This window comes from Podarcis erhardii (assembly GCF_964252035.2).
Source record: "Podarcis erhardii genome assembly, chromosome: 2".
NCBI lineage: Eukaryota > Metazoa > Chordata > Lepidosauria > Squamata > Lacertidae > Podarcis > Podarcis erhardii.
In genome coordinates this window covers 21,611,566-21,755,744 of record NC_138498.1, presented here as the reverse complement: position 1 = coordinate 21,755,744, position 144,179 = coordinate 21,611,566, and the positions used below count along the sequence as shown (strand labels likewise).

At 45.5% G+C, this 144,179-nt stretch overlaps 3 protein-coding genes across 4 annotated transcripts in view; all 3 read left to right on the top strand.

Annotated features, from left to right (window-relative positions):
- The first annotated feature begins 52,795 nt into the window (after positions 1 to 52,795).
- Positions 52,796 to 59,278, top strand: DNAJC22 (DnaJ heat shock protein family (Hsp40) member C22). Its single transcript, XM_081849903.1, has 3 exons — positions 52,796 to 53,106; positions 54,576 to 55,460; positions 57,866 to 59,278. Exons 2-3 carry the CDS (start codon positions 54,636 to 54,638, stop codon positions 58,043 to 58,045), a joined length of 1,005 nt encoding a protein of 334 aa, XP_081706029.1. The 5' UTR covers positions 52,796 to 53,106; positions 54,576 to 54,635; the 3' UTR covers positions 58,046 to 59,278.
- Positions 59,279 to 63,238: 3,960 nt separating this feature from the next.
- SPATS2 (spermatogenesis associated serine rich 2) lies at positions 63,239 to 111,165 on the top strand. Of its 2 annotated transcripts, none has more exons than XM_081849733.1 (13): positions 63,239 to 63,384; positions 73,065 to 73,366; positions 92,917 to 92,996; positions 93,637 to 93,745; positions 95,442 to 95,491; positions 96,500 to 96,761; positions 97,510 to 97,716; positions 100,962 to 101,097; positions 104,317 to 104,375; positions 105,406 to 105,515; positions 107,528 to 107,630; positions 108,484 to 108,689; positions 109,979 to 111,165. In XM_081849733.1, the coding sequence occupies exons 2-13, from the start codon at positions 73,342 to 73,344 to the stop codon at positions 110,288 to 110,290; spliced, it is 1,659 nt and encodes a 552-aa protein (XP_081705859.1). In that variant the 5' UTR covers positions 63,239 to 63,384; positions 73,065 to 73,341; the 3' UTR covers positions 110,291 to 111,165. The 2 variants fall into 2 exon arrangements, with proteins under 2 accessions (XP_081705859.1, XP_081705860.1); XM_081849734.1 differs by having other exon boundaries at positions 63,379 to 63,442.
- A 31,799-nt stretch (positions 111,166 to 142,964) lies between these two features.
- The window catches only part of KCNH3 (potassium voltage-gated channel subfamily H member 3), a 71,225-nt gene continuing 70,010 nt past the window's right edge, over positions 142,965 to 144,179 (top strand). The window contains exon 1 of the mRNA XM_081849569.1: positions 142,965 to 144,090. Within this exon, the coding sequence (XP_081705695.1) occupies positions 144,015 to 144,090 (76 nt within the window). The 5' untranslated portion in view covers positions 142,965 to 144,014. The remainder of the gene's footprint in view (positions 144,091 to 144,179) is intronic.

Here is a 144,179-nt window from a genome sequence, read left to right as displayed (position 1 = left end):
AAACGGAATGCTTTCCAAGGAGGAAATCAAGGGAGATATGATAATAGTAATCCTGCTACCACCAGCTTGACAATCAGAGGCACCGATAACGGATTCTCTTCCTCCGTTTACAAGGCAATCCCATGCATATCTGTTCAGAATTGAATGGGGCTTACTCAGATGTAAAGGACCGTGCTACTTTACAGTGCAGTCCTAGGCCATTAGTCCCATTGCTTCCCACAGCTTTAGTCCCAAGTCAGCCCTCCATTAGTGTTGGGGCAGAGCAGAGTTGCCTTGCTGTCCTCTATAATCTTGAATATGCAGATCACCCACCATCTACCCATTAGGCAAATCTCACATCACAAGAAACATAACTTTTTTTTTTTTTACAGTGTTTTATTACAGGCTTGTATTTTAATTGCTCCTGGGAGCAATGCAAATGCATTGGAAGGGTGGGATATAAATCTCTCAAATAAATAAATAAATGTGTGTGGAATTTCACCCGTAAGGTCATGACGCTAGTAGTGATGGACAACACAATCCTCATGTGACTCCTCTGAAATCGGTCCCATTGTAGTCAGTAGAGTTTTTGTTGTTGTTTAGTTGTTTAGTCGTGTCCGACTCTTCGTGACCCCATGAACCAGAGCATGCCAGGCACTCCTGTCTTCCACTGCCTCCCACAGTTTGGTCAAACTCATGCTGGTAGCTTCAAGAACACTGTCCAACCATCTCGTCCTGTGTCGTCCCCTTCTCCTTGTGCCCTCCATCTTTCCCAACATCAGGGTCTTTTCCAGGGAGTCTTCTCTTCTCATGAGGTGGCCAAAGTATTGGAGCCTCAGCTTCAGGATCTGTCCTTCCAGTGAGCACTCAGGGTTGATTACCTTAAGAATGGATAGGTTCATCTTCTTGCAGTCCATGGGACTCTCAAGAGTCTCCTCCAGCACCAGAATTCAAAAGCATTAGTTCTTTGGCGATCAGCCTTTTTTATGGTCCAGCTCTCACTTCCAGTAGAGTTTACTGCCAGGTAAATGAGTGTTGGATTGCAGCCTGATAGTCTTCATCAGGGATTGATGGCCCTCCCATCATTGCTGATCATTTGCCAGCCTGCCTGGGGCTGATGAGAGCTGCAATTGTTGTTGTTGTTGTTGTTGTTGTTGTTGTTGTTGTTGTTGTTGTTGTCTTCATCATTTTTATAAGGAGGGTGACAGGTTCCTTGCCCCTGGCTCCTACAGGAAAACATGTTAAGAGGCTCATACAATTAGACATAGTGCGGAAAACGTGAGCAGAGATTTCCACACACAAACGTCTCAAAATGCCACAACTCAATATGCTGACAGAGAGCAGCAAAGATGGTCCCCCTTCTCTAACCTTTGTCTATTTGGTTGGTTGCAAGTCACTTCGTATTGTTGCCTTGGGCAAGATAAAGCGACTGATGAAGTGACTGAAAACTTTAATCAGTAATAATGATAAAACAGTAATTGTTGGGGACCAGCTGATTTTTCAAACAAGAAGTCCAGAGAGGAGAGTTTGGAAGCATATTTTGCCCCACAAACTGAGTCCTTCACAAGTGGGCAAGCTTGGATGCCATCTAGCATAAGTTACCCTGCAGGTTGTATATTGGCCCTCTGAAGTTTTTTGTAGCCCCCAAGACTACCCCAAATTTGTCCAACAAACAAACAAACAAACAAACAAACAAACAAGGTCTAAATGTCCTTGGAGGTTATTAAGCAGAAGTTGGATGCTATTCGAACCTCTTTTCTGTGGACTTATTCCACATTCCAGGGGGAACATTTAAAGGTCTTCAGCCATGGGGGCAGGGTGTGGGTTATTTTTCAGTATTATTATTATTATTATTATTATTATTTTGAATTTATATACCACCTATGGACGCAGGTGGCGCTGTGGGTTAAACCACAGAGCCTAGGACTTGTTGATCAGAAGGTCGGCAGTTCAAATCCCCATGACGGGGTGAGCTCCCTTTGCTCAGTCCCTGCTCCTGCCAACCTAGCAGTTCAAAAGCACATCAAAGTGCAAGTAGATAAATAGGTACCGCTCTGGCGGGAAGGTAAAAAGCGTTTCCGTGCACTGCTCTGGTTCGCCAGAAGTGGCTTAGTCATGCTGGCCACATGACCCGGAAGCTGTACGCCAGCTCCCTCGGCCAATAAAGTGAGATGAGCACTGCAACCCCAGAGTTGGTCACAACTGGACCTAATGGTCAGGGGTCCCTTTACCTTTACCTTACCGCCCTATACCTGGGGGTCTCAGGGCAGTTTACAGAATAAAATCAAGATATAAAACCACAAAATACCTAATCAAAATAAAAACAACAACCCAATAGCACCCCAACAAAAAAACCCCACATTTTTAAAGGGAATAGGATGTAAATCAGATCAACCAAAGGCCTGGTTAAAAAGGAACACTTTTGCCTGGCGCCTAAAGGTGTATAATGAAGGCACCAAGTGAACTTCCCTGGGGAGAGCATTCCACAGACAGGGGGCCACTGCAGAAAAGGCTTGTTCTCGTGTTGCCACCCTCTGCAGGGGCATCACAAGGAGGGTGCGGGGGATGTGGCCGCCTCGGGTGACATGCCTAGGTAGGGTGACCGAAAAACCCTGGGTGGATCGGTGTGGTGGTGTTTGCAGCCCCGGCGGGCAGATTTTCCATGATTGTTGCGATAGTTGTTGTGAAAATATGCCTGCTAATCACACAGATATGCCCATGTGCAGCGCTGACACGCCCGGTTGGATCGGGCGCCATCAATGGCACCCCTGGGAGGATCGCCCCACCCCTGGGTGCACGTCATGTTTGCCACCCTGGGTGCCCCAGCGATTTCCTCCACCACTGAGCCTCCGGACCTCTCAAGGAGGAGGCACATGAAGAAGGGCCTCAGAAGATCATCTCAGGGTCTGGGTAGGTTCATATGGAAAGAGGCGGGCCTTGAGGTATTGTGGTCCTGAGCCATTTAAGGCTTTATAGGTCAAAACCAGCACTTTGAATTGGGCCTGGAAACTCATTGGCAACCAGCGCAGTTGGACCAGGATCGGTGCGATATGCTCAAATCGTCTTGCAACCTAACCACCGCACTTGGACGCGTGAAACCAACCACCTGTCTCCTGGATCCTTGCCCATCCTGGCTAATAAAAGCAAGCCGGGAAGGGCTGGGCGATGGGCTCTGCGGGGTGGTGAATGCTTCCCTCTGTGAGGGAACATTCCCAGATCCGCTGAAAGAGGCGGTCATCAAACCACTTCTTAAAAAACCATCTTTAGACCCGGCCAGTATGGCCAACTATCGCCCAGTCTCAAATCTTCCGTTCTTGGGCAAGGTGATTGAGCGCGTGGTTGCTGAACAACTCCAGGCACGCCTGGAGGATGCGGACCATTTGGATCCCTTCCAATCGGGATTCAGGCCTCATCATGGGACTGAAACTGCCTTGGTCGCGCTGGTTGATGATCTCCGGCGAGCTAGGGACAAAGGTGAGAGTTGTTTCCTAGTTCTGCTGGATCTCTCAGCGGCCTTTGATACAATTGACCATAACATCCTTCTGGACCGTCTAGAGGGGCTGGGAGCTGGGGGCACTGTTATACAGTGGTTTCGCTCCTTCCTCCTGGGCCGTGTTCAGAAAGTGGTGGGGGGGGATGAGTGTTCAGACCCCTGGGCCCTCACTTGTGGGGTGCCTCAGGGTTCCGTCCTCTCCCCCATGCTTTTTAACATCTATATGAAGCCGCTGGGAGAGATCATCAGGGGGTTTGGACTGGGTGTCCATCAATATGCAGATGATACCCAGCTCTACCTCTCTTTCAAATCAGAACCAGTGAAGGCGGTGAAGGTCCTGTGTGAGTGCCTGGAGGCGGTTGGAGGATGGATGGCGGCTAATGGATTGAGGTTGAATCCTGACAAGACAGAAGTACTGTTTTTGGGGGACAGGGTGCGGGCTGGTGTGGAGGACTCCCTGGTCCTGAATAGGGTAACTGTGCCCCTGAAGGACCAGGTGCGCAGCCTGGGAGTCATTTTGGACTCACAGCTGTCCATGGAGGCGCAGGTCAATTCTGTATCCAGGGCAGCTGTCTACCAACTCCACCTGGTACGCAGGCTGAGACCCTACCTGCTCGCCAGAGTGTCATGGCGAAACAACTGTCTCGCCAGAGTGGTGCATGCTCTAGTTATCTCCTGCTTGGACTACTGCAATGCGCTCTACGTGGGGCTACCTTTGAAGGTGACTCGGAAACTACAACTAATCCAGAATGCGGCAGCTAGACTGGTGACTGGGGGCGGCCGCCGAGACCACATAACACCGGTCTTGAAAGACCTACATTGGCTCCCAGTACGTTTCCGAGCACAATTCAAAGTGCTGGTGTTGACCTTTAAAGCCCTAAACGGCCTCGGCCCAGTATACCTGAAGGAGCGTCTCCACCCCCATCGTTCTGCCCGGACGCTGAGGTCCAGCGCCGAGGGCCTTCTAGCGGTTCCCTCATTACGAGAAGCAAAGCTACAGGGAACCAGGCAGAGGGCCTTCTCGGTAGTGGCACCCGCCTTGTGGAACGCCCTCCCATCAGATGTCAAAGCGATAAATAACTACCTGACATTCAGAAGACATCTTAAGGCAGCCCTGTTCAGGGAAGTTTTTAATCTGTGATATTTTAGTGTATTTCTGGTTTTTATGGAAGCTGCCCAGAGTGGCTGGGGAAACCCAGCCAGATGGGCGGGGTACAAATAATAAATTATTATTATTATTATTATTCTGCACCAGCTGAAGTTTCTGAACTGTGTTCAGATGACATTGCCCCCCTCATCCTGGTAAGCTGAACCCACTCAACTGCCCACATGTTTGGTAGCCTTTAAACCAGAGCTTTCCAAACTTTTCCATGTTGGCGACACACTGTTTAGACGCACATCATTTTGTGCGGCACAGTAATTCAGTTTTACTAGCTATCCGCAGGTTAGCGCATCATTTCGTGCGGCACAGTAATTCAGTTTTACTAGCTATCCGCAAGTTAAACTAACTACTTTCCAGCCTTGGAAGGAGCGTTCACATCAGGGGTCAGCAAACCTTTTCAGCGGAGGGCCAGTCCACTGCCCCTCAGACCTTGTGGGGGGCCAGACTATATTTTGGAGGGAAAAAATGAACGAATTCCTACGCCCCACAAATAACCCAGAGGTGCATTTTAAATAAAAGCACACATTCTACTCATGTAAAAACACATTGATTCCCGGACCGTCTGCGGGCCAGATTTAGAAGGCTATTGGGCCGGATCCGGCCCCCGGGCCTTAGTTTGCCTCCCCGTGCTTCACACGACACATCTACACACAGCAGCCGAAGCACTAACATGTTGCAGCACATAGTTTGGAAAGCTCTGCTTTAAACATTCATGCTATGAAACGAAACTGTGGGGAAGCGGCTCTGTTTGCAGCACGCCAGAATTTAGGAGGTACCTTTTCATCACTTCATAATGTGAATTCTGTCTCTCAAAATTCTCCGGCAGAACAATGACATCAGGCTCCATGAGACAGGATTGCTCTGTTGTCTTGCTCCTTGCAATGAATAACTTAATCTCGTCCACCTGTGTACCAATTTGGAGGATATGACAGGGAGCAGGGGACATGTGTCAGCACGCAGGACATTTGTTCTATGAATCAGTGGGGCGTATCGGCTGAGTTCTCTAGAAATTAATGAGCATGACTCACTTGGGTCCATTGCTTTTCATGGGCCCACTCTTAAGGATGTCTAACGTTGGATACAACCCAATATTTGGACGACTACCACCCAATATCCCCTTGCTCTCTCGTTTTGGGAAGCTCCGCCAAAAAAATTGCGGTTACCGCAAATTACCAACATTGGTTTTAAAAAGCATGACACAAAAGGAAACAAGAACAGGAGGGCAGAGGGGAAAACAAGCTCAAGCCCAAGTCCTTGAAATTACAGCTGATGTCAGTGACAGTTTTTTTTTTATATACAGAAATTTATTTATTTGGTTTTTCAGATTAAAATTTTACAGTCACGTATCGAACATACAACATAAAAACAAGATTCCAAGGATTTACCTCCTCCCCTTTGTGGGTCCTATTGTTACTCATTTCCTCCTGAATCTTTTATGATAATCCAATTCTTTTACCTCTCCGTTGTGAACACCTTTAAGCTATAAGTGATATTCTAATCCTACTAATGATTTAAACTGTTTACAATGGTTTTTAAGAGGGAGAGGGCCTTTTCGGTAGTGGCACTGCCCTGTTGAACGCCCTCCCACCAGATGTCAAAAATAAACAACCATCTGACTTTCAGAAGACATCTGAAGGCAGCCCTGTTTAGGGAAGTTTTTATTGTTTGATGTTTTATCATGTTTTTAATATTCTGTTGGGAGCCACCCAGAGTGGCTGGGGAAACCCAGCCAGATGGACGGGGTAGAAATAATTTATTATTATTATTATTATTATTATTATTATTATTATTATTATTAGTTAGGTTATAAATTTTTCCCATTCCTTATTAAAATTTTGGTCTTTCTGATTTCTGACTCTTCCGCTTATTTTAGCCATTTCGGCATAATCCATCAACTTGATCTGCCATTCTTCTCTGGTAGAGACATTCTCTTCTTTCCATCTCTGGGCCAATAGCATCAGTGGCAATTCTAGCTGTTGTGCATTTGATAAAGAGCAGTCTGTTCTTGCAAAGCAGTCTTCCCCCTTATATCAGATCCAGGGGCAGAGTTGTCCCGAGATATCCAGACCAGGCCAAAAGGCAGCTCCTGCCGCAGTTATTCCCTCTATATACTGCCTGTCATCATATTAGATCTCAGGGTTGTGGTCAAAGCATAAAAACAAGCTATCTAAAATAATATAGGCAGACCCTCAGGCCTTTGCATTTGGTGGGAAAGGGAAGGTAATCATCATCATCATCATCATCATCATCATCATCATTTATTCATTCATTCATTCATTCCCCGCTCATCTGGCTGTGTTTCCCCAGCCACTCTGGGCAGCTCCCAACAGAATATTAAAAACACGATAAAACATTAAACATTAAAAACTTCCCTAAACAGATGCCTTCTAAAAGTCTGGTAGTTGTTGTTCTCTTTGACATCTGGTAGGAGGGTGTTCCACAGGGCGGGTGCAACTACCGAGAAGGCCCTCTGCCTGGTTCCCTGTAACTTGGCTTCTCACAGTGAGGGAACCACCAGAAGGTCCTCGGCGCTGGACCTCAGTGTCCGGGTAGAATGATGGGGGTGGAGATGCTCCTTCAGGTATACTGAACCGAGACCATTTAGGGACCACCATTTAGCACCACCGGGATATTGGCTTCCAGCTCCACCTCACTCTTTCTGCCCTGCTCCATCAATTAGGGTTGGCATACATCCATATTTTTCCGGACACATCCGGAAATTGGGCAGCATTTTGGCGTCTGGGCATATTTTTATGAAATCGGCAAAATGTTGTATTGCAAAGGGGGGGTTGAAAAAAAAATCCCCAAAGCCCCCAAACTCAATTTTCTGGGGGGAGATGTTCCCCAAGAAAGCTCAACAACTTTGTCCGGATTTTTAGTTTTGGGAATATGACAACCCTACTAGGGACTATTCCCCCAAATGAGGTGAGAATGCAAACGAGATCCATCCAAACCCCTGTTGTTTTTCGGAATACAGTGGTACCTCGGGTTACATACGCTTCAGGTTACATACGCTTCAGGTTACAGACTCCGCTAACCCAGAAATAGTACCTCGGGTTAAGAACTTTGCTTCAGGATGAGAACAGAAATCGTGCTCCGGCAGTGCAGAGGCAGCAGGAGGCCCCATTAGCTAAAGTGGTGCTTCAGGTTAAAAACAGTTTCAGGTTAAGAACAGACCTCCAGAATGAATTAAGTTCTTAACCCGAGGTACCACTGTATTTCCTCCTAGGGAACTTATTCGCTAAAGCCTTGCTGCTCCCTTAACCAGAGCCAGGCAGGGGGAGAATGATGCCTATTGTTGGGGAAGGCAGTTTTTGTGTCCCCGCTCCCTCCCCACTTTTTCTCAGCTGGGATTTACTGTCCGAGGAGATGCACTACGCTCCAGACCATATAAAATTAGTCATTTCCTAAATCCACCGGCCCTGCGCTAATAAATGGCAGCCGGGCCGTATATCACCTGCATGCCAGCAAACGCCAAGATTGATATCTGCAGGGCGGCCTGAATTAATTCCTTGGACAAGCGGCATTTATTAAGCATTCTGAGGATGTCAGATGAAGAAATCCATCCTCCCCTCGCTGGCAATTAGGCGGGGAGCGAAAGATCAGGGTGGATAGATGGGGCTCCCAGCGGGGCACAGATGCCAAGGGTCAGTGCCTGTCCTAGCTGCAATAAGCGCTCGGCTCCCAAGAAACAGGAGGAGGCCCCCCCCCCTGCCCTGCCCTTGCTTGCCAGCCCTGCTCTGCTCTGCAGTGGGCACGATGCTACTAGGAATAGCAAAAAATAGAGGAGCTCCTAAGTCCAGGTTGGATTTTTGTGCTCTTTCCAATGCCAGAATTCTGCAATTGTGCTTGAAAATACAGTGGTACCTCGGGTTAAGTACTTAATTCGTTCCGGAGGTCTGTTCTTAACTTGAAACTGTTCTTAACCTGAAGCACCACTTTAGCTAATGGGGCCTCCCGCTGCTGCCACGCCACCGGAGCACAATTTCTGTTCTCATCCTGAAGCAAAGTTCTTAACCCAAGGTACTATTTCTGGGTTAGCAGAGTCTGTAACCTGAAGCATATGTAACCTGAAGCGTATGTAACCTGAGGTACCACTGTAGTAATAAAGAAGGTTGTCTCTGAGCATATGGAGAATGCTTTTTTTTCTTCATGACAATGGAGTGATCACAATGATGCAGAAACCTGTTTTAAGATGTGAAATTATTTCCTATGTATTCCAGTGGCAGTTGTAAGTGAGTTGCAAATCTTTTCTAAAACAAAGAAAGTCTGAAAATTGGGGGGGGGGGGCAGCCAGAGTCACAGGATAGGGGTATATAATGGTATAAAGAGGTGTGGGATATAGCTATTAATGATAAACTAACATGTGTCATTAAGGTAAGACAGAGAATATGCAAGAGAAATGATTTTGAGGAGATATGGAGGGTGTTTGTAGAATTTGTACTGTTAAAACAGAAAGGGGTCAAACCATCGCAAGTCTTGAAATTTTGGGAGTTTGGATAGTTATAATGGAATGGTCTTGATGGTGGGGTGCACATTTTATTCTTATTTATTTATGGTTATGATTTTGTATATAAAAAAATTATTATCACCTTTAAAAAAAGAAATAGGGGTATAATTCTCAGGAAAATTTGGGTATCCAACTTAAGTTTTGCTCAAGCAAGCACTGTTGTTCACATGGGATGTGCACATAAGAAGCTCTGTGAGTATACCTGATAATGTCAAAATGTGAATGGGGTAAAGACATGTTTCCTTCAGCTTTACTAGTTAGGGATGTGGTTGACGCTGTGGTCTAAACCACTGAGCCTCTTGGACTTGCCGATCGGAAGGCAGTTCGAATCCCCGTGACAGAGCGAGCTCCTGTTGCTCTGTCCCAGCTCCTGCCAACCTAGCAGTTCGAAAGCACAACAGTGCAAGTAGATAAATAGGTACCGCTGCGACGGGAGGGTAAACGGTGTTTCTGTGCACTCTGGTTTCTGTCACGGTGTCCCTTTGCGCCAGAAGCTGTTTAGTCATGCTGGCCACATGACCCAGAAAGCTGTCTGTGGGCAAACGCCGGCTCCCTCGGCCTGAAAGTGAGATGAGCGCCACAACCCCATAGTCACCTTTGACTGGACTTAACTGTCCAGGCGTCCTTTACCTTTTTTATCTTTACTAGTTAGGGAATCAGGACGGTCCACATCCACCCTAGGAATTAGATTACTATTACTAGGAATACACTGTGTGTTCCCAAGCTAACATATCTTACCTGAAAAAGTTTGTGAGTATATGTGTGGAAGCCTTCTTTTAAAAGCCCCAAACACCTCACTTTGCTAATCTTTGTACATGTTTGAAGCACCGACTGGCTGTTGAATTTGTATCATAAAAATAGATCCTCTCTCTGTGAATAATGAAGTCATAATGTAGCCAATTAGATTGGACTTTGTGGTGTCATTGAAAACCTATGAAGCCAATTCACTGCTTTGCCCTCACTCTGAATGGGAGTGCTGGCATCCAAATGACGCTGAGGAAGGGAGCTTGGCTATAAATGCATGGATATTTAGATGCAGAAAGGACAACACCTCTGCTGTAACATTTTTGGGCCCATGTGAGCCCAAGTGGAAAATTAACAAAAAGAGGTACCCTTCTTTTTAGCACAGGGCCAACATCTCTGAAATGTAACCTCCCCCAACACCTTTTTGGCTCAGATCTCCTCATGTATGGGTGGGGTATAAATAATAAATTATGGTGGTGATGATGATGATGATGTCACATTTCTACAGTCATACCTCGTGTTGCGATAGCTGTGGGTTGCATGTTTTTGGGTTACGGACGCACTAAACCTGGAAGTACCGGAAAGGGTTACTTCCGGGTTTTGGTGCTCGCGCATACGTGGAAACACTAAACCGCGCTTTGCGCATGCGCAGAAGTGCCGAATTGCATCACGCACATGCGCAGATGCAGCGCTGCAGGTTGCGGATGCTGCGGGTTGCAAACGTGCCTCCCGCACAGATCATGTTCGCAACCCGAGGTTCCACTGTATATTGCATTTTACAACACATTTAAAGCGTTTTATTTGCAACCGTGTAGCTGAGTCACATGTGACAGCCCTTAAGATATTTGAAGATGGCTATCATATCTCTTCTCACTCTCCTCTTTTCCAGGCTAAACATACCCAGCTCCTTCAACTGTTCCTCATAAGCCTTAGTTTCCAGACCCTTGATCATCTTGGTTGCCCTCCTCTGCACATGTTCCAGCTTGTCAACATCCTTCTTAAAATTGTGGTGCCCAGAATTGGACACAGTATTCCAAGTGTGGTTTGACCAAGGCAGAATAGAGTAGTACTATTACTTCCCTTGATCTGGGCTTCTGTGGATGCAGCCTAGAATAGTGTTAGCTTTTTTCTTGCTGCTGCATCACACGGTTGACTCATGTTAAACTTGAGGTCCACCAAGACCCCTAGATTCTTTTCACATGTATTGCTAAATCTTTTCTGAGGGTTTCCCCAACCCTCTGGAGCAGATCTGGGGAGGGCATTGAGGGAGGAAAGAGAGTCCTCTTGCGCTAGCGGTTGCGTGTTGAGGTCCCCAAGCCACCCCCAAAGAAATCACAATCCACACAGAATTTTTGTTTCAGGTTTTTGGCATAATTTTGGCCACAACTTTATTAAAATACATAAATGCGAGTGGTTGCTTAGGCATTGGTTGTGACTATCTGTCCCCATCCAGGGACGGAACTGACTTCCGGGTTCCAGTGAAAGCCAGTAAGGGGAAACAATATTGGGGAGAAAATGGAGCCGGGCACCAGACCCTCACCTCTCCCCGCATGCTCCCAGGGGGGGATTCGGACGAAAGCGTGGCGAGCCCCTGGATTCCTTTAACAGAATTCCCTTGCAGCAGCAGCACGGGAGGGGCCGGCACTGCCAACCACATCCCCTCCACCAATCAAAAATTAACCAATGCCTAACCACAACCTTACAAGTTGTGACGATTTGCTACGCAGTAGGCAGAAACCAAATGGCACCAGCCAATCAGTCAAATGGACAAAATTCCGACCAGGCCCCTGCCCCAAAAGCAGATGACCCCATGACAGGCATAGCAAGATCAAACGCAAGAACCCTAAATTAGGGTGGGTGGGCGGGTGATCCAGTGCACGTAGCAAAAGAGAACGCTCAGCGCTGTGTGCCCTGCACATAAAACCCACAAATTGGACACATCAAAATTAGCCCAGTAACCCAAACAGCCCAATCACTGCCAATGGCCATCTAAACGATCCCAACCAGCAACTGAGGGGGTGGCCTGTCAGACCCCACCACAACACGTGCTCTCCATGAAGGAGAATGTTATGTACTGAAGTTCTCATCCTGGGCCAGCAGGGGGATACTGATAGTTCAGGTCCACATATGCAAATAAGGGATCGAAAGTGACGTTCAGTGATTGGATAGTTACAGAAAATGGTTACGGTTGCGTTCTAGTGGAGCTCTATATAAGCAGGCTGGCTGAACCCTTCAGTTCAGTTCTGTTCTGGCCTGTGAATAAACAAGAGCTGTTTGAAGAATCGCTGTGTCGTCTGATATGTTCACCCACAACTTAACAGAGAACACGCTTAATCCTAACGCCGACGGGACAAGTTAGTAAACTGCCGCCCTTTGTCTAGGGCTGTGGAGACCCAGATTCAAATCCTCACTCAAACCATGAAGTTCACTTTGTGACTTTGGACTAGTCTATCTCAGCCTCGCCTACTCCCCGGGGTTGCTATGAGGATAAAACAGGAAGGAGAATAAGACTTATTAGAGCCGAGCCATGGCGTGAGAACCAGGTTCTTGGGCAGTGCAGTTGCTCAAACGGACTCCCAGAGACAATATTCCTGTCAGGACAGGCCTGAGGCATTTTGCTGCCTGAGGGGAAGAACAAGATGGCACCTCCACAGTCACCTTCGTTCCATGTACCGAAGCTGACTGGACTGGCAGCGGAATCTTAATTTCAACAAAGGGAAAGAGACAGTATGCTTTGCCACACCTGAGAAACAGAGTGGCAGATCCGACCCATACATTCAGAGCACATCCAACACGCAAAGAAAGCACATGAGTCGCCCAGAGAACCCTGAGAATTGTAGTCCCCCCCCCACAGAGCTCCAACTCCCAGCACCCTTAACAAACTACAGCTCCCAGGGTTCTTTGGAGAAGTCAGGTGTGGATTTAAATTTGTGGTATGGATCTGCCAGTGCAAGGCAGACAGAGGGGAACATGCCAGAAAAGGTGGGGTGCGGGCAGGTCAGGAATAGCCAGTGAAGGGGGTGGTTGCTGCCTCCTGCTGTCAGGGACTGTGCTGAGGAGGGCTGCACTGAGGAAGAATGGTGGGAGCCATCCCTTCCCTCTGACCCTGAATCTTCCCAGAAGCAGGAGGACAGTATAGATTTGGAACAGTGGTTTGCAGAGGGGCATAGTTCAGAAGGCAGAAGCTGGGAAATACGGGATGGGGAACAGCTAACAGAACAAACACTGGAAGAGAGAGGGTTAACAGATTCATAGTCTCTGGATAGTATTCACCCCCCTTCCCCCAAAGTCCTGGAGAGCTCAGAAAGTGGCAGAACGGAAAACACAGCGGCTCCAAACTCAGATTAGACGTATGAGTGACATAGATTAGTAGGGATGGGGGGGGGTGTTCCTTAATTGGGAGCACTGCTATTTCTAGGAGACGTGCTCTTTGTTCTCTCACTGTGATTATTAAAGAATCTAACTGGTAAGACGCTCCTTTTGTTTGATCTTCTTATTTACTGCCACAGGGAGGAAGCTGATTCCCCGAAGCCTGACACCCGCATACACTCCAGCACAGCTGCTGCCTGAGGGTAGGGCTGCCTTGTTTTCTCCCTTGCTCTGCACAACACCTTCTGGTGGCGTAGCTGTTTCTGGGGAGTTCTTTGCAGAGCCCGTGGTGCCTTAATATATTATGAAACAGGGCCCTCCGAGGGAACAGCCTCGCCAATTATCTGGACCCTATAAGTACACCTGCTTGGCTTCCTACAGAGTCTGTAGGGTAGAATCTACCCACAAATTTTAAAAAGCTGTGAAAATGCTTTTTTAAAAAAAACGTTTTGAAAAATACTTTGAGTTTGGCATGGCTCGCTCTCGCCATCTAGTGTCACATTTGTATATTGCGCTTTACAACGTTTTATTTGCAGCTGTGTAGCTGAATACTAGGTCTGCTTCCTTCTCCTATGCACCTCCTGTGGGGAGTGGAGAGCAGCTGGGAACCAGACTTGCAACAGCTGGACTTGGAAGTGCCAGGGTATGCCCCTCGGTGTGTGGGGGGGGGGGACTCTTGTCTCCATGATATCGCTCCCTCCTTTTGTCGCATGTCCTCCCCCTTCTCCTCCCCCCCCCCGCCATGTGCAGAGACAGCCATGAAGAAACACAAACATTTCGGGCGGTGCGTCTCTGCCATCGATCACCTGCGCACGCCCCGCTCCGGTGAGACCCACTCCCCGTTCCGAGACAGGTTTCCGTGCCTCATTCCCGATTCGGCTCATGCCCACCTGAGTTGCGCGCTGACAAATAGACATTTAAATCAGACAATTAGCTGGCCTCCGCTACTGACATTTTTAATGTATTAATGTGCATCAACAGCTAATACATAGAAAATTCCCCTAATAACAGTGCTTGGGTAAAAGGGGTTGCTTTGCCGCTCTGGAGATGGCAGTGATATACGACTCCGATGGGGCGCTGGACCTGCAGTTCGCATTAATTACCAGCCGACTGACAGGCCGACGTGACAGCGTGCAATAGGCAGCAACCCCTTTATAATATCTGTAGCCATTCTCTCTCTCTCTCTCTCTCTCTCTCTCTCTCTCTCTCTCTCTGTGTGTGTGTGTGTGTGTGTTTGCGCACACACAAATGAGAAGGATTTACATTGTGCATATATCTGTAAAAACTCCACACAGGTCTGTCTGCCTGGAGTGCAAATGTTGTAAACTTTACACTGTCAAGGAATGTGTGCATGCTGTAAGATATACACAATGTGTGCATGCCTATGTGTGGAAAACCCGAACTGTCAAAACCAGACATATTTGTATGTGTGCATAAGCGGGGGGGTCCAGACAGCTATGCATATGCAAGAGTGAATTAACTGCTATATACCTGTATAGAAAGATGTACACATCTAAATCTGTGTATTCAACAGGGGTGGATAAACCATGCATGCGAAAAGATGTACATGTGTCTTGAGTACGCAAGGAAGAGATAAATTTTCTATGTGTATGCAGTTATGCAAGAGCACCTAAGAGAAGTATATAAGGTAAACTCTGGTTGTATAAGAAGTATGCATGCATGTACAGTTAAACCTCGGTGAAAACAGAATTCAGTAAACCCGTTTCCCTGCTTGTAGGAGGCTTACTGGGAAACCTGTATAAGAACCTAAAAGGAAGGAAACAAAGATAAACTTCAGTCAAGTCAGAGCAAAGCCTGATCTTTATTACTGCTGTTGCAACAGGGTGCTCACTCACCCCACGCAGGAGGGAGGAGGAACCCAGAACAATGGTGTGCAAGCCCTTATATAGACTTTTGAATTTGCCCACCCTGTAGCTCAAGTTGTTGTAGTAGTTGAGTGGTTTAGTTGTGTCCGACTCTTTGTGACCCCATGGACCAGAGCATGCCAGGCACTCCTGTCTTCCACTGCCTCCCACAGCTTGGTCAAACTCATGCTGGTAGCCTTGAGAACACCATCCAACCATCTCGTCCTCTGTCATCCCCTTCTCCTTGTGCCCTCCATCTTTCCCAACATCAGGGTCTTTTCCAGGGAGTCTTCTCTTCTCATGAGGTGGCCAAAGCATTGGAGCCTCAGCTTCAGGATCTGTCCTTCCAGTGAGCACTCAGGGCTGATTTCCTTAAGAATGGAGAGTGTTAAGTTGTGGGTTGACATAGCAGACGACACAGCGATTTCTCCAAGTAGCTCTTTATTTCGTAAGCTGGAATAGAACTGACTGCAAACAGCTCAGCCGGCCTGCTTTTATAGGCAGCCGGCTGTCAACATTGTAACAACAACAGCCCAGAGTTCCCGCCTAAAATAACTGACGCGGACCTGAGGGAAAACTATCAACAGACCTGAGTGAAAACTATATACAGTATCCCCCTGCTGGCCCAGGGTGAAACTTCACTACATAACACCCCTCCCCACCGAGATAAGGCGTTAGTTACAATCGTAATGGTTTCCTTATATACAGCACTACGCGTAATGGTTCAATTAGGCACAAAAGCATATCGGTTACATTTTCCATACTTAGACCAACAGTGATACCTGTCCAACAACATAGTCCTTTAAATAAGTTGGGCGCTTGGGAACTCTGCCAGACCGCCGGGGACTGGTAGCCAAGTCCGGAGGGCCACACAGTTCTTGCTGAGGCTGTGGTGCGACCCTAGATGGTGTTGGAACCAACTCCCCTGGATCCGCTGCTGTGGGTGGAGCCTCCGCAAGTGGAGTGGTCTGAGTCTGTGGTAAGTCTGGCAGACCCTCTGAAGCGGCTTGGTTCGGCTCCACGCTGGCAGTTTGCGAGGGAGGTGTAGGTGGGGCCTCGCCATCTGTACGTGTCTCTTCTGGAGCCGCAAGCACAGTTGGGGGCACCTCGGTAGTGTCCAAGTCCCCAACCCTGCGCCTAAGCTGGTCTATGTGCCGTCGCCACAAGCGTCCGTCTTCGAGTGCCACCTGGTACGAGCGAGGTCCAGTGACTCCCACTACTGTGGCTGGCACCCAAGGAATGTCCCCCACATAGTTCCGGGCAAAGACCTGGTTTCCTGGGACAAATGACCGTGGCGCGTTGGCACAGCCTGGGGGTTCAGCCACGGCAAAGTCCGGGTGTAGCCGGTCGAGCGGTGACCTGAGGCGGCGGCCCATAAGCAGTTCAGCAGGACTCCTCCCTGTGGCCGCATGAGGGGTGATGTGTTGCACGAACAAGTATTCGGCGACCCGCTCATGCCAGTCTCCCCGGTCCAGGCGCGCCAGTGCCTCTTTTGCTGAGCGCACCATTCTTTCCGCTTGCCCGTTGCTGGATGGATGAAAGGGTGCCGTTAGGGCATGGCGGATGCCCAGTCCCAAAAGATACCACTCAAACGTGCCTGACGTGAACTGTGGTCCGTTGTCAGAGACAAGGACATCAGGACACCCATGCGTTGCAAACAGGCCTCGCAGCACCCGGATGACAGCTTCGGTAGTGGTGGAGGGCATCAGGGCGACCTCCAGCCATTTGGAATAGGCATCCACCACTACCATAAAGGTCCGGCCGTGAAAGGGGCCAGCCAGATCAATGTGCACCCTCGACCAGGGTGTCTTTGGCGTCTCCCAGGTGTGTCCCTTAGCTGCCGGTGGTGCAGGCCTCGACTCTTGGCACGCTTGACAGGCGGACACCCAGGCAGTGATGGCATCGTCCATATTAGGCCACCAGACGTAACACCGAGCCAACGCCTTCATTTTGACAATTCCCGGGTGGCCAACGTGCAAAGCCTCCAGGACGCGCTGACGGAGTCCCTGGGGAATCACGACGCGGTCTCCCCACAGCAGACAGCCGCGATGAGCTGAGAGTTCATGTTGTCTGGTTGCGAAGGGCTGGAACTCCGATGCAAAAGGCCCTTGTGGCCACCCCCTCCACACCCAGTTGAGCACCCGGCTGATGGTGCGATCCTGGGCAGACGCGGAGGCCACAGTGGCAGCTGATACAGGCGCTGCCGGAAGATCCTCAATCAGAAGGAGCGATGAAGCTGGAGCCGGGTCTTCCACAAATGCTGGAAGAGGGCAACGGCTGAGGGCGTCGGCATGGCCCATCGATTTCCCCGGGCGATGGATGAGCCGGTAGTGGTAGGCAGCCAGGAAAACAGTCCATCGCAACATGCGTGGCGAGAGGACCGGTGGAGTTGGACGATCACCGGCGAGGAGGCCCAGGAGTGGCTTGTGGTCAGTGATGAGGTCAAAAGTCCTGCCATAGAGGTATTCATGGAACCTCTTCACTCCAGCCACAAGTGCCAATGCCTCCTTGTCGAGCTGGCTGTAATTCCGTTCCGTCAGAGATAGTGTCCTGGAAAAGTAGGCGAGTGGTGCTTCTCTTCCATCTGGAAAACGGTGACTAAGGACAGCACCGATGCCAAAAGGTGAGGCGTCGCAGGCAAGGACCAGCGGCCTGGATTCACTGTACTGTACCAGCACACTGTCTGATGAAAGGAGAGCCTTAACCGCGTTGAAGGCCGCCGTCTCCCGATGACCCCAGGCCCAAGGCGTCTTTGTACTAAGGAGTCGGTGAAGAGGCTCAGCCACTGTGGCTTTGTGGGGCAGGAACATGTTATAAAAGTTTAGCAGCCCCAGGAATGCCTGCAACTCCGTCTTGTTCTTTGGGGTGGGGGCCTGCTGGATAGCGCGGATCTTGGATGTGGTCGGGTGAAGGCCGGAGGCATCGATAAGATAGCCCAGGAACTCTACCTGTGGAACGGCGATCTGGCACTTCTCCCTCTTTACCTTGAGCCCGGCCTCTTGGAACCTGGTCAGCACGGCACGGAGGCGCTCGAACAGCTGCTGGTGTGAGTCTGCAGACACCAAGACGTCATCAAAATATGGTACCACGCCCGGAAGCCCTTGCAGGAGACGCTCCATAAGGCTTTGGAAAATGCCAGGAGCCACACTCACCCCGAACTGCAACCGGTGGCAACGGAATGCCCCCCGGTGGGTGACGATCGTCTGGGCTTCAGCAGTGGCATCATCAACTGGCAGTTGTTGATAGGCTTGGGCAAGGTCCAGCTTAGCGAAGACCTTACCCTCACCCAGGGAATGCAGCAGGTGTTGGACAACAGGAACCGGATAAGCGTGCTGCTGAAGTGCCTTGTTGATCGTGCACTTGTAGTCAGCGCAGATTCTCACCGACCCATCTGGCTTGACAGGTGTGACGATGGGGGTTTCCCACTTGGCGTGGTCAACCGGCTCCAAAACTCCTTGGGCGATCAGTTTGTCCAGTTGTTCGTCCACCTTAGCCTTGAGAGCAAAGGGAACCCGGCGTGGCTTTAGCTTGATGGGGGCGACTTGTGGATCAAGGCTAAAGGAGATGGGCGTACCTGTATATTGCCCCAAGGTGCCGTCAAAAACCTCAGCAAAGTCTTTGACCAGACCCTCAGTCTCTGCGTTAGAGATGCAGTTGATGCCGGTGACTTCCAGGCCGAGGGCATCAAACCAGTCTAGCCCTAGGAGGCTTGGCCGCTGACCTTCGACCACCACCAACCGGAGCAGGCCCGAAAAATCCTTGAAGGCAATCCGGAACCGGCCAACGCCTACCACGGGAATGTCGTTTCCCTGGTAGTCTCTCAGGTGTACGCGGTGAGAGTCAAGTTGCCTTTTGGACACTCTGGGTACCAGTCTTTTGATGGTGCTCCACGACACGATGGACAGGGCAGACCCGGTGTCGATCTCCATGTCACATGGAGCTCCTTCAATGAGCACCGTGACGTTCAGCTTGCGTCGCGTAGGCGAGTCGGTTTGGCCAATCGTGGTTCCAGACGGGCAGCGGCAGTTGGTGAGAGCGAAACAACTTTCCTTGGCAGACTGGAGTGAAGGCTTGGACTTGCGAGTTGATGAAGGGGGGGTGTCAGACGGAGCCGATCGGCAGACCTTAGCGATGTGGCCCCTTCTGGAACACTTCCTACAGATGGCGTCTCTGAATCGACACTTGGCACGGGAATGGTTGCCTCCGCAGCCGGCACATTCCGGTTGGCCCTTGGACTTCTGTTGGAACTTCCTGTGCTCCCGCTTTGTCTGGTGCACGTCATCGCCTTCACTGGAGGATGCCTCATCACTGCTGGCCTCTTCATGATGCACCGGAACTGGCTCCCTAGCAAGACGCGGGCTGCTGCACTTGCGGATCTCCTGGGCGGAGCGTTCAGCAGCTTCTGAGGCCACAGCCTCCTCAATGGCTTTCTGCAGCGTGAGGTCTGGCTTGGCGAGGAGACGCCGTTGCAGATGGATGTCCCGGACCCCGCAGACGATTCGATCCATCAGGGCATCGTCTAAGTCTCGGAACTCACAGTGCATTGCAGCCTGTCGCAGGGCGGTGGTGTAGTTGTTGATTGACTCCCCCTCTGCCTGGTTCCGGTGGTAGAACGCATGGCGGGCAGCAATCTTGGACGGCTTTGGTGCGTAGTGGTTGCGGAGCTTCTCTTGGATCGTGTCCCATGGTGTTGCCTGGACTGCTTCGGGCGCAACCAATGCTCGGGCCGTCTCAAACACCTCAGGCCCACAGAGGCTGAGGAATAGGCCCCGCTTACGATCCTTTGATACTGCTGTCAGCTCGTTGGCTTGGAGGTAGCAGTCGAACCGAGCGAGGTAGGAATCCCATGATTCAGAGGCTGGCGCAAACGGCGGTAGAGGCACAAGTGAAGCCATGATTCCGATGCCGGCGTGAAGGGCGATGGATGGAACACAGTGCTCTAGCCAGAACAGTCAGCTCTGAATTGGTTCTGTCCAGTGATTTTGCTCAGTGATTTCGCTCTGTGATTCAGCTCAGTTCAGAGGCTGGCCGCATCTGGCTGTGCTCTGATGTCCATCGATCCCATCCTCGTCGCCAGTGTTAAGTTGTGGGTTGACATAGCAGACGACACAGCGATTTCTCCAAGTAGCTCTTTATTTCGTAAGCTGGAATAGAACTGACTGCAAACAGCTCAGCCGGCCTGCTTTTATAGGCAGCCGGCTGTCAACATTGTAACAACAACAGCCCAGAGTTCCCGCCTAAAATAACTGACGCGGACCTGAGGGAAAACTATCAACAGACCTGAGTGAAAACTATATACAGTATCCCCCTGCTGGCCCAGGGTGAAACTTCACTACATAACAGAGAGGTCTGATCTTCTTGCAGTCCATGGGACTCTCAAGACCACTCCCCAAAACATGATACATACATCACAGGGAGGCGAAATCCTGTCTGGCAGGATACTGATAATGGTCACTTGATCGCTTTACCTGGGCAGCCTGGCCATTCCTTTTGAGATGCTAAATACCGGACTTAGTTCCTGAATCCAGGTCACAGGCTCACCCTATTCATGCACAAATACACCCTTAAGAGAGGATTTGTGAGCAAAGAGACAATGGGGAGGTTTTCCCATTTCCTTCCTCATTGTAGAGAGTATTTGAGGTGGCTGGAAGAGTCAAAATGGCTTCAGGATTGTTCTCTTGTACTATTTCAGACACGTGGTTTATATACTTATATATGTGTTTGCCTTGTACAGTGGTGCCCCGCAAGACGAATGCCTCGCAAGACGAAAAACTCGCTAGACGAAAGAGTTTTCCGTTTTTTGAGTCGTTCCGCAAGACGAATTTCCCTATGGGCTTGCTTCGCAACGTCTTGCGAGTTCTTTCGAGTTTTTTTCCTTTTTTTTAAAGCCGCTAAGCCGCTAAGCCGCTAATAGCCGTGCTTCGCAAGACGAAAAAACCGCAAGACGAAGAGACTCGCGGAACGGATTAATTTTGTCTTGCAAGGCACCACTGTACATTTATGAACATATGATTTATATATATGTGAGACCTTAGAATTCCTATAACATCAGTTTTCAAATGTCTTGGCTGCCAAACGTTTTGGAAGCAAAACGCCAGAAACCCAGAAGTGAATGCTTCCATTTTCGAATGCGTCCCAAGAGTCGAACAGCTTCTGAGGCTCATTTCTCAGTTTCCTCCTTTGAACTTGCCGACAGCCCTTTGATCCTCAGTTTTCGAACGTTTTAAAAGTCAAACAGGTTCGACTGTACACAATAAAAAATGAAATCCATACAATTGACTGGTAGGGTCTGTGTGTACAGGATGAAAAATAGTGCTAAAGATCTCATTTTATTCTACTAAAAAGTTTCTGTCCCACTTTTTGGTCCCCAAGGCAGCTTCCAAATTAGAACATCAAAATTCAAAAAATAAAAGATAAAATATTTTTTTTTAAAAAAATTACAAGATTAAAAACAGATGCAGTGAATCAGTGCATCTTCAGGAATATTATGAGCAGGGGAGAGAGAGTACAATTCTAAAGGCAGTGATCACCCAAGACTAATGCCTCTACTTTTTGCATCATACACCAGGTTCTGCAAATGCTAGAAGCTTAACACTTTATTTTACTTTATTTTAATGAAAACCTGGTAATGGGTTATTATGGCTCTTCCATGGGGTAAACGGTCCCCCTCCCCCCCCATCCTCCATCGATGCCTGTGTGCAACATCCTCATTTATTTCCTTCCCTCCTGTAACGGATGATAGTATCTCTGTGGTGAAGGTAAAGGACCCCTGGACGGTTAGGCCCAGTCAAAGGTGACTATGGGGTTGCAGAGCTCATCTCGCTTTCAGACTGAGGGAGCTGACGTATGTCCATAGACGGCTTTCTGGGTCATGTGGCCAGCAAGACTAACCCACTTCTGGCACAACAGAACACCGTGACAGAAACCAGAGCACACAGAAACACCATTTACCGTCCCGCCACAGTGGTACCTATTTATCTACTTGCACTGGTGTGCTTTCAAACTGCTAGGTTGGCAGGAGCTGGGACACAACAACAGGAGCTTATCACAGTCATGAGGATTCAAACCACCAACCTTCCGGTCGGCAAGTCCAAGAGGCTCAGTGGTTTAGACCACAGCGCTACCCATGTCCACCATCTCCACTCTGCCACTTCCACAGCATACAATTTAAAGCATTTTGGTTCCCCCAAAGAATCCTGGGGACTGCAGTTTTTTATATATATATTTAAAAGTCTTCTAGAAATTGTAGCTCTGCGAGAGGTAAAATACAGTTCCCATGATTCTCTGGGGGAAAGCCAGGCTCTCCCATCTCTCCAGCTCTGATCAGGCCTGGGGAGATGCCGGAGTAATGAATATTCCTGGATTGAGGGGGGCCTGACACGTGTTTTACAAGTATGCGTTAGATGCCTGTTATAATGCATAATTGGTAGCATTGATCAGACCCGGCCACCAACGCTTAAGAGAATCGATTGGCAAAATCTGCCTACTAATTGAGGCATTTGTCATCTTGTCCAAGTCTGGGTGGGGAGGGGAGGAAGGGACAGGGCAGAGAGGTGAGATACAGCTTTGCTCGAGAATCACTGTTCTTGGGGTTCTCATCTCAGTCCCTGCCTCCCTTCAGCAACTGCCATTGGTTCTCTAGTGCCTTTTCCCGTCCCCCTAGTCCATGGGTAGGCAAACTAAGACCCAGAAGCCAGATCCGGCCCAATTGCCTTCTAAATCCGACCTGTGGACAGTCCAGGAATTAGCGTGTTTTTACATGAGTAGAATGTGTCCTTTTATTTAAAATGCATCTCTGGGTTATTTGTGGGGCCTCCCTGGTGTTTTTATATGAGTAGAATATGTGCTTTTATTTAAAATGCACCTCTGGGTTATTTGTGGGGCATAGGAATTAGTTCATTTTTCTTCTTCAAAATATAGTCTGGCCCCCCACAAGGTCTGAGGGACAGTGGACCGGCCCTCTGCTGAAAAAGTTTGCTGACCCCTGCCCTAGTCTTACCCCTTTGTATGGTGATGGAGGGATTGTCAACAGAAGCAAGCAGTTAAGACCTAGTCCGTCTACCTTGCTCTCCATTTCTTGAACTCAGTGCCGATTTATGTATTGTATAAGCTAACCAAGCTATAGCTTAGGGCCCTACTCTCTTGGGAGCCCCCCAAAAAAATTTAAAGGAAAGAACCTGGATGTATATTTCCAAAATACAAGATAAAAACAAATAAAATGGCTTTAGATACCTATTAGGTCCATAATATAGCATATATCCAACACAAAAAACAGCAACAATTTGTTGTTGACAAAGGACAGCTGGACATATAAAGGGCCCCATTACCTTCAGTAGCTTAGGGCCTCATCAAACCTAAATCCGGCCCTGCTTGAACTTGATTAGCTTCTGCTTCTTGTGTGCATGTGTGTGACTGAGTGCTCCATCTGGCTGTGATGTCTACAGAAGTGGGCAAACGTGTGTGTGTGTTGAGGGCTGACATCAGGGGAGGGAAGCCAGTTCTAGCCTTCTTCCCTCCCTACCCTGTTAGCCTTTCCTTGACGTGAGCTCTGACAAGCCTGAAAGATCGATACTGCTGACCTTTGGTAGAGCTGGGGATCTGATGCATGACAGGTCAGGTGTGGCAGAACATAGGGTTGCCGTATTTCAAAACGTAATAACCAGGACACCCTGAAAGTTGTGGAGCTTTTTTTAAAAAAATGAAACCCCCCAAATTGTTGGGCTTGTTTTAGACAAACCCCTAAGTTGTGGAGCTTTTTTTTTTTTTTAACAAAAACATCAGAAAACCTGTGAATTAGGACCATGCTACAAGCCTACTAACAATTGCCCTACAAGTTTCTAAGCGCCTTAACTTAGAAGTCAGTTCCACTGAAATCAATGGAACACAACACAATTAGAACCACACTACAAGCCTAACAATTGCCCTAGGTAACCAAAAATTTAGATTGTGACTCCTCAAATCTACCCGATTCCAACTAAGCTTCTATCCAAACCCAGGTCCCAACACAGTAGGGTTGCCATATTTGAAAAAGTAGAAACTAGGACAGCCTGAAAGTTGTTGAGCTGTTTTTAGACAAACACTTAAGTTGTTGGGCTTTTTTTTAAAAAAAAAAAAAAGCCAAAAAATGCAATTTTTTGATTGGCTTGCCTAAGATCCAAGACAAATCCTGGTTCGAAACTAAAAAATCAGTTATGTCAGGAGCAAAAACCTTTACCTTCACTTCTACCTCTTCTTCTGTTCAAAAAAGCTGAAGGTGCATTAGATTTCGAGGCAACATTTACGGGGCTCATTTTCCTAAGAAATAATGCTTATTCCACAAAATGTTTACAAAGTTCAGCTATTGCAAAAGTTTTTCAGTGTTAATTTTATGCATTTTTTTTTAATCACCATGGTATTTAACAATAACATCTTATGTCCTTTAGAGGAGAAATTGTGAATTGCAGAATTTTAAATACCCGTCATCATCCTTGACTTCACTCAATTTTGTGTATAACACTTTTCCATTTTCTTCTAGTTGTGAGGGTGGGGGTGGGGAGGGGACTCACAAGTGCAGTAGCCTAGAGCCTCTCTTCATCTAAATCCGGCCCTGGTTAAGGGCCCTTTAAACCAGAGCCTAGGTGGAAGTCTGAAAAGGTAGGTGCATTATGTCTGCACCCTTGCCTCTGGTATAGATAATCTCTAACAGGCCACAGATAGACACAAACATTGGTCAAATCAGGAAGATGAGAACAAGCAAACAGCTGAAGTGGGTGAGGCAAAACTAAGATCAAAGGGAAATAGCATGATATCTGCATAGGGATCCTAGGGGTTCAGTCGAAAGAACCAAGCCATGTGATTCAGGAACCTTTTTAGGCAGATGATGGTCAGGGCAGGAGGAAATGGAACCATTTCAGTGACTCTTCACCTGCTTATTGCCCTCAACCACTGCTTTGGTGCTGAGCACCAGACCACGAAACCTGTGAGCTCGGTTCAGACCCTACACTTGGTCAGATTCCTGGCTGGTGTGTCCATTGCTGCCGTGCTGAATGGAGAAATTCAGGACATTGGATGGGTTTGAGCACATTGAACAAGAATCTGCCTTATTTTTGGACCTTGAGCGACACTCAGATTGACATTCTGACAAAGAAAATAATTTATGTACAATGTAAACAGCTGCACATACAGAAAGATACAAATATTTCCCCATTACAGTGTATGCCATACAGATTCTGTTTAAATCTTATTACAGATAGGACTTTTTTCTTTTGTATTGTATTCTTATCTCTTTCTGCTCTCAAGAAACACCACACTTTATGTTTCTGCAAAGACCATCTGTTAGTCTGAATCTGAAAGCCAACCTTGGAGTTTTTGTTCTACCCTTCCTTGTCTCATGCAAATTACGCTGTGTACTTCAAAGGCCTTCTGAGATAGATTCTTCCAGCCTCTCAATTATTCTTCATTTGAAAGTCCCTAATTACCTAATTGATGGCTCTTTTCCTGATGGCTTAAAGCCGTCCCTTTGATCTGTGGACCTTGGCAACCACACCCTGCTGGAAAAAAGGAAAAAGTTTACACAGATGCCTTTAGGTCTTCTTTATTAGTGCCTGCATCTGCACATTCACAGGGTTGTGCAATTAGGAAATTAGGCGTGCTACCCTGAGAATCCCAGGGGAAATAAAAATTACTATTTTTTAAAAAAGGAGAATCCCAGGGAAAGTAGGATTGGGACTGGTGAAACTGGAATGGGCTATCAACCCCTTCACACATGCAGTTTTCTCATATATCTGTATCTGTGTGTGCATGCTTAATAAGAGATCATAGAATCACAGAATTGTAGAGTTGGAAGAAACCCTGAGGATTGTCTAATCCAACCCCCAGCAATGCAGGAATGTGCAGCTGTCCCATAGAGGGATTGAACCTGCAACCTTGGCGTTATCAGCACCGTGCTCTAACCAACTGAACTATCCAGCTGATGTTTTGAGACTATATTGATTGCCAACTGATGACCTACATGTCATTCTGATGTCAGAAGAGAGGCTCTGCTTCTTTCAGGATGTGGGTGGAAAAGCAAAGTTTTGTGCCCTAGTTAACTTCCTGACACTGATGGCTAAGCTAAAATTCTGTGTTTATCCAGCACTCATTTACATTTTCTCAAGGAGGTATAATGTGACGTGGGTGACGCTGTGGTCTAAACCACTGAGCCTCTGAGGTGGGCGGTTCGAATCCCTGCGACGGAGTGAGATCCTGTTGCTCTGTCCTAGCTCCTGCCAACCTAGCATTTGAAAGCACACCAGCGCAAGTAGATAAATGGGTACCACTGTGACAGGAAGGTAAACGGCGTTTCTGTGCGCTCTGGTTTCCATCATGGTGTTCCATTGCGCCAGAAGCGGTTTAGTCATGCTGGCCACATGACCCAGAAAGCTGTCTGTGGATAAATGCCAGCTCCCTCAACCTGAAAGTGAGATCCCATAGTCTCCTTTGACTGGTCTTAACCGTCCAGGGGTCCTTTACCTTTACCTTTATATGTGGCTTCACCTCCTCTCCTTTTCTCTTCACAACATCCCTGTGGGGTTGGTTAGACTGAGGGAGTGATTAGCCCAAGGTCACTCTCCTGCCTGCTGTCTATCGCAGCTGAATGGAGATCAAAGCCCAGATATGACTTGTCCAGCCCAAAACTCTGTACTATACTCAGTTACACCCCCTCGGAAGAAGCAGGTACATAGCTTGGGGGTAGTTTTTGATCCATCATTGTCACTTGATACTCAGGTGGCCATGGTGGGATGGAGTGACTTCCATCAGCTTCTACTAATGGCCCAGCTACACTCCTTTCTGGACAGGGCTGGTCCAGCTTCTGTTTTCTGTAGTCTGGTAACCTCTAGGTTAGTGCAAAATATGGTCTGAATCTCAACATCAAAAAAAACTAATTTCATGGCTACTGGTCCCATCACCTCCTGGCAAATAGAGGGGGAAGAAATGGAGGCAGTGAAAGATTTTGCTTTCTTTTTTTTAAAAAAAATAATTTTTATTAATTTTACAACATAAACAAAAAAACAGACAAACATAACACGACTTCCCCAAACCTCCCCTTCACTGCATCCTTATTTTAAAATTTTTTAGCAATCCTTCATCCCTTTTTATATTTAATTCTCTTTAAGGCTTTTTTTAAATTTCAATTTTTACAGCTGTAATTCTTTATATCCAATCCCTTGACATCTTAACATTCCGAAATTTTACAACAATTTTTAAGATAGATTTTGAATTTTTTCCAGTCTTCTTCCACTGTCTCTCTCTTCTGGTCACGGATTCTGCCGGTCATCTCTGCCAATCCCATAAATTCAGTCACCTTGGTCTGCCATTCTTCCAGAGTAGGTACTTCTTTAGTCTTCCAATACTTCGCCAAAAGAATTCTTGCTGCTGTTGTTGCGTACATAAAGAATGTTCTATCTTTCTTTGGAACCATTTGGCTCACCATGCCCAAGAGAAAAGCCTCTGGTTTCTTTATAAATGTCCACTTAAGGATTTTCTTAATTTCATTATAGATCATTTCCCAGTAGGCCTTAATCTTCGGGCAGGTCCACCAAAGATGATAAAAAGTTCCTTCGCATTCATTACACTTCCAGCAATTGTTATTGGGCAGATGATATATCTTTGCAAGCTTGACTGGGGTCATGTACCACCTATAGATCATTTTCATTATATTCTCTTTCAAGGCACTACATGCCGTAAATTTAATACCTGTGGTCCATAACTGCTCCCAGTCAGCAAACATAATATCATGACCAACATCTTGTGCCCACTTAATCATAGCTGATTTAACCGTTTCATCCTGTGTGTTCCATTTTAGCAGCAAATTATACATTCTAGACAAATTCTTAGTATTGGGTTCTAGCAATTCTGTTTCTAACTTTGACCTCTCCTTCTGAAATCCTAGTTTCCTGTCCTGCTTAAAGGTTTCATTAATCTGGTAATAATGTAACCAGTCTCGGACTTTAGGTTTCAATTTCTGAAAGATTTTGCTTTCTTGGGTTCCATGATCACTGCAGATGGTGACAGCAGTCACAAAATTAAAAGAGGCCTGCTTCTTGGGAGAAAAGCAATGACAAACCCAGACAGCATCTTAAAAAGCAGAGACATCACCTTGCCAACAAAGGTCCGTATAGTTAAAGCTATGCTTTTCCCAGTAGTGTTGTATGGAAGTGAGAGCTGGACCATAAAGAAGGCTGATCGCCAAAGAATGGATGCTTTTGAATTATGGTGCTGGAGGAGACTCAAGAGAGTCCCATGGACTGCAAGAAGATCAAACTTATCCATTCTGAAGGAAATCAGCCCTGAGTGCTCACTGGAAGGAGAGATCGTAAAGCTGAGGCTCCAATACTTTGGCCACCTCATGAGAAGAGAAGACTCCCTGGAAAAGACCCTGATGTTGGGAAAGATGGAGGGCACAAGGAGAAGGGGACGACAGAGGACGAGATGGTTGGACAGTGTTCTCACTGCTACCAACATGAGTTTGACCAAACTGCAGGAGGCAATGGAAGACAGGAGTGCCTGGCGTGCTCTGGTCCAGGGGGTCACGGAGAGTCAGACACGACTAAATGACTAAACAACAACAACAAGGTTAGATTACCACCATACATTATATGTGTGGCTGCCTTTGAAGATGGTTCAGAAACTGCAACTGGTACAGAATTCAGCGACCAGTCTGCTCCCAGAGGCAAGATAGTCTGAGTGCATAATATCAATCGTCGCCTGACTGCACTGATTACTATTCATTAATTCATTAATTCATTCAAGGATCACTGGGCGGTTTACAGTATTAGTTTCTGGGCTCAATTTAAAGTGCTGGTTTTGATCTACAAAGCCGTATGTAGGTACTCAGTACCCCAGTACCTCAAGGACTGCCTTCCCCCATACGAACCAACCCAGACCCTGCAAGTGTCATCTAAGGCCAATCTCTGTGTGCCCCCACCATGGCAGGTGGGGCATTTTCAGTGGTGCCTCCCTGCTTGTGGAATGCTCTCCCCAGGGAGACTTGCCTGGTGCCGTCATTACATACCTTTAGACACCAGGAGAAACCTTCTTTTCCCGCCAGGATGTTGACTTTTAATTATCTGTGGCCTCCTTTAGTGGATGGGATGTTTTAATCTTGCCTTTTAAAAATATGAAGGTGCTTTGGATTTTTCTATGCTTTGTTTTATGGCAGTTTTAAAATATGTTGTTTACTTGTTGTTGTACCTTGCATTGGCAAACAAAGGTAAATAATAAGTTTAATATAAATAAATAATATTATTATTTGCTTGTTTTGCTTTCTAAATAAATACCGTATAGCTTGATTGTTCAAAGTCTTCTGATATTTGGTCTTCTATTGGTCTTTGCATCTTGATTTTATCTTTCTTTATTAATTTAGCATTGTACTGTGATTGGTTTTTTTTTATTGTGCTCGATTTTTAGGCATTCTTGTTTATTTTTATGGTTTTAAAAAACTTTTTTACTGTTAGCTGCCCAGTAGACATTGTTAATTTGGTTGTATATGGACGATGTAAGTAAATAAAACAAAAGCCTTAAATGCTGCTGGGATTTGTGCCACTAAGTGTTTATTGGGGAGAGAGCCTAGAAAGCCTTCAGGATGCAAGGAATGGCATCGATTTCTCAAAGTAGGTTAACTTTCACTGATGCAACCAGGTTTTGGCTGTTTTCCTGGATCTTAGGCAATTTGTGGGCTGGTACCCCAGGACGAACCAATGGAGACTGAGTCCTTCGTTGTCTTATTCCCATTCTGTATATGCAAATACCTGATCCCATAAACTGTGTCTGAGGGGCGAAGAGAGATCATACTGTAGCCCAGTGATTATACAGTGTAACGAGCTAAAGACAGATTTTTGCTTCATGCAACATTTGTCAAGTCCGTTTCTAGTCAAGCCTAGAGACTGAACAGAGTGAAAAACAACAGGACTGTTTTGCTCCAAATCAAAGATGAGAAAAGAGAACCTTTCCTCAATTGAGCAGGGATCATATACAATATTTTCCTAATCTTAACCAGTTGACAACTGAATGTAAGCTGGGACACGGGTGGCGCTGTGTTCTAAACCACTTACCGTAACCTCTTGGACTTGCCGATCAGAAGGTCGGCGGTTCGAATCCCCACGACAGAGTGAGCTCCCGTTGCTCTGTCCCAGCTCCTGCCAACCTAGCAGTTCAAAAGCACGCCAGTGCAAGTAGATAAATAGCGGTTTAGTCCTGCTGGCCACGTGACCTGGAAAGCTGTCTGTGGACAAACGCTGGCTCCCTCGGCCTGAAAGTGAGATGAGCAACACAACCCCATTGTCACCTTTGACTGGACCAAACCGTTCAGGGGTCCTTTACCTTTTTTAACCTAAGCTGGAACCTGAAAACACAATAACAGGTGTATCATACTGTGGAACCCCTTGCCATTGGAGTTGAGTGAGAGACAATAAATTTCCTCTACGGTGGGCCTCTCATCTGCCTCAGGCAAGAGATTGGTTTGTGTATGTGTGTTTGTTCTTCTTTTATTCTTTGCCTGCGGTAAACTACCTCACTCTGTCAGTAACTCCTCTTGAGTTGAGTTTGTGTGCTGGGCTGGATGGGCCAATCCTGACCTCCCTGCCGTCCCTATAGCTGCCTGCCTGACAGCCCCATCACTTGCCCAATTGCCTGTCAGGTACCTGTCTCTTGGCAGCACATAAACGCCAGCGCCTTTGTTGCCTTTGTTTCCGTGACAACTTGCAAGCAGGGAAATGGGATGAAGGACCTAGCCTGCTCCGCTAGAGAGGATGGAGGAGCAGGGAAGGGTTCTACACCCTTCATGTGCTGGGCTTTAGCATCCTTTGCATATAGCAATATTAGTTCTAATTCCTTCAGTGCACACCAGCAAATCCAAACGTTCCCAAATTTAGAAGCTAGATCTAGTGAGTCTGGAACTCTTTGGGAAGACTCCATCTTGCACAAACACCCTTTGTTATAATGTATAATATTAAAGCAGCCGCGGAACTGGCATCACGTGTCCTGAGAAAAAGAGTTGTGTGCATGTATGGCTGTGGTTTCTGTGAGTAAATCTGTGTGTGCGCATATCTCTGCATTACTGCATGCTGCATCTACTTGTATGTATGTTTGTGACCTTGGGCCAGTCATGGTGTCTCAGCCCAGTCTATCTCACTGGGTTGCTGTGAGCTAATATGAACAGGGGGAGAATCATATGTGCCCCCCTGAGCTCCTTGGAAGAAAGATGGGACACAGAATTAAATAATACACATATCTCTGCATGCATGGCATTGCTTATACCTATACATATGCCGTAGCTATGCATACTTATTTTCATGCATTTGTGTGCATTTATAAATGTCTATTGTGTGCATTCAGAAATGGGACACGGGTGACGCTGTGGGTTAAACCACAGAGCCTAGGACTTGCCAGTCAGAAGGTCGGCGGTTCGAATCCCTGCGATGGTGTAAGCTCCCGTTGCTCGGTCCCTCCTCCTGCCAACCTAGCAGTTCGAAAGCACGTCACAGTGCAAGTAGATAAATAGGTTCCGCTCCAGCAGGAAGGTAAATGGCGTTTCCGTGCGCTGCTCTGGTTTGCCAGAAGCGGCTTAGTCATGCTGGCCACATGACCCAGAAGCTGTACGCCGGCTCCCTCGGCCAATAAAGCGAGATGAGCACCACAACCCCAAAGTCGGTCACAACTGGACCTAACTGTCAGGGGTCCCTTTACCTTTACTTGAAATGTTTACATGCACATGTGCTTTTCTGCATGTATATTTGTAGGCATGTTGCACAGGCAAGTGCACACACTTTAGATGTGCATTTGTGTGTATTTGTACATGTGTAAAAAGGTAAAGGACCCCTGGACGGTTAAGTCCACTCAAAGGCGACCATGAGGTTGCAGCACTCATCTCACTTTCAGGCTGAGGGAGCCAGCGTTTGTCCGCAGACAGCTTTCTGGGTCATGTGGCCAGCATGACTAAACCGCCTCTGGTGCAGTGGAACACTGTGATGGAAACCAGAGCCACAGTGGTACCTATTTATCTACTTGCACTGGCATGCTTTCAAATGCTAGGTTGGCAGGAGCTGGGACAGAGCAACAGGAGCTCACCCCGTAGCAGGGTTTCGAACCACCGACCTTCTGATGGGCAAGCCCAAGAGGCTCAGTGGTTTAGACCACAGCGCCACCCGTGTCCCTAATGTACATGTGTATGCACATGCCTGCTTTGCTTATATGTTCATGCTGTTGTGTAATATACATGTCAACACTGTGATAGAACATTTTCATTGCTGGAATTAATTCAAATACTAATTCATATTTATAGATAGTGTGAGATTTTTAAACAATGTGTGTTCACATAGACTTGTCTGTGTGTTTGCTGTTATTTTATTAGGCACTTCGCTGGGGTTATCTAACCAGCTTTTCAAGAATAAGAGGTACACTGTACTGTTTGTTTTGTAATATTCAGGAGTAAGGAGAAGCCTTTTAAGGCTACAATACTAAACACGCTTACCAGTGAGTAATTCACATTGAACAAAGCAGAACTTACTCCTGAGTAAACCCGCCTACGCTTGCACGATGAAATAAGGACTGCCTCTTTAAATAGCAGGCATTTCAAAGAGCCCTGTGCTTGGCAAATGGCAACACTTCAGTCAAGGAATTCTTCCCCCTCCTTCCCCCCTGAATCTCTAGACTCAAATGTTCCTCCTTCCCACCCCAAAGTCTGTCTGACAGCCCCATCACCTGCCTGTTTACCTGTCAGGTATTTATCTCATGGCAATGGGGAAATGCCAGCAATATATTTCTATGACAACACACAAACAGGGAGTTGGAATGAAGGGCTTAGACTGATCCAGCAAAGTTGAATGCATAGAAATGAGAGGTTGAGAGCGGAAGAAAGCTAAGCCGAGCATCCTTAGCTAATTGCTTTCTTAGTACTTGGGGCATATTAATGGTCCTTAGCTCAGATGACAGGTTGGTGGACATGGGCAGGGACAGGATTCTTCAGGGTACCGGTGTTCGAGATTCATCCTGAGCAGAAGAGAGCTTTTGAAATGCTTGTGCGTCTTGAACGCTGGTCTCACACACAAACACACACACACCCTATCCGCCCCCCAAGTGGGAAAAGGCAAATTTGACAGTTTAAAGCCAGATCTTTTACTCAATCGATCAGTGTCTTGAGATGAGTCCCCCCCCCACCCCTCGGCAATCGATCTTCTCAAAGGAGTAGGGCAGGAAATCTTTAATGGATGTAAGAAACACAGTCTATGGGGCGTGATTGTGTGTGTGTGTTCAAAAACGACCTGCTGGGATGAGGCAGAAGGAGACCCAGAACTGCCCTGTCACCTGGTGTCATTTGCTGGGGCAGAAGGAGAAACGACTTGGAAGCGGCTAAGCTGGAGGGTTAATGCATTAGGAAAGGCTTGTGTGGTGTACAGAAGGGCCAAGATCCAGGCCCTGTTTCTGCAGACTTGGCTCACAGCCCTGCTCTTTCCTCCCCGTACTTCCTCCTCCTCCTCTTGGCTAGCCGGTGTCTGGTTTGAGGAGGCTCTCGTGGTCTGTCTGCGCTTGGCTGGTCTCCATCCTTCACTGCTTCTCCTGGATCCCCAGTGGGACGGCTCAGCTCAAAGCCAGCCAAGCATTTGTGCTTTGGCTCTGGAAGATTCTTGCTTGTCATTCCGGTGGGACCCACGGTCTTGGAACAGACAGACAAGGAGGACAGCACCTCCGTCCAAAGGTGCTGGGCAATATTTGGATGAATGATGGATAGATGTGGGAACGGAGCCGGAGAAAAACCCCACACGGACAGGAGAGAGGCATAGTTGCTGCTGCTGTTCATATCTTCCTCCTGCTCTTTGTTGTTGTTACTGCCTGTTGATCTCACTGGAGGGACCCATTTACTCCGGACGGAAGGCATTCTACATACTTCCTTTATTCTCCATGTCAGATTTTGCTTTGTTTTGTTACCGCAGTTGGAAAAATACTCTTGCCCTTAAGTTATTTAGGGAACAGTACACTTTTCCTATATACAGTCGTACCTTGGATCCCCAACGCCTTGTGAGTTGAACGTTTTGGCTCCGGAATGGTGCAAACCCGGTGTTTTGGTTTGTGCACATTTTTTGGAAGCAGAACGTCCAATGTGGCTTCTTCAGCTTCCGATTGCGCGCCTTGGTTGTCGAACATTTTTGGAAGTAGAATGGACTTCTGGAATGGATTCCGTTTGACAACCGAGGTACGACTGTACAGTAGGCCCGCACATTTAAGTTATGCACATTCAACTTTACGTGCTTGGCAAAAAAAAAAGAAGGATTTTTTTTAAAGGGGGCAGGCATCAGTGGGAGGGGGGAGGCTTTGGCAATCCCACCCGCCACTGCACCCAATGTGTTTTAACTACATTCACTTTTAATTTGTTTCCCGCCTTTCTCTATTTCTATACAGAAGGCGGTTTACAGAAACAAAATATATAGCACACACCTTATCGTAATCTGCTCCAATACAAAAAGTCATAATAAAACATAACTTTAAAGTGGAACGACTTATATAAGATAAAGTAATATTCAATAATCCATTAGAATATAAGAGTACACAAGAAAAATAACTCTCAAAACACCAGCAAATAATAATTAAACAGAGTGTTAAGTTCACTCTTAACAATTACAAAAAGTAACAACTAAACTATGATCAACAAAAACAACTGCAAGTCACAATGCATAAAACGTCACAATACATACAAAACCATATTAAAAGATCAAATTGAGAAATAAAGACACACAAATTGTACAACAATTTTTGTAAAAAAAATAATCCCTAAACTTCTCTACTCCCTTCCCAGTTGCTATTGCTTTTCTTAAAGTCATGGCCTGGGAGCGGCTAATGTGATTTCGGCTTTAGGCAGGATCCCCGGAACGTAACCCTCCATGTAAATTGTGGGCTTGCTGTACTGTAGTATAGGGGTAGCCAAGGCATAGTACCTTCCAGATATAGTTGGCATTCCCATCACCCCTATTGTCTATGATGGCCAGGGCTGGGGGGAATTGGAATCCAACAACATATGAAGGGTACCAATTGGCTATCCCAGCCTTGGAGACTTTGTTTATTTGGCAAAATTTATATACCACTTGATTGCAGTAAAGCCTCTAACTGGTATACAAGAAGAAAGGAATGCAGGTGGTGCTGTGGCCTAAACCACTGAGCCTCTTGGGCTTGTGCATCGGAAGGTCAGTGGTTCAAATTCCCGCAACCGAGTGAGCTCCCATTGCTCTGTCCCAGCTCCTGCCAACCTAGCAGTTTGAAAGCACACCAGTGCAAGCAGATGAATAGGTACCACTGCAGTGGGAAGGTAAAGGTATTTCCGTGCACTCTGGCTCCCGTCACGATGTTCTGTTGCACCAGAAGTGGTTTAGTCATGCTGGCCACATGACCCAGAAAGCTGTCTGTGGACAAACGCTGGCTCCCTGGGCCTGAAAGCGAGATGAGCGCCGCAAACCCATAGTTGTCTTTGACTGGACTTAACAGTCCTGGGGTCCTTTACATCTACCTTTTTATACAAGAAGATGACCACGCAAGAGTTTTCTGGGCCTTTAGAAGGGCCTCAGGAAGCACATAGGAGAAGGGCCAAAAAGCGTCAAAACGGGTCAAGCCAAAGGCCCATCAAGTCCAGGATCCATTTCTCACAGTGGCCAGCCAGTTGCCTATAGGATGCCCGCAACCAAGACAAGAGCACAAGAGTGCTCGCTCCGCTTCTGATTCCCACCAACTGGTGTTTCTTCAGAAGTTGTGTGTGTGTCATGTAGTGGTTAAGGTCCTGGACTGAGGCCTGGGAGACTTTGGTTCCAATCTCCACTCAGCCATGAAGGTCACTGGGTAAGTAAAGGTAGGATGGTAGGAAAAGTTGCTGAGCTTTTTTTTTTTGCAAAATCGCAAATGTCATATTTTGGCTATTTTTGTGGGAAACCGGCAAAAATGACACTGCCGACATGGGTTGCCATACGTCTGGATTTTCCCTGACACTTTTGCTGATTTCTGCCCAGATACTGCTGCCAATGGCGGCATTCCAGATGTTGTTGTTGTTTAGTTGTTTAGTCGTGTCCGACTCTTCGTGACCCCATGGACCAGAGCACGCCAGGCACTCCTGTCTTCCACTGCCTCCTGCAGTTTGGTCAGACTCATGTTGGTAGCTTCGAGAACACTGTCCATTCCATATACATCAGGGAAATTCCGGGCATATGGCAACCCTAGAAACAGACAGCTGCACCCTTAGAGTTCTCTCTGCCTGGAGAATTGCAGCCTGTGTTTTTCTTGGAGCAATTATGCCTGGTGTTCCAAAGTCAGGTGTGGTGTGTTGACTGTCTTGTTCCATGCCATTAAGGACATCGGAAAAGCCAGATGACTGGCAGAATCCGAGACCGGGGAGAGGAGTCGGTAGAAGAAGATTGGAAGAAATTTAAAGTCTATTTACTGAAATATTGTAAAATTAAGGAATGTTAGAGGTTGGAATGAAGCGAAGTGGTTTTAGCAATAATGTTATTAAGAGATATGTAAAAACGGATTGTTAACATGTAAAAAATGTAAAGTTATAATATATTATGATAAAGCATTAAGATAAATGCAAAAAGGGTAAGGACTTGCTGAAACAACTATTGAACTAGAATACAAAAGAGGGAGGTGTGAGGAGGTCAGGGAAATAAGCAAATGAAAGATAAGACACAGAAAGATTGAAATGTTTTTAATTGTTGTTTTATTTTTTTGTATTTTTTGTATTTTGTATTTTTTGTTTTTTTTCTTCCTTTCTTCCTTTTTGTATTTTTTTTGAAACTTTAATAAATATCACTTTAAAAAAAAAAGAACATTGGAAAAGCCCTGCACCATCCTGTTCTCACAGTGGCCAACCAGATGCCAGTGGGAAACCTGTGCCAGGATTTTATCCCTTCCCATTCATCCCCACTCCCCATATTTCCAACTTTGATGCTTTCTTCCCCTTTCTAGATGACACCATTCGCCGTCCTTTCCCTAAACCTCACACCGCAGCAGTGGGAACCTTTGATTGCGTGCTGAGGCCCTGGGACCCGCAGTTCCCTTAGATAATAAACACACGGACACAAATATTTGGAGTTAATGGGATAAAAGAGGCCACAACTTTATTGTTTACAGATGTGAGCAGTTTGGCCTAGGCATTGAGTGAAACCGGACTATATCACCACTCCTGCCCATCTGCAGGGAGTCCCACTAAGGGTAAACCACCAGTAGGGGGAGCCTTATGACATACATCAAATAGGGGCACCCCACGGGGTCCCCATTGGGTAATAATAATAATAATAATAATAATAATAATAATTTATTTATACCCCATCCACTCTGGGAGGCTTCCAACAAAATATTAAAAAACAGTAATGCATCAAACATTAGAAGCTTCCCTAAACAGGGCTGCCTTCAGATGTCTTCTAAAAGTCTGGTAGTTGTTGTTCTCTTTGACATCTGGTGGGAGGGCGTTCCACAGGGCGGGTGCCACCACCAAGAAGGCCCTCTGCCTGGTTCCCTGTAACTTGGCTTCTTGCAGTGAGGGAACCGCCAGAAGGCCCTCGGAGCTGGACCTCAGTGTCCGGGTAGAACGATGGGGGTGGAGACGCTCCTTCAGATATAGAATGGCCCTAGCCCACGCCCAGGCTTCAGACAAGATCCACACCCCCGGATCCCTTTAACAGGATACGCTTAACGAGGAGGGGCAGGCGGAGGCTACAGCCACCCCTCCATCCAAACAAACGCTTACCCAATGCCTATCCTTACAGAGTTGTGACAATTGCTACAAGGTAGGTGAAAACCCAATAGCTGGTGCCAATTTGCCAAGTGGATAAAATTCCTACCTTGCCCCAACAATATGGTGGCCGACATTAGCCCATAGCAAGGCCGCTGTCATTGCAACACACAAGAAGAGGGCGGGTGGGCTGGGAGATCCGGTGAGGAGGTGAAATGAGGACGCCCCCCAGCCACACCGCTATTTAAACGGCCAGCGGCCACGTCCCTGGCTGTGCCGATTGGTCAGCCAGGGGGCGTGACGCAGCTGGGAGTCCCTATGATGCAGGCGGCATCCCTCCGCCCTCCAGCCGGGTCACTGGAAGGTCCTGGGTCTCCTGCCACAATACCGTCCACCAGGGAAGCTGAACGGGCTTCACGGAAAGCCACTTTGGGTGGGGGCTAACCCTAGATACATCCTACTGGGGAGGGCTGAAAATCCAGGTGTGCAGCGAGCAGAGTTAACATCTGTGTCAATCACAGGACGAGGACCTGCTAATCAGCAGCGGTGATTCAGGGCCATGCTGCACCGCCAGCTCCTAGGGGGATAAGATGGCACTAAGAGGCAGCACTTCCGCATTAAAATTCATCAGCCTGTTAAATATTTAACACTCTCCCCCCTGTTCTATCCAAGCTCTATTCCCATGAAAGTGGACTCCACTTACCTTCCATATCTGGGAATGAAATGCTGTAATCTTACTTCCCATTGCAGGCATTTAAACCCCTCTTCCTTTCCCAGAAGGAAGGATTAAACCCAGAAGTTCTGGCTCCCGGCCGGTCTGTTTTAACTGCTTCTCTCTTTCTCTGTGACCTCATTGTCTCTGCGCATAGCCATCAATTCTCTAATGGAGCTGTGATCCTGATGACTCCTGCCAGCTAAGCGGGACCAGAACTTAGGGTGATGCCTACAAAAAGGTTTTGTTTTGGTTCCTAACTCTGTTTGCTGAAGGCATAATGCGTAGAGGAGGGCTTTCAGAGGAAGAAGGGTTTTTCTCACCTGTCAACGTCACTGTTAGGCCACTAAGTGAAATTATTTGATCGGGTCAGGGAATACACAAAAGCTGCAAGAGGTCCGGATCTGTGCCACAGCGGCCTGCACACTCTGCTCATGCCAGCCCAGAAGAAAACATGTGGAACCGAGTCTGCAGTTTGCTCCAAGAAAAGCTAAATTCCTGACTTACCCAGTACAGTATAGCTGGGACAAACATGTGAAATAGTAGCAACAAAGGCAGTCAGTGCCAAATCAAAGACTGCACCTTTTGTGCAGGTGAGGAACACCTATTAGCAACATTGGCCCCTCCAGTGGTCATTTCAAGGGTGCATTCATGATTATTTGTGCTCATGATTATATTGGGTGGCGCTGTGGGTTAAACCACAGAGCCTAGGGCTTGCCGATCAGAAGGTCGGCGGTTTGAATCACCGCGATGGGGTTAGCTCCTGTTGCTTGGTCCCTGCTCCAGCAAACCTAGCAGTTCGAAAGCACGTCAAAGTGCAAGTAGATAAATAGGTACCGCTCCTGTGGGAAGGTAAAGGGTGTTTCCATGCGCTGCTCTGGTTCGCCAGAAGTAGCTTAGTCATGCTGGCCACATGACCCGGAAGCTGAACACCGGCTCCCTCGGCCAATAAAGCGAGATGAGTGCTGCAACCCCAGAGTCAGCCACAACTGGACCTAATGGTCAGGGGTCCCTTTACCTTTATGTCAGGCTTCAGGGAATAGGCTTTCTCCCCCCCCTTTGGCAGTAGATAAGCAGAACAAAGGAAAAGGAGTCTTCTTACCAGTTAGAAACTTTAATGATCACAGCAAGAGAACAAAGAATCCATTTCCTAGGAATGACGGTGCTCCCAGTTAAGGGTTCCACCCACTTCCTCCCAAGTCACCCACATCACTACCGCATCTTGTAACCTGAGCCCATAACCACCGTGCTCTCTTCGTGACACCTTATCTGCTCTTCTTGACCTTGGGCTGAGCGGATGAATGCTTTCCAGAGACAGTGAATCTGTTCACTCTCTCTCCCCCAGGGCTTCTTCTCCTGGCTGTTCCCCATCCAGTATTTCCCAGCTTCTGCCTTCTGAACTACATAGGTCCCTCTGCAAACCACTGTTCCAAATCTATACTGTCCTCCTGCTCCTGGGAGGAGTCAGGATCTGGATCAGGGGGAGGGGGAGTGGGAGTGGGAGTGGGAGTGGGAGGCTCCCACCATTCCTCCTCAGTGCCGCCCTCCTGACAGTAGATCTTTATTCACCCCTTCTTCCCTGGCGGAGCGAGGGACACTATTTTGTGGTTTGCCTCCACTGTCTAATTGTCATGGGCTAGTCCTACCCGATAGTCCAGGCATAGGCAAACTCGGCCCTCCGATGTTTTTCGAACTACAACTCCCATCATCCTTAGCTAACAGGACCAGTGGTCAGGGATGATGGGAGTTGTAGTCCCAAAACATATGGAGGGCCGAGTTTGCCTATGCCTGCTACAGTCAGATGCTGGACTCCAACTCCCTTCATCCCCTGTGATCATGGTTGAGGGGTCAGGGGTGATGGGAGTTGTAGTCCAGCAACATGGAGAAGACTACAGGTTCCCCACCCTCACCCCTGCTTTGCAGTCTTGCCACTTGCGCCAGGGTTGCCATATTTCAAAAAGTAAAAACCAGGACACCCCGAATGTTGTTTTAGGAAGACCCCAAAATTGTATGTATGTATGTATGTATGTATGTATGGACACGGATACTTCTCAGCACAGTCCCTGACACACTGCATGTACTGTAACTTCCTGCTGAAATCCTGTAACTTTTCATACCACAAATGTTCATGGTGTATGTGTGTGTCCCTCTTTTGTTACACAATAGCACAAGAGTGTCCCTCCAGACTTCATTGATAACATTGGGAAGGAAGCATTGCAGAACAATTAACAAAGCAGAATTACGTGTGGACGGTCCAGTATAAATCTACCATAAATGCACCAGGATGGCATCGATGACATGTTGCAGAATATGCCTACAACCCCCCCCCCAAAAAAGTCAGGTCATGGTCTGATGTGTCAAGCACACCAGTAATTCCTATCCTTTGGAAATAAAACAAAACCAACAACAACAACAACACACCAGCCTTGGGGCATCCAGTGTGGGGTTTTTTTTTTTATTAAATATTAAAGTCTCCCAATCCACCTCCAGGTGGAAGCAAATTTATCCCAATTTGCATGGGGCTGGGAGGCATGCGGCTGAGTCAACAGCACACAAGGAGATTGGGCTGATTAATTATGAATTAGGACAAATTGGCGGCCTGCTACTCACTAATCTATGTAAATAAGGACGATAATACCGTGAGTGCCTGAGCAAACAGGAGCTTGCTAAGGAGAGCCAGGCAGGCCACCTCCCTGCGGTGGTGGGTCAGGGGAGACGTTGTGGTGCCATTAATTTTTATGGGGGTGTCGGAATGAAATTTGCATGGGCAATGAGATGCTGCCTATCTGGTGAGCTGCCCCGTTGAAATGGATGCTGGATGCATCAATAGGTCAACTAACACAAAAAGGTGGGGGGAATGAATTGCTGTAGGCAGAGGAGAGCGACTGATAAATGGATAAACAGGGAGGGTGTCCCTCTTGTCTGTCTGCCTGCCTGCCTGTTTACATATCTGTCTCGGTATGAGATTGACAAGGATGGTCTTTTATTAATGCAAGCAGCTAGGGTCCTGGGATACTTAACTCTTTGCGTGTGTTTGTCCAGTTCTTGAAATATTGGGATGGGCAGGGGGAGCCCAATACCCTCCAACACTTCTCCAATGAAAATAGAAACGTCTCTCCAACATTTCTCCCATGAAAATAGGGACGTCTGATTCCATACCCTCCAACATTTCTCCCATGAAAATAGAAACGTCTCTCCAACATTTCTCCCATGAAAATAGGAACGTCCGATTCCATACCCTCCAACACTTCTCCAATGAAAATAGAAACGTCTCTCCAACATTTCTCCCATGAAAATAGGGACGTCCGATTCCATACCCTCCAACATTTCTCCCATGAAAATAGGGACACCCTAAGGGAAAGCGGGACATTCCGAGTTCAAATCAGAAAATGGGATGGCTTCTGTAAATCCGGGATTGGCCCTGAAAAATAGGGACACTTGGAGGGTCGGGAGCCCTCAATTCGTTCCCTAAGCTCTGCCATATCATGCCTGCTCACTTGCAGCTTTCTGAAATCAGTACCGACGAAAGGCAATAGTGGATTGTGCCCCAGCGCTCATTTAATGTGAGCACTGGGCATGACAATGTAGATGCCTTATTCTTCTAAAGAGATACAGTGGTACCTCGGGTTAAGTATTTAATTCGTTCCAGAGGTCCGTACTTAACCTGAAACTGTTCTTAACCTGAACCACCACTTTAGCTAATGGGGCCTCCTGCTGCCGCTGCGCCGCCAGAGCACGATTTCTGTTCTCATCCTGAAGCAAAGTTCTTAACCTGAACCACTATTTCTGGGTTAGCGGAGTGTGTAACCTGAAGCTTATGTAACCTGAAGCGTATGTAACCCGAGGTACCACTGTATATTTCAGTAGCAGGTCTGTTTCCTGAACAGGGACCAACATTACAACTACTTTAAAAAGAAACATGCAGAGAGAAGCAATGGTTTTTTTTTAGGCCGTAAGAGGAAAACTCTACCATTTGCAGATGGGCAAATCCTTTATCAACATCCACCAAAGTGTTAACATGTGAAGTGACTCTCAGATAACCAGACCTGGGGCCTTCCCAATAAACAAATTTAGCACAAGAGTTCTGTACACTACATTGGTACCTCGGGTTAAGAACTTAATTCGTTCTGGAGGTCCGTTCTTAACCTGAAACTGTTCTTAACCTGAAGCACCACTTTAGCTGATGGGGTCTCCTGCTGCTGCCGCGCTGCTGGAGCACGATTTCTGTTCTCATCCTGAAGCAAAGTTCTTAACCCGAGGTACTATTTCTGGGTTAGTGGAGTCTGTAACCTGAAGCGTCTGTAACCTGAAGCGTATGTAACCCAAGGTACCACTGTACACTGATAAGTATATTCTGTGTTGCAAGCAGAATAATGCAGTAGGCAGAACAAATGTGGGTGGTCTTCCTTCCTGCCTATGCTGCTGGGAATCTCATTCTGAGCTGAACTTTATATTAAGAGTTTGGTTTGATGATGTCCATGTATTAAGACTTTTTGAAATGGATGGATGGATGGACTGGCCCACCATAAAGTGGCGCAGACATTCGTTGTACAAATGTGGGAACATTCCTGGTACCCAAACATTTATCATATGCATCTTTGTTCCTCCCACCACCAATTTTCTTTGGTTACTTGGTGGGGAAGAAACTCTTATTTTTACTTGTTGTGACATTCCTAGACAGAAAGCAAAAAAAGGTAAAAGGTAAAGGACCCCTGGATGGTTACGTCCAGTCAAAGGTGACTATGGGGTTGTGGTGCTCAACTCGCTTTCAGGCCGAGGGAGCCGGTGTTTGTCCACAGACAGCTTTCCAGGTTATGCGGCCAGCATGACTAAAATGCTTCTGGTGCAATGGAACACCGTGACAGAGGTCAGAGCACACGGAGACGCTGTTTACCTTCCCGCCACAGTGGTACCAATTTATCTACTTGCACTGGTGTGCTTTCGAACTGCTACGTTGGCAGAGCAACGGGAGCTCACCCCATCACAGGGATTCGAACCGCCCACCTTCTGATCGGCAAGCCCAAGAGGCTCAGTGGTTTAGACCACAGCGCCACCCGCATCTCTTAGACAGAAAATACTTCTGAGTGGGAATTGACATCCACTACTAGTGGCAATCAATGAAACTCCAATCGCTTGAGGCTTTCCGGGCACAGTACACACCATAGAAATTGTGCATCAATAGTAATTGAATAATGGGATTTGAGAGATGGAAGGGTCTGGTGGTCATCTAGTCTAACACTCTCCGGAGTCTAGGAATCTTTGCAGCTACAGGGTCCCTGACAGATAGACATAACAGAAACTCCCTGTTAAGATTTGTCTCAGTGTGCAACTGAAATCTGCTTCCAGTATCACCCATTAGTTCAAGAACATAATAATAGATCAGGCCCATGGCCCATCCAATCCACCATTCTGTTGTCACAGTGGCCAACCAGATGGCTTATAGGAAACCTGCAAGCAGGACCCCTTGTGTGCTCTCTGGAGTAACAGAAGGCAAGTCTTCTCCATCTGTTTTTGGTTGTTTTGTTTTTCGATTTTGTAAAGGGAGGTTACTATGAGGCGTGGGATTGCTACCGTGGAGGGGCGAGGGAGGTATGGCGGTGGGGGCAGATGTTATAAGCGAAGGGGATCGAGATACGGATATGCTCGTACCCCTTCCAATCTGCGCCCCATCCCGAGAGACGAGGGTAGGGTGAGCAAGGATTACTCACCTCCTTCACTGGTGTTGTGCAATGCCAGGTCTATAGGCAACAAAACCGCCACCCTGCGAGATTTCTTTACCTCGCAGGGGGTCGACCTGGCTTGTGTGACGGAGACCTGGGTGCGCGAAGGGGTAACTGTTACCTTACGAGAGATGGCGCCCCCGGGTTTCTCTGTCCTCCACCAGTCACGGACTGTGGGCCGGGGGGGAGGGGTGGCATTATTAATCCGGGAAGATTGTTCTTTCAGGGCTCTACCATCGCCATCGATCCCCGGCATTGAATGTGTTGGCCTAGTGTGGGGCTCCGAGGAGAGCTTGGCTGTCTGGCTGGTGTACCGGCCACCTAGCGCACCAGCAGCCACCCTGTCAGGCCTGCTGGAGGCGGTGGCCGGCTGGGCCTTGGAGTTCCCTAACCTATTGGTATTGGGAGACTTCAACTTCCATGCTGATGCCGCTCCCTCCTCACAGGCTCTGGACCTGGTGTCTTCCATGGCGACACTAGGGCTCTCCCAGTTTGTTTCGGGCCCCACACATCAAGCAGGCCACACGCTGGATTTGATCTTTGGTGCTGGTATAGATGTGATCATGTCTCCTTCGATGAAGGTGCCATGGTCTGATCACTACGCTCTGAAAGCCAGGATTGACTTTCCACCCCCACCCTGCTTAGGTGGCGAGCCGATTTGGGCTCGCCCGCAGAGGCTGATGGACCCTGATAGATTCCGTCAAGCCTTGCGGGACCTTGCTCTCCCTGGTGACTCATTGACTGAGCTTGTTGAGGGCTGGAATACCCAGCTCCTGGCAGCCATCGATGAGATCGCACCTAAGCGCCCTCTGCGACCCCGCAGAAACCGGGCTCCCTGGTTTACCGAGGAGCTTCGGAAAATGAAGCGGGACCTCAGACGGCTAGAGCGAGTATGGCGGGGTGCCCGTGACGGAGCCTCAAGAACATCTTATAGGGTTTTTATGAAAACCTATGAGATGGCTGTGAAGGCCGCTAAGAAGTCTTACTTCTCGGCCTCCATTGCATCCGCTAGCTCTCGCCCGGCGCAATTATTTAGTATAATTCGGTCTTTAACGTCCCTTGATGGACAGCCAAATTTAAATAACAATCTGACACACAGCTGTGAGGCATTTGCGAGCTTTTTTGCGGAGAAGGTCCTGTTGCTCCGCCATGACCTCCCTGCCAATTTGGATACAATAAAGGAACTGGAGGCCCCTCGACTGTCCTCGGGTCCAGTATTGGACCATTTTGACCGGATATCTCCAGCCGATGTGGACAGACTCCTCCAAGCTGGAAAGCCCACCACCTGTCCTCTTGACCCGTGCCCGTCATGGCTGATTAGAGCGTGTCCAGACGAGGTGCGGGCCCCCCTGGGGGATATCATCAATTTGTCCCTTGGCACCGGGATATTCCCAGGGGAACTGAAGGAGGCAGTGGTGCGTCCGCTCTTAAAGAAAACATCATTAGATCCCTTAGATCTATCCAATTACCGCCCGGTCTCGAATCTTCCATTCCTGGGTAAGGTGATTGAGAGAGCGGTTGCTGAACAGCTTGGTAGGTTTCTGGATGAAACATCTGCTCTGGATCCATTCCAGTCCGGCTTCCGTGCTGGTCATGGGACCGAGACGGCTCTGGTCGCCCTAACAGATGATCTCCGTAGGCAGCTGGATCGAGGCGGGTCGGGGCTGCTGATTCTTCTAGATCTGTCAGCAGCCTTCGACATGGTCGATCACGAACTCCTGGACCACCGCCTTGCCGACGTGGGAATCCAGGGCACAGTCCTTCAATGGCTGCGCTCGTTTCTCTCTGGTCGGGGACAGAGGGTGGCGCTCGGGGGGGAATTGTCATCGCGCCACTCCTTGGTGTGTGGAGTGCCTCAGGGTGCGATTCTCTCCCCGATGCTTTTTAACATCTTTATGCGCCCCCTCGCCCAGCTTGTCCGGAGTTTTGGGCTGGGTTGCCATCAGTATGCCGATGACACCCAACTCTATCTGTTGATGGATGGCCATCCTGACTCGGCCCCCGATACACTGGCGAGATGCCTGGAAGCTGTGGCTGGATGGTTACGTGGGAGCCGGTTGAAGTTAAATCCTTCGAAGACAGAGGTCCTCTGGCTGGGGCGGGATGATATGGGATTGAGGGGGCAACTCCCATCTCTTGCGGGGGTGCAATTAGTGCCAGCACCGTCCGTTAAGAGTTTGGGTGTAATCTTCGATACCTCCCTCTCTATGGAGGCGCAGATTACAGCTATAACAAAGGCGGCATTTTTTCATCTCCGCCAAGCTAAGCAGTTGGCCCCTTATCTCTCTCGCCCTGACCTAGCCACTGTGATCCATGCGACGGTCACCTCCAGACTGGATTATTGTAACTCGCTCTACGTGGGGCTGCCCTTAAGACTGACCCAGAAACTCCAGCGGGTGCAGAATGCCGCGGCGAGACTCCTTATGGGGTCTTCGCTGCGAGATCACATTCAACCGGTACTATACCAGCTGCACTGGCTCCCGGTGGAGTACAGGATCAGGTTTAAGGTGCTGGTTTTAACCTTTAAAGCCCTATACGGCCTAGGACCCTCGTACCTACGGGACCGCCTCTCCTGGTATGCCCCACAGAGAAACCTACGGTCTGCAAATAATAACATCCTCAAGGTCCCAGGCCTCAGAGAGGTTAGGCTGGCCTCAACTAGAGCCAGGGCCTTCTCGGCTGCGGCTCCAATCTGGTGGAACGCTCTGTCACAAGAGACTAGGGCCCTGCGGGACCTGACATCCTTCCGCAGGGCCTGCAAGACAGAGTTGTTCCACCAGGCCTTTGGTCAGGGCGCAGCCTGACTCCCTCCTCTGGCAACCTGCTTAGAATCTTGCTTAATTAGTTGCCATTAATTTGATTTTAATTGATTTTTATAATGTAATATTTTTAGAATGTGTGAATATCTGATGGTTTGATTGTTGATTGTTGTTAGCCGCCCTGAGCCCGGCTTCGGCTGGGGAGGGCGGGATATAAATAAAATTTATTATTATTATTATTATCTTTTCTCCATGGCCTTTCAGATATTTGAAGACAACGATTGTACCTCTTTGTGCATGAGGATCCGCACAGGGGCCTCGTGCGAATTCCTGTATGTGACTGCCTTTCGTGTAGGAAGTTCTTAATGTCTCAAAGTGCTTCCTCTATCCCCGAATCCAACGACATTCTTCCTTTGTGTGTTGCACTTGTGAAGATAGAGATCCTTGTACAAAGAGTTCCACTCCCTAGTTAGGAGTTTTGTCTGTGCTTTTAGGATGATGTAGATAGATGCTGCCACCTGGTGTTTTAAAGCATTTCCTAAGAGTAGGAACTTGAACTCGCTTTAATTTGAAGCAATGCAAAATAAAAATAAAACCACAGAAAGGTTACTGGGGCAGTGTTGCTATTTCCCTGTATTCAAGTGAGCTTGCAATTTGGGAGACTACTGCAGAACTTGGAAGACTACTTTTGAGTCTGCTCTCTGGCTTATTTAAGCCAGTGTTTCCCAACCTTGGGCCCCCAGATGTTTTTGGCCTACAACTCCCATCATCCCTAGCTAGCAAGACCAGTGGTCAGGGATGATGGGAATTGTAGTTCAAAAACAGCTGGAGGCCCAAGGCTGGGAAACACTGATTTAAGCAAAATCAGATCTTTTGGTCTTGACTTGGAACCCTTGTAGAATTCAAGCGAGCAATATATTTATCGCAATATTCAAACCAGATCAAGGGATGTTAAAAAACAAAACATTGAGTCAGCTGTAAATAAAAGTTGCTTCCCCAACTTCTATGGTTTAAATGCAACAGATAACAGGGTCACTTATATATCAAAATTAATAATTCCAGGCCTTTATGTTAGCCTGACTGAACGTTTCCCCCTCAGCTTTTGTCAAGAGCAGATATTTAAACATCCACAGAAACAGCAGACATTGCTGGTGTTCTTTGAATGTGCCGGACACTGCAGAACATATCCTATTCTACTGTCCGTTGTACAACCAGCTATGCTATCTCCTTATTTGGGTAGTCTAAAATCACGGCACAATGAACATGTCAGATTCTATCTGTGTGACATTAACCTGGAAGTAACTGCAAGGGTGGCTGAGTTTTTTATCAACAGTATCAATTAGAGTGGTGAATGGCACTATTTAGCAGGAAGAAATGAAAATCCTCGTCATTATATACAGTGGTACCTCGGGTTAAGAACGTAATTCGTTCCGGAGGTCCGTTCTTAACCTGAAATTGTTCTTAACATGAGGTACCACTTTAGCTAATGGGGCCTCCCACTGCTGCCATGCTGCCACCACACGATTTCTGTTCTTAACCTGAGGTATTATTTCTGGGTTAGCAGAGTCTGTAACCTGAAGCGTCTGTAACCTGAAGCGTCTGTAACCTGAAGTGTCTGTAACCTGAAGCGTCTGTAACCCGAGGTACCACTGTATTTTACATGGCTGTTTATTTGTATATATTTTAAATTTTTATATATGGATGTTTTGTGATGTTTTAGTCCTGGGTGTGAGATGAGTGCTTAATTAAGTAACTGGCATTCCCATCAGAGATGGGAAACTGAATCCTCTTGGAGGGCCAGATCCAGGACTCCACTCCCATGGGCAACTTGATAGCTGACTGGGGCTGCTTTGAACCCACGACTTGAAAAAGAAGAATCAGAAGTGCCGTCTAAATGTAGTCCTTTGCTACCCTGGCTTGCATTCAAGAGTTGCAAGGATTCTTCCTGCAATTCAAGCAGTAGCTACAGAGGGCATCTCTTCATGCCTGATTCTTCCTTTACAGATTTTGAATCTGAAAAGTGCATGAGTTTACCTGTCTCACACCTGCTGCCACATGACCTGGTAACACAGGGCACTTGAGTAGCAGTCAAATGTAGTCTAAAAGCTTGCACCATGGTTTCGTTGTGGCATGTTTTCCCTTTCTCTTATGCAACTTTCATACCCTCCAACATTTCTGTCTTTTTTGTTTGGGTCTCACCATGTCTGGTGCACATATAGTTATGTACTTCTTGAACTTTCAGTAAACATTAAAAAAAACCAACCTAGTGGAATGCAATAAATAAATAAACAAGTTATTCCTGTTGACTGATTCAGATTGACCTCTTTGCTAAAAACCTGGATCTGGATGGGAATCAAGTATCTTATATAAGGTAAGAGACATGCAAAAGAGGATCATTGGAATGAAGCCTACCTGTGAAATGCTTGTGGTTTACACCCACAGTAAAGTACTTGCTTTCTGTTTCCCTGGTCCTCAATTATCTTATCAATCAACACATAATTACAGATTTCACCATCTATCAGACGCAGGTCTCTATAATTTCCGATCCACTGTAGATATATCAACAATCATTAGCTGTTGCTAGCTAATCCTTCAAGTGTTTTTCGGCTTGAAGGTACCTTCCAGCACAGAGGCTTGGTCTGCTGGTTGATTCTGCCAGTTTTTGGATATATGATGCATCTTAACAGTAAAGGTAAAGGATGCCTGGGTGGTTAAGTCCAGTCAAAGGTGACGATGGGGTTGCGGCGCTCATATCGCTTTCAGGCCGATGGAGCCAGCGTTTGTCTACACACAGCTTTCCGGGTCATGTGGCCAGCAGGACTAAACCGCTTCTGGCACAACAGAACACTATGAGAAAAGCCAGAGCGCATGGAAATGCCATTTACCTTCCCGCTGCAGCTGTACCTATTTATCTACTTGTGCTGGCGTGCTTTCGAACTGCTAGGTTGGCAGGAGCTGGGACAGAGCAACAGGAGATTTGAACCACGGGGATTCAAACCGCCGACCTTCTGATCGGCAAGCCCAAGAGGCTCAGTGGTTTAGACCACAGCGCCACCCGTGTTGTGAAGCATCTTAACAGTACTGAGCTTTAGTTGGATCTGGCGTAATTGGACCACTCTTAGTTGTCAGGGGTGGGTCAAGTATATGCAGGAACACTGGGGGGGGGGGACGACTTCCAATGCTTGGAGAAAGGATTGCTGGAAAGGCACCCAGACAAAACCCCTCTTTGTTCAGACACAGTATGCCTCTGAAGCTCCAGCTCTGTGCATGCTTGCTTGAATGCCAGAGAATGCAGTAGGTTTTTACTTCTGAGTTATGAGAGCATCAGATGCAGGCAAGCACCAACAGTAGACGACGGTTTGGAAACTTTCTGAGGCCATCAGGACTGGGTGGGTTTTGGTTTGATCCAGGAAGGCAGTTCTGATGTCCTTAAAGCTTTACCACCAGGCTCAGAAGTATTAGCTTTCCATTTCTCCCATGCATTGCAAAAGGAGTTATGGAGGCTTTTGACTTTGAGCAGACTCTGAAAAAGGACACTGCCCAATTATTTATGCCCAGGGGGACTGAAACACTCATGCCCAAGTTGTGTATCCCAGGGGAAACAATGGTAGTTAAAAAATCAGGGTAGCATTGGTTGAGTGCTAGGTATAGAACAGTACATTTTTAAGTCTGAACTTGAAAATGGAAGGTGTAATGCTGGTGGTTAACAATGAGGAGATTTCACCCCTCCCATATCCAAGAATCTGCTGATGTTCTCTGCTGATTCTCCAGAGAGGAGGGGGCGGTTTCTGCTCTCTACTTATTCCGCTCCAGCCTCACATCAAAGAGAGAGAGAGAGAGAGACTGAGTGTTAGAGAGATCGTGTGTATAGATAAGGTTGCTGCTAGGAGCAGCTGCAGACACTCAGTGCAGTTCAGCATTTTCGTTTAGACCTCATTTAGCTCTGTACATAGTTGTGTATTGTAGATAGAATAAAAGAAGATATTCTACAGAGCTGCTCTCCGAGTCGTTTATGCTCTGCTATACTCTGCTGTACTCTGCTGTGCGTCGACTGTCTTCTTGTTGGAACTCTAAGCTGTGAGTCCACAGCACTTTGACCTGTTCCTGTGCAGAAGGTGGTCTCTGGAAGTGCTACCCAGCTCGCCTAGCCCAGTCGGGCTGAAGTGTATGAGTCCAGTTGGTGGCACTGGCTCAAGGGCGATGCTGACAAACAAAAGAGGTTTAAAGACTCCCCTGCGGATATGTGTTCACAGAGCCATGTGCCTCTCCATAGCTAGATAGCTCCCTCTGCTCCACCCATCAGGAAGGAAGAGTCCTGATGATCCCTCAGTCCAAATGCAACCATATCGCTGATCAGATTGCATAGCTTCTGCGGGCCAAAAAACTGAATGTAAACTTTGAATGCACATCTGTGCCAGTTTGCAGGAGCCCATGCCTCTGTTGTGCATTCCTACATGCTGCGTGTGTGTGTGTGTGTGTTTTGTAATACACATTAGCTTTCTCCCAACTGAAGCACAGAGTGTTTGAGGACTGGGACATTCGCAGGGAAACCAAAATGCTTGTTTACAAAGCTATTGTACTACCAACCTTACTATTTGCTTGTGAAACATGGACCACTCATAAATGCCATCTCCAACTCCTCGAAGGATTCCATCAACGATGTCTCCAAAAAATTTTACACATCACTTGGGAAGACAAGTGAACTAATATCAGTGGACTGGAAGAAGCAAAGATCACCAGTGTTGAAGCAATGATTCTTCAATATCAACTTTGTTGGACTGGTCATGTTGTGCGGATGCCTGATGATCGTCTTCCAAAGCAACTACTCTATTTTGAACTTAAAAATGGAAGGCGTAATGCTGGTGGTCAACAAAAGAGGTTTAAAGACTGTCTCAAGGCAAATCTTTTAAAAATGTAGTATAAGAAGAAGAAGAAGAAGAAGAGTTTGGATTTGATATCCCGCCTTTCACTCCCCTTCAGGAGTCTCAAAGCGGCTAACAATCTCCTTTCCCTTCCTCCCCCACAACAAACACTCTGTGAGGTGAGTGGGGCTGAGAGACTTCAAAGAAGTGTGACTGGCCCAAGGTCACCCAGCAGCTGCATGTGGAGGAGCGGAGACTCGAACCCGGTTCCCCAGATTACAAGACTACCGCTCTTAACCACTACACCACACTGGCTCTCTATAAACACTGACAACTGGGAAACACTGACCTGCGAGCGCTCCAGTTGGAGAACGGCCTTTACCAAAGGTGCCATGAGCACTGAAGACGCTCAAACTCAGGACAAAAGGGAGAAATGTGCTAAGAGGAAGGCACGCTTGGCAAACCCTCACCGTGATCAGCTCCTGCCTGGAAACCTATGTCCCCACTGTGGAAGGACGTGTGGATCCAGAATTGGCGTCCACAGTCACTTACGGACTCACTTTTAAAACCATGTTCATGGAAGACAATCTGACTCAGCTACGAGTGATCGCCAAAGAAGAAAGAAGCAATTGGTGCTGTGTGGATAACTCTGAAATGCATGGATGAATTGGGAGAAGCCCAGCTCCGGTGATGATTTCCCTCCATACTGTGACAAACGCCTTCGACACAGCTCCTGACTCTTCAGTGCTGTCGGTATGCTGGGTGTGCCACCACACTGCCCTTTGGCCACTCTCCCCACCCCCTTTCCTGACAGATGTCCTGTGCCCAGTCCCCGCCCCCACCCCAGGAAAGCAAAGTCCAGCCTAGTGCAATGGGATCAAAGGCTTTCTGAGTCGACATTATAGCCCTGATAAAATTGTGCCGATGTTCCCCCCACTGGGAGTGAGACGAAAGGTGTGTATTTATGGTTCTGGAAACGCTGTTCCTAGGGACAAAGGAAACTGCCTTAGAGTGAGTCAGGCCATCAGTTCACTTAGTTCAGTACTGTCTGCTCTGTCTGGAAATGCCAAGGATTGAACCTGGAACCTTCTTCATGCCAAGAATGTCTTCTGCCACTGAGCTGCAGTGATTGTGTTGTTCAGATTTGCCTCCTCGATTCAGCAAGCGGCGGGGAGCCCAGAGTGGCTGGATCCAGCGTGCAGCAGGTATGGGAAGCTCTGACTATAGGAAGCATTGTGGCTGGGGAATCCTTTATGTTGGGAACAGTGGGGCCGTAGGGGGTAGGGCTAGTCGTTTTGGCACCAGAGGAAAACTACAAAATGGTACTTTCCCTCGCCGCCAGGGAAGAAGGGGTGAAGGAAGATCTACAGCTGGAACAAGGAGGGAATAAAGATCATCAGGAACATGGGGAGAGTGAAGATCTACATTGGGAAACAGAGAGGTGGGAATCAAGTCAGTCATATATATATGACTATACACACACACACACACACACACACACACACACACAGTGGTACCTCTGGTTAAGAACTTAATTCGTTCCGGAGGTCCGTTCTTAACCTGAAACTGTTCGTAACCTGAGGTACCATTTTAGCTAATGGGGCCTCCCGTTGCTGTCACACGATTTCTGTTCTCTTCCTGAAGCAGCAAAGTTCTTAACCTGAGGTACTACTTCCAGGTTAGCGGAGTCTGTAACCTGAAGCGTCTGTAACCTGCAGCATCTGTAATCTGAGGTATCACTGTGTGTGTATATATATGTGTGTGTGTGTGTGTGTGTACACACACACACACACACACATATATACACACATATATATAATTTTGACAAAGTAATAATAATAATTAAATAAGAATAAAATTGTGCACCCCACCACTGAGACCATTCCATTGTAACTATCCAGCCTTCCAATATTTCAACACCTCATGTGATGGCTTGACCCCTTTCCGTTTTAACAGTACAAATTCTACAAACACCTTCCATTTCTCCTCAGAATCATTTCTCTTGCGTATTTCCCAACTTACCTTAATGGCACATGTTAATTTGTCATTAATAGCTATATCCCACGCCTCTTTATACCATTCTTCCATTTTATATTCTGCTTGCCCCTTCCACTTCCTAGCTATCATAATTTGTGCAGCTGTCAATAAATTTGTGAGCAAGTCCTTCATAGCCTGTGAACCTCCCATCCCATTGTAAATTGATAATTATGCTACCTCTGGACTTTTGCTCGGTTTTAACCCAGTGATTTCTGTTATCTCCTTAAACATCCTTTGCCAAATCAACTCAGTCTTACCCGATGGTTGAAGTCAGAATCAAAGACCATCGCAGCCAGGGGGTGGGGGACTATCTGAATAACACTGGGTGGGGGCGGAGCCCAGAGGGCCACTGTTTCTTGCCAGTTTAATGTTTTATCATGTTTTTAATATTCTGTTGGGAACTGCCCAGAGTGGCTAGGCAAACCCAGCCAGATGGATAGGGTATAAATAGATTATTATTATTATTATTATTATTATTATTATTATTATTATATTGGACATCTTGGGAGGAGGGAGGGGTGTGTGTATTATGTCAGCTGAAACATGGCCCAATTGGGCCTAATGCCCTTTAATATGCTGTGGGTGAGGGGGGGTTGTTCTTCATGTACCTGCTACCTTTTGCTCTCTCCCTCCTCAGGTCGCCAGTGAGATGTCTTACAGCAGAGGGCCCTGCCCACAGTGAAGAGGTGCCTGGTGAATGATGGCCAAGCGGCTTCTGGTGGCTATTGCCCTCTGGGCCCTGGGAGGTCCCGCTGGGCTCCATCATCTCTACCTGGGCCGGGATAACCATGCCCTATTGTGGATGCTGACTTTGGGCGGTTTTGGGATGGGGTGGCTCTGGGAGCTGTGGCTGCTGCCGGGCTGGGTGACGCAGGCCAATCGCACCTTGGAACTGCCCAGAGATGGACCTCCACCTTTCAGCCCTGTGCGCTTCCTTGGCCAAGCCTCAGTAGGCATCTACTTTGGTTTGGTGGCCCTGATGGGTCTCTCAGGCCTCCCTGGTTTTTACTTCCTGGCTCTCCCCCTGGCGGTGGGACTCGGAGTTCACCTGGTTTCCGCAGTGGGTGACCAATCCTCTGATCTCCAAGCTACTTTAAAGGCGGCCTTCATAACTGCACCAATCTTCTATGGCCGCTCTCTGGCCATCTTCCCCATCACTCTCACAACTAGTGTCACAGCCCAGCGACACCGGTGCTATAAGTCCAGCAAGGGCACCAGGGAGAAGCTTGGTGCCCGACTGTACCGACTGGGCCTCGCCTACCTTGCTTTCACTACACCTTTGGCATACTCTGTCTTCTACAACACAGCGGCCACTGCCAGCTACGTAGCCGGCACTCTTAGATCCACGCTGGATTGGCTCAGTGTGTTCCCATCCCTGAGCAGCGCGCTGGAATCGGTGCTCCTCCTGCCCTACCATGCTTGGAAGATGCTGGGCTTCAGCGGTGGCTCCTTCCAGGAGTGGGAGCAAGTTTTTGCCTTCGTGCACTCGGTCCAGAACGAGAGGCAGCGGATGGCATTGAAGGTACAGGGCAATACTCTTCAGCTCAGTTTTGTTTTTGTGATGGTATACTTTATAGCAACTGGGCTAGAGGAGTGGGATCTGTCCATTTTGGGTGATGCTGTGACCATGTGGGTTAGGATACTGAGGGCCCCGTTTCGGAAGTCTCTCCAGAATGTGGGGTTTTGCAGCAAAAGGCTTCTGAGGGACTTTTACTGACATTTGGCACTGTTTTGGAATAAATAGGGCAATGTCAATGCCGTGATCCCGTGGTTTAGGATGCTGAGCTCCCCTGTTCCGGAAGTCTCCATGGAACATGGGTTTAGGGCCACAAAAGGCTTCTGTGGAGCTTTTGGCGATGTTTGGCAACATTTTGGAGTGAATTGGGAGACAATTTTTGGGTGACCCCATTTAGGAAGTCTCTGTGGAATGCAGATTTTGTGGCGCAAAAAGCTTCTGTGGGGCTTTTGCCGATATTTGGCTCCATTTTGGAGTGAATCGGGCGGCGTTGCTTTTTTGGTCATGCTCATATTTCTAGATTCATGGTTTTTGAATCTTCAGCCAACTCAAGGATAAGGCTAGAGTTGGACTTAGCTGGTAACTAAGGCTACTTTATCCATCTTTCAAGTGGAACTGGGAAACAGGAAGTTTGGGCTTTGGGAAGAGGGAATCGAAATGTCTCTATTCCCATCTTTAACACCCTCCTTTCAAATGTCAAGGAGATAAAGAACTACTTAAGTTTTAGAGGACATCTGAAGGCAGCCCTGTATAAGGAAGTTTTTAATGTTTGTTATTTTAGTATGTTTTATATATGTTGTAAGGGACATGGGTGGTGCTGTGGGTTAAACCACAGAGCCTGGGACTTGCCAATCAGAAGGTTGGCAGTTCGACTCCCTGCAACAGGGTGAGTGCCCGTTGCTCGGTCCCTGCTCCTGCCAACCTAGCAGTTCAAAAGCACGTCAAAGTGCAAGTAGATAAATAGGTACCGCTCCGGCGGGAAGGTACCGCTCCGGCGGGAAGGTAAATGGCGTTTCCGTGCACCACTCTGATTCGCCAGAAGTGGCTTAGTCATGCTGGCCACATGACCCAGAAGCTGTACGCCAGCTCCCTTGGCCAATAAAGCGAGATGAGCGCCGCAACCCCAGAGTCGGCCACGACTGGACCTAATGGTCAGGGGTCCCTTTACCTTTACCTTTACCTTTATCTATGTACTGGCTCACTGGGAAAACTCCAGAAATTCAGATAGACATGTGAGCTCAGCTACTCAGCAGCCCCTCTGCCTGAGTGATAATCCCTGGCATCCTGATACCTGAGTGCCAGACAGGTAGCCATTCCAGAAATTCCAGCCATTCCAGAAATAACAAACCCAGATGAAAACAAAAGGGTGTGATTAACTTGGCTGAGAAACCGGGAAATGTAAATATCTTTTTTGTTACACTTGATGGGTGTTTGGTGGAGGGCAAGGAGAACCATGGGGCAGGGTCCAGGATGCTCAGATTACTGCCACCAGACCTCCCCTTTCATGATGTAACCATGATGTAGTTGGGGGGGGGTGTAACATGGGAATTAGCAGCTAATAAAAGTTTGGGGGCTCTTTTGTTCGGGGCTTCCATCTTGTTCCACCTTGTGGCAGGTGGGAGTCCTGTCGCAACAGTCTTCAATAAAGACCAAGCCTACTGGCAGCTGTTTTGCTCTTGTATTCCTGGCTGGTGTACTTGTTTTTTGTCCAAGGGAACCCTCAGATTTCTCCGTTAACATAGGGCCTTGGACTAGACAATCCTCAGGGTCCCTTCTATTGGTAAAACCTATTCGGTGTTTCACAACTTTCCGACTAGTTGCAGGACCTTAGCCAGACCTAGCAGAATAAACGCAGAATCCATGGAAGCAATTGTTGACTTGGCTGCAGACAGGATAGCTGAAGCAGGAACCAGGAACTTATAGTTAGGTGTTTATTATATACAGTGGACTATTTACAGGAACAGAACACGGATCTTTTGCTAGCTCTCTCTGACACAACTCACAACTCCTACACTGACACACAGAACTCTGAACCTCTAAACTCCGAACTACCAGTTAGTAGGCCATTAATTATCACTCCTTTGAGAGAGCTTGACCAATCAGGGAGCGGTCTCCATGTCTCTGTTATCACCAGGCAGACTTACTCCTTCAGATTGCCTTCTGGCTGTCTGCCAAACCTTAAATGACTCTGTGTGAGTAGCTGCACGGACACAGTTTCCCAACACCTTCCAACTCTATGATTCTATGAAGGTCATTCTGCATAGGACTCAGCTTATACCGATCTATAAAACTAGGCAGTCGTTCTTGGCTTCCCCACCGACAGCAGCCTCTACTGTGCCACTGGCTGTGAGGCCCACCAGGACATCTCCTCCACCTAACAGGCCTGAAATGTTTCCTCCTTTCCCTATTAGGTCTTAGGAATCCACGACGATGCCACACCTGAAGAAATCCACAAAAGCTACCGGGAGCTGGTGAAGCTTTGGCATCCAGATCACAATCGGCACCGGGCGGAAGAGGCGGAGAGACGTTTCATTGAGGTACAAGCTGCCTACGAGCTCCTCACACAGATGAGGAAGCCAAAGCCGACATGACAGACTCTGACTGCCTCCATAAAACACTGACGTTTATGTTGCTGGGGGGAATAAAAGCATTACGCCTTGAAGCCATGGTTCTCAAAAGAGTTTCTCAGAGCAGCCCTACATTGGTCCAGAAGATGGAGGACACAAATTGTATAGTGAAATATATTTGGAGTAGAGTGTGGATTTCATGCTATTTATTCAGCTCATAGTAGTGAGGAATGAAAGTTCCCCCAAAATATCTGCTTTATATACATTATTTACAGAATGGGTCGCACGTGATTGGCTAATTCTGGGATTCTCCTGTAGGCCAATCAGGTTGCGGGTTCACTTCCACCTGGAGCTGGATTGGGTGGCTCCTGCAGACCAATCATACTGCTGCATTGTTCTAGGACCAATCAGACTGCTGCATTCTGGACCCTATTGTTCTAGGACCAATCAGACTGCTGCATTCTGAATCCTATTGTTCTAGGACCAATCAGACTGCTGCTTTTTGATTCCTATTCAACTCAGTACATAACATATAATATGCCCTTCCACTTGGTCATCTGTTGACTTGGTGGTGCCAAGTCTTCCTCCTCCCTGTTTTTCCCCCTTGCCCTTCAAATTCTCTGGGTCTGTTTTCTAGAGACTTTCCAGCGCTCTATGGACTGGTGTGATCCCTTTTCTTTTTATGTTGCCTGTCTTTTGACATAGGAGGAGAAGCAGTGCTTTTAAGTTTTGCTTTTCTGTCCTAGAAATATTTGTATTGAAGGGAGGATACATTTATTATACAAATAAAATGTTTGCTAATAATATTTGGGAGGTTTTTTTGGGGGGGACCACTCAGGAGGTTTGAAAACATATATAATATTCTTATTGTATTTTTTTTAAAGTACAGAAAAGAGAGGGTTGTCATATTTCAAAAAGTGAAAATCCGGACAGAAAAGTTGTTGAGCATTCTGTAGTTTTGCCCAAAGTTGTTGAGCTATTTTTAAGGGAAATCGCCAACGTGGTTTGCCATTCATCTGGTTTCTCCCGGACATTTCAGCAATTCCCACACCAGGACAGTTTCCGACGGCTGGTTCCCGGCTATGTCCAGGAAATTCCAGACATATGGCAACCCTAGAAAAGAAGAATGGCATATAAGCATTAATCCAAAACCACAGAGACTCAAAATCTAAACTAAAGAAAATAATGAGCACTGTCTCACATTATCACCAAATTTTTCGTTCCAGAAGGAAATAAAATCAGACATTTTTCCCCCTATACATTTTTCTCTTGCTTGTACATAATAAGTTAGCTTATGATTTACTGCTTTATCCCAAATACTAAAGAACTAGTCTGACCAGGGGAGATGGTGAGGCATCTTTCCCCTACAATACATTGAAATTGACATTTTTGATGCTATCAAAATAATAGTACCCATTTCTGCATCTACATTCCCAATAGTCTTCCAAGTAGTTGAAGAATACATTTATTGGGTTTCTTAGAATTTTGTGAGTTTGCTGGTGGGATCAACTGATAGGTTCAGATGGATCCCAGCCCCACCCCCCACATTGCATTTTTAATATAATTCACCAGTGAGTGCTGAATGGCAATATCTTCAATTACAATACCTGTTGGTGTGTATTTATGGACCATCTGCATTGAGCAACTTCTCAATTGTTGGAGGGAATTACTGGATCTCCCCTGAAAGCTAAATCTATGACTGCTGTTTATAAATGCTTCTTGGACCTTTGTAAAGTAGATTGGCAGGAACCTAGAGAGTTGTGGAATAGGGATTATGCTATACAACCTAAACAATCGGAAATTTCTCTAGAATCTATATGGAACATTTCTCTAGATTTTAGGTTGATCCAACAAAAAATTATGTTTCGGGTAAATTGGACTGCGCAACTTCAGCACAGGAAGGCCCTGTTTAAGAACTATAGATGCTGGAGGCGAAATGTTGCAAATGCCTTGTTGTGGAATATGATGGTGAGCACATCCATGATGCATTCGTTTTGGTCTGAAATAGTTGTCAGTATAAATTACGTATTGCCAAAAAGTTTGATATTTGCAATGCCCATGTACTTTTAACGTATACAGTGGTACCTCACAAGACGAAATTAATTCGTTCTGCGAGTTTTTTCGTCTTGCGATTTTTTCGTCTTGCGAAGCACGGATTTTTGGAAAAGCTTCAAAAATCACCAAAGTCTTCAAAAACCTCAAAAAAGGCTACCACACCGCATGCTATGAGTTGCTCCTCGAATTCAAGTCGCAACTGCAACCCCTGAATGCACGGTTTCAAGAAAAAGGAAACAAACTTGCAAGACAAAGGAAACAAACTTGCAATACGTTTCCGTCTTGCGAAGCAAGCCCATAAGGAAATCCGTCTTGCGAAGCAACTCAAAAAACGAAAAACTCTTTCGTCTTGCGAGTTTTTTGTCTTACGAGGCATTCGTCTTGCGAGGTACCACTGTATTCCTATAAGTATAGTAGTTAACAAGAGGTCAAAAGTACATCTTATGTAAGCCATTATGGTTGCCATAAACCTCGAAGGATATGTTATATCTCACCACCATGGCAACATTTTTATAGTGTCATGTGGATACCTATTTGGACACTTGGATTGACTTGGATTGACTTGTATGTTTTATTTTAGATAGGAAATATCGGTGGCCATTATATTCTCAGTGCAACCTGACATTGTTTACTGTCATTATTAACCTTTCTCTGTCCTTTTTCGTATTAAAATTGACACTTAAAAAACAAATAATGAAAAAGACATTCTGGAAGTTTTGGATATTACCGTATTTTTCCGTCTATAAGAAGCCCCCATGTATAAGACACCCCCTATTTTGGGGGACTCAGATTTAAGAAAATGGGGGGAGACACTATCTGTGTATAAGACACGCCCTAATTTTTGACGTTATTTTTTAGGGGGGGGAACCTAGTCTTATACACGAAAAAATATGGTACAACATTTCCAATAGATTTATAGATAGTCTGCATTTTATTAAATAGTCATGCAAGTTACAATATCTACAACAGGAGGAAAAATCAGGATGAGGTGAGCCAAGACCTTTAACAATTTTCAAGTGGTCCATGTGGGACCCCAGATTGTGAATTGTGGTGTTGTTCCTCATGCACAACTGCCTTTCCTGGGAGATGCAGATAGAGGTTTGTTGGTTTGAAAAGCCTGCAAGCTCAGCTGATCCCAGCAGGTGCCGCTGATGAGCTGCTGAAAAGCAGGAATGAATGGGGCTCCTGTTTTTTTTTTCTTTAAAAAAATTCCTTGGGAAATGAAAAATGATCCTATGGTTTCGCACAAAGAAAATATGTGTGGGGTTTGTCTATATTTCAGAAGAAGCAACAGCGCGATAACAGGCTGCGGACACGAATTAAAATAGGCTTTGTGCTCAAATCCACAACGGGCCATAACTGGTGACATTGGGGTCTGAAGGAGGAGAATTTCAAATTCTTATTCTGAATTCGAATAATGGCTCATCAAAGCTCAGTCATGGAACTTGTTTGCAATGCCCCAGCTTCACCTTGGGAATCTGAAGAGATCTGCTCAAGAATGACTCTGAGTATCATGCGCAGAGGGTCATAACTAGATAACTAAATAACCAATACAAAACCTATCCTATCAGCTTGTATGTTTTGCAGGGAGAGGCGCTGAACAGGACTTTTCAAAGAGGGTGACTCTAGCAGCAAGTGGAGCATGTTGCCCTTTAGTTGCTGATAAATTGCTAAGAGTTTTGGTTGAGGAACAGAAATAATAATGATAATGATGATGATGATGATGATGATAATAATAATAATTCTATTGTTATACGCGGGTGGCGCTGTGGGTAAAACCTCAGTGCCTAGAACTTGCTGATCGCGTGGTTGGCGGTTCGAATCCCCGCGGTGGGGTGAGCTCCCGTCTTTCGGTCCCAGCTCCTGCCCACCTAGCAGTTCGAAAGCACCCCTAAGTGCAAGTAGATAAATAGGTACTGCTTTATAGCGGGAAGGTAAACGGCGTTTCCGTGTGCTGTGCTGGTGCTGGCTCGCCAGAGCAGCTTCGTCACGCTGGCCACGTGACCCGGAAGTGTCTCCGGAGAGCGCTGGCTCCCGGCCTCTTAAGTGAGATGAGCGCACAACCCTAGAGCGCACAACACGACTGGCCCATACGGGCAGGGGTACCTTTACCTTTACCTTACCCCACCCATCTGGCTAGGTTTTCCCCACCGTTCTGGGCAGCTTCCAGCAAAATATATAAAATAATAAAATGTCAGACGTTAAAAACTTCCCTTCAGATGTTTCCTAAAAGTTGTGTCATTCTTTATCTCCCTGACATCTACAGGGAGGGTGCCACTACCAAGAAGGCCTGGTTCCTTCCCTGTAACCTCGCTTCTCGCAGTGAGGGAACTGCCAGAAGGCCCTTGGAAGTGGATCTCAGTGTCCGGGCTGAATTGCCACTTTTCTCCTATAGGAGAGCTCCCAAGGTGGCGTGTGTACGTTTGTTTGTTTGTTTGTTTATAAATTTTCTGTTTTAGAATTTAAGAGTATTCATTTAAACAACCTTAAAATATCAATGACTTCCCTTTCTTCTTTTTCCATGGTTCATTTTGCATAACATAAATCCCTACATATTTTATATAAACCAAACCATTCAGTATTCCATTATTACTTCCATCAAAATTCCATTATTACTTCCATCAAAATCTTTAAGCCCGACAGGCAGAAATTCCAACTTTTTAGCATAGAAACGCAGAATCGGTGATTGAAGCGTCACCTGTTGGATTTCTACCTGTCACACCGCCGCTATTAACAGGCAAACCCACGTCTCCATTCGCGCAGGCGGAGGGAAGAAAAGAAAGGGTTAAAAGAGAGACAGGCGGGTTTCCTAGGCGCTGCGGTATTGGGCAACCCGCGGCATCTCCGCCACGTTCCACGCGCTCGGATTGGCTTTTTGAGCCCCACGGCTTCCCGGATTGGCCCAAGAGCCGTCACGGTTCGGGCGAAGAGCAGCCTTACCCCCTTTTCACCTGATTGGCCGTCCCTTAACGAAGAAGCCCGATTGGGCGGGCGGAGGGGAGGCGGAGCTTCAGAGGCTCCGTTGTTCTCCGAACTCCGTCGCGCGCGAGGGTGGAGAGGCGGGCGGAGTTGGCGCGAGAGAGAGAGAAAGAGAGAGAAAGAGACAGACAGACAGACGGGAGGGCCCCGCCTTTGCCTCGCTCCCATTGGCCGGCGTCCGTGTTTAAGCATTGGCTGAAGGGAGGAGAGTCGCCTGCGGCCCTATTGGCTGCCGGGGCTCGCGCACCGTTCGCTGCTCGCTCCCGTTCTCTGTCTCTTCGCTGGTGGGCGGGGCTCGCTTTCCCGGTGTTTGGCGGCGGCGGCCTGAGGTAAAGGGGGCGGGGGGGGGGCGGCGGTTGTGGAGACAGCGGCTGGGTCGTCGTCGGGGTAGGACGGGGCTCCCGGGCGCTGCCGCTTAATGGGGTCGAGGGAGGGACAGGGGAGGCAGGGCTGAGGCGAGCGAATGGGCCGTTTCGCGAAAGGGGGGGGGGGGGCTTCGAGGCAGGCCGTCGAGGGGGCGGCGGAGCGGAGCTGGTTTGTGAGGGAACGAAGGGCCTGCGCGGACGGCGAGGGCCTCTTTCCCGCAAAGCCGGGCGACCTGTGGAAGGACCGCGAGAGTGCCTCTGAGCATGTCCAGAGTGCATTTCCCTATGGCAATGAACGAGTAATGCGGGGAGGACCCCCAGCCCCGTCCCACAAACACACACACACACACACATATTGGGGATTTGGCTTCCAGGCCGGAAGGGGGTTGTTCCCAGACAGACTGGAGCCGTGGCACTGAGGCTGCCATAAGTCCGGATTTTCCCGGGAGTTCAAAGGCAGAATTGACGGCTGGGTTTCCTTAAAAAAAGAAAGAAAAGAAAAGAAAACAACCACTGCAATTTCCTTTAAAAAAAAAAATCAAGAATTTTTGGGGGTTCCTTAAAAAAGGCTCTACAATTTCTGTTGTTTCCTTAAAAAACAGAACCAACAATGTTGGGGTCTTCCTAAAAGCTAAGCAACTTTCAGGATGTCCTGGTTTTTACTTTTGGAAATAGTACCCTGTTTGGTACCACCCCGAAACAACGAGGCACTGGAATCATGGAGGCGGCGGGCAGCTGAGTGTGAAAAATAGGGACGCGAATGAGAGGAAGCGGTTCCCAAAGGGTGTGAGCAGCTTGCAGTAGTCGCTGGTTTTGCTCTTTGCTGCTGCAAGGTTTGCATCTGACCAGCAACCATTTGGGTGGTTGTTGGTTTTGGGGGTGTTTTTTTAAAGAACAGTCTCCTGAACAGAAGAGCAGCAGTAACCTTTCTCTTGAAGGAGCATTGCTGAGGGAACAAAAGCTCAATAACTTTATAGCTTGAGTGTAGGTGGGAATGGGCCCAGTGCTTGGGGAGGGGAGACAGCTTGTGGGGGACAGGAAACTTAGGCTGAGCGAAGTTGAATAAAAAGTAAGGTTTTCCTAAGTGTGCAGAGAGCCTTGTTTGATTACAGTTTGTAGTGATTTGCTGCTTTTGTTTGCCTACCATGTATGCAATTTATATTAAGTTATGTTGCAAGACTTCAGATTCAGTTGTATCTGAATATATGTATATATTTTTCCAGAAAGCTGCATTGCAAGCCTACAGTTCTGATAAGTAGTTAAACATTATGCAGGGAATTTGCTGTGTTGTAAGGCTGCCATACATCTGCATTTTCCCTGACATTACCAGGATTTCAAAGGTGGTATTGACTTCGGGGAATTTCTGAAAGACGGCACTTTGTCCTGGATCATAGGCAAGTCAATTGAAAAGTCACATTTTGGGGGCAGTTTTGTGGGGGGGAAAGGGGGGGGAGCTCACATCCAGGGTGTCCTGGTTTTTACCTTTGAAAATATGGCAACCCTACTGTGCTGGGACCTGAGTTTGAATAGCCTAGTTGGAATCAGGTGGCTTTTGAGGAGTCATTCTAAATTTTGGGTTACCTACCTCGTAGGGCAGTTAGGCTTGTAGCTTGATTCTAATTGTGTTGTGTCGGGCTAGGCTTGTAGCGTGTTGTAATTGTGTTCGTGTTCCATTGATTTCAGTGGAATTAACTTCTCAGTTAGGGTGCTTAGAAACAACACAGGTATAATGCTGCACAATTAAAGAGCTGTGTAAATGATGGTATAGCTAAGCCAGTCTTTCAGATAAGCCCACAGAAGTTAACTAGCCTGTTGGGCACTAACATAGGTAGGCTTAAGAGCTCTGTCCCTACTCCAGCAGCCCACTGCATCTCTGTGCTAGCTTAGGGCTTTTATGAAGCGTAGTTGGCATTCAGGCCTACAATTCCAACATGCAATCTGACACTCCATTCTAGGGATTTTCTGACATTGAGACCTGGATGCATTCCAGAGTTTGTTACCCCAAGAATTTACACAGACCACCAAAATAAATAAAAATAATCTCTGTTTACTTATTGATAAGTAACTGTAAGGAGCAGGGAAAGGAGGAAGTGACCATATATTGGTTTAACACTTCCAGGAGGAGTCCGATTCTCTTTTATTTACTATTAATGTTATAAATGATAAGGGAGGAATGGCAGAGATTTACATTGAAAAGAGACAATGAATTTAGCAGATGCTCTTGCAGCTCAGCTTGTTTGGAACATGTGAGCATGGCATTCTGTAATGAGTTCTCCCTTGAGGCCTCTCCAGGCCAGAACTGAAACTTCTTTCTGAGGTACAAGCTGTCATAGCAAAAGCTGAATGTTTTCAGGGGTGCTTCATATGAAGGGGAGGAACTTCTGTCCTCTAGCAACCCACCTGATTTCTATATTGGGCACAGAAGAGGGACAGAGCACTCCATCTCTCTTGCAGCCCACACACTCACCTGCATGCAGTTCCTTGTTGCCTGTGCCTATTAGGCTTGTACTTTAAATACAAGGCTGAGATGAATCTCAAATTCTAAAGTGTAACTTAAAGTAGAAACCAATGAATAGTTACTTAAACTTCTTGAATTCTTCAGTGTGGTTTTAATACAGAGGCTTGTACTTCTCTACCTTGCTTAGAAAGACATGGGGTAAACATATTTGTTCGCTAGGGCATTTCCTATTTGTGTAATAAACCTAGTATATTGCGAACTGTGTGTGTTTGTGAGAATACCTGTAAGTTACAAATTATGCCCCTTGCAAAGATTCATGTATGTGATCAACAAGATTAAAATAGCTTGGTAAGGGACTATTGTACTCAAAAGCCAATTAGCCAGCTGCTGCTGCATAATATAGATGTTGTTCAAATGTGGAGTGGAAGAAGATCTCCCTTTGCTTGAAATCACAAAATGAAAAAAGATTCTTACAGGTAATAGACCTCTGCTGTAGAGCAGCATTTCTCAGCCTCTTGGTTGTGAAGTATGTGCAAGTGGGTCATGGGCTTTATAAGCAAACCCAAAATCATTATTGCATTTAATTTACAATTAAGTCTTAAATGAATTGTTGCCCATCTGCAGAGGCAGAGCACCCTCCTTTGCCCACGCACCAACTCCTGGAGCCCCAAATGCAAACATTTTTGCCAGACATCAGGACTGACTGTCAGCAGGCACTCTCACCCAGCTGGAGAGACATTATAACTCCAGGGTGTGGCCACAGCTCCATCCCCTGCAACCCTTTCCTTGTCAGAGGGCTCTGAGAAGGAGATGCAGGGAGGGCCTTTGAAAGGCTGGTGTGGGAGAAGAGGAGAGATGTCAGGGGTTGTTGGGTGTTTGTGTGTGAGATGGTGTAGTTTCTCAGCCCACCTGAGCTGGAGGAGTTATGATTTGTCCATCAGACAAACTTGCAGAATGAACTGCCAGTTTTCTTGATGTACTGGTCATTGGAATAAAAAACCCTACAGTACACAATTATTACTATTATTATTTTACATTTCACAAGTGTAGGCAAAAAAGCTTGAAAATAAATACCTGTTTAGGATTGCAGTCTATGAGTGCTATGGTCCTCTGTATACTTCCCTGTGAGTAATTCCAGTTGAACTCAAGGGAACGTACTTCTGAGTAGATATTAGTATAGGATTGCACTGCAAAACTGCCATCCTAAAGACACAGCACAGTCCTAACCATGTCATCTCAGAATTAAGCCCTGTTCAATACAGTGGCACTTTTAGATAAGTGCAGTCAGGTTCCCATCCTTACTGAGAAATGCATCTCACAGAAAATAGTGTGAGATACCTTCTAACTGAACATAATATGTAGGATTATGCTGCAGGTCTGCAATCCTATGCACAGTTACCTGGAAGTAAGTCCCATTTAATCTACTTTGACATAAAATCAAGCTTATAGGTGGTGCTTAAATATTCCAATGCAATTGATTTGTGGATTGCACCATTTAAATGTGTCCCCAGGATTAAATGACTAGGGTTACTATACCACTGGGCATAGCTGTTGAGCAGATTAAACGCTTGTAATCTGATTTTACTGGTTTTATTAGAAAAGAGCTTGCTACTTTTAAATTGTTCTCATTGATTGATTATATTCATTGCATATACAAAACTGAGTAAATCTATAAGTATTATAAATATTTTAGCAAATTCTGCATTAATGGGTGTGTAAGTAAATTTTTGCTTGGATGCCTCATATAATGGTTATAAAATAGGCAAAACTAATGATTGCAGAAAACCCAAGTTTCAAAATTCTTGTAACAACAAATCAATGGATCACCATATCAAGTAAATCTGGATTTGTGGGTTGCCATACCAAAAAGGTTGGGAACCACTGCTCTCTTCTGAAGTGTGTGTATTGTGATGTTAGAAGTCTTGCTAGTAGATTTAGTGTAAAATGTAGGCAGAACTATTGACTTGACCAGCCAACTGCATAAATGAACTTGCCACAGAATGCTTTAGAATGATTTCAGATTTGTTTGTAATTACTCTTCAGTAGAAACCTAAAACTATTGTCCTACAACTCTTACCTTACTCTATTTTATCAACACTTGACTTTCCTTCCTCCAAAGACAGTGCCATGGAATGCTTCAGACAAATCAGCATGGAAGATAGTGTAGCAAACTTTTCAGATGATCAGATAGGTGGTATAAGTTAAATGTAAGCACAGTTCAGAGGACAGTGCAATAGTTCTGCTCAGGTATTTGTTTACTGATGGGAAGGGAGAAAATCACATTCTTTAAAAGTCTGTCTTTTCTAACTTGTTATTAAAATAGATTCACTGAGTGGACTTTATTTTTCTGGAGTGTGAAGAAAAGACCCACAGTTCTCCACCTCTTTTTTTCATTCTGTGTAGCTTTTTATACTTGTTTTACACTCATTTGAAGAGTTAGTTGAAAGCAGCTCACATGTGATATCCTTGCAGACTTGTACTATCTGCACATGCTTGGAGCTAGACCTCCTTATTTCAGCAATAGAATTGTCATTTATCTTCCATACTTCCACTAAGCTATTTCATCTGATACAGAAGGCCAGTATTTTCTTTCATTAATGTTAGGTCAGGGTTGTGAATTGCCACTCACCCAGTTGCATGTGGCAAGAAATAATTACTTCCAGATGACCAAATGTCAATCCTTTTCTTTTGGGGCCAAATACAACTTAAAATAGGTGCTTACAAAACTGTCAAGCTAGTAAGCAAATGTCATTATAGGTTTTTTTTTTAAATATAAAAGGACGTAGACACTTCAGTTATAATCAGCACACTATATGGCTGACAACCTTTGGTATCTGGCCACATTCAGAAGTGCTTTTAGCTATTCTTTGTGCTGCTTCTGAATTTTGTGCTCCCTGATCGCTTGTGTATTGTTCTGCAATCAGAAACACGTTCCTTCAAATGCCATTTTGGTGTGTTTGGCTCAAAGGTAAAACATTTCTCATCTGTTTCTTTGTCTTAGCTTAGCTACTGTAGATTTAGATTTGTTCTTTTCCAGGTTCTGTTTCTTTAAGATTTAAATACATTATTTTCTGACATTTTAAGTGTGCTTATTTCACAACTGTCTCTTGCATAAATATAACAAATGTACCCAATATTGCTCTTACATTTCACACTTTGGTAATGTGCACTCCTGCATTTTTAATCTGAGATTTATGACTTATTCTGAGGCTTTTTTTGAGTTTGAGGGAAGATTGATGGGATCCACAAATGTGCTTGCTAGTGGTGACCATATCTTTTTATCAAGTGAGGACAGTGTGGACAAAGTCTGGGGGTTAATCCCTGGAGTTGTGCTGAGCTGAGGCACTTGGAAAGCAGTACAGTGGTACCTCGCAAGACGAATGCCTCGCAAGACGAAAAAGTTTTCCATTTTTTGAGTCATTCCGCAAGACGAATTTCCCTATGGGCGAGTTTGTTTCCTTTTTCTTTAAGCCGCCTAAGCCGTTAATAGCCGCTAAGCCTCTAATAGCCGTGCTTCGCAAGACGAAAAAACCGCAAGACGAAGAGACTCGCGGAACGGATTAATTTCGTCTTGCAAGGCACCACTGTATTCTTTATTTACCATTGGCCTAAATTTGCTAGCTTCTTTCTGAATGTTGTTAACTCTAAACTTGAGGTCTCTTTCAAGGGAAAGCAGGATAAAACTGTTTTCAATAAATAAAATAAACTTATTTCCTGTTCCACCACAAGGCAGAGCAATTATATTTCACAGGATTAGTTAAACATCTGGCTGCCATCTTCTTGTATGAATATATACACACATAGTGAATGAATTTGTGCTCCCCTGCTTCAAATAAAAACAAAAGAGCCCTGCTGGATCAGGCTAAAGGCCCATGTAGTCCAGCAATCTGTCCCCACAGTGGTTAGCCAGATGCCTATGGAAAGCCCACACGTAGGTTGTGATCCCTGGCAGCTTAGAGGCATGACACAGCTGATAGTGGATGTAGAATATAGCCATTGTGGCTAGTAGACATAGGTAGCCTTATCCTTTATGATCTGGCTAATGGTCTTTTAAAGCCATCTAATTTGGTGGAGGGTCACTACATTTTGTGTGAGTGAATTCCATAGTTTAGCCGTGAGCTGTGTGAAGGACTTCACTTTGCAAAATCATTAATAAAGCTTTTTCCTCAAAAACTTACTTGTCTGTTTTTGTGGATGTGTTTTCGTTAAAGAGTACAACATAGCCATAAATTGTGAAACCATGCTTACCTACAGACATGGTAGATGTAAACTGCGCGCTACTAATTTGATAGAAATGCTTCGTCTTGCTCTAAGACCTGTTGTTTTCAGTTAGGAGTTAAGCACATTCTTACATTTTTCTCATGAAATCAGCTGGACTAAAAAGCACTTTGCTATGGTTGGACCGGGCTCCAAAATTAGGAAGTGTTTTGCATGTGAAGTTCTGTGTAGTTTGGGCTGGATGTAGCCTTCCTGTTTGACAGAAATAGCTGTATAGTTACAGTCAAATAATCTGCAAAGAGCCCCTGATGAGTGTTAAAACGGGCATTTGGGAGCTGCTTCACAGGATATTAGCTACAGCCCTGTCTCTCCAAGTGCGATAATGCACTGTATGTAAGGGTCTGCTGATAATCAGGAAGTCTCTGCAGTGTGTACCTGTTTAAAATAAGTGAAGCAGTACTGTATGTCCAAAAGTGAGTGTGGCCACACCATACACTTGCACGCACGCATGCACCCACAGGCTGATTTGAACTGTATAGATCAGCTGAGGAGGGTGGTTATTGTCCCCCTGCCTTCTCATTAAGTGATCAATCTAGTGATGAGGGAGGGGCAGCTTGCATCCCCATGAGGCACTGGGCTGAGCAGAGAGGTTTAAACTTCTCCCCCACCACAGTGCTATGCATACTACTTTTCTTTTTGATGCCACTGCCAAAATTGGTGGGGTCAGAACATTTTTTCACTGGGCTAGATCAGGTCTCAAGGCCCAGTTTAACCACTCCTGATTTACAGTGCTGCCTCGCAAGACGAAAAACTCGCTAGACGAAAGAGTTTTCCGTTTTTTGAGGCGTTCCGCAAGACAAATTTCCCTATGGGCTTGCTTCGCAAGACGAAACGTCTTGCGAGTTCTTGCGAGTTTGTTTCCTTTTTCTTTAAGCCGCTAATAGCCGCTAAGCCGCTAATAGCCGTGCTTCGCAAGACGAAAAAACCGCAAGACGAAGTGACTCGCGGAACAGATTAATTTCGTCTTGCGAGGCACCACTGTATATCATAATCCTTAGGCTTTGTCCATGCCTCCCCTTTTCTCCTATGCTTCCTAGTCTTTCCCACTGTTGATATTTGAATTGTAAGGTGGTTTGCAGTGGGGTTTTGCCTCTCTCTCTTTTGCCTTTGAAGCTTTGTGAAGCATCAAAACTATAGCTAGCATTGTATTAAATAATAAAATCCATTCTATGGAAGAAAATCTATAGGAATTGAAGGCTGAGCTCACGACCACTTAGAATATAGCTGGGTGCTTCTTGTTAGTGCTCAGATACAATTCTTAGTTCAAACTGGTTTGTTGGAATTGTTCACGCTGTGCGGAAGGTTTACCGGTAGATTTGCATGTTGCCACTTGGCCTATTTCCAAAATGTTGGCTTGAAATGTGGCATCTGAATGTAGAAAACCGAGAGCATGGTTGGCTTCTGGCAGGATTATGACTGCTAAGAGAGTGGCTGTGTGAAGCATCCCTTGCTTGCTCCTTTGTTCCAGGGCATGTGCATTCTTACAGCAATTAACATGTCAAGTTAGGAAAAACTACTATGCTTATATGTTCCCTTTAAAGCACAGCTTGCTCTATGTTAAAAGTGTAACTAAAAATTTAATCACTTGTGGCTTCAATCCGCAGGTTCAATTTCTCCATGTAGAGGATACTCGTGACTTGTGAGGCAAGCCACCATTTAGATTTCAACTGTTGGATCATGATGTGATCTGCAGTAGTTGGGTGCGTGTTGCTCTTGCACCTGTATAATTGGCCTCTTTGGATTGAAGCTTAATACGTTCATGTGGTACACAGGACAGAGCTGTTGGTTAGTGGGGAAATGTATCACAACTGGAAGAATTGCCAATCTAACTTCTTAGTGCCTTAAATAGGGCAACTAACTTTGTCTCAGTTGTCTTCTGCTCTTCTTTAAGAATGAGTATAAATAGTGAGAAACTGGTGGATGGTGATGAGAACCAGGGCTAGCAATTCTGTAATATATATTTGTGTGCAAAAAGCTTGGTCATGATACATTAGTGAAAGTTCATATGTCAAATAGCCTACCTAGTACAGTCCTGCATTGGAGGGTATCAATAAAAGCACCTTTTGACTACTACTTCATGTTTATCAGTCTTAAATATGATTTTTGTGCGCATGTTTGTGCATGTGCGTGCCCCCCTGCCCCCATTTGAAAAACTCAAGTTCTTCTAGAATAGACAGACAGATGTTCTTGGATTCCAACTCTGATCTTCCATGACCATTGGCCATGCTGACTGGGGCTGATAGAATTTGAAGTCCAACAACACTTAGAGCCTCACTTTCCCATTCCTAGTGAACTGTACCCGCTTTTGTATTATCAGTGTAGGCACTATTGCTTTCCAGTTCATATGATGCTATGCATGACAAAGTTAATTACTGGTTCTGGGAGGTTACATTACCTTAAGATGACAACTGCAAAAGGGCATTTTTCTAGACATCCTATATCAGAGGACATCTAGAAGGATTATTATTATTTTGCAATATGAAGTGTTTACAATTAGGAGAAAAATGAGCAGCTGCTACTTCAATTACATACTACTACTCTGTTGCACTGTGTTGCTGAACCTTTAGGGAGTGTGCAATTCCAGGACTTCTCTCCCATTCTTTTAAGTCTAACCCTTAGAAAATAACATAACAATCCTGATGTCTTTATAGTTTCAAAATTTGTTTTACCAGAATGCAATAACTGCAGTTCTGGAACTGCTAGCTGTTTCAAATGCAGGGCAAAGTCTACCTGAAACTTTACAGAATATCTCGATGGCTTTTTGTTGACCCCTTGTTCTGCAGTTCACTTTAAGCAACATGAATTGAATTCAGGTTTTTTAAAAAAACAACTATTGAAGAATGCATTTACAGACCACAATATGTCTGCCAGACTAATAAATCAAACTCTTGTATGTTTGCTTTTTCAGAATCTGAAAAACAGCAATATGAACTGCTGTGCTTGTGCTTCTTAACAGAAGGTGATGCTAAGAGGAAAAATCTACAGTGATCAACAGGTTGTCCAAGAAGGTTTTTGACAACCCGTCCATTGCCTTGGAAGCTGGAGGATTGCTGTCCCCAAGCAGATATTTGCCATTTCCTGCCTTGATGCAAAGCAGCACTTGAATTAAACCTGCCACTCTCTGTTCCTTGAGGAAACAGATTCTTATTGCTGTGTAACTGAACACTAAATACAGGGAACCTATTATGTCTAAGAGGCAAAACCAAAAAGGTAAGATTTACAATACTAGACGGGCATATATAGTAAGGAGTGTTGTGTTACAGGCAAATGTCAAGTATGAATTTTTGTTCCTGCCATTTTAGTCCACAGTAGAAGATAATTACTCTAGATCGGCTATTCTCAAGTTGCCTCCCTAGTAAGAAAACACTCAATGTCTTCCAAAATGTGAAATGAATCCTAATAATGTGTTCCTTCACATCCCTTCCCTTCTTGACCTAAAGGAAGACAGCCCAGCAGCCTTTTGGCTTCCTGGTGTTGGAAATCAAGCAAACAAGGAGCATGAGAAAACAGGGTCGCTTCATGGTTCTCGGTACTTAACAATGCCAAAAGGGTGGCACCGATCCTCTGGTGACTTGCCTCTCCTGGCCTGGAGGCGAGCACTCCTCCTGCGGGAACTTAGTTCCTTATGCCTCTCTGCCCTGAGCCTCTGCAGCTCAGGAGAGGCTGGAGGGTTACCGGACCCAGAGGCAACTTCAGCTTCCTCTGACGGGGCTGAGAGTGGAGCACCTGCAGGCAATGGGTCCTCCATCACCTCAGGAGTCAGAGCAGGCTCAGCTGGTTCTGGGGGCAGGGAATTCCTTGCAGGTTGGGATCCCTCATGTTCAGCATCTGAGTCCAATGCCCAGGCCATTGCATTATGTCACAGAGGATTAACAATTTGTATGAAGGAGAATTTCACATTGTTTAATTTGCAAAGTCTTGAGTCCTTGAATACAAGGGACTTGTTAAATGGGTCTCTTAGGGCAGAACTAGATGTGGCTCCTCCCGAAAATGGTAGCTGCCTCCCAACTAGCGCCCTACTCCTCACGGTAACATCCAGCAAAACTTAACTGTATTCTGATGTCACAATGTTGTACATTTCCCTGAACACCCCTAGCAGCAGCAAATAATATGAAGTAGCAAAACACATCATTACATGATATTGGGAGACAGGTAAGTTTTACTACATGTTATAAAGGAGAGAGTTAACATACACCTCGGGTTTCTGTCAACAGCTGTAGATTTGCCAGTTCTTTCTGGCTTGGAGTTGTGCTTTTCCTGTATGCGTCAGGTTTTATTTATTAAAAGCTTTGTATGTCACAGTTTGATCTAAAAGATCTGGGATAGCTAACAGTCCAATAGCAATAAAACTAATAATACAAAGTAACAGAGCAAATATTTTAAAATGGACAGTGCACAACAGGAAACAACTAATTAAATTCAGCAGCAGGAAACAGTGGAAACAGAAAACAAAAGTGCTAAACTTTGAATTCTAAGGTTCTCTTAAGAAAAGCACTGCCTTTCGCATGAATATCAGCAGAAAAGGATGGAAAGCTCTTCTGCTGGAGAGTAGCGCAGATATGGTGCCACTGTCAAGAAGGCTTTGTCTTTGGTAGCTCTCCATCATAACCATTCGTGATTTCAGATGGCCCTGCAGCAGGTATTCTGAGAAAGACATCAGCCATTATTAAGATGCCAGTAGGTTCCCCTGAAACAACATGACTTGGAACTTGTGCCTTTGTACATGACTTTGTAACTTAGCCCTTTGGGGCTGACCTCTTCCATGACAGTTTCTTCATGGAAGACTACACTGATGTACATGCCTTGTAGTCTTTTTCACCATTGAACACAACTTGTGAGCAACATGGGACACCTTCGACATGGCTAGTTCTGAATTTAAACCTTAATTCTGCTAGTGTTGATCCGCAACCCATTTTCAAGTTCCTGATTTTTATTGGTTGACTTCATTTTTTATGATTGCTTGGATTATTAAGAAAAAGTTGCTGACAAAATAACTCTCCTGCATTTGCAGCAATCCTAGTGTGCAGCAAGGGACGCGGGTGGCACAGTGGGTTAAACCGTAGAGCCTAGGACTTGCCGATCAGAAGGTCGGCGATTCGAATCCCCGCCACAGAGTGAGCTCCTGTTGCTCAGTCCCTCCTGCTGCCAATCTAGCAGTTTGAAAGCACATCAAAGTGCAAGTAGATAAATAGGTACTGCTCCGGCGGGAAGGTAAACGGCGTTTCCGTGTGCTGCTCTGGTTCGCCAGAAGCGGCTTAGTCATGCTGGCCACATGACCCGGAAGCTGTATGCTGACTCTCTCGGCCAATAAAGCGAGATGAGCGCCACAACCCCAGAGTCTGCCACGACTGGACCTAATGGTCAGGGGTCCCTTTACCTTTACCTAGTGTGCAGCACAGTGAGGCCTGCCTGTTGCTGTAACCCCACTACAAACACAAGACCCAAACTGGAGAAATGCTTACAACCTCATGCAGTATTTACAGTCTATACACACTGTTACTATAAACAATGGAATACTGGTAAAAGTCTGTTTCAGCACCCGGTATTTTTCAATTTCACGTAAAGCCAGTTTCTAGTTGCTGGAGTATTTGTTAGATTCCAGCTTGAGTTGTTGCTGAGCATGAATCCCCAACTTTAGTGTAATTCAAATTGCTTGCAAATTTATATTTCATTGCTCAGTATCTCACTGTATGACACACCTAACCAATTCCAGTTTAAATATCTCCTAATAGGTTCTTATGGCAATCTCAGTCAGAACACTTTCCCTTTCACTTCACCAGCCCAATAAATGAGTAAGCACAGCTTCAGACTTCTCAGTTTATATCACTCCCCTAACAAGACAATACCAGTTTTTAAATAATTATTATTTCAATTGAAAACATGCTGCATTCAGCTGACTATTCTCATTATAAATCAAACTTCACATTTAAGCAACTAGGTGTTAATGTATGCAATGCAAAAATCCAAAACACTCCAAGTTGAGAAAGTAGAATGGTAGTGGGGTCTTTCTTTTCTCTTTTTTAAAAAAGATGTGTGTACTTCAGGTGTATGAATGTGTTCCTAAAATGTTAATGGACCCTCAGGCATTTTGTTCTAACCTTGCTCTTGTGTTCACCGATCAGTAATTCTTCAAGCTCTACTTGTTTGCCCTACATACACATTATCTGTCATTGTAGTCTCTTGAAATAAAAATCTTTCCATCTCTGGGATTAGTTTGTTTGTTTTTAACCATATGGATTGTGCACAAGAACACTTTCGTACTTAATACTGCCTGCTTGCAATAGAGGGTATCAACTATATTGGAATGAGCTATTTTGTCTTTTATATTAAATAATTGGTGGTGTAACAGGTAAATCCTGCAATATCTCTTGCCAGTGTTTCCACACACTGCATTCTATTCTATTCCATTGACCAAATTTTTTTTTTATTTTTTTTTGTGAACTAACTTTTTATCTTGAAGCAGGTCACTTCTATGATAGATCTTTGCTCTGTATTTTGCTCTCTTCTGATAACAGCCTGAGGATAACCTCTTTACATACTACGCTGATGTTACAAATCTGAACAAGTACAATTTTAGTCTTAAAAACCTTGCAGATGGTAAATCGCTTCTGAAATGAACTGAATGATTCTATAATGTAAAATAGTATTCTGATCAATAGGTTTGCTGTAGTTAATAAATTTGTCTATTCCACTTAAAAGTTATATGGTATTTCTTGTAACCCTGTGTGATTTTGTGAACCTCGTGTGAGAATCAACTATATCCATAGGAAAAAAGTCATCCACTGCATAATCTAGAAGCAATTACGTAAATATCAATATATATGCCATAATATAACAAATATATAGGGATTTCTTTCTTGGAAATGACTTAGTTTGAACCAAGTGCTCCATATACAAGTTTGAAATATTAAAAGCAACCGGACTCTCCATAATAACTTCTTGGTAATAAAGTTTCTCCCAGGTCTTTGGCCAATTAAGCAACCTGTGGCCTTTACAACCGGGGGGGGGGGGGAGAGGGTCTTATTGTTTTGTTTGCTACTATGTTATGTATTTTTGTATTTTTATGTTGTGAACTGCCCTGTGATCCTCAGAAGAAGGGAAGTATGGAAATTTCAGAATAACTACATGAATGAATGAGTCTTGCTGCTGTGCCATAATGCCAGTATATCTGAGAACCCCTCACCAAAGTAGCTGAATATGGTCTCTGTATGCCAAACTTCTAGAACAGAGATTACATAATTGACTGGACATTCCTTATTCCAGCTGCTAAATTGTTATGGGAAGTACTACTCACGCTGTGGAAAAAAAAGAGTTCTGACCCCCCCCCATCCTAGAGCAGACACTTTGTTCCAGACTACGTTATGTTCCACGGTATAAATGCTTAATTACAGTTGCATTAATAATCTGTGCTGTAATGTCTGGAAACAAGAGGCATGGAAGGAAGGGTTATACTTTTATCATAGTCTTGGGTTACTAGCTTACTGGAATTATTTGTATTTTTTGAATTGCATCTGTTTACCCACACAAAAGGCTTGTGGGAAAGTAAGACCAATGCTGTTAAGCTACATAATCAATTAATAGTGACATATATGTATTGGAGAGTAAGGAAGGTGGGTGGGACAAGACACTGTATTCTAGCTATGTTGTTGTTTTTAAATTCTGGTAGCTTTCACCCTTGTCTAGTGGATTATTGAAGTCTGCAAAACCAAGAATGGGAAACCCCCGATGACACACTTTCTGGCACCAGAACTGGAAAATTGTTCTTGTTAAAAAAGGCATTGGTGTTATACAGCCATAAACTCTGCTCAGGACGGCCCAACTTTTAAAGTAAGGCGTGCCACCTTTAGGTTATACAAGAGTTTGAGCAGCTTGGTGCCTGGGATTTTTTTCCAGGCTTGTCAGCAGCACTGTGAAGACCAGTCTTCTTCAGATGTACCTGACATACAGGCATTGCCGTACACAGGAGAATCTGGGCTCATTCTTTCTCCCCTTCTTTCCTCTTAAAAGTACTGATGAGAATGTTTCATTCTGCTTCCTCCTTTTCTTACAATAAAGGGGAAAAGATGCCGTATTTTTTGCTCTATAAGACGCACCAGACCACAAGACGCACCTAGTTTTCGGAGGAGGAAAACAAGAAAAAAAATATTCTGAATCTCAGAAGCCAGAACAACAAGAGGGATCACTGTGCAGCGAAAGTAGCGATCCCTCTTGCTGTTCTGGCTTCTGGGATAGCTGTGCAGCCTGCATTCGCTCCATAAGACGCACACATATTTCCCCTTACTTTTTAGAAGGGAAAAAGTGAGTCTTATAGAGCAAAAAATACGGTACATCTTTGTATCTGAAGCAATGGTATTATGTATAGGGCTATGCAGTGCATTTTTTCTTTAAAAAATGTTTAGGAGTGCTACTCTCATTTTGACTCAAGAAAATCATTTTATCGTTCAAATCGGGGAAAATAAATACAGTAAATGGACAAAAGTACAAAGATTCACAAAATGTTTAGGGGTATGTGTACCCCTGCGTACCCCTAGGGAAAAAAGCACTGGGGCTATGACTGCCTGAATCAATCCAGCTTAGCTAGTGTGGATCAGCGAAGATTCAGGCTTGCTTCAAACATTGCACACTTCCAAACAGCGGCCACTGTCATGTAGTGCATATAATTTTGCCCACCTTTATTTTATTATTGCAATTTTTCATGCCTTTATTTCACCATCTGTATATGAACTGGGAAGCTGCAGTAAGGAAAACACATGTGGCAGTGACAATAAATCCTGTATAATCTTTGCTCAGGCATAAAACAGCTGAGAACTGTATCTCTGTGTAGTGTTTGGTAGTTGAAACATCTGGTTTCTTTTTCCTTTCTCATTGCACAAGAACTAAATATTTTTAAATGAAGTCATAAAAGCAGAGTGATTTAACTGCCAGTTTTCAGTGGAAAAGAAGCCTAGTTTAATATTGTTGAAAATAATATTGCATATTCACTGAAGAGATACAAAGAAAATCCATTTTTCTGGACCTAGTTTGGTGAAAACCTGGCATTACAGAACTCCTCAAGCTACAGCTCTTAAAATTTAGCTAAGTTGTATTTGGAGTAAACCCTTTGAAATCAATAGATTTACTAAAATCAGTCCACTTCATTTTAGTGGGTCTATGCTGATTATGACTTAGTAGTTCAGAGCAGTCTTCCCGAGCTGTTCTTTCATTCCCGCCACCCTCACAGGCATGCTTGGTAGGCACACGGGAGAGGGCCTTTTCATTGGCTGCTCCCAGACTTTGGAAATCCCTTCCTATAAAAACTATACTGGCTCCCTCCTTGTTGCCCTTCTGCCAGCAAGGGTAGGCTTCCTTGTTCCAACAGGCTTATGGGAGTTCACTGCTTTTTATGAAAGCTCTGATGCTGTGCTATTTTTATTGTAATTATTGGTATGGTTTTAATAGATTTTATGTATGTATGTAGTTTTAGTCCTGTTGATGTTCAATTGTTTTTTCTATGTTTTTAGCAGTTCTTATTTTTACCTGCAAGTCTCCTTGAGTCCCACCAGGCAGGCGCGCGCACACACACACACACACACCCCCCTACACACCTACCCCTGGTGCCCTCCACATGCTTTGGACTTAAATTCCCATCAGCTCTAGCCAGGAAGCCTATGCTGGCTGGATCTGCAGGGAGTTATAGTACAAATAATCTGGAGGGAACTAAGTTGGAGAAGGCTGGTTTAGTGTTTTGTCTAGATATGGGCAATACATTGGGTCTGTCTCTCAAAAAAAAATTGAAGTATATTTAGTTGCATCTTCTGCCTCTAATGTCTGAAACGTGGGTGTTCATTTGCCTCTTCAATAAAATGAATAAGATACTGTAATATTTTGTGGTAAAACCTAAAATACCTGGTTCAGAGGAGTTGGGAACAAATCCAATTAAAATTAAGAACAATAAGTATTCAAGTTACTTTGCTGTTCCACCCCTAAATTGATCCCACTGCTTTCAGACTGAGATCAGTTGTAAGTGAGGTTGCTTGGTGAGATGCTTACAAAATTCTAGCAGCTGACTTTTCAAATAGGAATTCTCTAGATTTTGTGCTAGTCTCAAAAGTGCAAAGGGAATTCCATCCTCTCATGCCCTCAGGTGCCCCCATCAGCTCAGGAGGACTGAGAGAACCCCCAGAACAGCACACAGCAGGAGGCGAGGGGAGATTGTTCCATCTGGCAAGCTGAAATGCTTGCACTGACAGAATGATCATCTTAGCGTGATATTGAATTCTGTGTCTTTTTGGGGGAACTTAATTGGAATCTGATAAGCCACTATTGAAAGAGGGGCTCAAAACCTGTCATAGCATTAGATTACAGTATATTGAATAGCGTTCTGGGCTTGGATTGGAAAAACCTTGGCTCAGATCCCATCTCAGCCCTAACGCCTGCTTGATAGCATAGTTCACAAGTCACTGTCTCTTAGCCCTAAGTATCTTAGCCTATCTGCAGAGGGTATAAGAATAGAAATAACTAATGTAAGCTGTGCTGACTTCATTGGTGAAAGAACAAGATATAAATCCACAAGGCTTTGTCACCAGTAGAGGGCCGGGCAGCTGCGCAGAAAAGCTACTGATCCCTGTGTCCAATTTGAGTCCTTGGTTGGTTAACTTGTTCAAAACAGAGTTCACATGGTGAACTCTTGTTTGGCCAAAGCAAAAGAGAGACTTCTGTACTTTTAACTAAAGATTATTATAAATCTGAATCTTGAAAATTAGGATGTGCTTAATAGATTAAAAGCCAGAAATCAAACAGCCTGTGAGAAATAGTTCTCATACTTTCTGTTGCATTTCCAACTGTTGGAACTGTAGACACCCAGTCAGATTGAACAGGTGTCGATAGAAAAGCATCTGTAGCTTACATTTAAAAAGTATTAATTTAGTTTCTATCTGTAAGACTACAGATCATCGTAGCTGATCTGTTTAACATCTTAATCTGGAAAGTGACTTTACGGGAGGTGCTTTTATGAAACCAACAATTGAGTGGTTTTCTAACACCTGAATTCAACTATTCCTGCAATCATGAATGCCTGGGAGACAGCCCAATATAGGAGGCGGGCAATAAAAGTAGTTTATATTGGGCATTGTCATCTGGCAAAGATTGTTGATTGTCCACCTGATACAAGCAGGTCTCTGAAGTATTGGCTTGGTTCACTGCACTCACCAACTTCTGATCTAGCAACGAGACTCTCATATGTGTCCTGTTCTACATCAGTTATTAAATTACTTGTATAATATGTTTTTGCTCTAAAGCCATGTGTATATAGAAGTAATCCCTATTGATACTGGGAGCTAGTTCCAAATAGTCCTGCTTACAGTTGTGGCCAAAGGTTATACTAAACTACTTCTTCTTCTTCTTCTTCTTCTTCTTCTTATTATTATTATTATTATTATACTGCCCATCTGGCTTACAGCATATATAAAAACATAATAAAACATCAAACATAAAAAATTTCACAATACAGGGGTTCCTTCAGATATCTTCTAAAGGCTGTATAGTTGCTCATCTCTTTGACATCTGAAGGGAGGTCATTCCACAGGGAGGGCACCACTACCAAAAAGACCCTCTGCCTGGTTCCTTGTAACTTCGTTTCTCACAGTGAGAGAACCAGCAGAAGACCCTCTGAGGAGGACCTCAGTGTCTGGGCTGATTGAAATTTCCTCTTCAGTTCTTTATAAATCCTTTGATTATATTATTCACCATTTACTTTAAAGTAGTTATTAAAGAACTACTCTAAGCAAACTATGTCTTACCTAGGAATGATTGCATCCCATCATTATACCAGCAGTAGCTAACATGTGTTAAACTCCTTTCTGGTACTTCTGGCTTAGTTACCCTTGATTTTGAATTCCCAGTTCGAAAGAATGAGCAAGTTACAAAAGTAAACAACTGCAAGGATCACAATAATAGGCACATTCGGTTGTAACTACACCACTTAAAATAGTGATAAAATTATGGTCTCAATCTACTGATCCTCTGTACATAAAACACTTGGGCTTGCAGTTGGATTTTCTGTTACCTCTCAGCAACAACTCCCATTGTGTGCATCAGGAGTCCCACTTGCACACGAATTTCAAAGGCTGGCTTGTTCTCCCAGGGAAGCTGCTGTTGAAAGATCAGAGTTTTTTTTTAAAAAAACCAACAACAACCAACAGCCGTGCTGCACTTGCTCTTCCCTGAATTCAGACAACTGTGCAGATGTATCTACAGCTTGTATATTCTGTTTCAATCATTTATCTCTTGGTTTCCTAAATTGAGCTCATAATTTTATCACTACTTAAAGTCATGTAGCTACAACTGTATCAGTGTGATCTTTGCGGTTACAAACTCACTTTGGTTGTTACACAGAATTTGGAAGACATTTTGGCTTTGGGGCCCTTACCTATTAATTAATTCTCTATTTCTTTTCCTGTTGTATCCCTTCTCCCCTATCTTCCTATGTACATCAGACTGTATGTCTATGGGCAGGGTGTATCTTTAATTTTGTTTATACAGCTGCTAGAAAGGAAGAAGAGTTTGGATTTGATATCCCGCTTTATCACTACCCGAAGGAGTCTCAAAGCAGCTAACATTCTCCTTTCCCTTCCTCCCCCACAACAAACACTCTGTGAGGTGAGTGGGGCTGAGAGACTTCAGAGAAGTGTGACTAGCCCAAGGTCACCCAGCAGCTGCATGTGGAGGAGCGGAGACACGAACCCGGTTCCCCAGATTACGAGTCTACTGCTCTAAACCACTACACCACACTGGCTCTCAGGAATGTTACTGGGGTTTTTAAAATTAAAGTAATTGTCAAAATTGAAAGCTCCTATATTTCCCATTCAATATTTAGAGCAAACCCTGACTTTTTAATTATTTGCAATAGGAACCAACCTTTTCAAAATGTAGCTCAGGAACCATGTTATTCCACCATCACCATTGATGAAATGTTCAGACATTGTCAAAATGTTGTGTTTTTTTCTAAGTACCCAAGGAAAGTTTCGGCTCATAATTCTTGCACCCTAACTTAATACTTCTCTTCTAGCAGAATATATATGTGCTTTTGAATTATGGTTTCTTTTAGCTCAGATGCATGACTTTTCTGTGGCTTATTACAGAATGATTCTAACTAATGCCAGTGCGGAAGACATTAGTCATAAATTTAATGTCTTCCCATTATAACTAGTTATAAATTCCATGGAAAAGCACTGGTAGGCATTTGAGCAATGCTCCTTGATGGTAACAGTACAAGTAAATATTTTTAAGATTCGTTCTGCTAATTCACCATTGTCAGAAGTATTAGCAATAGAGGCTGTAAATTTCAGAAACTGAAATGCCAATATCCCTGCATGACCCAGCTGTTTCTTTTGAGCTGATAGTAGAGAAGCAGATGATGTCCTAACCTTTGGACAGCTCAAAAGTGAATTTGCAAGCTACTTCGTGTATCTCAAAGTGAATAAGTACACTATGGTTGAGTGTATCATGTGTGACCATGTATTACCGGGGGGGGGGGGTCTTCTTTAGAGGCATTTACTCACACTTACATTGTAGGGAGCAACAGCTGGTCTCAGCTTCTTATGACATCTATGAAAAAATAGTTGCCCCTATGTATAATGGTATACATTGTGGGTGCTTGTGATGTTTCCACTTATTTCTTAGCATGTGAAATGGTTCTTGAGAGTTGGAGTTGATTAAAAGATATACTGTTTCTTATATGCTACGGGTAACTGCATTTGTGGACTTGTGGTACAAAATTGATAGATATCAAAATATTAGCTACATTAGAGGATTTAGAAAAATGTATTTTAATATAACTATTAATTGCTATAGACACCTGTTTTTCTTAATCCACTGCATGTGTTGCATTTTCTTTTTTAAAATTATAAATTAGCATTCTACCTCCTCCCTAGTTACTTAAAAGATGGAATAATCTTTGTTTGTCAAATATTGACATTATTACTAGTTTACAAATTTCCAAAATTGAAGATGATTACTGGTTTTTTAATGCAATTTTTAATTTATCTAATGCTGTATTTTCAGATAGGACTAGATTGGCTGAACTTAAGAAGGTGCTTGAATTTCTTGCTGTTGCTTCTTCAGTGCAGCTGAAGGGAATGACTTGAGAGGACAGTTTCTCTCCTGTAATTTAAAAATTACCCTAATGGTCTATTTTGTTAAGTTTTCACTTATAAAAGCAGCAAGATTTCACCGTGCTCTTGGGTTTAAATTACTAGGTGTGACTTGCTGTTGCCTGTAAATTGGAGGGCAGCTGCTGTTAAATAGAATTGGAAGGTAATAACAGGATGAGTAATTAGAGGTGCCCTAAAAGTATTTCCTGGCATCTTCAGGAAAGCAAAGAGTGTTTTATTCACCCATTCAACTTGCTCTGTATTATTGGAAGTGTTATCTTGGAAGCTAAGTGCCACTTAATGTTAAGCGTGACAGATGTGTTTCAAGTATGCACTGTCTGTGTTAGTGTGTGATGGACATTTGAAGGTATTTAAACACACAGGACCATGCAACAGACATGAGCTTTGGAGCCATGGTTGACTCTGCATGTACAGATGTGAATACCCACCTCACAATGCTACATCTCTTTTTGCTTGTCTATAGAGCAGTCTTTTATACAGACTGTAAAGTTGCCCTTATAGTGCAGTTAGAAATGTTTTCAAAGCACCTTTTATGTTTGGCCTCTGTTCAACTAATTCTGGTGATTGTAAGATTTATCCCAACACAGTGGTTTGGTTCCCCAAGTAGAAAGCTGCCCTTTACGGTAGAAGATCACTAGGTCTGTGATTGCCAAGTATGAAGGAAAATGAAAGTTCAGTTTGCCCACCATCCTGGCCGCTTTAACCAGGACAATGCTAGAGCTGTAAGATTTTCCTCATCTGTACCAATTCAGGCAGCAGATGATGATCATGTTTGAATTTTCTTCCCCATGCCTGCTAACTAGGAAAGAATGTTGAACCTAGCTTCCTTCCTTACCTTTTAGGGTTTTTTATTTGTTTTATTTTATTGTGGGAAATGTGGCTGCAGCCTGAAGTTACACAGTATAGAGAAAGGGCTCATTATAAACTGGCCAACAGCCTTGCAGTAAAAAGGGTCACTGTGACAATTTGAGAACTGCAGTGCCAGCATTGCACAGAATTTCTTCATACTATATCCTGTTTATTTGTATAGCTAGGCCATCAAAGAGATCTATTGAAAATACACACAACTTTGTGCAATAGTGAATTCACTAGGGGCAGGGACGTGTCTGCTTTTTGCTTGTAAAATTCTGTAAAGCATTGTCAGCCGTGATATAACTGAACACGATAATAATCTCTTCACCCCCCCCCTTAATCTTCTAATAAACACCTGTCTGTGCTTGAAGTGCAGCTCCAATGACAAGTAGAAATCCCGATGAATAATTTACAGAAGTATGTTAGTTTTGCAGTACTGCCAAATGTGCATAATTTTCTTGTTGAAGATGTCATGTTTCATCGTTTTCTAGAAGCTGCTGTTCCTAATGTGGTGGATTATGCTGCATTGATAGACTTGTGCTGTTGATACCGTAATGAGAGGTTTTCAAGTATAAACATCTGATGAGTGGATCACCTTTTTAACAAGGAAAAGAAATTCAGAAACGAAAAGTTTTTGATGTGCTCAGAGATATTTTAGGAAAGCTTTTGGTGCTGATATGTAAAGCTAAGTTATCGTGCAGGTTAGTTGCAAGTTCTCCTTGGTCTATTTTCGTTCCTTACTGGCATATTCTTTGTAAAACAGCAGGGTCTTAACCCTCCTGCGTTTTCCGCCTTCATAAGGAGGGTGGTTGTTCCTCACCTGTCTCCTCCACAATGTTCTCCACTCTTTCACTTGGACTTGGCTACACTCATGCACGCCAGTGCTCATCACTCATATAGCTTGCTATACGCAAGCACATGGTCTGCTCTTGGTCAAAAAACAAAACAAAACTGCTACATTCATTCTCATCACATCACTAGGCTGAAAGGAGAGGTTTCTTCTTTGCTCAGCCTAGCACTGTGATGGGGAGGAGAGTTATCTTTTCTACTGTTCAGAGAGAGTGATACCGCCCCCCCTGGCCACCATCTTAGTTTGATGCTTCCCAGTGCAATGGTGGGGAGGAAGTTGGGCTGGCAAGTCATTTAAAGCAGCTTGGCCGGCCTGATTCACTGCTTTGCCACCCGTCTTCTAGACCAGGGCAGCAAGGGAGAAGAGGTGGGGTCATTAAAGTGTGCAGGAGTGGTAAAGTTGGAGGAAGGTTATTTGTTAAAAACTTACTGCCTTGTAAGAGAAAGTATGGCAAGGCTCTGAAGTGCTTTAGTGCCAAGGAGTTGTGTCACATGTGGAAGTGGATGAGTTACTAGAATGGAGGGTCATCACATTGTCTGAAATGTGGGGAAACGTAGTGATTTGGTAGCAGAACACTAGTTTAAAGTGAGGAAACCAAGCTAAACCAGGTGACGCTATAAGTCATATATCAGCCTCATTTGCATATAAAGCTGGAAAGCAGCCTTACTTACAGTGAGTGAGCATAGGACCAGGGACACTGAACTTTTCCTCTTCCCATGCCTTACTTCTCCCCATGCCTGTTGAACTACTTTTCCCTTTTCCTGAATCACTTCCAAGGAAGTGTTCAGCATCCCTCTCCTCTCCATTCATTCTAAAAGAAGATCCAGCTAACCTCCTATTTCGTAGGTGAGTGGAGTGAATATATGGAAAGTAATATTGTGCATGCCGGCATCGCATCTAGTTTGACCCTTGTGATCTGTACTTTGGGGAGTTGCATGGAAAGGTCAGTATAAACTGTCACTGATAACGGGCTTATTATGTAACTTCCACTACTGACGTGGCAGGTGGATGGCATATCATCTGTGACTGTATCCATGGTCGTGCTTACAGAAGCATGGATTACAATATGCATGCTTAAGATGTTTCTAAATCAGGATATGTTGGGGTTCACTGATTATGAAGCCCATTTTCTGTCATACTAAATTAGAACTGAATAGCTTGCCTTTCCACTAAGTATATCTTCTTGTTGGCATTGTTTTGAGAGAAGGTGCAGGGTTGGGTTTAACTTTAGTAGAGAACTTGGCAAACTGGTTGGATCTTTACAATGTTGGACAGTTGCTATTGAGCATCGTGTATGTGAGAGAGAGAGAAATCACTCTCTCCCTATATGCACACAATGTTATTAACACTTGGTCATCTTTAAAGGTGTGGGCACTGAAACTACAGAAGTTTCCCCAAGAAAGTTAGGGCCAAATAATGGATAATGCTATGGTCTGTGAGGTGGAAGGAAAAAACCCCCGCAGGAACTCGCAAGACATTTTCGTCTTGCGAAGCAAGCCCATAGGAAATTCGTTTTGTGAAGCACCTCCAAAACTGAAAACTCTTTCGTCTAGCAGGTTTTCCACTGTAGTTTTGGTGTGGTATGAAAAAGAGTGGTTTAGAACAATAGCCTTGAATAAAATGACTTGTAATGGCTACAAACATGCCTTAGACTCTTTGTGAAAGGAAGCTGTGAACAGTTAAGGTTTTGAGTCTATGGCAGCAATGGGCAGAGTTCACACTTGCAGGATCTGCCTCATTTTTTACTGGAATCCCGAGAGAGCCACTAACTGGAGGCATGTGCAAAAGAGATAGAATTAAAGAATTCTAGGCCCAGAAATTTAAGTCCCAGAATTGAGTGGAGCTCACAGCCCTTTTGCACACAAGTCTTTGTTCTCCCCCTCTGCCAGCTTTCTTCATTTTAGCGGCATGGGGGGGGTGTTATTGTGCTAAACAAGGTGCCAAAAATCCTGGCTGATACATTTCAAAATTCCCTCAGTTTCCAAATAGATTATGATCTACCTTCTGCCCACCCCCTGGTCTATGGAATGGATCACATCCACTCAAAAGGAAGAGCTTCAGCGTGCCATGAGCTTAAGAAAAAACAACAATCATAAAGGGCAAACCTCTTCTGCTTTCAGTGGCATGATCATACAGTGAATGCATACTTGCTACTCAAGTTCTGGAATTGCAAGCTGCTGCTTATGAAAACAAAGACTGCTGTGTCATTGTTAGCAGGCGAGCTGAGATCTTAAGCACCTAAAGAGGAGCAGTTAACCGATAACTGTCTTGGCTGCTTTTTTCAACCATTTCTTAACAAAGGAAAGAGAATCCAGAGTCACGAAAAAGCATGTTTCATGAAAACGTTCCCCAACAATAGCAGATCCTACGCACAACAACTTGCATCAAGGGTCAGTGCAGTATCTATTAAAGTCAAACAGGAGATTGGCATATTGATTAGTTTGTGAATGGACTTTGAGAGATAGATGTTACATTTTTACTGCCTTGGAGGACTTTGAATTTTGGGCATGGAGGCAAGATACAGAAGCTAGATAAATTGTGAATGGGCAGTAAAATGGCAAGTGCAGTTCAATGTAAACAAGTGTAAAGTGATGCATGTAGAGGCCAAAAAACTTGATTTCACATATATGTCTGAACTGGCATTGACTGACCAAGAGCAAAGCCTTGGTGTTGTGGATTGCTATGAAGCTGTTGGTCCAGTGTGTGGGAGCTGTGAAAAAGGCAAATTTTCATGCTAAGGATGGTTAGGACAAGAATTGAAAAATAAAAGCACCAATGTCACAATGCCTTTCTAAAGATGATGGTGAGACCACACTAGGGGTACTGTGTACAGTTCTGGTTGCCTCACCGCAAAAAGAATACAGTGGTACCCTGGTTCTCAAACTTAATCTGTTCCGGGAGTCTGTTCGACTCCTGAAAACTTTTTGAAAACCTAGGCATGGCTTCCGATGGGCTGCAGGAGCTTCCTGCACTCAAGCGGAAGCTGCAGAAGGATGTTCGTCTTCCGAAAAACGTTTGCAAACCGGAACACTTACCATATTTTTCGTCCCATAGGACGCTCCGTCCCATAGGACGCACCTAGTTTTTTGGGGGCATCATGAGTAGCAATTGCATGGCTTTGAAAGAGGATTAGACAAATTCATGGTAGATAAAGCTATCAGTACCAATCATCTGCCTTCACGGTAGGAGGCAGTATGCTAAAAACTGCAGGTCAGAAGAGCGCTGTTCTGCTCAGGTCCTACTTGTGCGTTTCTCATGGGCATCTATCTGGTTGACCACTATCAAGCAGTCAATCATTTTATTTGTATGCTAACTTTCCAAAGTTATAGCCATGCTCAAGGTGGCTAGCATAATTACCAACATAATAAAAGTAGTCATAAACAAGCAAACATCAATAAGTACACATTGAACCATTTCCAAATAAACCATAAGATCTAGATTAAATATACAAAAAAACAACAACAACCCAATACCAGCAACACCCCACAACAATACCCCCTAAATGATACCCCAGCCAAGAGTCTGTCCAGCAGCCTCAGCTTTTGCAGCTGGAGTCAGCCAGGGTCCTGCCCTCCCAGGCCAGGTGGGAAAAAGTCTGGGAGGGGCAGGGCAGGGAGCAGGATGAGTGCAAGATTTTGGAATAGATTGGCTACTGGCCAGATACAACTGCTGTTCTTAAGTTCTTTCACTATAAACCCGGGGTAGGCAGAAGGCAGATGGAGATCTACAAGCAGATTGCAGAATGATTAAGAGTACGTCAGGCGAGTTTCTGACCCCAAACTGTTTAACAATAGCAAAATTATTCCCCACTCCCAATTGGTTTTGAATACCTGTAGCATCTCAAATGTAGATTTTGCTCTCCTATATGCAGGTAATCCCTGTATTTGGGTGAATGAGTTAACTGGCTCCATCCTTTTCATAAGTAAGCCCACAGGCATTACTAGCCTGCAAAGGTCTTTATCAGCATGCTGAGGGATTTGAGGTCTTGATAGGACAGGCAACTGGACCAACCAAAAACAAGAATTTCAGAAGAAATGAATGCAAAGTTCCACATCTAGGTAGGAAATAAAAAAATTCCTTCCAGTAGCACCTTAAAGACCAACTGAGTTAGTTCTAGGTATGAGCTTTCGTGTGCATGCACACTTCTTCAGATACACACATGCTTCAGATACACACATGCTTCAGATACACACATGCATTCTTCAGATACACACATACACACATGTGCATGCACACGAAAGCTCATACCTAGAACTAACTCAGTTGGTCTTTAAGGTGCTACTGGAAGGAATTTTTTTATTTTGTTTTGACCATGGCAGACCAACACGGCTACCTATCTGTATCTAGGTAGGAAGAATGAGATACACACATACAGAACAGGGTAGCACCTAGCTTGACGACAGGATATGTTTAAAAGATATAGGTGTTAAAACAGAAACTGAATATGAGTAGGAATGCTGAATAATTTTGTTCATTGATGCTCTCTGTGTTGTGGGCTGTAGTTCCCATAATCCCTGACCATTGGCCAGTCTAGATAGTTGTTAGGAGCTATACAGTGGTACCTCAGGTTACATACACTTCAGATTACATATGCTTCAGGTTACAGACTCCACTAACCCAGAAATAGTGCTTCAGGTTAAGAACTTTGCTTCAGGATGAGAACAGAAATCGTGCTCCGGCGGTGCAGCAGGAGACCCCATTAGCTAAAGTGGTGCTTCAGGTTAAGAACAGTTTCAGGTTAAGTACGGACCTCCTGAACGAATTAAGTACTTAACCTGAGGTACCACTGTAGTCCAAAGCATCTGTAGGGCACCATCTTGGCTACTGCATTAGGTTTGTCTTCAAACCATTCATAGCACAAGCTGTGAATGAGGTTTGTTCTTGGCTTATTGCTTGTGGTTTATGTGGGGGAAAACAAACCCAACCAGGGCTTAGCTCCCAACAGTACAGGTGCAGTAGGACCGAAGGAGAAGTGGAATGGTTGTGATTTTCAGTCTTTGCACCACCATGCTGCATGCTCACCTTTAAACCGTGGTTGAGCTTGACCATGCTTTGAAAGTGACATGTGAACCAGCCCACTAGTTTTTGAGCGGTCTTCGAGGGCAGCCTCATTGCAGCACATTGCATTAACATTTCAGGAGTGTAAAGAACTGTAGCCACTCTCCCTCTGTTTGACATGGCTATATAGTGGTGCCTCGCAAGACGAAAAAAAAATCGTTCCGCGAGTCGCTTCGTCTTGCAATTTTTTCATCTTGCGGAGCACGGATTCCCCGGGTATTAACAGTTTTACGAAAAAGGAAGCAGACTCGCAAGACGTTTTCGTCTTGCAAAGCAAGCCCATAGGGAAATTCGTCTTGCGAAGCACCTCGAAAAACGGAAAACCCTTTCATCTAGCGAGTTTTTCGTCTTGCGAGGCATTTGTCTTGCGGGGCACCACTGTAGCTGGCTACGGGTACTTTGTGTCTTGAATGCCACTTCAGCCGCCAATGGGAAGGTCAGATCTAAAAGCACCCTCAAAATTAACACCTGACTCTTTAGGGAAAGTGCACCCCCACCCAAAGCAGCCTGAACACCACCTCTCAGGTCAGAGAATGCCTGATCTCTCAACCACATAAGCTTTACCAGGGATTTCAGTAGTCCTGATTGTCAAGCCACTCCTCACTTATTGCTTCAGTCTTTTAGTTCTGAAAATTGTAATTGAATAACAGAAAAGGAGCACCCCTTTTGTGACGCACAAGTCCTAAAAGCAGAACAAATAAATGCGTGCTGGCAGTTATGCTAGCATTAAACGGAATTAGCAGCTGGCAGATCTTGATAAATGAATTGTAAAAACTGCAGTTTGCGTACCCAGGAGGGAGCGACATTAAATATTGAGTAAAGGTTTGGTGCTGTAATGGATTCCTCTGTGCACATTCGGTAGCTGCATATTATCCTCAAGATTAGTACCAAACAACAAAGGCAGCATTGAGACTGCCCCAGTTGTCTTAATTGATATCGGACTAGTTCTGTTAGAGGTTACACTTCCTTTGCTGCTGCTTTGATCCTTCTGTATTTTCCTTTTCTTTTGCCTGAGTAGGCTAACAAAGCAGAATTTCAACAACATGTTGGGGGTCTCACAAAACTGTACGGGTCAAAGCAGATCTTGTGAAAGATCGTCTTTCTGATCCGTTCAGCCTGCGCCTCCTGCTATGTTGAGCCTGTGTTGACTTGCAGTTCTATCAAGTGTAGCAAGGTGGTTCTGTTCATGCTTTTGTTACATCAGCAGCAGTGTGCCATATGCTTACCTGAGTTGAATTCAGTGAATGTTGGTGGTGTACATGTGGCTGAGAAGCAGGCATGGACTGACTGAAAATGGGAGCATCGGCTAAAGGAGAGGGTTGTGTGAATAGGCCATGAATCGTTAAGTCAATACTGTACATTGCTGCTCCCAATTTTCTGCTGCCGTTATGTTTGCTCTGAAGTAGAGCTAAGGATTCGCAAAGCTATGTTGAAGGTGTGTCTAACCCAATGATAAATCTTGAAGATAAGCTTTAGTATGCCTAGGAATATACCAGACTAAGCTTCTGACCTTCAGAACTCATCACAAGCTCTTCCCAGGCAGTCTGATTTGGGGCTGGTCTTGCCATATTGCCAAGGCTGGCTGTTTTCAGAGTTCTGCTTCAAGGCAGTGTATACAATTGCTGCAGTGTTCAACAGGTGGAACCCCTGTGCACTCTGCCTCTCTAGTGGGGTGTGTTTGCATACTCTTGTCACCAGGGATTGGTGAGACCTTTTAGCATAATCTCCAGCCTACTTTTTATTATCTTTCTGCACAGCACAGTGTATATCTACAATTAGTCTGAGAGTTTATTTCCATCTTCTTGGTTCCTTTCATTCTGAATATTCTGTGTCTCTCTCCACTTCATCAGATTCATCAGGATTTATTTTTGATGTGCAGTCCAATACTGTGATGGCTCAAGGAGGTACCTTTGAAAACATGAAAGAGAAGGTAAGGAATTCCTGAACAGTTCTTGTAGCTGGGAGTTTGGCATGTTATATTGCTGCTAGATTCTTATGATCTGCGATGGACAGAAATTTGGAATAGATAGAGACCTCTGCTATAGGCAAAGCTGTTACCCCTTTTGATTCTTTGATTCCTGTACTACTGGTTTGGGGGGAAATGATCTCTCTGTAACTCTCCATTTCTCCCTTGCCTCCTTTCCTCTGCCATTCCTGCGAGTGACTTTAAAGCCGTGATTGAGACATGTGCATTACAAAAAAAAGGGGGGGAGCTAGCATTTATTTGGGGGCAGAGATGTACTGGCCAGTTGCATTTGGCAACATATTGAGTCATAATGTAAGCGTTGCAGTAATAACTGAAGCAAAAGGGACCCAGGTGGCTTCAGTGCTGCTGTGTGTTCGTGTTGCTTCCAGCTATAGCGTCTGTGAGAGGTTTGCTTCCTTGGGATGGGCTTCAGAAAAACATTGCCAGAGAAAACAACACTAATGGGCTGTTCCCAGAGCAAAACTGAAACTGACATCAGCTGGAAGAAAAGAAACTTAACTAGTTTCCTGTGTTGGAAGCAAGGGGAAATGTTTGACCTGGAAGCAAGTGGTTAATATGTGACCTGCATATCTCATTTTTCTAGATCAGTGCTGTGAGAGCAATAGTCCCCAACCGCAGCAACAACGAAATTATCCTGGTGCTGCAGCACTTTGATAACTGTGTAGATCGAACGGTGCAGGCTTTCATGGAAGGTGAGTTTTTTAATAACCAGGTTCTATCTCAGATGCTGGTTGTCATCTGTGATGGGGATAAATGGTGGGTAGGGGTTATGGGCCTTGCATTGTGAATATGTGCAATTACAAACTCTTCACTTTTGCACCTAGTTTATTTGGTGTGGGTGTTTGTGATTCTTGGTTTTGTTGGGGACCAGGAAGGTAACATTTGGGGTGTGGAATTTGGTATGGAGAAAGACTGGAAAAGAAGGAAGGGTGTAAGAGTAAAGAGTTCCACTCTGAACATTTATTTCCTTTGCATGTTTTACATGCAAAGACAATCCACATAAAAGGGAAAATCAGTCCTCAGCTCTGTAAACTGTTGAGGGGAAAGTCTCCTGGGCAACTATTTTACAAAGATCACAAGCAAGCATGACATCCAAATATGCATCATTGTGGCAAAATAGATATTCCTGCAACTTTCACACAGGTATACATACTTAAAACAAATATTTGGTTCGTGTAGGACATGTGTGCAAAGCCCCCAAAATACTGTTTTCTAACTTTTTAATGAAGAAGCAGCCATACATTTCTAGATTTTACTTTCAGTCAACGTGGGCTAGAAATTAGTTTCTCGGCTCAGAGGTTTGTGTGCTTGGATCAGTACACTTTTGCTTTAGCATCTGGGTTCTATATTGCACCATCTTGACAATATAAATTCCCACTTTTCCTGCTTCATTCTTTTGTATATGCTTATGTAGGTACATGAACATTTAAATGTTTATTACTTGAGGCTGGACAAGAGCCAGTTTGGTGGCCAGCCCAAATGTACCTCTCATTAAATGGTAATTGTCTTTAGACTACATAGGGAGAGTTTTTCTTGGCTTTTCTCAGAATGAGCAGCACATTGGTTTCATTCCTGAATATGTTTTCTTTCTTTCTTTCTTTCTTTCTTTCTTTTTTGCATATACTCTTTCAGAATCTATTTAGGATCCACATGAAACAAAAAGGCTATATTTCGGTATAGGATTGAAACTAGAATTGTACGCACAGAGTTCTTAAACTCTTTTGTCGCTACACTACCATTAAAAAAAAATCAACCAATGTGTAAATTATCTATGCAATGGCTAGAAATAATTTTTTAGTTACTTCGAAGTTAGTAGGCTGTACTTCCAGTGCCAGGAAAAACCTCTGTATTAATGCAGTTTTATTGCTCCAGCACATGCATGCTGCAACACATTGCGTGGAATACTGTGATTCAGAAGGGGCACACTTGAGTTCAAATTAGATCTCTGCAGCAGCCTGTATCAGTTTTATCTAGTTCTCGCTGACATTTCTTGTGCCCAAACCAAACAGGCACTTTGTAACATACAAAGACTTTTAATATCACACACAGAAAGAGAAAATTCCTACAAGAGCATTTGGATGCCCCTTGTACGTAAATCCTCATCCCTCCTTCGTTTTCCTGGCTCTAACTTCATGGAAATTCAGGCTCTGCTATATTTTTCTCTTTGGTTTTTTTGGTTAAAAACTCTCAGAAAGCACCTGGGGATAAGAGGATGGTCTGTTTTCCAACCCATGGGCAGAAAAGAAATATATAATTCTTCCCTTCAGTTACTTATGTAACTCTAGATTCTCTTTTAATATCTCGTGTTACTATCTCCTTTCTACTTCACATTCATAGCGCATAATTCACAATACATTTCTGCTTACGATTTTTCTTTTTCGAAAACAGGTAGTGCCAGTGCAGTGTTGAAAGAATGGACAGTAACTGGAAAGAAAAAGGTAAGCCTTAATTTGGTCTTGAACTGCAGTGTATTGGGTTGGTTTGGAGTCTTTCTGGAAGGACCATGGGGCTTTCTAAGCCCATCTTCTTGTACCACTCACACCAAATGGCAATGACGCAGGAAAAAGAGAATTTGTCGTAGGGCAGCACTGCGTATTTATTACTAAATAATGTTGATCTGAGAAACTACTCCAGTGTCTGGTAGCTTTTGGAACAAAGTTTCAAAACCACAATTCACTTCTGCTTAGCATTATTGGTGTGTGTGTGTGTGTGTGTGTGTGTGTAAAAAATACTGCCCTATACCTGCAGGTTGGTTCACAGAATAAACAGAATATAAAACCACAAACCATTCATGAGAGACGGTATCATGTGGGAACATTTTCAGCTGGCATGCTGAAAAAAAATCCTAGTCCTGCAAAACTGTTCCTTGGCACCTGTCTATTAGGCTTCTTCCAGGTTCAGGGGTAGTTTTCTGATTTCTTGATTAAATTGTTATCCCTTTGGCCAGTGAAAATATTACTTAGCCATGTCCCTGGCTTCTAAGATTTCACAGTGTGGTTCTCACTCGCTGTCAAGCACACCTTTTCAGTTGCAAGGGCTAAAAATGGAAAGCTGCAACTCTCAGAGCCCATGAGAGCCCAGTGACACATCCTGTGCCTTTTCTGCATTTGTACAAAATAGTGGTGTGCACACATCTGTGAGTGCAGCCAGTCCTTCAGAATAATTGATGGTTGAGAGCAGTATTTTTAATGCTCTCCTGCACTAAAGTCTTTCTCTATGCACAGTTGCCATGCATAGTACACTTGGGCCACATTAATCTCAGTCTGTCGGTTCTAATTGTTAAATAAATCCATCCCACTTTTAAGGGATCAATGCCTAGGACGTTCAGCTATAAAGTATCTAATTATCTGATGTTCAAGTAGTAAGAATGATCCTGGAAATTAAGCTTAGCGTTTTTCTTTCCTCTCCCCCTTCCCCCTTGGTGGGGTGGATGTATTAATCCCTAGAACAAAAAGAAGAAAACTAAGCCAAAGCCTCCTGCAGAATCGAGGGCCAGCCTTCCTGACCCCAGCAAGCCAGCATCCACCGAAGAAGAACAGTCTGTAGCTTCATCTGATAAGGGTGGGATCAACGGTTACCATGTCAATGGCTCGGTCAATGACACAGAGTCTGTGGACTCACTCAGCGAAGGTTTGGATGCGCTTTCCATAGATGCCAGAGAGTTGGAGGAGGGCGAGCCTGCAATGCCTGAGGTGCCTGATGGAGCAGGTTAGTTCTCTGTCAGGTTGCTGCCGAAAAGCAGTACTGCTGCTTGTGTGTGTAAAGAAATAGGAGGGCCTTGTTCTCTCCCTTCTGCTGTGCTTAAATATGTAATAATAATAAAAACAGATTAAATACCTTTTTTGCTGTTCAGCACTTTTAACAGAAAGGAGGTCAGCTAGTTCTTTGGAAATACGGTGGAAACTATTCCAGGTTCCCAGAGGAAGGAGATGGCAATAGGAGCGAATTCTGCTACAGTCGTACCTTGGAAGTCAAACGGAATCTGTTCCAGAAGTCGGTTCAACTTCCAAAAGGTTCGGAAGCCAAAGGACGGCTTCTGATTGGCTGCAGGAAGCTCCTGCAGCCAATCAGAAGCTGCGGAAGGCACATTGGACGTTTGGCTTCCCAAAATAGTTTGCAAACCGGAAGAGTCACTTCCAGGTTTGCAGCGTTTGGGAGCCAAAACGAGAACTAAGCTGTTCAAAAACCAAGGTATGACTGTATAAGGTTGAGTATCTAAATTTTGCACTAAATGCTCACTTAGAAGTGGCTTCATAGAGATGGATGCTAGTGTATCTTCTAGGTAGATGAGCGTTCATAGCACATTGTTCTTTCTGGCGATATGGTACTCTGCCAAAACTATAAAGAGGTGCCTAGGAAAAATAGTTTGGGAACCCTGGCTTACATAATTGCACTGTTTTACTGTGTTACGATCTTCAGATGCATGAAGTAGGACCTTCTTTTCCTCCCTCTTTAGTAACATTAGAAAACGGGCTAGCAGACCTCAGTCCAAAGCCTGCCACCACACGATCTTCCCAGAATGCCCAGCCTCTCCGGGTGCAGCCTGAACTGAGAAGCTCCAGCAAGCCGCTCTCCAGGCCTGTATCCAGCAACCATTCACCTGCCCCTTCATCTCTGACGATGCTGGATGAGGTCCCTGCGTCCTCTGGAAACAAAAAGCTAGGTAGGCTGGGTGGGATCTGTGACTGCTGCATGATTCTGTTGTTCATTTTCTAGGCTTCGCTGAGCACATCATAGTTTCGCTGAGCAGATCTGGAAACAGCTACAGAGTGACTACATTTGTTCTAATTACTGGGCTGAAAAGTTTTTATGTGTGCCTCTTCTTGTCTCACCATGGGGGTAGGAATGGATAGCATTGGACTAGGATCCGAAAGATACCTAGGTCAAGAGCCTGCTCAGCCATAAACAACACTGCATGACATTGTCCCAAGTCACTCTCAGCCTGACCCTCCCTCACAGCTTCTATGAAGGTAGAAGAGGAAGAACCTGACCCACCATATATGCTGCTCCCAACTCCTTGAAGAATGGTGGTATAAAAGATGAGAGAAATAAATGTGCCCACATCAATGGGATCCTGAAAACTGGATATAAAATTGAAAGCTGTTAGCTATTAGTTCCATATGCTGTAAAGAGTGTATACAAAGGCATTAGAGATGTACAGTTGTACTTTGAAAGTCGAACGCCTTGGGAGTCAAATGTTTTGGCTCCCAAACGATTGAAAACCGGAAGTGAGTGTTTTGGTTTTCGAATGATTTTCGGAAGCCAAACATCTGGTGCAGCTTCCGTGGCTTCCAGTTTGTTGCAGGAAGCTCTTGCAGCCAATCAGAAGCCATGCCTTAGCTGTCGAACGTTTTGGAAGTTGAACGGACTTCGCAAATGGATTCCATTCTGCTTCTAAGGTACGACTGTATTCTGTTTGTCTTGTTCATGTCCAGCAGTCTTAGGAACATGTCTGCATGCTGCTCCTCAGCCCAATATAAATTAATCATTTATATTACTGTTCTGCAGCTCTTTGGGCTAGATTCAACTAAATAATTGCACTAGCAGGAACCAGCAATATAAGTCCCACTGGTGCAAAGTGATTTTTCTCAGCTTTTTTTCCTCCATACACTGCCCTCCTCAAATCAGCTTTGGGATTAGAACAGCAAAAGAAGGAAAAATGGTTCCGTCTAGCACACAGAAATATGTGTGCTGACAGAACAATTGTAATAGCACAGCATTGAATTTTTTATGTCCATTTATTATCTTGTAAAAATGCGTTAAGAAGACGTTTTCTAAACAATAAATCACCATCCTTGTCTTTCACTGTGTTTTAACACAAACACTGTGCTAGCTGCTACATTGGTATCTTGCACCTGGTGGGTCCTGAGTTGTGATCTTCCTGTGGAAGATTGAAACTGATAGTTCACCTCCTCCTTCCCCACTGCCTTGGTGGTAACTTTCCAAGCCTGCTTTAATGTCAGACTGCTGCCACCCCTGTAGTTCTTGTCCAGTTTTATGCTTGTTCTGCAAGTCCTGTGGTTGGGGAAGAAATTGCATGCAGAATTACTGAGCAGTCTCCCAGCTCTGAGGCTTATCCCCTGGATGATTTGAGAACATAAGTCACCAGGCGAAATGTCTCTTCCCTGTTGAATTTGAATTCCAGCTCTGCTTCCATTTGGGCTGCAGAGACCTCTTGTAAGGTACAGAATGTGTTAGGTAAGCCGGGGCTTCATTTGCAGAGCGCATTAGGCAGACAGTCTGCTGAAATTGAATTTAATTAAATTGCCTAGTGGTGGGAGGATTATGAGCACTTTAATAGGAATGTTGCATCTTTGTTGAGCAGGCTATAGATGACACCCTGTCTGTTAACTGCCTTTCCTCCAGCTGCTATAAAACTAAGACACAGAGTTGGTTAACTGAAATCCTTTAATTAGTTGGTTTTCCTGCTCAATCGTTGCCCACTGTTCATATCATTTAGAATTTGTACTATCCCATATTTTTTCCACGATGTTCCTTACTGGAAACTTTTCAAGATCGTGTACATTTTCCCCATGACGCGAGCCAGTATCTCAAAGAAATCTGGTGGTTAATGAGAAGCGGCAGTTTCTTACCATTCCTTCCTTTAGTCTCCTCTGTTCCTGTCTCTACCTGTCGGCAGCAAGGACCTCCAAGACCTTGATTCTAAGCATGGCCATTATCCCTAACTTCGGGGAGAGATGAACATCCGGCTCCCAGCATCAATGGTTCACCTTCTCGCAGTAACAAGGGCTATAACAAGCAACTGGCAGTTTAGCTTAGCAGGGGGTGAACACTTCAGCATGCCTTGGTGATGGAAATAAGCATGGAGATGTGCTCTGCTGGAGAGATGAGGCAGAGTGTCTATAACCTTTATTGCTCTCTCTTGAATCTTTCATCTTTTCTTTTAGAAGAAACTACTCTTGTACAAGGGACGCGGGTGGCGCTGTGGGTTAAACCACAGAGCCTAGGACTTGCTTGATCAGAAGGTTGGCGGTTCGAATCCCCGCGACGGGGTGAGCTCCCGTTGCTCGGTCCCTGCTCCTGCCAACCTAGCAGTTCGAAAGCACGTCAAAGTGTTAGCAGATAAATAGGTACCGCTCCAGCGGGAAGGTAAACGGCCTTTCCGTGCGCTGCTCTGGTTCGCCAGAAGCGGCTTAGTCATGCTGGCCACATGACCTGGAAGCTGTACGCCGGCTCCCTCGGCCAATAAAGCGAGATGAGCGCCGCAACCCCAGAGTCGGTCATGACTGGACCTAATGGTCGGGGGGCCCTTTACCTTTACCTACTCTTGTACAGATTTGAGTTTACTAGGGGGAAACGCCTTCTCAAAGTTAAAACTGAAATTTAATTCATAATTATATGCCCCACATGTCCAGTGCATCTGGCGTATTCTTGAAGTCAAGATACCATCTTTTGGTCAATCTGGTAATCTGATCAAATGGGTACTTCATGGCAATTAGTCATTAGTTGACTATGTATTAATTTCATTGCTGAATGCAAGCCCCACTAGGATGAGTCTCACCTCGGAACTTTGATTGGGAACTCCTGAGTTGATTCTACTGAAGGCAGGGCTTACATTTGCTGCTGAATTTAAACTTTGTGCCGGGTGCAAGCCCCGCTTTTACCAGGAACCTTTGCAGCCATGGCTTAATTCATGTGAAGGAAGAGAGGAAGAGCGTCCCTTAGAGTGTGCGCCCATATCTTCCTTTTGAAGTTGAATTGCCTAGCTTCAAGGGATTTACTGGTAGGCGGTCCCATGCACCTGTCAAAAATGCTCCATGGAGGATTGGCCAGTTCTGGATTGGGCCTTCAGGTGGATCCAGTTCCTCACCTCTGCTTTTATAGCAATTTGGAAAACTCGGATGGACTAACACTAGATGGCTTTGTGTGTTTCTTTTCCCCCGGCAGGTTCTAATATTGAAAAATCAGTGAAAGACCTCCAACGATGCACTGTGTCACTGGCTCGGTATCGTGTTGTAGTTAAAGAAGAAATGGATGCCTCCATTAAGAAAATGAAACAGGCCTTTGCAGAGCTTCAGAGCTGGTATGCTAACACCTGTAGAGGCTGAATTATTCAGATATGAATAAGTTTAATACGTCTTGGTAAAAGGCAACCACTTTACTTTTACGAGTGTTTTCCTTGGGGCCTGTCACTTGTAAGGTAGTCATGTAGGCAGTGTACATGGTCAAGTATATATTCTCATTGATGGTGGTTGTTTGGAAAGGCTGCCATCAGTAACTGAAGCTGGTGGTGGTCTTCATGTGACAAACCTGGCTGCCAATCCCAGCTATTGAACCCTGAAACATCATATGACAGTTCTGCATTAAAGGCGGCCACAATCTCCTCCCATTGTTCTTTGAAGCCGCTGAACTATGCATGTCTTGAAATGCCCACAACTGCAAGGAAAGCCCCCTTTTGGGGGAAGAGCTGAAGACGTGAAGCCCCTCACCTGTATGCCAATGGTTCCAGGTTTAAAAATCCCCTGTGAGGCCCTTGTTGCAATTGTGCACTCTGACGTGGTGAAGCATAACTAAATTCTGAAGGAATAGATATTTAATTCAGGGGTTGCCAGTGGGGCACCCATGGGCTCAGTGGTGCTCTTGAAGTCTTCCCCTGGTCAGATGGCAAAACATCTGAGCCCCTTGGTCAAAAGGTGGCGAGGGCAGTCACCTCTGTCTTCCTTGAAAAGCACACATTGCTGAAGGAAAAAGTTGGAAGAGTGACACTCTTTCCAGTTTCCTTTTTCAACTCATGTGCTTTCCAATGCTCAAAATTCACATGCACTTACTCCCTGTCTCTCGGGTGAGTGGGCTCTTCCAGAGGAGAAAAGTGACTGAGGCAGTTACTGAGTTTTGCCCATAGTATTAGTACATTTCTGTAGTGGTTCCCCATCTGTGGAATGCTCTCCCCAGGGAAGTTCAGCTGGTGCCTTCATTATACACCTTTAAGTGCCAGGGGAGAATGTTCCTCTTTGACTAGGCCTTTGGCTGATTGGCATCCAATGCCCTTTTAAAATGTGTTGGGGGGAGGGAGTTATTGGGTTGTTTTTGTTTTGATTATGTATTTTGTGTTTTTACATTGTAATTTTATGATGTAATCGCCCTGAGACCTGCACTGTGGTCTAAACCACTGAGCCTCTTGGGCTTGCCGATCGAAAGGTCGGCGGTTCGAATCCCCGCAACGGGATGAGCTCCCATTGCTCTGTCCCAGCTTCTGCCAACCTAGCAGTTCGAAAGCACACCAGTGCAAGTAGATAAATAAGTACCGCTGCAGCGGGAAGGTAAACTGTATTTCTGTGTGCTCTAGTTTCCGTCACGGTGTTCCATTGCGCCAGAAGCAGTTTAGTCATGCTGGCCACATGACCCGGAAAGTTGTCTGTGGACAAACGCCGGCTCCCTCGGCCTGAAAGTGAGATGAGCGCCACAACCCCATAGTCGCCTTTGACTGGACTTAACCGTCCAGGGGCCCTTTACTTTTACCTTTATAGGGCGGTATACAAATTTAATAAATAATAATAATTAATTGGTCAAGCATTATTTTGAGTGCCACAACCCCATAGTCGCCTTTGAATGGACAACCTTCCAGGGGTCCTTTACTTTTACCTTTATAGGGCGGTATACAAATTTAATAAATAATAATAATCAATTGGTCAAGCATTATTTTCGCCCATCAGTGCCCCTTTCTGTGGGTTATAATCTCTGCAAAATGAGAGCTCTAGTTTTGCTAGCTTAAAAAGTCCTCCTCTTGTAACAATTAATTCTTTGCTCTTTGACTCACACTTGCGTCACGTTCAGAAAGGTCGAAGACCCGAGTGTGGTTCAGCAGCCTGGCTCAGATAAGTCTGTGTGTCCCAGTTGCTATGGGAAGGGTGAGGGTGGAATCAGCAGAAACCAGGAAGTTCAGTTCCGTGACACAGGGATATATAGTGCCTGTTTGGAAGCAAGCCAGGGGAACCTCCTTCAATAAATGTCAAGTAGAGAAGGTTCCTGCAGGGAGGCTTTTGTACACAGGACTGATAAAACACTGAGCCTGGGGTCAGTTTGGCTCAACATTATAGCCAAGATGATTTGCCTTTTCCTTAAAACGCAGTGACGGGTCTGCTAGAAAGAATCTCTTCCACATTCCCTGTGGGTTTCAAGGAACAACTGTTGCACGGGTTGAAGTCAGTGCAGACAAATGAAATGCTTTTCTGTCCATTTCTGAGGAAACCAATTCATATCAGTATGTAAAGCAGGAAGGGTGTCAAAGGAGCAACTGGTTTTGGAAGAATTTTAGTTTTAGATGCTGTGATGGTTGACACAGCAGAATTGTTCCTTAACACCACAGGAGTTGCAGTTGGTTTTAAAAAGATGTTATATTGTCATATTGTCTTCCGTAAGACATACCAAGCAGTGGAACGAGAACAGAACACAATGCTAAGCTTTCTTTCAATAGATTTCCCTCCAGAGAACCAGCCTTCCTGTGGCAGACACAGTTGCCTTAGGCTGTGTGTGTGGTCCTTTGAGGTGCCATTTCAGATTATGTGGGCAACAGCATTTGCAGCAAAAGAATTAAGGCCACCTAGAACTGTAGAAAAGGGACGCAGGTGGCACTGTGGGTTAAACCACAGAGCCTAGGACTTGCCGATCAGAAAGTCGGTGGTTCGAATCTCCACGACGGGGTGAGCTCCCGTTGTTCGGTCCCTGCTCCTGCCAACCTAGCAGTTTGAAAGCACGTCAAAGTTCAAGTAGATAAATAGGTACTGCTCTGGCGGAAAGGTAAACGGCGTTTCCGTGCGCTGCTCTGGTTTGCCAGAAGCGGCTTAGTCATGCTGGCCACATGACCCGGAAGCTGTACGCCGGCTCCCTCGGCCAATAAAGTGAGATGAGCGCCGCAACCCCAGAGTCGGTCACGACTGGACCTAATGGTCAGGGGTCCCTTCACCTTTAGAACTGTAGAAAATTCTGAAGAATCAGAGCTTAAACCTCAAAGTCAAGGTTCTTCTGATTTCCAGGCAGTGAATTGATTGTTCGTGCCGTGTTTCTGTGCACTCAATAAAGTTATGTCACAAATTCTGGAAAGGGCTTGCAGTTTTCTGCTGCCATCTGTTGGCTCATTCTTTATACTGGTACTGATCCATTCAAGCTCACTGAACAGCATGAACAATTCACATGCCTCTTGTCCCTGTTCTTTCTGCATAGGGTTTATAGCAGACAATATACAGGCTATGAGTGTAAAAGTTTTGCCCCTCTCACCTCTATCTTTTATCCTCCTTTTTTCTAGTCTCATGGATCGAGAAGTAGCCCTTCTAGGTGAAATGGACAAAGTGAAAGCAGAAGCAAGTAAGTATTTTGTTTTGTTTTTAAAGAAATTGTGTTAATAGCATTTTTGTATGGAAATGCAGTGACTTAAAAACAAACAGTGAGCCAGACCTTCTCTCCAGCCCATTCCATGTCCCTTCCAAATATAAAATCCATTATCTCATAGGCAAAAATGGCATTAAATGAGTGAATTCTGAGTACAAATACCAAAGTCTTGCAGGTATGGGCAAAACTGCAGTTTCCACTGCTGTAACTAACCTGAGCAACAGGCCGAACAAGGGCTAGGGCACAGACAATGGGCAGGCTACCCACTGGAGTCTCATTTTTGGTGTGAGAACTTGATTATGAAACTTAATCCAATAAGGCTTGTCTATAAGAAGACTTCAGGAACACTTCTCAATAGCTCCATCAACAGTTGTGGCATATGGGTGCATGGGTCTTATTTTAAAGAACTAAATGGCTAGGCATAACATACCAAAGAAATTGCTTCCTCCCTGTGTCCCATTATGATGTCAAAGACAGGCGCATATATCATACTTTTTGCATCCCCCCCCCCCATTGGAAAAGTAGCAGCTTGAGTGAGGTAACTATTTAGCAGGAAGTCAATCCTGGGGGGAAAGGGTTAACACCACTCCCAACCCTTGGCATTTCACATACAAGCAAGATTGCATTAATGTACACAGTTGCTATTATTATTATTAGCGCTATTAGCATTTGATCCTATCCGTAGATCTCCAATATTGCATCATGTTTAGTCCTGAAAGCTCCAGTTTAACAAATGCAATTAGTCCAATCAGGGCAGAGTTTGTGGAAGCCTTCTAGGTGGATTCCTCATAACTATTGAACTCCTCCTCCCTAGAGTTGGCCTTTTGGGGCTACGTACAGTTGGCGTTTTTAGCATCTGCTTTAATGTAGGTTTCAGTTTTGTTCATTCATTTGCTGCTTGCAATGAGCTGCTAATATCAGTGAACCAGTGATTAGTATCACTGAGCTGGTTATGTAACTGCCTTGGGCATCATAACCGCTTGGTCTGCATTCCTTTACATTTCAGTGGACATCCTAAGCAGCCGGCAAAAGAAGGCAGAGGCGCTGAAGAAGATGACTGATGTGGCTGTCCGAATGTCCGAGGAGCAGTTGGTAGAGCTTAGAGCTGATATAAAGGTGAACCTTGGACTTCTGTGTGCTATGCTAGCCCTATTCTTACCATTAATCATGATTGTGGACTAAACAGCTGATGTAGAAGTCAGAGCAAAGTAGAGTCAGAAATAGTAACCATGTAGCCATAGTTTAATTCCCTGGTATCCTCCTGTTACAGGAGAATTGTAGCTGAATTTACCGTATTTTTCGCTCTATAAGACACACCAGACCATAAGACGCACCTAGTTTTTGGAGGAGGAAAACAAGAAAAAAATATATTCTGAATCCCAGAAGCCAAAATAGCAGGAGGGATTGCTATGCAGCGAAAGCAGCGATCCCTCTTGCTGTTCTGGCTTCTGTGATAGCTGTGCAGCCTGCATTCACTCCATAAGACGCACACACATTTCCCCTTACTTTTTAGGAGGGAAAAAGTGAGTCTTATAGAGCAAAAAATACGGTATATTTTGCATGTAGGATGGCCCAGGCTCAGTCCATCGTACCATTTTGTGTTAAGGAGTGCTCTTTCATACCTGAGCTGCGAAGAGTCTCTGGAGAATGTTTGACCTTGATAGGGTCAGGATTGAGAGGACTAGGCTAGGCACTGGTCTTCCAACTGGTGGGTCACAGAATCATACAGTTGTAGAGTCGGAAGGGACCCCGAGGGTCATCTAGTCCAACCCCCTTCCTCGCAGGCAGGCATTTCAGCACATGGTTGCCCACCCAATTTAAAACCATACCAGGCCTTGCTTAGCTTTGCTGATGTGCTAGCGGTTTTATCGCTGCACCACTAGAACGGTCGTGGCCTGATTCGAGGTGGGTTGCAACAGGAGCACTACCACCATGCATATATATGGTAAAAGATTAAAAATTGGGCCCCAAAATACATGTCCTGGGTCTGAAAAGGTTGCACAGAGGGGGGGGGGGAGAGACTTGGTATCCTCTTGAAACGTGTTGCTGGAATTGTGCCGATGTTCACCTTGGTAGCGAAAGAACCTTTGAAAGAACACATTCTTCATAAGGAATCTCTTCTTACTGATAGTCTTCAGAACCAGCTCTGCACAGGTGTGTTTCCAAGGGTGTCTGAAGTTCTAACTTTTTCCTCCATCTGAATAATAGAAAGAACCTCCAAAGTATTCCAGACTTCTGCCAATGCAGGAAATCCACTGCTACAATATCCCCAATCGGTGGCCATCTAGTCAAAGCTAAGGTTTCATTAAAAGTTCTCAATCTGATCTTTTTTTATTTCTAAAGAAAACCAAGATAAAGTGCTCAGATTAAATAAATGTATGTAAGTTCATTTGCTTGCATAATGCATTTCAAAACATTGCATTCCCCTTTTTCCTGACAAACATTTGCACTTCACTGGTGTTCAGCATCTCATTTAGAGAGAAATTCCAGTCTAGACAAGAACCTCTCAGCTACCAAGCAGAAACCTTTGTCTGTGCTGTCTCTTTACGTTTGTTCTCACTTTTGTTTTCTAAAAACTGGAATACTCTATCTGATCATGGAGCATCAAGCATGCTTGCTTTAAACACATAGCTCCAATAAATGCTCATTTTTTTCTACCACCAGAGGGCAGAACAAAGTTGCATAAACATCCTACTGAGCTCAGACACACTGTTCCACCAGCAAAGACCATGCATAATTTTCATCTCATGTAACTTACCATTAATGTAAGGTTACCAGACATCCCCGTTTCCCGGGGACAGCCCCGGGTTTACAAATCAGTCCCCATACAAAATCCATTGAAGTTGAAAAGTGTTTATTGAAAAAAATCTGGTAACCTTCATTAATGACACTGGAATGAATGTTTTGAAAACGCTTGCAGATAAATGGGATTTCCTTGCAATTGGAGGGCTTAGTTTTCTGCAGCTGTGTTGGTGAATCCGGAAGGTAGCATGTACCTTGGACACACTCTGGCAAGCTATTCCTTGGCAGATCTCTTGGCATCGGGGCCTCAGCTTGGCTCAAACCCTGAACATACTTAACAGAACGTCATTAATGGAACCTTAACATGCCGGCTTTTTGCTCTTTAGCACTTTGTTAGTGAGCGCAAATACGATGAAGATCTTGGAAGGGTGGCTCGTTTCACTTGTGACCTAGATGCACTCAAGAGGAGCATTGAATCTTTTGGACAAGGTGAGCCAACCCTGTGTGTGTGTGTGTGTGTGTGTGTGTGTGTGTGTGTGTGTGTGTAGAGTATAGATAAGTTCTTCCTCACATTTCCAAAGCTATTATAAAAATTTTATGGTACCCTAAAGGTGTGACAATGCTGTGTTTTGCTGTGTCACCAAATTCAGCATTGTCTGTGCAGAGGAAGAGGGAATTGCTAAGTAAGGCTTTATTGGGGATTTGGACATTTCAAATTCAAACTTCTGTTCTGCCATTCACCTGTCTTTTGTCCTTGGGAGGTCATCTGCTTCAGAGCTCTGATGGTTGTACTAATGAAGTGGAAACAGGTGGGGGCTGCAATGAAATGTTGCAGTTCATTCTCCCTCCTAAAAGGAGGTGGGCTCCTGTTTTAGAATTAACCCCACGTAGCCATTCAACCTTTCCCCTCACTCCTTTCCTCTTGATGTATCGCTCCTTTTCCAATTGTTACTCTACATTCAGTGGCTAAATTCAGTCCCTATTGGACAATGCGTAATTTTTGCCACTTTAAGGTGTTTATCTTTTAAAGGGGGGGAAACTGCAAACCTTGGGATTTATGCAAGAATTGCTGCATTTTGGCTACAGTCCTGTGGCTGACCACCACTTGAGTTCCCTATTGGGAAAAGTTTGTAATATTACCACAAGGGTGCTGCAGGAATAGAGAGAGAAGACTTTCCCCCCCCCCCCATGTAACACATCACCTTTGAATATGCAGCACTTTATCTCTCATTGTTGTCAAGAGGAGGTAAATTCTCCTTTGACTCTGTTATAGAAGATGTGTGCAGGGGATTCAGATTACGACAGCCTCTTCCTAAGAGCTTGCCTTGTGTTCTGATTTCAGTTTCGCACCCAAAGAACAGCTACTCCACCAGGTCACGGTGCAGCTCTATTGCCACGTCTGTGAGCAGCCCAGATGAGCCCAGTGCCGCAAGCACAGTATGTGCCTCTGTTTCTGCTCCGAGCCTTACGACGACCAATAAGAAACCACCACCCCCTGCAGAAGCCACTGCGAATGCAACAAGCCGTCCATATCAGCCCTACCGTGAGGTAATGGATTAATGTTGCCTGTTGTGGTTGCAACTGGCATGTGGGTGGACCATGAGTACATTGCTTTGAATGGCCTTTGCTTGTAGTGTAAGAACGAGTGGCTGCAGCCCCTCTTGTTTATATCTCAGCTTTGCATTCGCTGCCAGCCTTGCAACATGGAGGCTACCACAAAAGGCCAGACTACCAAAGCCCTGGGCTCCTTGTGGCCCAGAAAGGGCTATGGCTCTGTGTCTCTTCCACTCTTTTTCTGCATGCATTCATGCACCCTAAACGGCTTTTTAGCAGGCCAGGAGTAGAGGGAGCTATGCTTCCTCATGGCTGTGAATAAACAAGGCAGTTGTGCTGTGGTGCAGGGGTTCCCCCCACCGTGGTTGCCAAATTTCATTGGGATGGTCTGTGGTATATCTGAAAAAATACAATTAACAATCATACAGCATCTAGCTGCATTGCAATTGCTACAAAAGGCCTTAAGGTGGTCCACCAAGACCCTCAGTGGTTTTCAGGTGGTCTGTGGGGGGAAAGTTTAGGAACCACTGAATAGGCAGGGGCATGTGGAAGTCGTCATCTTAATTTCCCATGGGCAACCTTTTTCCTGTATGCTGGACTGATCGGAAGAGGCTTGCCTTTATTGTGTCCATTTGCACGAAAATTTAAAAATATGCTTAAATCCATATTCCCTGAAAATAGAATGAAAATCTGTTAGTACAGTGGTACCTCTGGTTTCATACTTAATTCGTTCCGGAGGTCCGTTCTTAACCTGAAACTGTTCTTAACCTGAAGCACCTCTTTAGCTAATTGGGCCTCCCGCTGCTGCCGCACCGCCGCACGATTTCTATTCTTATCCTGAAGCAAAGTTCTTAACCCAAGTATTATTTCTGGGTTAGCGGAGTCTGTAACCTGAAGCATATGTAACCCGAGGTACCACTGTAACTAGAAAGTGTATCCAATATAAAATGCTCTCTTCCAATTTTTTTATATATTGTACAAATATGCTCAAGGGATGCCTTGCATGTTTAAAGATGTGCTTGTCATCACTAATATCTTTTTTTAAAAAATTAACTTGACCCTAGTTGTCTAAATGCTCTAACTCTGTTAATAGATGTGGGAGTGGGCACTGTCCTTTTTGAACCACTCCTAAAACAGGAGCCTGGCAAGACATTCTTGTTATACTGATTTAGTGGCAGAATATCCTTGGTGATTGTGTGTCTTGGCTCTTTGCTGAATGTGGCAAAACCTGCCGGCTGCCATAGCTATTGCTCACAGTAATCCTCCCTTTCTTTCTGTTTTAGGGTTTCCAGGGTAATAGAAGATCTGGTCAAGGTTACAGGGCCCAAGTGCAACGCCAAAATGGGCCCCCACACCCCAATTCAAATCGGTACCGAAGCGGGCCTTGGTACCAGTCCAACTCCAGGTCCCGGCCACCTCCTGGAAATGCAAACAGCCTCAGCCAGACTTACTCCACAGGAACCAATGGAACTGGTGCTGAGCCTGGTGTGCCAGCCCCAACTGCACAGTCCCATTCGGGCACACTCAGCAAAGAAACCAAGGCTCTGCCACAGCGGAAACCTAGGTCAAGCCAATATGAGGCGGCCAATTCCTGAAGAGCACGAACTCTCTGCCACTTCCCAAAACTGGATGACGAGATTGTAGGACACACCTAGCTAGAGATATTAACAAAGGAACGTTTACACTTGCTGCCCCCTTTGCCACTTTTCTCTTCCTTTAATCATTCCTTTCTGGGAAAAGCGGCTCCCTAGCGCTTCTCCTGCCCTTGCTTTCTGCCACGTGACATGGGTCAGGCTTTAGTGGAAAATGCACACATGATCTCTGGGCATGGCCTTGGCAAACCTCACTGCTGCCACCTCCTTTGCACTCTCTGGCTCCTCTTATTCTGGTGCCGTCCTTAAACATGGGCAGACTTTCAGCCCTAGAAGCAAAAAATAAAAAAGGGGGGATGTCTTCCAAGAACCCCAGCCCAAAAGCTTTTGCTCTCCCCTCACCCTCCCTGAATGCTGCTAGCCAGGCCTTACTCCTAACAGCAAAACTCTTCATGCTGGCAATGAGACAAATTGCTGTGAATTGTGAGACCAAAATGAGTGATCCTAATGGGAGGAGCCATTAAGAGAGACTGCTGGGATGGTTATTTTCTTTTTACATCTTATCTAAATACTACATTTGGGAAAACTGGGCTTGTATCTCTCTCTCACTAGAGAATGGAAAGGTCCAGTCCTCCTGAGAGAAGCATCATTTTGACTGTACGTCATGCATACATTTAGATGTCCCCTACTTTTAATGTTTGGTGAGGGATGGGAGGTTTAATTTGCTCCCGGTCACGATCCCATCGTCTGATCCTAAACTAAATTTCTAGCAATTTAATTAGCAGTGCTAATCCTAGGTGATTGCAAGTTCCAATAAAAATTGCTACGGCCTTTCTCTATCCTTGTATAAATAAAAATGACGTACATGTTTAAAAGACGGCGAGTCTCTAGTTTGTGCTGTTATTTCTTGTAATTAGAGTTTGTGGTGATGTGGGCTGATCAGATGAAGTTCAGAGTATGTCAAATCTAATTTCTAAAGCGTTTAGCAAGTGGAACTGGTATAGTTCTGGCTAGCTTGTGTAATCTTAAGTTCTCGGTGCAGCTGTGACCAGTAAGACAAAATGGAAAATTTATTTGAGACACCCGATGGATAATACAAACAGCTTAGTCTTGACTTCAGGCTTGGCTTTGCAGGCCAAAGGGAAATAGCAGAAGAAAGATAAGAGGCTTTCGGAAGGTAAAAAAATGCAGTCAAAAGTGTTCAAAGCACATCTTGGTAAACCATTATGACCATGTGATGTATTTAGCTTCATACCCAAAATAGAAGACTGTTGAAAAATGGTAACTTGTCTGAGGGCAACCGCTGAGTTTTATAACAGAAGAGAAATTTGAACTAGGGACTTTCTGGCTAAGAGATTGAGTTCTTAGGCATGACTTCCCTACTCTTATTATCAATTTAACTTGTCTAAATAATTGTTCTCATAGGACAAGCATTAATAAATTGTGGTGTGTTCCAGAAGCACAGAACTGTGTAGGTTAGAATAGGATGGGGGCAATAAATGGCAAAGCAGTTCATTTAGAAAAGCATCACTATTACATCAACAAAATTCTCAAACCTGCCAGTCAACCGGAGGGCAACAACATCTACCTGGTTGCAGACCGAAGCGTTTACAACAGCGAAAAGGATATTCAAACACACCAAGGTGAATCAAGTACATTAGAGGCATGGGTAGTAGTGAGAAATGAGTGAGGGCAGCGTGTGTTTTCATCTTTCATTGCTTAGAGCAGTGTTTCCCAACCTTGTGCCTCCAGCTGTTTTTGAACTACAACTCCCATCATCGCTGACTAGCAAGACCAGTGGCAAGGGATGATGGGAATTGTAGTCCAAAAACAGCTGGAGGCACAAGTTTGGGAAACACTGGCTTAGAGCACATTCACTTTCTGTCTTGGAAGCTTAATCAAGCACACCCCAGCTACTGGTTTGAGAAGATTCAGTTGAGTGTTGGAACATAGGCAACAGATGTAGGGAACCTTTGTCCCTCCAGATGTTGGCGAACTGCAACTCTCAGCCAGTGGCATCGCTAGCTAGGGCTGATGGAAGTTGTAGTTCAGCAACAAAGCCACTAATCTAGGTTACAGGATTAACCATTGCAAACAGGATACAGTTCTATTGGCTCAAAAGTGTGTAGTGGTTAGAATAGAATGCATGTTTGTTTTCCATATCCTTGAGTACAGAGTGTGTTTGCTTCTTTTTGCTGGTGTTCACCAATGGATCTAAGTGCTAACTGTGCTATCAAGGAATCCAAGCTCTGGATCCAAATCCTGCTTGCAGCTTCATGCCATCTGAAAATGTGGTGATTCATTTTTTACCTTTTTTTAATCCTTTCTCCTAGTGCAGTGTTCAACTTGTAAGGGGAGAGGGGGAGCTAAGAGCAGCTGACCTCCTAAAATTCAGCAGCAGAAAATTCATGTTTTACAGAGCTTAGAGCAAGTGAGCTTATCCTGATTTTCCCAGTGAAGCCTTTTAGTCGTCCCCTGCCGTATATAAGCCACACATTTGAAAGTAAGAGAGATCCACCGACTCACTTATTAGGAAGATGCTATGAGAAAGGTGTTTTCCTCAGCGAATATAATCCCTGGAGTAGCTTGTTTTGGTTTAGCTTTGTATAATTAGGAATATACTTAACCTGAAATGAAAAATGAAGTACAAAGCCTTTAGCTTTGTGAAGTGGATTTGAATAATCTTCGTCTTACAAATGCCTTGAAAATTTACTCCTCTGGTGAGCCTAAGCGTTCTTAATTGGAGTAATTTTGGCAAACATCAGGTTTCCATTTCTCCCAGTCCTCTATTCCCCCTGCACCCATACGGCTGTCTCTGCTGCTGGCCTGCTGCTTGCCCACAGCAGGTGTAGAGGGTAGAATAACCTGCTGTACAGGTTGAATGAATGAATTAACTCTTAGGTCCTGTGCCAAAAGTTTGCAGGAAAGCATCCAGATACGCTCCCACTGCAGCACAAACCTTTGATCACCATTTTTCTTATAACTTGCCCTTTCTCCACCCCCCCCCAAAAAAAATTAGAGTGGCTAACGAAATTCTTAGAAAGACGGTGACAAAATGAGCAGGGAGCGTGCCTATGTGTCTCTGGCATTGTTCGGTTTTTTAAATGAAAAAAGTTAAACGTTTTGAGTCTTCCTGGAAGTCCTGAGCATGAAAACACTAACCTTGCCACAGGGGGTGGTTCCTCAGAAGTTTGCACCACGTGCTGGAGAGGCAATTTATTTTTCAATTTAAACCCTAGGAGCAGCTTGCCTCTATTTGTGTAAATGACGGCAGTGGAAAATGAAATGAAAAAACAATTGCCTGTGTGTGTATATCTCTCCCCCTCCACCCACCCCCCAATGTTACACACATAGCTTTATTGAACAGTGGCAATAGAGGATATGCAGCAGTTGGGCTTCCCTTATATAGTGGTCAGCTGTGAAATGGTGAAATTGGAACTGTAGAGTTGGAAGGGGCACCGAGAGTCATCTAGTTAAGGAGTTACCCAAATAATGGTTCTCAATAGATATCGTTGCATTAAGGTCAGTGTGTGTACTTAAATCTTTTGGGGAAGACTCCAAAATTGTTGAGCTTTTGTTAGACAAAAACCCCAAAGTCGTTCCCCCCCCCCATGTGATTTTTCAATTGACTTGCCTAAGATCCAGGACAAGGTGCCACATTTCGGAAGTTCCCTCCAGGCGGCAATTCTGCCTTTGAAATCTTTGAAATACTCTTGGTACCGATTGCCAAACAGCTGCACTTATAGATAGGGCACTTTCCTTGTGGGCTAAGAGCTAGGAGATCCGCAGAGGAGCAAGCTGGAATTGCAGATGAAGCTACCTGCAACTTCTCCCCTTCAATGGGCAAGCACCGTATTTTTCGCTCTATAAGATGCACTTTTCCCCCCTCCAAAAATTAAGGGAAAATGTGTGTGCGTCTTATGGAGTGAATGCAGGCTCCTTGGCTTCAGCGATAGCAACGCAAAGCCTCTGAAGCACAGAGGGAGCGCTCCCTCCGCGCTCCGGAGGCTTCGCGTTGCTTTCGCTGAAGCCTGGAGAGCGAGAGGGGTCGGTGCACACCGATCCCTCTTGCTCTCCTGGCTTCGCTTCGCTGGAGAGGCGCTGTGCAGAGAGAGGGAGGATATTTTTTTTCTTGTTTCCCCCTAAAACTAGGTGCGTCTTATGGTCGGGTGCGTCCTATAGAGCGAAAAATACGGTGATAAGTGAGTGGGAATAGGGCGGAGGTGATTGTGCGAGTGCAGGAAAGGGTAGCTAGGCTTGAGGGATGCAGAACGAGAAAACACCAGGGTGACGTCACCCAGCGGCGTAGCGTGGGTTGTCAGCACCCGGGGCAAGGCAAGTAATTTGCGTCCCTAACCCCTAACCTGCCGCTGCTGCCAGCTGCTTCTTGCTGCTGCCTGGGCTGGTCGGGTGTGGTTCTCTCCCGCGCTCAGCGCTGCGCTGGGCGCCCGCTGCACTGTCCCTCCCCCAGATAGTCCCTCCCTCGCTCTCTCTCCGCTCAGCACCGCAACGCATGCCTGGCACCCTCCCCCTCCACAGTGGGCGGTGACCCGGCAGCTCGGATCGGATTCGCACAGCCAGCACTGCAGTGAGAGAGAGTGAGTGAGCCAGGTAGGGGCAGAGAGCTGCGAGTGCGCCCCCCAAAATGTTGCGCCCGGTGCTGCTGGCACCCCCGGCACCCCCCACGCTACACCACTGACGTCATCTCTCTGGTTCCTCATCAACTCATAAGGACTGTCAGCTGTAGCTTACTACTCATAATAACTCCCACCCTCCTTGTCCCCACGGGCAACTGGGGTGCTAATCGGCATGCACAGAAGCAAGGGTTCCTATCCTCTTCTCCCTCTTCTGCCCCCCCCCCCCCGGCTATGCAGACCCACCAGCAAAGGTCTCCCACAGTGAGGAAGCCCATTGCTCCTTCGTAATAATTGGGAAGATTCCCCTTCATGGATCATTGCCTTGCCATGGCAAAGGGGCTTCTTGAATAACGCAGAGAAGCTATGAGCTATGCCATGCAGGGCCACCCAAGATGGACAGGTCATAGTGGAGAGTTTTGACCAAACGTGAACCACCTGGAGCAGGAACCGGCAAGCCACTCCAGTCTCCCTGCCAAGAAAACTCCATGGACAAAGACAACAGGCATAACCTTTTAATGAGGGTGAAAGAGGAGAGCGCAAAATATGGTCTGAAGCTCAACATAAAAAAAACGAAGATCATGGCCACTGGTCCCATCACCTCCTGGCAAATAGAAGGGGAAGAAATGGAGGCAGTGAGAGGTTTTACTTTCTTGGGCTCCATGATCACTGCAGATGGTGACAGCAGCCATGAAATTAAAAGACGCCTGCTCCTTGGGAGAAAGGCGATGGCAAACCTAGACAGCATCTTAAAAAGTAGAGACTTCACCTTGCCACCAAAGGTCCGTATAGTAAAAGCTATGGTTTTCCCAGTAGTGATGTATGGAAGTGAGAGCTGGACCATAAAGAAGGCTGATCGCTGAAGAATTGATGCTTTTGAATTATGGTGCTGGAGGAGACTCTTGAGAATCCCATGGACTGCAAGAAGATCAAACCTCTCCATTCTGAAGGAAATCAGCCCTGAGTGCTCACTGGAAGGACAGATCCTGAAGCTGAGGCTCCAATACTTTGGCCACCTCATGAGAAGAGAAGACTCCCTGGAAAAGACCCTGATGTTGGGAAAGATTGAGGGCACAAGGAGAAGGGGACGACAGAGGACGAGATGGTTGGACAGTGTTCTCGAACCTACCAGCATGAGTTTGACCAAACTGTGGGAGGCAATGAAAGACAGGAGTGCCTGGCGTTCTCTGGTCCATGGGGTCACGAAGAGTCGGACACGACTAAACAACTAAACAACAACAATAATTGGGAAGATTTTGTGTTCCAGGAGAGCTGTTGTGCCTCTATGAGCTCCGCTTGGCAAACAGGAATGCGGATGTCAGGGAACTGCCATCAGGTCAGAGGCGAGAGGGGGAAGGGCAGTTGTGTTATAGGGAACCTCCGAAGATCTTGCGACGCAGCTCCTCCTCTGGCGAGGAGGAAACCCCCACCTCCAGTGGAGAGGAGGTGGTGGGACCAGGGGATGCTAGGGTGAGCCTCAACGCCGAGGCTGAGCAAGCTGGAGAGGAGGGAAGTGCCCCTTTGCCAGCACCCAGTCTGCGCAGTAGGTTTCCGCGCAAGGAAGGGAGGAGAAGGCTGGGGGTCACGCGGCTGTTATGCTGGGGGAGGTACAAGGATCGCCCACTCCCAGATTCTGCGAGACTGAGCCGGACATAAACTTGCAACGCTCTTCACTGTAAATAGTGTGCACTAATAATAAAGCCTGGAAAAGGCAGGTTGGAGGTTTGCCTGTTTGCTCTCGAGCAACCACACCAACACCTGACAGCAGCTTTTTCTAGGTTGCTGCCTTCTAGTTGATGCTGATCTTCAACTCTCATGCTTTCTGGGCCAGATGGGAGTGCCGGTTCTAACCGGTCTAGACCGGTTCCAACCAGATTGAACCAATTAAAACCGGCTTCGACCGGTTCTAACCGGTCTGAACCACTTCCAACCCGTCGGGACCAGTTCCAACCAGCTTGAACCGGTTCCAACCGGCTTTGGAACCGGTTCTAACCAGTCTAGACCAGTTTCAACCAGCTTGGACCAGTTCAAACTGGATTTGACCAGTTCCAACCAGTTTAGACTGGTACCAACCAGCTTGGACCGGTTCTAACCAGTCTGAACCAGTTCCAACCGGTCTAGACCGGTTGCAACCAGCTTGAAACGCTTCAAACCGGCTTTGACCGGTTCTAACCCGTCGGGACCAGTTCCAACCAGCTTGAACCGGTTCTAAACGGTCTGGACCAGTTCCAACTGGCTTCGACTGGTTCCAACCGGTCTGAACTGATTCCAACCCGTCTAGACCAGTTCCAACCAGCTTGGACTGGCTGAAACGCTTTCAACCGGTACAAACCTGCTTGCACTCGTTCAAACCGGTCTGAACCGGTTCTAACCGGTCTGAACCAGTTCCATCCGTTTTAGATCGGTTCCAACCAGCTTAAACTGGTTCAAACCGGCTTTGACCGGTTCAAACTGGCTTCGACCGGTTCTAACCAGTCTGAACCGGTTCCAACCAGTCTGAACCAGTTCCAACTGGTCTATACTGGTTCGAACCAGCTTGAACCAGTTCCAACCAGTCTTGACCGGTTCCAACCAGCTTTTACCGGTTCCAACCAGCTTTCAGCGGTTCAAACTGGTCTGAACCAGTTCTAACCGGTCTGAACCAGTTCTAACCGGTTTAGACCAGTTCCAACCAGCCTGAACCGGTTCCGTTCTAACCGGTCTGAACCAGTTCCAACCAGTTTAGACCGGTTCCAACCAGCCTGAACCGGTTCCAACAGCCTTTGACTGGTTCAAACCAGCTTCGACTGGTTTGAACCTGTCTGAACCAGTTCCATCCGGATTAGACAGGTTCCAATCAGCTTGAACCGGTTCACACCAGCTTCGACCAGTTTTAACCGGTCTAAACCGGTTCTAACTGGTCTGAACCAGTTCCAACCAGTCTAGTCTGGTTCCAACCAGCTTGAACTGGTTCAAACCGGCTTTGACTGGTTCAACCTGGCTTCAACCAGTTGGTCTGAACCAGTTCCAACCAGTTTAGACTGGTTCCAGCCAGCTTGAACCGGTTTAAACTGGCTTTGACCGGTTCTAACCGGTCTGAACTGGTTTTAACCGGTCTGAATCAGTTCCAAACGGTTTAGATCAGTTCCAACCAGCTTGAACAGGTTCAAACAGGCTTTGACCAGTTCTAACCGGTCTGAACCGGTTCTAACCGGTCTGAACCAGTTCCAACCGGTCTAGACCGGTTCCAACCAGCTTGGACCTGTTCAAACTGGCTTTGACCAGTTCCAACCAGTTTAGACTGGTACCAACCAGCTTGGACTGGTTCAAACCAGCTTCGACCGGTTCTAACTGGTCTGAACCAGTTCCAACCGGTCTAGACCGGTTCCAATCAGTCTGGGCTGTTTCCAACCGGTCTGGGATTGTTCCAACTGGCCTAGATCTGTTCCAACCAGCCAAGACCTGTTTCAACCAGTATGATCCGGTTTCAACCGGCTCGGACCAGCTCCAACCAGTCTGAATTGGTTCCAACCGGTCGGGACCTGTTCCAACTGTCCTAGACCTGTTTCAACCAGACTGAATCTGTTCCAGCTGGCCTGGACCCATTCCCAGCTTGGGCCAGTTCCAACTGGTCTGAATCAGTTTCAACTGGTCTGGTCTGGTTCCAACTGGACTAGTTCTGTTTGTTGAATGGTCACTTTAAATGTAAAGGTTCATCATTGTTCCACCTGGTGTGTATGTCTTTAAGGGCCCAGAGCAAGGGCCAGAGCAGATAACGAGACCCAGTCTTACAGCTGTGAAACATAGCAGGTGCTGCTGAGTTGTGTTAATCAAGCTGTGGCAGCAATTGGGTATAGTATATAAGGAGCAGCACCTAGCTCTCCCATTACCCTGGGGGATGGGTTGGTGGTTGGGTCTGGTTTGTTGATGTATTTAGTGTAAATGGAGTTTTTGTTTTTCTTATTAAAACCTTCTTTAAGTACTTTTTGAGTCCCTTTTTAATGCACGGTCTCCCCAGCAAGCTCTCTGCGGTGTTACCATACTGCAACTAGCCAACACTGTTCCAACCAGCTTGAGCCAGTTCCAACCAGTGTGGGCCAGTTCCAACCGGCTTAGACTGGTTGGAACCGGCCTGGACCCGTTCCAACTGACCTAGACCTGTTCCAACCAGCCTGGACCTTTCCCAACTGGCTTTGACCTGTTCCAGCTGATATGGGCCGGTTCCAACCAGCCTTGACCTGTTCCAACCGGCTTGGGCCAGTTCCAACTGGTCTGAACCGGTTGAAGAACAACCACATCTGGGAGGTATCCAGTTGAGCTAGAAATACCATTTGTCTGACTCGGTGTATAAGGCAACTTCCTATGTTCCTGTGCTGATAGTTGAACTATATTAGAAATCATTATTAGCATTACTTTTGTGTGAGAATACAACCAAGCGAAAATTCTCACTTCCCCAAGGAGTTGCAGACAAGCAAAGTGTGCCACAGGCAACCCAAACATATTCCCTTGTTTCCCGATCGGTTGTGGAATTGAGTCATCTGTCTATATTGGGCAGGTTATTTGCTTTCCAACTTTGTAGAATTGTGCATTTAGCCAGAAGTGTTACATAAGAAGCTGGATCCTTTTTTTCCGTTTAGAAAGCCACAGGAATATAAACCAGAATCACTGAAATGAAAGTTTTCCCATATAGTAAAATGCATGGAAACAGCCCTGTAGCGAGTGAAGTGTTATTATTTAAAAGAGGCGTCATTTGCTGCAACAATGGTGCTGGTTGCTGTTAAGATGGCTAACCATAATTAGAGACACTGGACCTCAATTGTGTTTTGATCATTAAAGTAAACAGTTTTAAATTATTTCATAACAAACTGTGACCTTATACACACGTCACACTAAGCCACATTTATGTGTGGCTTTTTTTCCATTTACAACAAGGAAGGGGGAAGTTCTTTTTAAAAGATCTCTAAAAGAGCTTAGAAGTTGAAGGAAAAGATGTAGGTTCTGACATTCTGGTCACTGGCCAATCAGGCTTATGCTGAACTTGAACCCAGGCAGGGAATTGTATGTGTACAAGTATGGTTCCACTGGGGGAAAAACTCCTGCTATGGCGTGGAGTGAATGAACACTAAATTAAAGAGCCAGTTTTTGTTGCGATCTATCATAACATGTAAGGGACGCGGGTGGCGCTGTGGGTTAAACCACAGAGCCTAGGACTTGCCAATCAGAAGGTCGGCGGTTCGAATCCCCGCGACGGGGTGAGCTCCCGTTGCTCGGTCCTTGCTCCTGCCAACCTAGCAGTTCGAAATCACGTCAAAGTGCAAGTAGATAAATAGGTACCGCTCCGGCGGGAAGGTATAGGGCGTTTCCGTGCGCTGCTCTGGTTTGCCAGAAGCGGCTTAGTCATGCTGGCCACATGACCCAGAAGCTGTACACCGGCTCCCTCGGCCAATATAGCGAGATGAGCGCCACAACCCCAGAGTTGTCCGCAACTGGACCTAATGGTCAGGGGTCCCTTTACCTCTACCTTTATCATAACATGAAGTGGTGAGGAGAACAGTTCAATGGCAGAGCACATGCGCTGCAGTATGCTTGTCACACAGCTAAAATTGTCACACAGCTAAAGTGAGAGAAGTGTGGGTGCAGAAACCTCTGACGTTTTTATCTGTCAGCTTGACTGTAGAAAGTAAGACTCCCGTCCGTTGCTCCACCCACTTTTCCCCTGGCCTTCCTTGCTCACTGGCATGCAGCACCTAAGGGAATGTGGCGGGGGGGGGGATCTCTCAGCTTTAAGGTGCCGTGAAAGTTGGTTACGCTGCAAAAACCTAAGCAGGTGACCCCTCCAAAATCCATTGTTAACAGTTCTGCAGCAGCTTTTCCTGTTCCACTCCTTTTGCAATCCTTTTTATACAGTACACACACACACACACACACACACACACACACGCACAGAGAAAGACAGACAGACTTTCCACCTGCTGCAGCAAGTAGCATACTTTCATTTTACCCCACAGTAGCAGGGGGGCAAATGGGGTAGGGACAAGCCCCGCTGTCACATTATTAAAGGTAAAGGGACCCCTGACCATTAGGTCCAGTCATGGCTGACTCTGGGGTTGCGGCGCTCATCTCGCTTTATTGGCTGAAGGAGCCAGCGTACAGTTTCCGGGTCATGTGGCCAGCATGACCAAGCTGCTTCTGGTGAACCAGAGCAGCGCACGGAAACGCCGTTTACCTTCCCGCCGGAGCGGTACCTATTTATCTACTTGCACTGGTGTGCTTTCGAACTGCTAGGTTGGCAGGAGCAAGGACCGAGCAACGGGAGCTCACCCCGTTGTGGGGATTCAAACTGCCGACCTTTTGATCGGCAAGTCCTAGGCTCTGTGGTTTAACCCACAGCACTACCCGCGTTCCGTCACATTATTACACACTTTTAAAAAAGCAAACTTCCTTGATATGTGTTCCATTGCACAGACAATAATATCTTAAGGAGGTTTAGAGAACACAAACTACAGTGGTGCCCCACAAGACGAATGCCTCGCTAAACGAAAAACCCGCAAGACGAAAGGGTTTTCCGATTTTTTTGCGGCTTCGCAAGACGAATTTCCCTATGGGCTTGCTTCACAAGACGAAAGCCCATAGGGAAATCTCCGGGGACAGCGGAGAAGCGCAGCGCGTCTTCTCCTCTGTTCCCGGACCTGTCCTGAAGGCTTGCGGTGAGAGGTCCGGGAACAGAGGAGAAGGCGCGCAGCGCCTCTCCTCTGTTCCCGGGGCTTGCGGTGGGAGGAGGGTTTTTCCTCCCCACCGCCAACATTCAGAAGGCTGTACTGAAGGCTGGCGGTGGGAAGAAAAGCCCTTCTCCCCCGCCAGCCTTCAGAAGAGTTCCCCGCAGGGCTCTCCAAGCTGCGGATAGCAGCCTGCTGCCCCTATCCGCAGCTTGGAGAGCCCTGCGGGGAAGTCCTGCAGGGCTCCCCAAGCTGCAGATGTCTGCCCCGCGCAAGGGGCGCTCTTAAGCAGAGCGCCCCTCGTGCGGGGCAGCAGGCTGCTATCCGCAGCTTGGAGAGCCCTGCGGGGAAGTCCTGCAGGGCTTCCCAAGCTGCAGATGTCTGCCCCGCGCAAGGGGCGCTCTTAAGCAGAGCGCCCCTCGCGCGGGGCAGCAGGCTGCTATCCGCAGCTTGGAGAGCCCTGCGGGGAAGTCCTGCAGGGCTCCCCAAGCTGCGAATGTCTGCCCCGCGCAAGGGGCGCTCTGCTTAAGAGCGCCCCTCGTGCGGGGCAGCAGGCTGCTATCCGCAGCTTGGAGAGCCCTGCGGGGAAGTCCTGCAGGGCTCCCCAAGCTGCAGATGTCTGCCCCGCACGAGGGGCGCTCTGCTTCAGAGCGTCCCTCGCACCGGGCAGCAGGCTGCTATCCGCAGCCTAGGCAGCCCTGCAGGAACTCTTCTGAAGGCTGGCGGCGGGAGAAGGGCTTCCCCCCCCCCAGCCTTCAGTCCTTCTCCCCCCCCCCGCCCCCAGCCTTCAGAAGAGGTCCGGGGACAGACTGTCCCCGGACCTGGTCTGAAGGCGGTCTCCCTAGGAACGCATTAATTGATTTTCAATGCATTCCTATGGGAAACCGTGCTTCGCAAGACGAAAAACTCGCAAGAAGAAAAAACTTGTGGAACGAATTAATTTCGTCTTGCGAGGCACCACTGTATTCACATAAGAATTTGACTAAATAGAAGTCTCTTAACTAGCATTTAATCATGTACCGTAACAGCATGTGGAAAAGATCAAAGGTGTGTGGATGGTGTGTTTTGTTTTTTCTTTCTTTCAAACCAGTAAGCAGAACTCATTAATTTGATGCAGACTGTACCTTCTGGAACAAAAGGTGAGGGGTGAATTTGGGTTTCCCTTTTAAAGAGACGTGTCCCTCCGTTTTGTACTTAATTTCAAAATGTCAGCAGATAAGAGGTTACTTACGGTACTTTATTTCACTGTAAAGATTTAGACTCTGTCCTCCAAGCCTATTTTCAGGACTGCTTGTAATGAAGTGTTAAACACAGTAAAAACTCATACACAAAGGCTAAGAATAAGCTTATCTGTACAAAAGTAGAATAAAAATAACGGCCACTGAATATTTTGGTGTTTTGTTTTGTTTTGTTTTTATAAAAGAGGCCATTCCTAAAGCCACAGGTTCTGCATATGCAGGGCGAGTTTGAATGTGCTCATCATTATATGTCCTTTTAAACAGGGTGGGGTATTGTTTTTGTTTGTTACTGTGGCATGCATTTTTTGTGCTTTCATGTTGCAAACTGCCCTGTGCTCCTTGAATGAAAGGCAGTATAGAAATTTAATAAATGAATAAAATAACGTAAATATACCAAGGAGCTCAGAACAACAGCTGGCCCTGTGAGCTAGGTCTGACTGCAAGTACGGGGCTTCCTCAAAATCACACTGTGTGCTTAATTCCTAAGTGGGCATTAAAACCTGGCTTTCCAGTTTCCCGGTTTTTTCACCAGCGTGCATTTGCACTGTATTTCTGAATACCAGTTGCTAGAAACCACAGGAGGGGAGAGGGTTTCCCACAGACAGGCACTTGTGAGTACAGGATGCTAAGCTATAGGGCCGTCTTACCCATAGAGGCTAGTGGCGCGGGACGCCGGGGCGGCAAGTTCTGGAGGGCGCTAGGGAAGCGGCGGAGGCTGGACGTGGTGCCTCCTGGCATCAGCTCGCTGCCCTCGCCCGCTTCCGCCATGCTGCGCCAAAGCAGTGCCGCACCCGGAGCCTCTGTCTGCCGTGGCCACTGCAGCACGAAGAAGCCAGCTGAGCTGGGAGGCGCCACATCCAGCCTCTGCCTCTTCCCCGCCAGAGGAGCTGCCCTCCAGCCGCTGCCTGCTTCCTCCAGCCCCACCGGCAGCGCTGTCCTCCCTAAAAATCTGGGGAACGCAGGGAGGCTCCAGAGGGAGCTTTGCACCACACACAAGATATGCTTAAGACAGCCCTGCTGAGCTGGATTGGCTAGGGGCCTGATCCTGCAGGCCTCTTCTCATGTTCTTATGCAACAGACAAGTCCCTATTCGGTAAACTCCTGTCCCTATTTTATCCCTTGCTTGTTGCTTTCTTGTTAATGTCGCTAACACTGCAATTCATCATTGTCTAGCTGCCTTTTCCGGCAGGGTCCTTAAATGTTGAACCTCTGGGAGGGCGAGCGGCCACACCTTGATTCTAGTGTGCACCCACCTATGTGAATGTGTGTGTAAGCCCAGACCCTCCAAGGGTCCCTATTTTCCAGGGACTGTCCCGGATTTAGAGAAGTTGTCCTGATTTGATCCCGGAATGTTCCACTTTTCCTTAAGACACAGTGGCGTAGCGTGGGTTATCAGCACCCGGGGCAAGGCAAGTAATTTGCGCCCCCTAACCCATGGATTTGCGCCCCCTAACCCGTGGATTTCCCTAACCCCCAGATGCTGCGCCCGGTGCGGCCGGCCCCCCCTGCACCCCCCACGCTACGCCACTGTTAAGACGCCCCTATTTTCGTCAGAGAAATGTTGGAAGGGATGGAGTTATGCGACTCCTGAGCTAAGGAGATAAGGAACTATACAACCTTTAAAGGGCATCCCTGTATAGGGAAGTTTTTTGTTTTTTTTAATGTTTAAGGTTTTATTATCTCCTGGTGGATTATGGTGTCCAGGAAGCATGAGGCCTCGATGTGCTTCCTTAATAAGGTATGAGTGTATAACTGAGGAAAATTTAAATCTGAAATCTGCTGCGTATTAATATAGCAGGGCATTGTATTCTGCTGTAAGAGACCTGCATATCTGGTGCTGTGTTTTAAGATCACTATTGAATTGGCAACAATTAAGTAACAAAACCAAAGCGTATTTGGAATACTGCAAAGGGAAGCTTTTTAAAGGTTTATTATGTTTCTATATATGTTAGAAGCAGCCCAGAGTGGCTGGGGCAACCATGTCAGATGGACAGGATATTATTATTGTTATGCATTGAAGTTCTCATCCTGGTCACCAGGGGTATTGTGTGTATAGTTTTCACTCAGGTCCACGTCAGTTACTGTTTTTTTCGCTCTATAAGACGCACCAGACCATAAGACACACCTAGTTTTTGGAGGAAGAAAACAAGAAAAAAAAATTCTGAATCCCAGAAGCCAGAACAGCAAGAGGGGTCGCTGTGCAGCGATCCCTCTTGCTGTTGTGGCTTCTGGGATAGCTGGCTTCTGGGATAGGTGCGCAGCCTGCATTCGCTCCATAAGACACACACACATTTCCCCTTACTTTTTAGGAGGGGAAAAGTGAGTCTTATAGAGCAAAAAATACAGTAAGTTAGGCGTGAAACCCTGGGTTGTTGTTGTTACAATGTTGACAGCCGGCTGCCTATAAAAGCAGGCCGGCTGAGCTATTTGCTGTTCAGTTCAGTTCCAGCTTACTTATAAAGAACTACTTGGAGAAATCTCTGTGTCGTCTACTATGTCCACCCACTATTTAATAATAATTATTATTATTGACATCCCTATTTTCATCAGAGGAATGTTGGAAGGCATGTAAGCCTACTGATGCTGAGGTATAGCCATGAGTTGCCATATTAGCACAGCCGCACTCTCAGAACGGCCAAACCCCAGTTCCCTCCTCCCCCTGATAACCAATTGAGCAAACAGAGCGAATTACTTTTTAAATTATTATTCTTCGCATAGTGACAGTGCCCCGGGGAGTGCTGAGTCAGTGGGTTTGCCGGCAAGCGAAGCGCCCCCGCCCCCCCGCTTCTAGCCAAGTTTCCTAGACACCTTCCCATCTCTCTCTGTTAGGCCTGTCACTCCCACTAAAATTTACAGAGTCAAGAAAGGCATTGGAGGAAAGAGGGCTGTCATTTTGTTGTGCTGGGACTGGAGAGAAAGAAGCCCTGGGGTGAACCCACAAGGAAGATGGAGGCGCTGAGCAGAGCTTCCTATTTACACGAGTGGTTTGAGCCAGGACAATTGCGTGCATGGATTGGGGGGCTAGGACTCTTCATGCAACTCTGGTGTAAAAATTGCCAGCTTGGCAAAGCCCGGCGTGTGTGTCTCCTATAAATACACCACAGTTGCTCCATTCTATCATTTATGGCGTTTGTGCAGGATAAAAAAAAGAATTTTGGGACATGGTGTATAATGAGCTTAAGAAAATGTTTAAAAGAGTAAAAGGGTAAAGGTAAAGGGACCCCGGACCATTAGGTCCAGTCGTGGCCGACTCTGGGGTTGCAGTGCTCATCTCGCTTTATTGGTCCTGTGGCCAGCATGACTAAGCCGCTTCTGGTGAACCAGAGGAGCGCACGGAAACACCATTTACCTTCCCGCCGGAGCGGTACCTATTTATCTACTTGCACTTTGATGTGCTTTTGAACTGCCAGGTTGGCAGGAGCAGGGACCGAGCAACGGGAGCTCACCCCGTCGCGGGGATTCGAACCGCCGACCTTATGATCGGCAAGTCCTAGGCTGTGTGGTTTAACCCACAGCGCCACCCGTGTCCCTGTTTAAAAGAGCGTTCCCCCCAAATCCAGAAGTTTTTCTTCTGGGAATAGTAACGACAGAAATCCCAAAGAAACAAATAATATTATGGGTGTACATGAGACTCGGGTTCTATTTGCACAAAAAATGGAGAACAGATACAGTACCATTGAGAGAAGAATGGCCTGTCAAAATATCAGAATACATAGAACTAGCCAGTATGACAGACAGATTAAGAAATAATGAGGGTAAGAGACTGAAGGAGGACTGGATATTATATACGGAAAAATATTATAACAAGAAAATAATTATAACAGGCTGAAAAAATACTCAGCAGTACATGAGATTATGTAAGAGAATGAAAATAATTTAGTAGTATTTATTCAATTTATGCACCGCCCTATACCCGGAGGTCTCAAGGCGGTTCACAACAAGACCACAACATATAAAATCAAACCAAAAGCAGTAACCCAATAACACCCCCCCCAAAATAAGCCACATTATAAAAGGGTATTGGATGTCCATCTGATCAACCAAAGGCCTGGTTAAAAAGGAATGTTTTTGCCAGGCGCCTAAAGGTGTATAATGAAGGCGCCTAGCGAACTTTCCTGAGGAGAGCATTCCACAGACAGGGGGCCACTGCAGAGAAGGCCTGTTTTTGTGTTGCCACCCTCCGGACCTCTTAAGGAAAAGGCACACGAAGAAGGGTCGCAGAAGATGACCTCAAGGACTGGGTAGATTCATATGGGAAGAGGCAGTCCTTGAGGTATTGAGGTGCTGAGTTGTTTAGTAGAGTAAGAAAACGCAGTTAAATAATAATAATAATTTATTATTTGTACCCCGCCAATCTGGCTGGGTTTCCCCAGCCACTCTGGGCGGCTTCCACAAAGACCAAAAGATGTCACACATTAAAAACTTCCCTGAACAGGGCTGCCTTAAGATGTTCTATAGTAAACAGGAAACCATGGAAAGAGTGGAAGTGAATTTTAATTCAAGATAAAGTGGATTTAAATAATCTTGGAAGACTATAGATATGTTGCTATTACTATGGGTCAGATTTAAGGTCTGGTTTTGACCTTTAAAGCCCTTCACGGCCTAGGACCCTCGTACCTATGGGACCGCCTCTCCCGGTATGCCCCACGGAGAGCCTCAAGGTCCATAAATAGCAACACCCTAGTGGTCCTGGGACCTAAGGAAGTCAGATTAGCCTCAACCAGAGGCAGGGCCTTCTCAACACTGGCTCCGGCCTGGTGGAACGCTCTGTCTCATGAGACCAGGGCCCTGCAGGATCTGATTTCTTTCCGCAGGGCCTGTAAGACAGAGTTGTTCCACCTGGCCTTTGGCTTGGAATCAACTTGATCCCCTCCCCCTCTTTCCTTTTTCCTTTCTCCTCCTGTGATGGAACTCCTATTTGGGGACTTCCCTGGCTTTTTTCTGGCCCACGTAGGACCAGTCTGGACAGTTGGCCTTGGTGAAGATTTGATGTTTTCATCCCCCAAAAAGTTTTTGATTTGAGTTTCTACTGAAATGAGGCTGCATATTAATGTTGTATTTTAATCTTGTTTTTAAGTTGTATTTTAATAGATTGTTTTTATACCTGGTGTTAGCCACCCTGAGCCCGGTCTTGGCAGGGGAGGGCGGGGGATAAATAAAATAATAATAATAATAATAATAATAATAATAAATATCTACGCTCCCCCCTTATTTTATGTATCCCTATAATATAGTATGTGTTGACAGCGAGATATAACAGAAAAGCATAAACAAACAAACAAACCCACAACGTCGGACTAACATGGCCAGATGCAAGAGAGGATTCCTGCACCTCTGAATAGTTGTGAATTTCAGCAGGCTGGAGTTTGCGTGACAGACACCTTGCAAGCAAGACATAGGACTGGTGGTTTATAGCTAGCATGGTCGGTCACAAGTTGTGTGGGTCTGCATCCCCTCCAACATTTCTCCGATGAAAATAGGGACGTCCCATTCCACAGTGATAATTTTAATATTTGTACCCCACACACTGAGTTGCCCCAGCCACTCCGGGCAGCTTCCAACATATATAAGAACATAATAAAAACACTTTACAGGATTGCCTTCAGAGAGCTCAGGGGTCAGATACAACTCCATACCCTCCAACCATTCTCCAATGAAAATAGGGACATCCTGAGGAAAAGCAGGACATTCTGGGATCAAATCAGAAACCAGGACGCTTCTCTAAATTGTTCTCTAAATTGTCCTCTAAATCGCCTCTAAAACAACTTTGCCCCCCCCCCCCCCCAAAGCTCAGCAACTTTAAAAATTAATTAAAATCTCAACATTCTTTGTGTCCGGATATTCACTTTTTGAAATATGGCAACCCTACATCCTGGGCCTTCACACCCCAGGTTTTGGAACAGTTAGAGGTGCTACCTTTTTCTGTGTCAGGTTCCTGCAATTGTCACAGCTGAAGCTTTTTCCACTAATGAACTTCTTTCTTGGGGAAAAGCCTCAGCTGCTACCCGTTATGAATCTCTCCATTACTGAGAAAGGTGGCAGCCCTGTTAAACCAGAGAGAATATTTATCCCTCAATAGCTTCTAATTAAAATAGCTTCTAATTAAACCCTTGAGGTTTCAAGATCCAAATTTGGCCAAGATTAGGAAACGAGATATTCTCCGGGCTTGAGCTGGGGCAGAGAGATAACTTACTTCAATTTATTGCTGGAGTCGATCACCGTCTAAACTTCGCTGCTAAGTTTTTCTCAGAACCGATCTCTATCTCTTGGTGCATTATCAAGTCCAGGAAGCACAAGGCCTTGGTGTGCTTCCTTAATAGGTAAGAGCCAGGTACATGGTGTAAAATGGGGGGAAATTTAATTCTGAAATCTGCTGTGTATTAATATAGCTGGGCATTGTGTTCTGCTGTAAGAGGCTGCAAGTCTGGTGCTGTATTTTAAGATCACAGTTGGTGAATCGGTGACAATTGAGTAACAAAAGCAAAGCGTGTTAGGAGTACTGTATAGGGAAGCTCTTTTAAGGTTCAATGTTTTATTACATTGTTTTTTTAAAAAAAAATATTTATTTGATTTTACAAGTATAAAATTATAACAATGCAATCATAAACATTCAGTGCTTTTTCCCCCTTAAAAAATATTTAGGGGTACTCTCATTTTGACCCAACAAAATCACCATTTTTTAGTTCAAATTGGGAAAAATAAATACAGTAAATGGACAAAAGTACAGTGGTACCTCAGGTTAAGTACTTAATTCGTTCCGGAGGTCAGTACATAACCTGAAACTGTTCTTAACCTGAAGCACCACTTTAGCTAATGGGGCCTCCCGCTGCTGCCGCGCCACTGGAGCACAATTTCTGTTCTCATCTTGAAGCAAAGTTCTTAACCTGAAGCACTATTTCTGGGTTAGCGGAGTCTGTAACCTGAAGCATATGTAACCTGAAGTGTATGTAACCTGAGGTACCACTGTACAAAGATTCACAAAATGTTTAGGGGTATGCTTACCCCTGCATCAACCCCTCCGGGGGAAAAAATAAGTCCTCATGTTTATACAATTCTTGTTGTCTGTCTGTATTCATTTACCACTACTGTTAGTTATATTAGTTTCCTTATACATTTTGCTTCTTATTATTTTCATTATCCATCACTTTTCTTAATATTTCCCGTTATGAGGTTTGTTTCCAATTCTACTGGTTTTACTATTTCATCTTATCTTTCCTATATACAACATAAAATTTTCCCATACTTTTTGAAATGTTTCCTCGCCCTGTTGCCAAATTTTCCTTGTTAGTTTGGCTATTTCTGCATATTCCATTACCTTCTGTCGCCGTAAGATTGGACTTTTAGTCACTTTAAAGAAACCAAGCTTGTAGCTGCATCCCTACACATCCTTCCGATACTTTTATACCCTTTCTAACCTCGCTTTCCTTTGATTAACTTGTTCTGTAGAGCACTGAAAATATTGCCAGTGCCATAGAAATAACAGCATCTCTAAAAGCAGGTATCATTACGAATAATATGTGTCACTCAGTACAAGTGACATTTTCTTCATGTTTAGGAATTGGGAGAAGGTTAAATACTGTCGGGTTGGTGTTTTTTTTAACCTACTAAGCTTTAGCAAAGAAGATTTTGATGTCTCTCTCTCTCTCTCTCTCTCTCTCTCTCTCTCTGTGTGTGTGTGTGTGTGTGTGTGTGTGCACTCTTGAATACAGATAGACCTTTTTCTATTGCCACCTCCGATTGCTACTTCTGTTGCTTTTAAATGCAGATGCCTTCTTTTATTCACATATATCTGTTCTCATATCCTTTCACAGCCAGCCTGCCTGTAAGCACAACAATAATTGTCAGTGCATCAGGCTTTTAAACTATGTTTTGTTCACTTAGATAATGAAAGCTCATGAAAGTGCTTAAAGTGGCCCGAAATACTCTTGGAGTTTTCTATCCCTTCTCCCCAAAATCACTGTTGTTGTGGGCGGAAGGGGTGGAACTATTAAAAGCAGCACAGATAATAATTCTGCACTCCAAAAGAAAAAAAAGGGGGGGGAGGCCTATGCTAACTGAGTTAGAATAGGGCACATTCACAGATCTCAAAGCAGTGTCAGTACATAGCATAATATCCAATGTATTTTGTAATCTTGTGCATAGTTACTCAGAAGTAAACTTCATTTAGTTCAGTGGTGCTTCCAATTCCGTTATACCTGAAAGAAAGGCCTCTGTTTTGTTTTGTTTTGTTTTGTTTTGTTTTGTTTTGTGGTATGTGTGTGTGTTTTTGAAACGTCAGCTTCAACATCATCTTTAGCTCAATGTAATCTCCCAGGGACGCGGGTGGCGCTGTGGTCTAAACCACAGAGCCCTAGGGCTTGCTGATCAGAAGGTCAGCGGTTCAAATCCCCACGACGGGGTGAGCTCCTGTTGCTCGGTTCCTGCTCCTGCCAACCTAGCAGTTTGAAAGCACATCAAAGTGCAAGTAGATAAATAGGTACTGCTCCAGTGGGAAGGTAAACGGCGTTTCTGTGTGCTGCTTTGGTTCGCCAGAAGTGGCTTAGTCATGCTGGCCACATGACCTGGAAGCTGTACGCCGGCTCCCTCAGCCAGTAAAGCGAGATGAGCACTGCAACCCCAGAGTCGTCCGCGACTGAACCTAATGGTCAGGGGTCCCTTTACCTTTAATCTCCCAGAATATTGCCTATTTCTAAGCCTCTGTTGATAGACTCATCCTCCATAAATCGGTATAACCATCTCTCACTCGTATCTAAGATAGTGGCCACCAGGATGTTTTATGATAGCATAATCCATAAAATAATTGTGTATTTGGGTGAAGGTGTGCTCTTACTTTGTTCTGTTTGTCCTGGCTCTCCCACTAGCCAGTTTCGTTGGGCCGACCCTGTGCTCTGGAAGTATGAGAGAAGTAGGAAAATGTCTTTTTATAAGCTTACTTCATACCGTGCATGATTTTATAGACCTCTGTCATTTCCCTGCCTGCTTAGTTGACTTTCCGGCACCTTACAAGCTAATAAACCCCACAAGGAAAAATTTTAGGTAGTCATTTTAGTCAAGTCCTTGATCATTTTGCTTGCCCAGCTCCATCCTTGGGTGTCTGTTCTGAGAAGGAGTAACCCAAATTGTTACAGTATTCCAAATGTGACTAGGCCATAAATGCATTATGACAGTGATTATAATAACAGGGTGGGAAGGTAGATTAGATTCTCTTGGTGATTTGATCACCAAAAGTTTCTTACTCCCAATGGCAGTAACAACAAATTTAATCTCCCCCTCTCCAAAAAACAACAAAAAAAACCCTCATCCTGCTGACATGAAGACATCTTGTGTTGCCAAGGAGTAACCAGCCATAAGTGGGCTTTTATGTGGCATGACAGTGAGCTCAGTTCGATTCTGATATTCAAAATAAATTCCTGAGCTCGCAATCATTAACCACGCTCTGTTTGGTGGATCTCTGTTGTTAAAACAGCAACAGCAACAGCCCAAAGCTGATTCTGCGAGCCTGAAGATCTGCCCATTCCTGGATTTTAACACCTTATTTCCAAACCCATCTTCATTGCTGCTGCTTATAGAGTTGGTGAACTATCCACATGAACCCAGGCTCTGCGCCCTGGATCCTAACCCCCAGTTCCATTTAGATCTCTATTAATGTTATTATTTTACCCATAAGTGCTTCACTTTTCACTTACATTACCATTTGTGTTGTGAACCACCCTGAGATCTAAAGATGAAGGACAATATACAAATTCAATAAACAAATAAAATACATTGAATCTTTATTGCCAGTTAGCCCATTCATCTTGCTTGGAGAGATCCTTTTAGTGTTCTTTGCAACCAATTTGGTTGCAATAATTTGGTGTCCTCTGCAAACCTGCAAATTTGGCTGCATCACTGGTCAGTCCTAGCTATGCATAATGTATAATTTTTTTAAAAAAAACACAGCCCTTGTATGTGACCTGGGGTGGAGGAACCCCATTGTTAAACTCCCTTCATTGTGAGGGTTTCCCATTTACTTTCTGTTTCCACTATTTAACCAACCTCATCCATAAGAGACCAGCCCCATATGCAGTCTATAAGAAGACCATTCCTCTTATTCCTTTTTTGCTTTCAGCACAATAATTATAATCTTCTGGGTAATGAACAACTTGAAGAACAGTTATTCCATTATTTAATGTGATATAAATGTATGAAAACAGTTTTAGCAGGTGTCAGAATGTTGTAATGTCAATTCCACCTCCCTTACTTTTTACTGCTTTAACAGCTGTGTGATGAGCAGAAATTCGGCGCATGAAACTTCTCTGTGAATGCATTCTTCCTCTTAAGAGGTCCATGTAAATATCTGAGCCCATGCAGAGGGGATCAAAGTATCTGATTTTATAAAATGCTATATGTTTTTTGTAAGCTTCTTTGGTTCAGTCTGCAACCCATTGAACTCAATGGTACTTACTCCTGAGTAGACTTTGCAGAGGCCTGCACTGGTAAATAAATTATAAATCCAAAAAAATCCCCCACAGCCTATCTAGTCGAGTGTTGTCTATACTTCCTGGCAGTGGCTGATCAGTGTATCAGTGTTTTCAAACAGGAAACTTTACTAATGCTCCCCGGAACTGACAGGGGTTTAACCCTGAGTATTACAAGAGAATTGCTCTCACCTGTTGAGAAGGGGAGAAGGAGGCAAAATGGGGCTGGGGTACCTGGGTTGCCCATCATCAGGGGACTCACAAACTCTGTCTAATAGTAGCCCCATGACACCACAGAACTACATTCTGGCACTTCAAATCACAGTGGCTCTGAATGAACCACATTTTCCCACGAAAAGGACATTACATTTTTAATGCTGGCCTGGAGAAAGAATGCAGTATCCATGAAAGTCTTGGATTGAAAAAGAGAAACATTTTATTCTTTAGGGAAAGTGTGTGGTTCCCCCAGACACACATACCTACACCCCCCCCACCCACCCCCCCCCCACACAGCAGCAGCAGCATTACGTCTTTGTTGCTTGATTTTCCTAGAAGGACCTAACGTTTTATTCTGATCTTTTTCAGACATGGAAAAGAACGGTCGGGCATTTGAAAGTTTTAATGAATGGATCTGAATTATGTTTCAAACCAGTGGCGTAGCGTGGGGGGTGCAGGGGGGGCCGGCCGCACCGGGCACAACATCTGGGGGTTAGGGTTAGGGGGTGCAAATCCACGGGTTAGGGGGCGCAAATCCATGGGTTATGGGGTGCAAATTACTTGCCTTGCCCCGGGTGCTGACAACCCACGCTACGCCACTATTTCAAACTGCCACGGTTTCTGTTTTGCTTTTTTTTTTACTTGCCTCTCCCTCAGCATAACATTTTCATAGCTACCGCTTCATTTTCTACCATGAGGGCTAGAAACGCATACATTTTTTTAAAAAAATGAAAGTTAGGGTTCTCCATGGAACCTGAAGGAGGAATACAGAAATGAGCACTTTTAGACTGCTTGGCCGCTTCCCTCTCCTCCTGATTCCATCTTCTTTCCCTGCCTCATTTTTTTTACCTTCCCATTGTACCCAGAAAGTATTTTCACCGCCCATCCCACACATGCTGTTCTGGAGACAAAGACTCTGCTTAATAGGTCGGGTGCTCGCCTACACAAGAGTAGGAGATGGTACTGGAGAAGCAGGTACACAGCGAGAGAACACCCCCGACCTTGTCACTCTGTCTTCTTTTGCTGATGTGTAGATCAAACTTGCCTCCACGTCTGTTGCTGCTAAAGACGCCTTAGATTATTTAATTGCCAGTGGGACGGGGACAATTCTAATAAACCCAAGACCTCTCTATCTGAAACAGGCTGTTGTGTGAGCAATGGACCCAGACCTTGTTCTGAGGCGACTTTTATTACTAACCGTACTTGTGTGGAGGACGATCGCAAGAGTTGGGTGTACTTCACGTTTCTGCAGAAGCAGAGAATTTGGCAGTGGTTGGAGAATCTGAACTTCCACTTTAAAAAAAGAAGAGAAAGACAGGCTTCTAGCCCCTTTAGCTACTAACAAAGGCTGGTTACAATTCACAAGCCAGACAATAAGCTAACTAGGTTGTCCAGTGATCAGATCGGGGCCTTAGTTATGAGGTTTTAAAAAAAATCCTCATCAATAGCACAATAAATAAAGTAAATTAAAGTAAATTATCCCCTCTGCTCATTTTGTGTCTTAGGCTGCAAAAATTAGGTTACTTAGATGAAGGAGTCTGACGCTTCCACCTTTAATGCATAAAGTGTAGATATACGGTGGTACCTCAGGTTAAATACTTAATTCGTTCCGGAGGTCCTTTCTTAACCTGAAACTGTTCTTAACCTGAAGCACCACTTTAGCTAATGGGGCCTCCTGCTGCCGCCACGCCGCCAGAGCACGATTTCTGTTCTCATCCTGAAGCAAAGTTCTTAACCTGAGGTACTATTTCTGGGTTAGTGGAGTCTGTAACCTGAAGCGTATGTAACCCCAGGTACCACTGTACATGATTATTGCTCCTAATATCACACACTACAAACAAATACCTCTTTCATCTAGAACAACAATTAAAGTGTACAGTCTGTTCTGTTACAACTGGCCAATAGCAATTTGCTCCAGTAGAGGCTTATGCACAGTGATCCCATCAAGTGTTACTCCAGCGTAAACCCAGGCAGGGTCAGTTATAGCAAAGTCAACCCAGTCAGCAGAATAGAACCTCTTGCATTTCACCGTTTCCCAAACACACTTTCAGGATTAGAATGGGGGAAAGAGTGGCCATTAGAAAGGACACGGAAGCCAAAATTTGTGCACTGTTTCTAACCTGGCAAGTATCTCTATTTGTTTTTCTTAAAGCAGGGCTATCCTGCCTTTCTGTTTGACAGTCTGCCCCAAAGGCAGCGAACAGTCATTTAAAGCACATTAATAAAAAGGACAATTTACAAAACAAGCCAAGTAATTTAAAACAGCAGCAACGAAATCAAAGCCAGTGTAATAAAATCGTCTGGGAACCACATGGCAAATGAACCGAAAGCACACTGAAATAAAGCAGTCTTAACCAGGCATTGAACCATCGCAGGGCGGCGGGGGGGGGGGGGGAATCAGCCCCACAGGTTGGGCACTGCAGGCAAGAAAGCCTTGTCCGGCAAACCCGCCAGCTGCCCTTGCGAGTCTAAACCACTGAGCCTCTTGGGCTTGCCAATCAGAAGGTCGGCGGTTCAAATCCCCACAACAGAGTGAGCTCCCATTGCTCTGTCCCAGTTCCTGCCAACCTAGCAGTTCAAAAGCACACCAGTCCAAGTAGATAAATAGGTACCGCTGTGACAGGAAAGTAAATGGCGTTTCTGTGTGCTCTGGTTTCACTCTGGTTTCTGTCATGGTGTCCAGAAGCAGTTTAGTCATGCTGGCCACATGACCCGGAAAGCTGTCAGTGGACAAACACCAACTCCCTCAGCCTGAAAGTGAGATGAACGCCACAAACCCATAGTTGCCTTTGACTGGACCTCACCATCCAGGGGTCCTTTACCTTTTGCCTTTAGTGGCATGGGGCACAGAGCAGGAGCTTCTCAAAGACCTCAGCAGATTAGGACGGCGGACCAAGTGTCTTTCTTTACAAAGGACATGTGGGTGGCGGCCCTATACAGTGGTACCTCGGGTTAAGTACTTAATTTGTTCCGGAGGTCCGTTCTTAACCTGAAACTGTTCTTAACCTGAAGCACCACTTTAGCTAATGGGGCCTCCTGCTGCCGCCGCGCCGCCGGAGCACGATTTCTGTTCTTATCCTGAAGCAAAGTTCTTAACCTGAGGTACTATTTCTGGGTTAGGGGAGTGTGTACCCTGAAGCGAATGTAACCTGAAGCATATGTAACCCAAGGTACCACTGTATTTGAAGGGCTGCTGGGTTTAAAGATCAAGAATCATAAGGCCGGGAGAGCAGGGGCCACAGGTTAGCCACCTGTGGCCGAGAATAAGATAAACATAGGAAGCTGCCTTATACCGACTCATTCAGACCATTGGCTCATCTACCGCAGTGTAGTCTACACCATGGTTTCCCAAACTTGGGCCTCCAACTGTTTTTGGACTACAACTCCCATCATCCCTAGCTAGCAGGACAAGTGGTCAGGGATGATGGGAATTATAGTCCAAAACAGCCTTACCTGGAGATGTTGGGGACCAAACAGAGGACCTTCTGCAAGCAAAGCAGATGCTCTACCACTGAGTTACATCATTTCACCCAAACAATTCTGCATCAAGCAGTTCCTCTGGAGATAACCAGTGTGGTGTAGTGGTTAAGAGCGGTAGATTCGTAATCTGGGGAACCGGGTTCGCGTCTCCGCTCCTCCACATGCAGCTGCTGGGTGACCTGGGGCCAGTCACACTTCTCTGAAGTCTCTCAGCCCCACTCACCTCACAGAGTGTTTGTTGTGGGGGAGGAAGGGAAAGGAGAATGTTAGCCGCTTTGAGACTCCCTCGGGTAGTGATAAAGCGGGGTATCAAATCCAAACTTTTCTTCTTCTGAAGCACCCCTTTGTAAACTTGAAGTGAAATGAAGCAAACTTTTAGAATTTTAGTGTTTTTCATTTCAAACCTTTGCAAATCCTGCATATATATATATATATATAGATACACACACACATGCTTTTCAAGTTTATACATTTCACTGATTTTACAATTATTTTAACATTTCAAAACCTTCCTCTTTCTGTGGTTCTTTAAATTTATTTTTAGTATCTTCTGCTTATCCAAATTAACTTAATTAGCTCATTTATTCATCTAAATAAATACTCTTATAAAGCTGCAGGTTATTACAATAATCCTGTCAATGTTCTTATCTCTTTACAATTTATCTGTAAATATTCAATAAACCATTTCCATTCTTTTATTAAAAGTTTGTTATCTTGATTTCTTATTCTTCCAGTAAGTTTCGCCATTTCTGCATATTCTATAAGTTTTTGTATCTATTCTTCCTTTGCTGGGACTTCTGCTTCTTTCCATTTTGGGGCAAGTAATGTTCTTGCCGCCGTAGTAGCCTACATGATTTACTTTCCATACAGTTTGGGTAGTTCTGTCCCTATAATTCCCAAAAGAAAAGCTTCTGGGTGTTGTTTTTTACAAAAGTTATTTTGAACATCCTTTTCAATTCATTATATATCATTTCCCAGTAAACTTTAACCTTACTACAAGACCATCACATATGATAAAAAAGAACCTTCTTTCTCTTTACATTTCCAACACTTACTTGATTTAGATTTATACTGAGTAAATTGCAAATCCTGCTTTTGAAACTCCGAGAGGTCCTTTAAAAACAGCAAACAAATCTTAACATTTTGGGTGAAAAAGTATGACCTGCTCTATTTAATCCTGTCTTTTTTAACCTTGCCTTTTTCCTTTAAAAAAATTACAAGATCCACCATAAAGGCAGTTTATGTTGGTTTTTTTAAAAAAGGATTATGAGTAAATATAAATTCAACAATTTTATAAGCTGGGAAATTTTCCTCAAGATGTCCCTCACCCCTCTGAAAGAATCCACTTATTCTCAAATCCCTCACTAGGTTTGAGGGCTGCTAAGTAGATTCTCTGAGAGAGAGAGAGAGAGAGAGAGAGAGAGAGAGAGAGAGAGAGAGAGAGATTGGCTTCAATCCTGAACCTTTCTGGAGGGAGCTGGTTGTGCTTCTCTTGTGGGACCTGTTGCTGAGAAACAACACTGAAGGCCAAATGCATCGGAGTGAGACAGCTGGAGTCAAGTGCTATGAAAGGAATCAGTGCTGGGATGGGCATGTTTTGAACCAGGCTGCTTATATAAACTCTTTCAGAGGGTTCCAACGCTTACAACTTACATGTGCTGCACGTTGTATCTGTTCAATCTTCTTTCTTTCAGTGCAGCTTATAAAAAAGAGGTTTCTAGCCCTCACGGCTTTTGAAACTTCCTTATTGTAGATTGAACAAAGGCTTGCAAAAACAGAAGATCTGTTCATTGAAAGTGAGTCAAACAATCTTTTTGGCACTACTCGGGAGTAGACCTCCATGGGTGCATGAGAAGCAGGGGCATTATATGCCCTATGCGACTGAGGCCCCATCTGTACTACAGTGGTACCTCAGGTTGCATACGCTTCAGGTTACATACGCTTCAGGTATCAGACTCGGCTAACCCAGAAATTACCTTGGGTTAAGAACTTTGCTTCAGGATGAGAACAGAAATCGTGCTCCCGCGGCACAGCAGCAGCAGGAGGCCCCATTAGCTAAAGCGGTGCTTCAGGTTAAGAACAGTTTCAGGTTAAGAACGGACCTCCGGAACGAATTAAGTACTTAACCCGAGGTACCACTGTATCCTTTATCACAGCATCACACTTTAAACTGCCACAGCTTCTCTCAAAGAATCCTGGGAACTTGTAGCATATAAAAGGGTGCTCTGCGAGCAGGTGGCGCTGTGGTCTAAAGCACTGAGGCTTTGGGGCTTGCCGATCGGAAGGTTGGCGGTTCGAATCCCCACGATGGGGTGAGCTCCCGTTGCTCTGCCCCAGCTTCTGCCAACCTAGCAGTTCAAAAGCACACCAGTGCAAGGAGATAAATAGGTACTGCTGCGGCGGGAAGGTAAATAGAGTTTCTGTGCGCTCTGGTTTCCATCACGGTGTCCTGTTGTGCCGGAAGCAGTTTAGTCATGCTGGCCACATGACCCAGAAAGCTGTGGACAAACGCCAACTCCCTCGGCCTGAAAGTGAGATGAACGCCACAACCTCATAGTTGCCTTTGACTGGACTTAACCACCCAGGGGTCCTTTATCTCTTTTTATGCAGTATTATTGGGGGGTGATGATACTGGCCTACCCTACAGGGTTGTTGGAAGAAGTACTGAAATCACGTGCGTGAAGAGTTTTGAGCACTTGGAAAAAGTATCATATTGCAATATGAAGTCTGTTTTACCTGCGGCGTATTAGAAGCAGGGCACTTGAATCCATCCGGCAAGACCATTGAAATAAACGGGAGTCCACAAAGGACACACCTGTTCATGTGACTGCTTATTGGAGGGTGTGTTTGTGTGCAGCAGGTATACAGGTTAAGGACCCTCTCATCTGTGCAGTATCAACAACAGCACAATAGAGGCATTGTCGTTGCTGGTATCCCTACCTTAGTTTTAAAAAAACCACCACCACCACCAAAAAAAACAAAGCAAACACCACAGCTGAATCTCTTTACTCAAGCTGAGTTAATTTAAATACAGGTGCTGCCATTGAAATTTCATTCTATTGAGTGCAGGAGTGAGGAGGTGTTAGAAACAACCAGGGTCTCTACTAAGTATTATTTCACAAGAAGAGAGGGAAGGGCTTTCCTGCTGAGTTAAACTGCTCCCTTTGGAAGAGGAAAATAACAGGCATTGATTCTTATTAACAGGCTCCCCCAAGTAGATGAAACTTCAGGGCAACCTTTATAGGGTGATTTTTTGGGGAGGGGGGAAAAGGGAGATGTAGGGACTTCCAGTGCCTTTGTAATAATCTGTTTAAAAAGTGTACAGGTTGAAGAGGCATTACTTGGATGCAGAAACAAGCATGCAGCCAGGCAGCCCTAGTCTCAAAGCAGCACAAATTCACTCCCTCCAAATCTAAATCAGCCGCCAGCCAGCTTTTGTACAGCTCCTCTCGCACAGATCAAGACTGGGCAAACTGGCTTCTGGCTTCAGCCCCTTCCCACAGTGCAGACAGAGGTGATTCGATGTGGCTCTAAAGGAGGTGCAGAGATTCCTCCAGTCGGCTCAGTATAACAACATGACTTGCAATCTTTGCCAGATTTCATTTGGGTAAGGCATGCTTTGCGTTTTGCAGAATCCAACGCTGAGAGCCGAACGTACAGTAAATAAGACACTTGTACTATTGCGTGGCCATTGCTGTTGTCGTGTCTGCGTGGAAGAATTTCCTGCACTCCAGCAAAATCGGAAGTGCAGGAAGCTGTGCCCCCCAATTTAATCCTCCCATGCTGTTTGATAGTGCAACGGTCTCCCTTGGGAGGTGGTGGACTCTCCTTCCTCGGAGGTTTTTAGGCAGAGGTTGGATGGCCATCTGCCATGGATGCTTTAGTTGAGATTTTTGAATTGCGGGGGGGTTGGAATGGATGACCCTTGGGTATCCCTTCCAGCTCTGTGATTCCATGATTCTATGCTGTGGTGTCTGTGGGAAAAGGCCATGGATGTTCAGGCAGGTAGATTCTGTTCTTAGTGGTTTAATAATATGAGTAGCCATGAATGGAAAAGAAGTCAGTAGGGACTGGAAATCTGTCCTTTTTCTTACTTGGCATCTGTCTCTGGAGTCCACCTTCAGCTCAAAAACTTTGGAGAGTTAAAGAACCTGCTCTGGATGTAGATACTGAAATGGGAGAGACATGTTTCATTGCAGCTGGAGCAGATGAAGGTGTCCAGTTGTGCTGATGGAGGGGTACCATGGTTTCGTCTTCCTGTGCACCTCCCAGCGGTCACTTCTCCTCTGGTCTCCTCTGGGGATGCGGGTGGCGCTGTGGTCTAAACCACTGAGCCTCTTGGGCTTGCCAGTCAGAAGGTCGGCGGTTCGAATCCATGCAGTGGGATGAGCTCTCACTTCTCTGTCCCTGCCAACCTAGCAGTTCGAAAGCACGCCAGTGCAAGTAGATAAATAGGTACCGCTGCGGCAGGAAGGTAAACAGTGTTTCCATGTGCCTTGGTTTCCGTTACGGTGTCCCATTGAGCCAGAAGCAGTTTAGTCATGCTGGCCACATGACCCGGAAGGGTGTCTGTGGACAAACGCCAGCTCCCTCAGCCTGAGAGCAAGATGAGCGCCGCAACCCCAGAGCTGCCTTTGACTGGACTTAACTGTCCAGGGGTCCTTTACCTTTATCTCTCCTCTGGTCACTGCTGTGGATACACAAACTGTCTACAGGTGCTGCAGTCATCTCTGGAAGGGATTTCCACATGGCAGGGTTGATGTTGCTAGGCCTCATGTCATGTTTGCAGACCTCTTTATAATGCAGAGTTGGTCTGCCAACAGGCTTGGTGCCAGCTCCCCATTGAGCACGTCCTTGAGGATCCTGCCATCTTACCTTTTGTCAACATGACTAACCCAGGGCAGACACCACTGAGACAGGAGTGCGCAAACATGCTGGGGAGAGCACACATTTGTTTGAGACTCTGCCCCGCCATGTGATGCCTCAGACCTTCCTGACGCAGCAAACGTGAACGAACATTGTCCCCTTTCCCTTGGACCATTCCCTTTAACTGTAAGAAAAGAGGGGTTAGTTTTAGTTACTTAATTTTAAAAGTTTGACACACTTAGACTTAGTGGGTGAGGTGCTCCTGTGATGTGCAAAACTTCAGCCAATTTATTTCCATTGTACCAGAAGCGGCTTAGTCATGCTGGCCACATGACCTAGAAAGCTGTCTGTGGACAAACGCCATCTCCCTTGGCCTGAAAAGTGAGATGAGCGCCGCAACCCCATCGTCGCCTTTGACTGGACTTAACCGTCCAGCAGCCCAACCTTTACCAGCCGTCCAACCTTTACCTACCTGCGACTAAAGATACATATAAGGTGCAAACCCTAAAGTTAAATTATTTTGCCTGATTTCAGCTTTATGGCTTGCAATACAGAGCCTGTCAAAACCCACTGCTGTGGAGTGGCATTCTGATATTTGAAAATGCCATATAAACTGGAGAATCTCTTCCCTGCTAGCTCTGGAGATCTCTGTAATATTCCACGGCCTCTCCCACTGTGGGCGCTTTGAAGATGCTATGGTCCGGTGGAGTCACATAAAGTGCATTTATGGCAGCCTCCCATGTGAAGACCTAATGCTTTGGAAGAGTGCAAATTGGAGCCAATTGCTGGGGGCCGAGGGTTCCCCCCAAAGTAAATGGGCATTGCCATTCAATGGGTGCCCGTGCATCTCATCTTGTGATCAATTATGCAGGGCAAGGCTTAACCGCCCCCCCCCCATATTTTATTCAAGTTGGCACGCCTGAGGGTGCGTGTTTTCCATCCTCAGTCCATTTCAGTTCTCTTTCTTTCTCAGAATAAACAGACCCAGGTTTTTTGCGTGTGTGCACGTACGTGTGTTCTCTGAGACACGTGTAACCTCTTAATCTGCACGGGAACCGAAGCAGAAAAAACAAAAACAAAAACAAAACAAAACTCCAAACTTGCAACTCTACAGGTTGGCTGTCCCTTTAAGGGAGAGCCACCGGGTGTGTCTTAAGTAGCTATGGTAACTTTCAAGTTGAGGATGCTGCGCGATGCTCCGGGTGGCTGAAATTGACGAAAGATGGTTCGGAAAGGGGAGGGAGTGGGCTTCACTTAACAGCCGCTTCTTTCCGAGGATTCGAATAACCGCTGGCCGAGGAGCCGCCAAGTCACGCGAATGACAAAGCGGAGCAACTTTCGGCTCGGGGACGGTTTGAGGATCTGCAGAAGAAGAAGAAGTGGCGACGGCAGGAGGAGGAGGAGGAGGAGGAGGAGGACGGCGGCGAAGGCGGCACTGCGCTGAAAAAGGCAGCGCCTGGAAATTATGCCCCGGGCGCCCCAAGCTTTGCTGGCGATCGCGACGCCTGGCAGTTTCTGGGACTTGCCGTCGGAGTTGCGAAGGCGCACAGACCGGAGCGAGCCGGGGACAAAGATGTTGGCGCTGCTGCAGCGGGGACTGCCGGGTCCCAGATGGGGGCGCGAGGAGAGGGCAGCCGGTGGGGAAGAAGCCCTGAGCCCCTACGGCTCCGGGGATGGGGACGCATCCTAAGCAGGTGGCAGCCGTCGGGGGACTTCCAGCCGGGATCTCCAGACCACGACCCGGGCTTTCTTCTTTTTCTCGCTCCGTCCAGCCCGGCCACTTGGAGGGCTGAGCCGGACTTCGCGCCAGGCCACGACCCAAGGGGACTTGGGTCCGTCTGTCTTTGGAGTGGCTGCTCATTTGGGAAGGGAGGGCGCCCCCTCTCCTTTTTGCCGTTTCTTTGCCGGATGCGCTTGCCTTGCTGTCTGGGCACGGGCGAGATCCGAAGGCTGGGGCAGCTGTAGACTTGGCAGCGAGCCCCGCTGCGCCCCACAAGAAGTGGGAGTCGGGTGGGTGGAGAGATCCTCTGACTTGGGGAGACTAAGGGTGTTTCTTCCCCCTCCCCCCCACCCCCACGATTTCTGGATCTCTTTTTCTCCCAACCATTGGACGATGGAGAGGTCCTCGAGCAAGTCCTAAAATGCCGGTGATGAGGGGCCTCCTGGCTCCCCAAAACACCTTCCTGGATACCATAGCAACCCGCTTTGATGGCACGCGTGAGTTGACTTCCCACCCTCTCTTTTTTAAAGTCCTCTTCCCTCCCCCACCCCCAAATCCCAACCTTTTTTGTCTTGGCCTCAGTAGG

Excerpts from the sequence above, each read along its gene's own strand:
- DNAJC22 (XM_081849903.1), top strand. The coding sequence starts at position 54,636 with ATGATGGCCAAGCGGCTTCTGGTGGCTATTGCCCTCTGGGCCCTGGGA. Across the intron at positions 55,461-57,865 it reads GGCAGCGGATGGCATTGAAG|GTCTTAGGAATCCACGACGA; the intron begins GTACAGGGCAAT and ends TTTCCCTATTAG.
- SPATS2 (XM_081849733.1), top strand. The coding sequence starts at position 73,342 with ATGTCTAAGAGGCAAAACCAAAAAG. Across the intron at positions 93,746-95,441 it reads GGTGCAGGCTTTCATGGAAG|GTAGTGCCAGTGCAGTGTTG; the intron begins GTGAGTTTTTTA and ends TTTCGAAAACAG. Across the intron at positions 108,690-109,978 it reads CATATCAGCCCTACCGTGAG|GGTTTCCAGGGTAATAGAAG; the intron begins GTAATGGATTAA and ends TTTCTGTTTTAG.